The 123,593-nt window shown below is 48.1% G+C and overlaps 3 protein-coding genes across 3 annotated transcripts; 2 read left to right on the forward strand and 1 right to left on the reverse strand.

Annotated features, from left to right (window-relative positions):
- Window positions 1-20,893: 20,893 nt before the first annotated feature.
- On the forward strand, window positions 20,894-42,144 carry CD5 (CD5 molecule). The gene is made up of 11 exons (XM_043452500.1): window positions 20,894-21,039; window positions 32,283-32,321; window positions 33,783-34,094; window positions 34,533-34,595; window positions 34,848-35,180; window positions 37,437-37,730; window positions 38,399-38,524; window positions 39,226-39,279; window positions 40,350-40,469; window positions 41,003-41,094; window positions 41,966-42,144. Exons 1-10 carry the CDS (start codon window positions 20,988-20,990, stop codon window positions 41,089-41,091), a joined length of 1,482 nt encoding a protein of 493 aa, XP_043308435.1. The 5' UTR covers window positions 20,894-20,987; the 3' UTR covers window positions 41,092-41,094; window positions 41,966-42,144.
- Window positions 42,145-48,648: 6,504 nt separating this feature from the next.
- Window positions 48,649-78,707, reverse strand: VPS37C (VPS37C subunit of ESCRT-I). The gene is made up of 5 exons (XM_043452046.1): window positions 78,431-78,707; window positions 56,280-56,377; window positions 52,734-52,905; window positions 51,946-52,028; window positions 48,649-50,976 (listed from the first exon to the last, which is right to left on the reverse strand). The coding sequence occupies exons 2-5, from the start codon at window positions 56,370-56,372 to the stop codon at window positions 50,269-50,271; spliced, it is 1,056 nt and encodes a 351-aa protein (XP_043307981.1). The 5' UTR covers window positions 56,373-56,377; window positions 78,431-78,707; the 3' UTR covers window positions 48,649-50,268.
- Window positions 78,708-100,345: 21,638 nt separating this feature from the next.
- LOC122430976 (pregnancy-associated glycoprotein 2-like) lies at window positions 100,346-117,096 on the forward strand. The gene is made up of 9 exons (XM_043451976.1): window positions 100,346-100,434; window positions 109,604-109,754; window positions 110,616-110,733; window positions 110,831-110,949; window positions 112,546-112,745; window positions 113,525-113,641; window positions 115,175-115,319; window positions 115,407-115,505; window positions 116,944-117,096. The coding sequence occupies exons 1-9, from the start codon at window positions 100,382-100,384 to the stop codon at window positions 117,094-117,096; spliced, it is 1,155 nt and encodes a 384-aa protein (XP_043307911.1). The 5' UTR covers window positions 100,346-100,381.
- Window positions 117,097-123,593: the final 6,497 nt, after the last annotated feature.

A 123,593-nucleotide genomic window follows, 5' to 3' on the forward strand; every position in this document is an offset into this window, starting at 1 on the left:
ATTTCCTTCCCATTTAGGCCACCACAGAGCACTGAGTAGAGTTTCCTGTACTATCCAGTAGGTTCTCATTAGTTATCTATTAATATTTTATACATAGCATCAATAGTGTTGTTGTTTAGTTGCTAAGTTGTGTCAGACTCTCTGCGGCCCCATGGAATGGGGCACACCAGGCTCCTCTGTCCTTGGAATTCTCTAGGCAAGAATACTGGAGTGGGTAGCCATTCCGTTTTCCAGGAGATCTTCCTGACCTAGGGATCACACCTATCTCCTGATTGTAGGCAGATTCTTTACCGCGGAGCCATCAGTAAAAAACTGACATATGAGCCTGTTTATATGTCAATTCCAATCTCCCAATTCATCCCACGCACTTTACCCACTTGGTATCCTTACATTTGTTGTCTGCGTCTATGTCTCTATTTCTGCTTTGTAAATATCACCCTACCATTTTTTTTCAGATTCCACATGTATGCATTAATATATGATATTTTATTTTTCTCTTTCTGACTTACTTCACTCTGTATGACAGCCTCTGGGTCCATTCACATGGAAGTGAAAGTCTCTCAGTTGTGTCCGACTCTTTGTGATCCCATGGACTGCATAATCCATGGAATTCTCCAGGCCAGAATACTGGAGTGGGTAGCCTTTCCCTTCTCCAGGGCATCTTCCCAACCCAGGGATCAAACCCAGGTCTCCTGCATTGCAGGCGGATTCTTTACCAGCTGAGCCACAAGGAAAGCCCAAGAATACTGGAGTGGGTATGGAAGTTGCTTTTAAAGAGAGAGAAGGAAGCACCCAGACCTGGAGAGCAGGGGCCGACAGGTTACAGGAATGGGTGAGAGAACCCCACCCACCCGCCGGGCAGGGGGAGGGGGAGTCGGCTTCTGGGAAGACGTGGGGCCTCACCTGGGGCAGTCCCAGAGGAGGGAGGTGACAGTGATGGGGCCCGGCCTCAGTTTCCTGCCTGTAGAGGCTAAGGGTCAGGCCACACGGGTTCGGGATAATGAGGCCCAAGTCTCATTCTCTAAGGAGAATGCATGCATGGGGGGCTCCTGTGCCTAGACTAAGTGACCTGCCAGGGGTTGGGGGGGCGTTTCAAGCTGGAGCTTTTGCCTGGGGTGGAAGCAGGCATGGATTGATCATAGCTGGTTTCACCCAGCACTGGGAAATCAAAGAGGCAGATTCCAGGGTGTGGTGCTGGCCGGGAGACGGGTCACTCAGTGAATCTAAGTGGCTTTCCAGTGAGTGTGAGGCCGTTTCCAGCTTCCCCATCCTAATCTTTGGCCACTATACTGGGACCTGATGCGGTCACGGCCCACTGTTGCCCCCCAGCACACACACCCCAACTGTGGTCACACTCAGGTTGGCGGGATGAACACACAAAGCCGTGGATCCAAACTGTGCTGAGATGCTAAGAACACAGAGAAGCCAGCCCTGACGGCTCCAGTCCCATTGGGGGACTTAGAAACCATCTGCTTGGCTTACCGTTTCCGCAGGCCAAGAGGATGGAGGCCCAGCTCAAGTCAGGATCCAATCTGGGATCAGAAGCCAGGGCCTCAGACGCCCTGTGTACTGCACCATGGGGAATTTTCTAGATAAAATCAGGGCTTCCCAAGAGGCCTGAATCAGCAGGATGTGGTATCTGCTTGCCCCATAGGGGGCAATCCCCACTCCCCACTGCTCTATAGACCCTCTGACTACCCAGCCTGGAGTTGGGGTGAGCAGGGTCACAACTGCCCCCCAATGAAGAGTTTTCTCTCCAGAAACCCAAGGGAAATAGGATAAATCAAAAGGCACCGGCAGAGCCATCTGGAGTTCTCTTGGCTCCAATTTGCTGTGTGACTTTAGGCGAGTCTCTTTGCCTCTCTGGGACTCATTTTCCTGGTCTACATGAGAAAGAGTTTGATCTCTGAGGTTCCATCCGACCCTAAGAGGCTGTGAATGTCCAAGCCTGGACTTAATCTTACGGTGTCTGAGGGATTCAGCCCATCAAAATCTAGCTGGTTACTAAAAACAGAAAGTACTCCCCAAAAGGTGGCCTGTTGTCTAAGAATTTAGATCCAGGTACCAATGGTCATTTTTTTTTTTCACGTGAAATTTCATGAAATTTCACCTGAAATTTCATGAAATTTCACCTGAAATTTCATGTGCCACCCGCAAAGCATGCCCAAAGATGATGTTGACTGGTTGACAGCTGCAGCTGCCTCCATCTGTTTATTATTTTTTTTTCATTTAAAAAATTTTATTTGGGCTTCCCTGGTGACTCAGATGGTAAAGAATCCACCTGCCACGTGGGAGACCTGGGTTTGATCCCTGGGTTGAGAAGATCCCTGGAGGAGGGCATGGAAACCCACTCTAGTAATCTTGCTTGAAGAATTCCCTTGGACAGAGGAGCCTGGCAGGTTACAGTACATGGGATCACAAATTAATTAATTTTTAATTAATTTTTTTATTTAAAAATTTTTATTTATTTATCTTCGTAGAATCTCTATTACCCGACCAGAGATTAAACCCAGGCCAGGGCAGTGAAAACCTGGAATCCTAACCACTAGGCCACCAGGGAACTCCCTTTATTTTTTACTCTTTTTATTTATTTTTTTTACTCTTATCTATTTTTGCCAATGAATCTGGAACATTAGCTGGGCATTTTGGCCACAATGTCTTAAGCATGCTGAAACTCCCCTTAGATGAGAAGCTCCTGGCTGATGGGGACTTTTTTCTTCTATATTAGTTGTGGTATGTGGGATCTAGCTCCCTGACCAGGGATCAAACCTGGACCCCCTGTATTTGGAGTATGGAGTCTTAGCCACTGGACCACCAGGGAAGTTCCCGTAATTTTTAATCAGAGAACCTCATGGGAACTTCATATCGAATCCAACCTCCTCTCTTTACAACTGGGAACCTGAGGGGCAAAGCATAAAATTTTACTTAGTCCAGAACAAATTTGTAATCTTGTTCATTTTACTTCAAATCAATCCACATAAGTCACTGAAATTTAAATTGAATGGGATTTTTCAAGGTGGAAGATTTGACAAGATTACTTGAAAATGAGGGAGAATAACTAAGAAATGTTTGAGAAAGAAAAATAATGTCCTTCTACATATTGAGAACATAGTTAAGCCTACAGATTTATAGAAATTAAAACTGGTTATACCATTTTGGGACTAGACTAGCTAAGGGAAAAGAAGAGAAAATCCAGAGGAAGACCCAGATTTTTAACAAATTCAATAATGTCGTGTTTCTAATCAGTCAGGGGAATGAGGAGTTTTCAGATAGTGGTTTTGAAACAAGTTCTCTCCTTTTCGAGAAAAAAGTTAAAAAATAAAAACTTAAAAGACGATTTTAAATAACTGAAACAAGTCACATCTCACACCAGACTTGAATTAAAGATGTATGTTATAAAATAAAACAACAAAAATTCTAGAAGAAAATACAGGGCAAGATGTCTGTAACCTCAATGTGGAAAATTTCTAAGTATGACATAAAACCAGCATCCATAGGGACTTCTCTGATGGTCCAGTGGTTAAGACTTCACTTTTCAATGCGGAGGGCCTGGGTTTGATCCCTGGTTGGGGAGCGAAGATCTCACATGCCTAGAGGCCAAAAAATCAAAACATAAAACAGAAGCAGTACTGCAACAAATTTAATGAAGACTTTAAAAATGGTCCACATCAGAAAGATCTACCAAAAAAAAAAAAAAGCTAGCATTCATAAGGAGAAAGAAAAATAATGTTGACCACATAAAAATTTTAAACTTATGAATAGTGAATAATAAAAATAAAATGGCAAGTGGAGGCAAAAACATTTGCAACACATGTAACAAAGAATTAATATCCATGATATATAAAGAGTTTCTATAAGTCAACCAGGAAAGATAGACAACCCGAAAGAAAAACAGGCAAAAAAATACGAAGAGATAATTAACCAGTAAAGAAAGAGAAATATCCACCAAACATACGAAAAAAAAAAAAAAAAATGTCAGCTTCCCTGACATTAAAGAAATAAAAATTTAAAGCACAATGAGATATTTTACACCTATTATATTGGTAAAAGTTAAGACTGTCGGTAACATCCAGCTTTGGGGACGTGGGGGACATTCAAAGAGTTCCTACCACGATGCTAATCATGTCCACTGGTTCAAATTTCTTTAAAAAATTACTTCAGTATCAGCACTATCTTTCAAATTTTTAAATGTTCGTACACACAAAGCAACACCACCTGGGAAAGCCACCCTAAAAGACACTAAACATACATGCCTATGTTTGCTGTTTTCTCCTTGCAACAGGGGGAGCAGATTAAATGCTGATGAAGAAAACGATAAAATAAATCCTGGCACACTTATATTTTAGATGATTGGGCAGACATTAAAGAGAATGACATAATCCATGCATACCATCATAGAAAATCACTCACAATTTATTGGGAGGTGAAAAGGGGAAGAAATTATACAGTATAAATGTATATAAGTATAATATCGCATTTTGTAAGTAAGTAAATATAGATTCAGACCAGTTCTGGAGAGGGACATCCAATGGGTGACCCATCGTAAGTTCTGGGATGTCTTCTATTGGAGCAGTTCCAGAACGGCCCAGATTACAGGAGGTACTGGTCTCAACATCCAGGTATACATCCTGGCTCTGCAACCCAACAGCCATGAGACCGTAGTCAAGTCACTAACCTCTCTGTGTTTTGCACTTCCTGATCTGTAAAATGCAGGCACTCATAGTGCCTAAACTTCATATGACTGATACAAGCATTAGTAAATGAGTTAATGTCTATAAAGGTTTAAAATTGTACCAGGCACACCACAAGCACTCAATAAATGTCAGCTTCTCTTAAAAAAAAAAAACAGGTTTGAACCAAACTTTAAGTCATGGTAATATCTGTAGGGTAGGCTTAGTGAAGAATGGTGGAGATGAAGAAAGGTTCCTTTTTAAAATGTTTATGTTAGCATCTTTGAATATGTTTTTATGTTACATATAATATTACATATGTATACTGTGTTTGTCTGTGTAATTAACAGCAAAACAATATAACCACACAGGACCCCACACAAAGACATTATAATTTTTTATTTTAGAGATGAGGAAACCGCCCCAGTTTATATCACTTGAGACACTCAAATGCTGTGAGCTGAGACGGAAGTCTAGCCACAGCTTGCCTGAACTGAAAGCCAGGTGGGACCCTTCCTTACCATGGCCCACCAGCCCTCAACCCAGAGCTTGGCCATGTGAATTGCTGGCTTGGTTGATGATGGCTTGGGAAGTTAGAAGTATCAAGGGATCAGGCATTATTTCTTCAAGTGCTGTACTTAACGTTTCTGATCAACAAAGTATTCTAGGCAACGGGGGAAGTATAGATAGGTTAAGAAGCAGGAAAAAAAATGCCAACCACCCAGAGACAATTATTACTAATATTTTGACATACTTCTTCCAATATTTTCACTGCATTTTAAAAACATAGTTGGTATTATATTGTCCATATGATTTTCTATCTTGCCTTGAAAATAACATTGTATCAGAATCCTCTTCTTCCATTATTAAAATCTTAATAACTATCACAACTTAAAAACATATCATTGTTTTAAGTAGTGGTATTTTATCCTCTATTTCATTTCATCCTGCTTACCCACTCCTCCCCACCCACCCACCTAACCTGCAGGCACTAAAGTGTCTCATCTGAGATAAAATGTATTGAGTACACATTCTACGGCGGGCATAGAGATGACTAAGACATGCCGTACCTCATACCACACAGCAAAATTAATTCTGGGTGGATTAAAGAGCTAAAGAAAAAAAAATCACAGAAAGACTTGAATAAAGTTGATGAGCATATTTATCAAACCTTGGGGAGGGGGAGGACTTTCTAAGCCTAAAGCTATGGGAGAAACCACAAAAGAAAAGATCACGAGATCAGGCAACTGAATATCTTGATACCCTATAAACAGTGAGAACAAAAAAGTAAAGGTCAAATTGCAACCTGGGGAAAATATCTGCAACAAATATGACAAAAGATCAATAGCCATAATATATAAAGAGCTCATGTAAATCAATATAACACACCCAAAACATAATCAGGGAAAGACTTAGACCCGGGTTATCTAATATGGTAGTCATCAACTACATGTGGCTATTGAATTTTAGAATTGAATGAATTTAATGTAAATTAAAGACCCCGATGCTGGGAAAGATTGAGGGTGGGAGGAGAAGGGGACCACAGAGGATGAGTTGGCTGGATGGCATCACCGACTCAATGGACGAGAATTGGAGCAAACTCTGGGAGATAGTGAAGGACAGAAAAGCCTGGCATGAGGCAGTCCATGGGGTTGCAAAGAGCTGGACCTAACTTAGCAACTGAACAACAAACAATAACAATAAATTAAAGAGTTAAGTAAATTAATTCAATCTAAATTTAAGCCAAGCTAAAAATTGTTTCTCACTCAAACTAGTCACATTTCAAAGACTCAAGAGCCACATTTGGCTGGTTGGAAACCCCTTAAACAGTGTAGATACAGAGCATTTCGATCATCACAAAAATTCTGATTGGAAAGTGCTCATACTTTCTACAAAAGAAGACATACAAATGACTAACAAACACATTTTAAAAACTTCATTCTTTAAAAAAGAATGCAAATTAAACTAAGGTAGCATTTTATGCTCATCTAATTAGAAGTAAATCAGCTGCTGCTAATTGAAGAATGCAGAGTGACTGGCCATCTGTAAAATAATTTGGCAACAGGAATTTAGGGCTGTAAAAACTCTTGGCTCAGTAATTCAACTTCTGGGGACATATTCTAAAGAAATCATCATAAACACAGAAGCAAGGATTTCCCTGGCAGTCCAGTGGTTAGGACTCTGTGCTTCCACTGTAGGGGGCACGGGTCAGGGAACTAAGATACCACATGCATCAAGGTGCAGCCGAAAGAATTTTTAAATAAAAGAGAAAAAACAGAAATACAGAAACAGTTTTATGCAGAAGCTTACATATCCCTGAGTGATTTTACATTCAGAAAGAGAACCCAGTCTCCGGGAAGTGATTACATTCACTCTAACTCATAAATCATTAATAAAAATTATTTTTTTTACAAAAAGGTCTACTTGGGAACTACCTACGAGATAAGCTTAGGTTGTTTAAAAATTTTTTTTCAAAACTAACCTGTGAGGATGACATAACTATAAAAATAGAGGGCCTAAGACTTCCCAGGTGGCACAGTGAATAAGAATCTGCCTGCCAAAGCAGGGGACATGGGTTCTGTCCTTGGTCCGGGAAGATGCCAAGGAGCAACTAACCCTGTGTGCCACAACTGCTGAGCCCGCAGGCTGCAACTACCAAAGCCCATGTACCACAACGCAGAGTTGCCCCTGCTCGCCACAACTAGAGAAAACCCTAGTGCAGCAATGAAGGCCCAGTGCAATAAAAAATAAATAAGTTAATTAAAAAAACAGGACCTATATATGCATAAAATGCTGTCATATATTGGAAATAAATATCACAGGGTGATGGGATTCTTAATATTCTTTATGCTGTTCGGCAACTTCTGAAGCACTAACAATGGTCGTTTGTGGCTTTCACACAGAACTAGAAAAGTTATTGAAAAATTCAGAGGAAGAGACCTAACCCAGTGATTAAGAGCACGGACCTCAGAGTCAAAGCAGGGCTAGCTCTTCGACTTCAGACAAGGTCACCTCAGTGTCCTCACCTGTGAAACTAACACCAGCCCTGCCTCGTAAGGTGGTGAGAAAATTAAGCGAGATGTCGCCTTGCAAAGAGCTAGCCAAAGTCTGAGCACACGCAGACCATACACAGGAGCTACTGCTTTTATCAACACAGGCAATGTTTATTCACACTATTGCAGGTCAGACCAAGACCTAGAATCCTCTATCGAATATGCTCTCAACTGTGGAAAGATAGACTTTAAACATATGCTGTTTTCAAAACTCCAAAAAGACAAGAAGAAGTTATTCCAAACTAAACTTTGGGGAGATGCGATTATGTGTTTCCTTTCTCTGTTTAAAGAAGCATGAAAATACCCTTCTGTGCTTTCCAAAGTTTTTCAAGTGAGCATGCAATCTTTAGAATAATATATATGCTTTAAAAACAAAAAGCAAAGCTGAAATAAGCTTAACTGGCTGTGCTATAGAGATCAGGTTTAAGCCAGGTGGCCAGGGACATGTAAGTGAAGCATTTGCAGGATGGCCAGAGCCCGGGGGGACCATGAGGATCTCTGGGTGATGAGATTCTGGGGTGATTTACATTTTTTAAAAATATATTTTAGGTATCTTCTGATTTTCACACAAGGGGTTATGATCGAGTATTAATTATTCTTTTCTAATTCGATAAAGGGTAGTTCAGAAAAGAAAACTAAGCTCTCTGATCCTGGGTTGGGGAGGGAAAGTGGGTCAGACAGAGACAAGTACTAAGGGGTAGGGGCTGAGGGTTGTGGGGGGTGCAGTACAGAAACCACGGAGACCCTGAGAGGGGCTCACTTTGCTGGGCCTGCAATTGGGGGTTTGGAGGAAGCAGCCCTTACTGCCTCCTTTCCCCTCGCCCCACAGGACCGCTGCGAACGCTCTGGGGTAATGGTGGCAGGTTACCTGGGCTGGAAAGCCATCCCTTTTTGTTTTCTAAGCTTCCCATAAAACATAAGAGAAGTTTTTCACTATCAGAGGAGATAGGAGAGGAACTTGAGCTTCACCGTTCACATTGCTGACAACAAATCCATCTCATTTCTGTCACAAAGAGATTTATTTCCTCTGAGGACCAGGGAATGGCCATCCCCACCCCCAAAGCGGCACCTGATCATAGCAAGCCTTCCTAAAGCCCCAGGCCCCAGGCCACACCCCTGGGGAACAAAAGAGAAACTTTTAACTTCAAAAAGTTCAGGATGTAACAGGGAACAAACACCTTCTCCCAGCTGGGGCGGGGCCACTCCTCTCTCTGCTCTGTCTGATTCCCTCTTCTGATTTCCAAGCTGCTCCAACTCCCCAGGGCCTCAGACAAAGCCTGAGAAGTCTCTTTTTCAGTCAAAAGGAAGGGACCGCTGGGGCTCAGAGTCAGATCTGCTCGGCCCAGCACACTTCTGAGGCGCTGAATTTAGACTGTTGCTTGAAATGAGTGGGCTGTCGACTGGCGTGTGAGAAGCCACTGGTGATGCACAGAGAGGCGGAGAAAATGCAGGGGCTCCGGGGTCCGACCACAGGACCTGAGCCAGCTTATCCGTCCACAGGCAGCGGCCACGGGGGGCGGCGGTGGGCAAGATCCTCGGCTTGCTGTTTGTAGCAGCATGGAAGGACCTCAACATGATCATACCAGGTGAAGTAAGGTCAGACATATACAGACAGATATTACATGACATCACTTATATGTGGGATCTAAAATATGATATAAGTGAGCTTATCTACAAAACAGAAACAGACTCAGACATAGAAAACAAAGTTATGGTTAGCAGAGGAAAGTGAGGATCAGTGTAGGGCGTTTGGGATTAACAACAGATACATAGTACTGTATTTAAAATAAACAACAGGGACCTACTGTATAGCACAGAGAACTCTATTCAATATCTTTTAATAAACTATAATGGAAAAGAATATGAAAAATAATATATGTGTGTGTGTGTAACTGAATCACTTTGCAGTACAGCAGAAATTAACACAACATTGTAAATTAACTGTACTTCAATTAAAAAAAAAAGATGCTGGGCTTGTAGGGTTGCAGAGCAGTCAATGAAATGGCCGATGATGCAACGAAAGTGCTAGTAAATAGGAACTCCCACCAGCCTTTGTTCTGCTGTTGCCATGGCAACAGAGAAGGCCCAAGAGCTTGGAAAACAAGGGGATGAAAAGGCCTGGGACCCAGAGTGGAAGTCCCAGACGTCTTTCCGCACTGGCCTTGTGGTCTGTGCGGGTCACTTGACCTGGGGGCCTCAGTCTTCTTCTCTGTACAAAGGGGTTCACATCACTTCCAGCCCCAGCAGCCAGCACCAGGCCAGAGGCTCCTCATGGCAGGACTCGGGAGCCAAGGGAAGTGCAGGCGAGCTGTAGCCTCTGGCAGAACAGTTGATCACTTGCAGAGCCCAGACAAATAGCACAAAGCCCAGGTCCCCATCCAGCGGTTTCCTCCAAGGGGGAGAAGGTGCATTCTCTGCAGCAAGGCCCAGCAAACCACCCAAACAAGAGACCACACTTCCATGTTGCATGGCCTCGTCCAGTCTCTGAGGTTCTAGGGCCTTCTGAAGCGCCAGTGAGGCACGGAGACTCAGACTGAAGGTATATGCCTTCTCCCCAAACAAATGCACAAGTGAACACACATGACATCAGGTCGCTCATGGAACCCTGAAGCACAAACTGGACCCCGGAGTCAGGCCAGCTGGGGCTCAGAGTGAACCTAGACAGTGGCCCCCACCATGGGCAGCCACAGAGGAAGCAGAAACCCGGCTGGAGGCCTAGCAGCCTCGGTGAGTTACTAGGCAGGGCCTCCATCCTGACTGGTGTTGTTCTGGCTGCCTCTGAGGTGGCTCATCTCCTCTCCCAGGGCCCCCTTAACCATGGGCAGAACAAAGAAAGGTCCTCAGGCCCTAAAAGTGCCCCTTTTAGATTCACTCATGATCTGGGGTCAGTGGATAACAGGGTTCCCAAAAAGCAGCTCTTTGAGTGCTGGGGAGGGTCCTTGGGCTGAAAGATCCCACCTTCAGAGATGACAGTCCCATGTCCCTCAGCTCCCTGACACCCCGGCCCCAGCATCAGTCTCCAGCCCCAGCATGCAGCCGCGCTCTTGAGGGACCCAGGTACTGGAATGACACCGGTTGACCAGGGGAGCCCTCTTGAGAAATCCTCAAGCATGTTTTCAATCTCCTCTTCCTTCCACCAATCTACTAGCAGGACTTGACCTGGAACCTCACAGTTCAACCTGTGGCCACGGTGGCTCTACCTTTAGTAGAGCCTCAGGATTACTGAATTTTAGACTTTTAGCTTTTCTGCCCTAGCTCCTCATCAGAGAAGGGAAGTCGGAAGGGAGCTCAGAAGAGAGAAGAACATGGAGGGAGATGGGGCAGCCCATACCTCACTGCAGAGTGGAAACCAAGGAGGGCTTCCTGGGGGAGGAAGCCTTGGGCCAGGGCCTGGCTGAGGGTGAGAGCGGGGGCAGGACCAGCTCCAACTTCCTTCCGCCACCCCCCCAACTCCTTCCCACGCCCCGCCCAGCCCTCACCCTGGGTGCACGGGCCCAGCGTCATGCCAGCACCTTCTTCCCCACCCTGCCTGTCTTATCAAGGACCAGGGCCAGCCCTGCCCGCTGAGCAGACCAACCTCAGAGGGACACCAAGGCCCTGAGCTTGCCCCCCTCCCAGGCAGGTCCCCGCCTCCATAGACGAACAGCCCAGGCCAGCGGCTTCCCTGCACCCCGCTTCCCCTGAGCGAGTGCCAGTGGGTTATGGCTTACAGGCCGCGGGGACACGTTTCACTTTCCAGCTTCTAACAACCTAGCAGAGCAATCCTGGCACATAATCAAGGGAACATCACAGTTTGCATGCTGGTCCTGACAGGGGGATCCAGAGTCTCACAAACACCTTCCCTTCTGGAATATTGGGGAGGGGGAGTGTGTCGGTTCATCCATAAGCAGGCCTCCTCCAGTGGACAGGCCCAGTGTAGCAAGGGTAGGGGTATCCTGCTGGGCTGATAGTCAGGAACCCTGGATTCCTGTTGGTTCTTTAACCTGCCAAGCGACTAGGGGTGTGTCACTAAAAATGGGGCCAATGTTATCTGTGCTGCCTTCCTCCCCATGGTGGTTAGAGATCAGCTACAGCAATGAATGTGAAAGTTCAGCTCTGGGGGGATTAACAGTCAGAAGTTGTTATTGATCATGCATAGCCACCACAACCCTCCCCTGGATGCAGGGGGTGGGGTGGGGGGGTGGGGGGGGTGGGGGTGGGGGTGGAGTAGGAACCCTCCCCCTGTTTTGCAAATGAAAAAAATTGAGACTCAAAGGACAGCAGCTTTCACTCCAAAATGTCAGGAACTGGTTTTGGCTTGAACTCTTTCTCAGAAGGCAGCTGGAATCCCCAGGCTCTTGAGGGTCTCCATGGCCTGGCTAGGCCCCCTGGATTCACTAGGCAGCCAGAAGGAGGTACAAATAGCCAAGAGCTTAGTATCTGGAGATATGAGTTCAGATCCTGGTTGTTGCTTTTTCCCCCTGGGGTGTTGAAGTCACTTCCCTTAGCCTTGGTTTCCTGGTTTATAGCATGGGGGCAGCCCCTCCTACCCCCAACCTCCACATCTGAAGGGGCTGTGAGATGCTGCTGGGAAAAGTGCTTTATAAAGTGCCATGCCGCAAGAGAAGCACTACAGTTGTCCAAACCACTGACCACCCAGGCCACCTCAAGGCTGCTCTGCAATTAGGAAAGCACCTGCCTCTGTAATTGTGGGTTTGTGTGTTTCACACCCTGCCTTGGTCTCTAGCTCTTTAGAGAAAGTCCTGTCTACTCTTTCATGTGCAGGTATCTGTGGGTGGCAGCAGAGCTTCAAGAGTAAAAATAAAGTGGACTTTGTAGGATGACCCAAATGCCCATCACTGCAGAATGGATGAATAGACTGTGTTCCCATCACACAATGGAACCCTCCTCAAACAGCAACAAAGAACAAACTTCCGCCATAACATAGTAACACCGATGGATCTCCCAAGCATAATGACGAGTGAAAAAAGCCAGACACAAAAAAGTCCAGACTGTGTGATACCATTGAGATAAAGTCCAAGAACACACAAAACCAAACTATGATGATAGAAGTCAGGATGGTGGATACCTGGGTGGGGAGGGGTGGGTGACAATGAAGTATAAGAGGGGGGCCTCTGGGTACCGGTCAGGTTGTGTTTCTTGATCTGGGTGCTGGTGACATGGGCGTGTTCAGTTTGTGAAGCTGTGCGTGTGTATCTGCACTTTTCTGGGTGTGTCTTATATTTAAATAGAACAGTTTGTAAATTAAGCGTCTGAGTTCAAGTCTTAGCTCTGCCGTTAATGAAACTCTTGGCTTCCAATTTCTCCTCTCTCCTCTCTCCACTGAAAGATAGGAATAATAATGGTACCTGTCTCTAATGGTCCCAAATGTCAACTGTTTAAATTCCACCTTCCTGGGGCTTCCCTAGTGGTCCAGTGATTAAGAGGCTACACTTCCACCTCAGGGGACATGGTTTTGATCCCCGGTCAGGGAACTAAGATCCCACATGCTGTGCAATGCAGCTGGTAATAATAATAATAATGATAAGCACATTAAATTCCATCTTCCTGATATTTACTTAGTACAAGTGTCAAGTATTAATATTTTTCCTTTAAATCAACTCAACAGTTTAAAAAATTTAAAAAATAATATTTTATAAAATTCTCACAAATTATGAGTTTGGTGTGCTAATCATCTGTTTTCTAGAGTATTAAATTAATATAAATTAAAACAAACACATAGTTATTGAGATAAAGATGTTCATCTGTAAGTCACCTCAAATCATCTTCCATATCAGTGATAATGGCATACTCAAATTAAAAAAAAAAATGGTAATGAGTACTCAGAACACCTGGTGCTGTGCAGACCCTGGGTAAGTAGAAACCTTTAACACCATCACCATCGCTATCACCATCACCACCACATACAGGTCCAGTAACTACTTCCAGTTCATCTCAGAGGGTCAAACCAACATGCCCTGCTCTCAGCAGAGCTTAAAGAATTAAGGATGTGGAACCCATTCTGAAACTTGGGGATCTGCTAGAATGCACACCTAGGTGAGGGCTCCACACGGGTCTGGACTGGGTTGGGGGCGCCGGGTTACACCCACCCTCCACCCCAAGCCAGGGCTGATCCCTGCAAGTTGCCTCTGCTAACCTGCCTCTTCTGCCAGGCCAAGGCTAACCACTCCTGGGCCCATCCCCACATTTCACACAACTTCAGGTTCCTCATCGCTAAAACAGGGCCAGTGGCCGCGGCTCTTCAGAACCTCCCACCAACGGGTCTAGATCACTAGACAAACAAGTCATCCTAGGAGAGCTCTGGACACTCAATAAATCAAGAAAAGTGTGTTGCAGTGTTATCTCAAATTTGTCCTCTGAGATTGCCTGGGCCCCTCCCTCACTGGCCTGGAGTGTCCATTCCAGAATAAAAGAAAACCCTGATCCTGGGACTTTCCTGGTGGTCCAGTGGTTAAGACGCGGCACTCCCAGGGCAGTGGTACAGGTTTTTTCCCCCAGATCAGGGAACTAAGATCCTGCAGGCTGAACGGTGCGGTCAACAACAAAAAAAACTCTGAACCTGAAAGTGGTAATAAACCATTCGGGTGCCCTTTTTAAGTAAATTCAGCTAGTCAACAATCAGATTTATTGGAACTAGATTGGGGTAGGGGTTATTCCATTTTCTAAAAAGGCTTTTGGTATTTAGAATGGCCATAACTATTGATTCAAATAATTTTACTTAAAGGAAATAAAGGTATGAAAAAAAGTATTTCTGCAAAAATACTTATCACAGATTTATTTTTAATAACAAAAAAAATGAGAAAGTAAACAATACAAATGTCCAGTAATAGGAATTAAATAAACATCAGGACTTTTATATATTAGCTATTGCACAGCCATTCAAAAACCATGTTTTGAAATGTTTTTGAAACCGTAAGTCTATAACATGGTAGACACTCAAGATATATGTTAAGAGAAAAAGCAGCTTACAAATACGTGTATACATACATACATTTGTGTGTATGTATCTTTCTATATGTTATATAAATACATACACATGTCTTTTATATATATAAAATATATATCATACATGATACTGATACTGATTTATAATTTTTATGAATTATAAGTATTTTCTTTATAATTTCTTTATTTATAATTATAAATAAAAATATATTCCTTAATATGTTAACAGTGGTCATACTATATGATAAGATTGTGGGTGGCTTTATTTTTTTTATACTCTACTTGGTTGTTCTCAATAAACATGCATTATTTTTATTATTAAGGAAAATCATATAATAAAAAAGTTATATGTCATATATAATTATACAAACAAACACATGGAACTTTTAAAAAAGGTTTTCTGCAGATCCCTTTTATGTTATTATTAAATTTATCATAAAATCATAATACACATTCTTTGAAAAATAAAACTAAACAATACAGAGGTGTGTAATAAAAACAAAAACTCAACCCAACCTCACTTTTCCATTTCTACCAAGTCTTGTCCCCCATAATTCATCTCCATCATTATTATTTTGATGAATATTCAGCAAAACCTTTTTCTGTGAATGTAGAAACATATCTGGCTATTCAATTCACTCATATTTTTATGTTATGAAAATAAGATGGCAATACACAAATTGTTCTGAAATGTCACTAAGCAGAACGGCTGTCTCTCCAAGTTGGTACATTGTGATCTGTGTCCTCTCTCTTGACTGTATCATATTCCAGAATAGAGTTGGAGTGAAACCTATTTGCCTTTTGTCCTATTTTTCATTATCCCTCGGTGGCCTAACACCCTTGCATATATTGATTTGCACACTGGGGAACACATGAGAGCTCTCTAAAAATAACACTGTGTAGGAGCGTTTTTTTAAAAATGTGACTTTTGCCATTTTATCCTTCCAAAAAAGGCTATATTGATTTTTCAGGTTGTTTTCGACGGTATTCTTTAAATAAGATCCCAATCCAGATTGAGGAATCGAAGGGACCATCCTGGGGTAGGGGGAGACATCCCCAGACACAGAGCCTGTAAAAGGCTGAGTCAGGACTGACACCCAACTCCCCCAACTTCTAGACCCTTCTCACCTGTAGTACATGGTTATTGTGCTAAAAGGACCCGGAAGCCTTTGCCCTCAGCGTGGAAAACCAATCTCACCACCAAAGCAGCAAACTCCTGCTCATTCTTCAGGTGTCAGCTTGGATGTCACTCCCTCCAGGAAGCCTTCCTTGACTTTCCCAGAGATTAGGCTCACGCATAGTCCCAGCTGCCTGTTGGATGGTCTCCCCACTAGATTGGAAACTCAGTGCTTGGAGATAGGAAATGGTGTGCTGGTCAGTCTCTTTCCTGTGCCATGAGCAAAGCCTCCCTGTCATTCACTGTGTGCCAGTGCTGGGAGAGAAAGGATGGGTTGGAGAACAAAAGAAAGAAACAGAAATGCTTCCAACAAGTACCAGGACTTAAGAAATGCTGAATGTTGCCCTATCAAGCTGGACACCCTGGTGCCGTGAAGCCGACTGTGCTGACGACCCACTTTGCACCTTTCCCACAGGGCACTCAGCCAACCTCACAACATCCATCCAGAGAGGTTCTGCTCTGCCCATTTTCCAGATGGGATCTGAGGTTCCAAGAGAGCCAAGGACAGCCAAGGACACAGCCAAGGACACAGAGCAGGGTCTCTCCACCTCCTAGGTTCCCCGTCTATTATAACACAGCAAAAGTCCTCAAAGGGCAGAGGAAGCAGCTGCCTGAGAAAAGAGAGAGCGCTGTGCTGATGAGGAGACCTGGGGGCTCAGTCCAGATCTCACTGTTGGTTAGCTGTGTGCCTTGGGAAATTCACCTAACCGCTCTGATCCTCAGTTGCTTCAGCTGAAAAACGGGCTCAGTTAACACTTGTCCTGCTCTGTCTACTAGGTGGCCTTATTTTCTCAATCTAAACCTAGGCCTTCTAGTTGAACAAGTCTAATCTTACAGGAGCAACAAAAGAGAAACCGTGAATGCTGAGTCCTCCAGATGTGTGATTTGCACACGAGCCATGGGCTGTGGGACATTTCTTGCACACCCACCATGGGGAGGCCTGCAGCAAGTCTAGTGGGATGGGAGTAAAAAGGCAGGTCAGTTCATCCAAGGGCATCAGCTGAGCCTCCAGGCACATAACCCCCATGAGGAAACATGAATAGGTCCCAAGAGGCTGGGGTGGACCGGGCCTGAGCTGACCAGCCTCACACACACCTAGAGGAGCAAGTGTGCTAGGATTTATAAGCTCTTCAACTATTCTTGCCTGGAGAATCCCATGGACAGAAGAACCCGGTGAGCTACGGTCCATGGGGTCGCAAAGAGTCAGACATGAATGAAGCGACTTAGTATGTACGCACACACATGTCATTAAATGATGAAAACTTCCAGAAACCCTGTAATCATCTTAGACAAGATGATCAGTCTCAGAAAGGGGAAATGACTTGCCCAAGGTCACACATCAAATCAAAATGGAAAGTTGGCATCAGAGCCCCCTAAACCCTAGACTCTCCACCCAGAAATGACCATCATAACAACTCTGGTTTCTGGAACCCTTACCAGGAGCCAGGACTGTGCTATGCTCTTTATATACATTACACGCTTCATCTTCAAACAGTCCCATTTTACAGATGAAGAGTTTAGGCAACTGACTTGAGTCCTTGACTCAAGGTTTCACCACAGGGATGTGAGACCAGTGTCATCAGATGGCAAAACCCAGGTCCCAGATGCGGCTGGGAAAGGTGGGAGGGAGTGTGCCCTGACCTGTCCCTGCAGGTTGCATGGCCACCCAGGACTCCAGGAAAGTACACACACTGAGCCGCCTTATGGGGCCAGCACACCCCTGTCCATGGCAAACTTGGGTTCTCTGCACTCTGCTCCTCTTGTAAAGCCCCGGCACCTGACGACACCTTCCCACTAGAGAGAAAGAGTCAAACCGTCCAGGTCCCAGATCAGACAAATCCCCCACCTCCAGCTCCCTCAGCGGAGCAGCCACGGGGCAGGGGTCCTAGAACCGGAGGTTGGGGCCTCGGCATCATTCAAATCCCTGGTTTGCAGATAAGCCAACAGAGACGCTAAGTGACCCTGTGAAGCAGAGGTGGGACCCCCCCCCCACCCCCCGCCCTCCTCAGTTACCCACCCAGATTCAGAATCAGACCTTATGCCCCTCCTTCTTCCCCGCCTCCTCCCCTAATAAAGATCTGATTGAACTGGAACAAAGCTGCGGGGTGGGGTGGTGGGGGGAGGTGGTGCACATTCTGAGGTGGTGGGGAAGGAGAGCTGCTGTGAAGACTGTCTCCACTCCCACCCTCCCGCCTCCACTCCCGGGCCCCAACTCCCCTCCAGGCTGCCAATTACAGGTTTTCAAGGATTTAGGTCACTGAGTCATTCAACAAACAAATACGTGCGGGGGTTCTTCCCGCCCACCGCGCAGAGCAGAGGCGCCTCCTCTGGCCACCGGGCCATCCCCGGGTCCTTGGGTACCACCCCATAGATTCATACATTCATTCCACAAGCGCTGAAGTCCTACTATGCACCAGTCACATTTCAAGTATCCTTCGTCTCCTCCCGCTGCCCCTCCCCCTCCCAGCCCTCCGCTCCTCCCCCTTCTCCTCCAAGTCCCCTTGGCCCCTTTGCCCTGGCGAAGAGGGGCAAATCCTGGGGGGGCGCTGGGGAGCTCGGGAGCTCGGAGGGGCTTGAGGCGGCGCTGGGTGACTGAGGGGCAGACACCCGCAGCCCCAGAGGTTACCTGGTGTGGGCCCGGGCAGCGCAGGCAGGCGCTTCTCCCGCGGAGGCCGACGAGGTACTGACACGGCCCTGGGGTGGGGGTTGGGGGGTGATAACCCCCTCCTCACCCCCACCTTCGGCCTCCACCCAGGGCCGGGCGGCCTGGAAAACCCAGCCCCGGCTCAGCCGACTTCCTCTTGTGTCATGGAAAGTACGGGCGCTGGGGACAGGAAACTCCCGCCAGGGACCTGGGGTCTGAGCCGGGACAGCGGGTCTGGAGGCCTGGGAGGGGTGGAAGAGGGGCTGAGCGAGGGGGTGGGCGGCCGGAGGGAGGGGCTGGAGGAGACTGAGGGGGGCGTCTGTAGACGGGCGGCTGGGGAGGGGATGGACGCTTTAGGGGTGTGAGGATCGCTTCCACTGGGACAGGGTCAGGCAGCTACCCGAGGTACTGCGCTGCTTTCAATTTTCCAAAGACTAACAGAAAAGAGTAAAAACCACAACTTTGTCTGTAATGAAGACTCTGAGATCAAGTAAAAAGCCAAATTTTTTGTTTGCTTTCTTTGGGTATATGCGGGTGGAGGGTAGTGGCAAAGGTTGTGGAGTGAAATACACGAGGGTTCAAATCTTAGTTTTAACCTCCTGAGGCCACGTAGCTTACCTTCTGAGCCCCAGTTACCTCCTCTGTGAAATGGAAAGCTCCACCCACTCCCCATAGTGCTTGGGAAGATTAAAAGAGGTCACGCCCCCGACTTGGGGAGGTGCTCAAAAAAAAACCCTCTTTCTCCCTTTTGGGCTGCAGTTGTGTCAACTGAGTGTGGTAATAGGGACCATGAAGGGCCACTTAATGCACACCACTAGTGTGACCAATAAAAGCTTCTTAAACATGGAGTGATTTTGTATTTTTTTTAAGCCACAGTGGGAATCTTACTTCCCTCACCAGGGATCGAACTGGAGTCCTTGTAAGGGAGAGCGTGGAGTACTAACGGCTGGACTGCCAGGGAATTCCCAGCATCGTTTTTAAGATAAAAATTATCCAGAAGGTGGGTCCTTGGAATGTAAGCAGAGTGAGGTCTGTGTCTCTGGTGCTTCTCCAGGAAAGAATACTAAAGTGGGTAGCCATTCCCTTCTCCAGGGGGTCTTCCCAACCCAGGGATCAAACCCAGGTCTCCTGCATTGCGGGCAGATTCTTTACCATCTGAGCCACCGAGGAAGCCCTTCCAGTGCTTAGCCTGGGGAAATGATTTGTTGGATAAACAAACCCAACTGAAGGAAGGATGAAAAGTCTGGGATTTCCAGTTATAGGACAGGAAGGATGGATGGCAAGGCTGGGGAGGAGGGGGTGCAATAGGGAGGAAAGGGTTGCAGCGCCGGATAAGGGCTGGCTGATGCCTCCGTGTCACCTCTGGGGAGGTGTGGAGGCACCTCCAAATCCTACCTGAGGAGATGAGTGTGCCCCCCAATCTCACTTATAACAGGACTTGATCCCAGACCTCGATCCTTCCCTGTGGGGAATGGATTAAAGCTTCCCAACACCCTCCCGGTCCCATGTTAGCAGAGACGGCAAGAGTGTTGGATGCTGGAGCTGAGAAAACTTCAGAACCCAGGGAGGGAGAGGCCCTACCCTGCAGCCGGGTGCTGGGTGGGGGCCAGAGGGGGCGGATGCTGGGAGGCCAATCTCCAACTCTTACCCTCCAACTCTTCACACTCAGCTACTGTCACGTCCCCGAACCGCTTTGCCCCTGCCTGGCATGGCCCAGATTGTGAGAAGCCCCAAGGAGCCCAGGTCTGGGCTCCATCTACCCATTCTGGAGTGAGGGACCTGAGCCCAGGCCCTGGAGAGGCTGAGCCCTTCCCTGCATCTGTTTTGCAGAATGCCAGCCAGCCTGCCTTTTCCTCAACAGCCAGTGGGTTATTTTAACAACGCTGACACAGAGACTGAACCATCCACACGCAGCCTGATGCAAGTCTGGCGTCCATGGAGGACCCCTCTCCTGTGCTTTCTCATAAAATGCTACCTGTGGGGATTCACCTCCAATTCCCACCTCATCCCCACAACAGAGATGGAGGGTTGGCTGAGGTTTTTCATCACTGAGTCTGCTGCAAGGACTGGGGCAGTGTCCACCACCTTCCTTTCATCACTCCAGCACAGCTAAGAGCTCACTTGGTGAGCTGTGTCCCCTTTCCCCCTCAATCCCCCCAGGCCTCCCTCCCTTCAGCCTGGTGTAGGACCGCCCCATCCCCCCCACCCCATCCCCAGGCCATAGGCACTGCCCCAGGCCCAGGCATCCTGGGCAGGAAGCTGGCAGAGACCAGGACCGCTAATCGAACTGGGGCAGATGGTTTTTTACCGAGGAGGAAGTTGACAGTTTCAACTTCAAACAGGGGTGACGCAGGCCCCGCACTGCCTGCTCCCCTGTCCCACCCCTGCCTGAGCCCTGTCTGCCCCGCCCCCTCCTCCCAGAGACGGAGACACAGGGCCAGACAACCTCAACTTGGGCGCTGAGCTTGCGGAGGCTGAGGCGGGAGGAGGCCGCGCCCATGGGGTCTCAGCATCCGCCACTGGCCGCCCTGTACCTGCTGGAGTTGCTGGGTGAGTACCCCTTCTGGGGTGTCTGCCGGGGGTACCTGGGCTCGGGGTACAAGGGAGAAGATGTCAGCATCCGATCCCTCGGTCTGACTCAGGCCCGCATGTCACCTCTCTGGAGTATCACGGAGGGTTGGGGCCACAGGATCCCTGTCTTATCCCCCAGCCCCAGCTTGGTTCTGGGCCCTGCTTGTTCCACCACAAGGGCCCTACCTTTCCTTCTCTCTTGCGCTTTTGGAGGGTTGGGGACCTTACTGTCCCCTTCCAGGTGGAATCCATCCTCAGATCAGGCTCTGAGCCTAGAATTCAAGTTGTCCAGCTCTCATTCAATGCCGGCTTCCCTCTGCAGCTACCCACCCTCACCCCTGCCTTATGAGTGTCCAGCTTTACTTGGGGGCCTCCAGGGACGGGAAAACTCACCGTCTCCTGGGCAATTCTGGTGATGCTTTGGACAGGGCGGGCCGAGGCCGGGTGGGGACCGGATTGCAGTTGAGCAGATGTCAAAAACATAAGTCTTAGTTCCTAGTCGCTCTGTTTTCATCCTAGGGGCCTCAGCCAGGCCTCCCAGCCAGAGGTGAGCTCACACTGGGTCTGCTGTCACTCCAGACCTGGATGAGGGACTTCCTAACTCTTACCCAAGGGTGACTGTGGAAATGACCTGGGGCCTCTGGAGAAGCTGGCCGGGGATAAGATTTGGGGTGGGTGAGCCTGGGGCCTCCTGTCTGCCGGAGGGGAGATGGTGGAAGAGGCAGCCCTCCATCCCTGAGGTCTTGGGACACTAGCTCGGGACTGGAGGGCTGCTGCTGGGGCATCACCGACAATGGCCAATGGGGAGGATCCTGAGCAAGCGGGAGACGGGGGAGAGCAGTGTACTTTGTGGTCTGAACTCTGGGGTTTAAGTTTGGCCCTGTACGGCCCAAATAGGACTCGAGCCTCTCCAGGCTTCTACCTCCTTATTTATAAAATGCAGGGGGTGAACTGGGTGAGATCTGACCACTTCTCAAGGGTTTGGAAGGTGTGGCAGTTGAGAGAGGTGATTGACTCAGGACAGGAACAGGTGAGAACAGATGGCAGCTTGAAGCTTCCCAGTTTAGGAGGAAAGGACTCAGGGGACATAGCCTGCTTAGCGGGGCACCTCAGTCCCTTCTAGAAAAGGGTGTGTATGTGTGAATATGTGTGTGAGAAGTGTGTGAGTACATGTGTGTGTTTTCATAGCAAAACATGGCTTCTGCATGTAACTTGCCTTCCCCCCCGGGCATGTGGTGATGGCTCATGTGCACACATGTTCTCATGACTGTTCTTCCATGAATCTGCAGGAGATGCAAAATGCTTTCTGTCCCCAGGGTGGAGGCTGAGGGATGGGCCCTGGTTACTTTCCAGTACCCTCCTGAGCAGCTGCTGTGGCCTCCTTGGCCCTGGAGATTCAAAAAACCAGGGTCCTAAGCCTCCCCCTTCCCTGGTGGTTCAGGGAAGGGGGAGGTAAAGGCGGTAAAGAATCTGCCTGCAGTGCAGAAGACCTGGGTTCGATCCCTGAGTTGGGGAGATCCCCTGGAGGAGGGCATGGCAACCCACTCCAGTACTCTTGCCTGGAGAATCCCCAGGGGCAGAGGAGCCTGGCAGGCTACAGTCCATGGGGTGGCAAAGAGTCAGACACAACTGAGCGACTAAGTACACAATCCCCACCTCCTCCCCAACCTATTCCTTACCTGTGGCCTCTGACCCCACTGGGTCAAGGGTCTGGCCAAATTCCCAGCTGAAGGTGGGGGTGGGATCCTTCTCTGTAGGCCTCCCCCTGAATCCCATCAGGGGCAAGGCTCTTGGCAGGATCAGGCCCAGCGGAGCCCAGAGTCCAAAAGGCAGGGCCCTCACCAGAGTGTAAGAACCATCCGGAAGTCCAGGAGCACAGGGTTCCCAGTGTGTATGTGTGTGGGTATAACTGATGGATAATAAACATTTCCACTGTTCAGTGGGCCACAGCTTAAGAAATACTTTGAAAGCCATTTTCTTCTGAAAGCGTCACAACAGCCTAGTAAGCAGGTAGCCTAGTAAACGCCTAGTAAGCAGGGCCCATTGCCCCATTTTACAGTATGGAAAACTGAAGTCCAGGAGGAGCAGCTGGTGAGCTGCAGAGCCCCCCCAGCCCAGCGCTCCTGCTCCCCTGGAGCCCCTCCGTGGCCCCGGCCAAGAGCAAAGACACACCAAAGCCACTCCCACGACTAGGAAAATGGCCGCAGGACACGACCGCCTCCAGCAGACAGGCAGCCACCAAGGGCTGGGGACACCTAGGCCCGGGTTGGGCTGGACTGGAGGCAAGCAGCACAGGCACCCTTCAAGCTGTTCTAAGCAGAGATGACCCAACGCCAGAGCCCTGGGGATGCTTCGGCCTCCTGTCTGGCCACCAAAGTTGTGCCCGTGGCTTGGGGACCTTTGGTACATGGAGATACCATGGCCTGCTTTCCTCCACAGCTGCTCTTAGCTTCAACCTGCCGGGGGCTCACCTGCTGCAGGTGGGGCGTGGAGGCAGCTCTGATCACGACCCAGCCACTCAGGTCTAGCCACCAGGGTTCCAGAAACTGACACTAAGGCGCGGTAAACTCACGGACTCAGCAGTCTGAATTCTGGTCTCCTCCCTTGCCAGTTAGGTGACTATGGACTCGTTCTGTAAGCTTCAGTGTCCTCCTATGCAAAACTCGAATGATAATAGCACCTGTCTTATAGCGATTTGTAAGGATTAAATGAATCAATGAATGTAGATTTCAGTAGGAACATTAGCTTGTATAGTAAGTGCTCAGTAAGCATTAATAATAATAACTAATTAATTTATATAGTAACATAATTATATAACTTATGTATTATTTATACATAATAAATTCTCCAGGCAAGAATACTGAAGCGGGTTGCTATTTCCTTCTCCAGGGGATCTTCCCAGCCCAGGGATTGAACTCAGGTCTCCTGCATTGCAGGCAGATTCTTTACCATCTGAGCCACCAGGAAAGCCTATGTATACATAATACATAATAAATATATAAATTTATTATATAATTTATCATAAAGATTATTTATTGTTTATTATGTGAATTTATTATTATCATTATTATCAGAGTCAACAAGAAACCAGGTGAGGCAGGACCCAGTGGGGAAGACTTGAGCCTAGCGATCAGGCTTTCTGTCCTCCAATCCTCCTGTTCTGGCTGATGATTCGTTCATTTCTTCATCTCCATATATTTATTGAGCATCTACTATGTGTCCAGTTCTGTGTAAAACTCTGGGGATACAGCAGTGAACCGGACAAGAGCCCCCCTTATGGAGGGAGCACCCAAAATTTTACAAATTTCTGAATTTTGTCATTAGTGTGATGAAGGAAACAGTAACCGCTGAACCTCTGGGACCAGGTTCACATTTGACGGGGCCCCCAGTCTGAGGGGCTGCTCTCTGATGAGACGATGTCTCATCTGAGACCCGAATGATGGAAGCATCCAGTCAGGCAGGGAAAAGTGGGAGGAGTGATCCAGGCAGAGGGCACGTGGAGGGTGAAGGCAACAAGCAGGACAGGCCTAGAGGGGCTGGATGTCCACAGTGGAGGTGGGGAGAGGGGGTGCCCACTGAGAGCCAGCCACCTGGTCTGAAGTCTCAGGCTGCAGAGCTGAGGCCATTGTGCAAGGCCTCAAGAGGCTCTGAGTGCAAAGAATCAGGCCCCCAGAAGCCCCGAGCTCCCCACCTCCAGCGGGGAGCAGGGGACCTGGGAGCTCAGGGCCCCCACTGACCCCTCTGGTCACTCAGTCCTGTGCCAACAGCTCAGAGGGGTTTCCCTGCAGCAACCAGGGGACCACGGAGGGACTTCGCCATCCTACAAAAGGATTGAAAGCCTATTCTATGTGCATGCATGTGGGTACCTTGTGAGCTTGTGTGTGTGTGTGCGCACTATATGTGTACCTGTGTTGTGCGTGCACACGTTCTAAGGCCAGTGGGGCTTTGAAGCAATGCAGAACCGGGTTTGATGTCTTTGAGATCACTCACAAATGACAGGAGCATGCCTCTGAGACTCAGCCTTCTCACCTATAAAATGGGGATAACCACTGCGCCCATCTCAAAGGATAATTGTTATCCTTAAATCTGGTTCATTCATTCATTCAGACAGCAAGTATTTATCAAGCACCTGTTATTCTAAGTGCCAGGGATACAGCAGTGAACACTCAAAATTCCTGTCCAGCTGGAGCTGACATCGTAGTCGGAGGTGTGATGGGGAGATAGACAAGAGACAAGATAAGTCAAGGATTATATTGGTGTTAGGAGGTCAGGAGTGATTTGGGGTAGGGGGTTAGGGGCTCTGGGGGCTGTGCTGTACCCAGAGAGGGTGCAGAGGGTCTCATAAGAAGATCACATTTGAGAAAATACACATAGGAAGTGAATGATTCCACTGCACCATACAGGCCCAGGAAGGAAGGTGGCAGTCACATGTAGGCTGGTGGCAGGGCAGCCATGACGGCCTCCGTGAGGACGGGGCATTTTCTCCAACAAACTTGAGGCACCTGGGGCCAAGCCAAGGAAAGAGGGTGCTGAGCACCCTGGAGAGAAACGGGACCTCTCGAGGTCCACAAGCCGTTATCTTGAACCTCTGGCCGGATGCGTTTGGAAACTCAGAATTTTCCAGGCGGTGGAAGGTACTGTTGTGTATGTGCTGTGTGCTCACAACACACAAGGAGGTCTGGACGACACGCTGTAATCAAACACATTCCCATTTCTGCAGTGCAACTACGTTTGCGCACTAAAAGCATAAATACCTTCCCACCAAATGTGTCAGAAAAGACTTCGTTTTGGCTTTGAATTGCAGACAGAGTGGGGGCCGTGGCCCAGTGTTACTTCCTCTAACCACCGCTTTTACCACTCCTGCCCTGCCATTGCTGTGTACCCCTGGGGAGCTTGACCCTCACGTTCCCACAGGAACCCTGGTACTCCCTTCTCCCTGGGAGCACAACTGGGAGATGTGTGGTGGGAACAAAACGGGAAATCGGTGACGGTCGGCAAAGGCAACAGACACCCCTGTGGGGTGAAGCCCTCCTTCTCTCTGGCCTCAGTTTCCCCATCTGTACTTCGGGGCCAGCAGGCTCTGGGGTCTCCCAGTGGTAGAGCCCCATAGGGCTCTGTCAAATGATGGTGATGGGGGTTTCTGTCCTGACCCTACCACCTTGGGCTAGTCGCTCAGCCTCTCTGACCATCAGTTTCTTGATCTGAAAGTAGAGATGGGCTCCGTCCCTTCTTCACAGGGCTGTGGATGGAAAGGACGAGCCCTTGTGCAGGCTTTGGAGTAAGTGAGGCTCTGAAAAGAAAGGAGGGCTGGTCCGTGTGACAGTGGAACCACATACGGCAAGTGTGAAACTCATGCAAATTCAATCAGACACACAAGACCACCAGGGAGAACGTGGAATCGCAGTTCAGATACGAAGGCCGTTTCTGCCCAGGAGCTGCTCGCTGTCACTCGTTGGCGCAGGCTCTGGGTGGGTGAGATTAGAGACCCGAATCCGCTGCTCCTTCTGTGGGCTCCAGCCTCCAGGCTTCTCCTGGCATGAGCCCTGTGTGATTCTCTGAGCGTTTTGCACATAAAAAGTCCTCTAACCAAAAACCAACCCTTCATCTGGTGCTGCACCAGAGAAACAGAATTTTGGCCCTTTGTGATCTTTGTTTCCCTGAAGCCCTGATACAGATTCAGATTAACAGGGCTCCAGTGACAAGTGTCGTGTCAGAAAACCAGGATTCCTGGCCTCCTGACCCAGCCTCTCATCAGAGGCCGAGGGAAGGAAAATACAGAAAGCGCCCCAAAGGCAGTGGACATACTGTTTGCTGTAAATTGATGAGAATGTTAGGGACCATTAAAGGGAATCACTGTTAATGGAAAAAAGGGAACATCTGGTTTCCTAACCATACTAAATTGGTCTGTAAGTTTCCTTATCTGGAAAACAGAGTGAAGATAAGACCCCATGATTGAGGATGTAGGGAAGAAATGGGGTCTCCCGTGTAAAACCCTGGTCCGGGGGTCTACATGGGATAAGAGGTGGCTGTCCCTGTTTTTATCACCAGTGAAGTCCCAGCGCCTCCCTGGGATCCCCGTGCCCACTGGACCCTCGCAAGGCAGGGCTCCCCGAGGCGGGCCTCACTCTTGCCTCCATTTCTCAGTATATAGGGGCTGTGAGCAGAGATGCTCGCGGGTCTAGGAGGGCCCACGGGTGGGTCTGAGGCCGGCATCAAGGGTACAGTCTCTGAAGCCAGCAGCCTGAGCCAAGTTCAGGCTCTGCTGTAAAGTGGAACCAATAATACAGGCCCACCAGCTTGCATCTGCAATTCCAAAAAGTATTTGTAAATTTCCAGCAAATGCATACACTGCAAATCCTGACCTGAATGAATAGGAGACTATTTATAATCTTCACGCATCCCACTTGGTGTGAAAATTCATGTTTCGCTGCAGAAACCATCATATGTTTGCAGCTGAGGCTCTCCAGATGCAGGGGGACAGTAGGGTGCCCCAAGGACGCTAGCAAACCTGGATAGAACTGACTGCCCTTAGGCTCAAGGCAATGCAGCCCCGGATGACCAGAAACAGAGTTAAGTCAATTGGTCGTGTCTGACTCTGCTACCCCATGGACTATAGCCTGTCAGGCCCCTCTGTCCATAGAATTCTCTAGGCAAGAATACTGGAGTGGGTAGCTATTCCCTTCTACAGGGGATCTTCCTGATACAGGGACTGAACTCGGGTCTCCTGCATTACAGGCAGATTCTCTATCGCCTGAGCCACAGAAAACTTGTTTTTCAAAAATATCTCGATCTTGGGATTTATTATAAAAAAGAAAAGCAAGGGACTTTCCTGGTGGTCCAGTGGTTAAGACTGTGCTTCCACTGCAGGGGACACAAATTTGATTCCTGGTCAGGGAACTAAGATCTTGCATGCTATGTATGAGGCCGAAAAAAAAATAAGAAGAGGAAAAAGAAAACAAAAAGAAACCTTTAAAAATAACAGGCTCCCCTCCCCCATTTTTTTTAATACTTTGCTGAGAAAATAAAACTCGTCTGTGGTCTGATGCAGCTCAAAGTGTTGTAGTACAGGGAGCCAAGGAGAGAACCATCCAGAATGGGGGGCTGGGGGAGGGGACGGGTGCAAGAGGAGAAGCAAGGGAGGGGATGAGTGCATAAAAGCCTCAGAGTTGCTTTCAGAAATTCATTGACTCCCCACCCGAGACCTCCTTAGGGCAGCAGGGTCTAAACAGCTAAATCTCTGGAAAGGCAGAGATGAGGAGAGGAGCTCGGGGAGCATGAAAAAACCTTCCTACTGCCTCTCTGGCTTTTTCAGCCCCAAGCTTTCCCTGGCTCAGCCAATCTAAGCCTGAAATAGTGGGGGCCCCGAGGAGAGGCTGGCACGGGAAGGAAGGGGCCTGGCCCTGGCTGCTCGGATTGTGGTGGTAGATGATGGATTGGGGAATGGCGTGATGCTTCCATGACTAGTGTCCCTTATGGTCTGCAGGGTCCCCAGGCTTCTGCTGCTGCAGCAGCAAAGCCTTGGACCTCTGGTTGCAAGCAGGGGCCAGGCTAAGGTGTAGCCAGGGAGGGGGTCTGAGCACAGTCTGCAGGGTTCAGGGAAGGAGGATGCTGGTCCAGCCCCTGTGAGAAGCAGTTGAAAGAAAGAATGAAAATAAGTTGTGGACAAATCAAAAGCGGGCAGATCCCTGGACAGACAGGAAGAAGCAGCACCCAGGAAGCCTCCTAGTCAGTCGTGCATCTCACCTGCCCACGCCTGCCTGCCTGTGCCTGAGATACATCAGGAACCAGAGATTATAGATCCTGGAAGTTGGAACTGAAAGGAAGGTGAGGGAGGGTGGAATCTAAGGTCTTCGCTTTATAAACAAGGAAATCAAACCCAGGGAGGTTGAGTGATTTGCCAAGATCACACAGCAGGGAAAGTCTTCCCATAGGCTGTTTCGCTGACTGAAGGGGATTAAAAATTCACTCCTTTTCATCAGGTGTGCATGCCAGGAATACGCAGGAATCAGTGAGACACAGAGCAGGCCAGCACAGGCTTCCACTGAAGGGAAGGGAGGCAGCTCAGCCCAGCGTCAGAAGCACAGACACTGTGCCAGGTGGCCTGGCTTGGAGGCCTGGCCCCAGTGCTCACCAGTTGCTTAACAGGTTATTTAATCTCTCCGTGCCCTCATCTATCAAATGAGAAGGTCAAAATAACAGTGCCAGCTTCACAGAGCTGCGGTGAGGTTTGAGAGAGATCACGTATAAAAATGTCTGGGAGAAAGTACGAACTATAGAAGTGTTTACGGTGATGGTAGAGGTGGGGGTGATGGCAACAGTGGTGGTGATTATGTTGACGGTGATGGTGGCAGCAATGGTGATGGTGACTGTGTTGTGAGGGTGATAGTGGTGATGGCAATGGTGATGATGGTGACAGTGATGGTGACAAGCAATGCTGCTCCCCTGAGGCCAGTCAGGCTCACAGAAGGAAGGTGAAGCTCCGGATCACATAGATGCCTTGTCTCCACCGGGCGTTTTCTCTTTTAGATTTGTCCTTGGTTCTCAGGTTGTGCAGTCTTTCCTGAGGATGTTCTCTGGCTGTTCCACGTGAGATCGGCAAGGATGGTCAGGCCCAGTCCCTGCCCTCAGGGGCTTCTGGGTCTAGAGGCTCCAGCAGCAGAGTCAGGGTCTAAGTCATGTCCATTTCTGCTCGTTTGTCCGTTCTGAGGACTTGGCACTTTGGAGGCCCAGATCGGTGGCAGAAAGCAGAGAGGTGGGTTTGGAAGGCAGACTTGTGGTCCGAATCTAGGATCTAGTGGTGTCACCCTGAACAGACATCTATATCGAACACATATTCAGCTCACATTGTGGGGCCGTGTGAAAGATGAACAACCACATCTGTAAGGAACTACCCTCCCGAGGGCTGAGTATACAGTAGGTGTTCAGTAGTTGATAGCTGCTGTTAACAAAGGTTGGCTGTGGTGACTTTGGGAATACGAAGTTCCCAGGTGGGAAAGGGGGGCAGCGAGCCCTGTGATCCAGCTCTCCAAGCATCCAGACATGGACCCCTCCCCCTGGGAAAACCCCAGGCAGGCCTGCAGTCCACCCACCTGGGCCACAGGCCCAGCCAGCTCCACAGCCAGCAACACCAGATCTGAGCACGGAATGCCGGATGGAAAATGCTGGCCAGGAAGGCCCTGGGCCAAGGCTTCCACATAGATTGCTTCATCTCATCCTCATGACATTGCTATAAAGCTGGTCCCTTTCTTGCTCCCATGCCACAGACAAGGAAACTGAGGCTCAGAGGGGCCAAGGATGTGGCAGAGGTCTTACTCAGACCCCGCGAAGGGCCTCACTGCCTGAGAAACTTTCCTGCAGCATTGAGCACCAAAGGGTGGATCTTTAGGTCCCCTCTTCTCATGAATGCCACTTCAAGCTGCCTCAACTCTCAGGGTTTAGCCAAAGAAATGACTCCCTAAAAGTAGACAGCCCCATTCCCACTGGGAATTGGCACCAAGGGAGGTAAGAGGTCAGGGGTAAAAGGTGAGGGCAAAACAAAGGGCCTCCTGCCTCCTTGTCACCAAGTGAGCCAAGTGTCTTCACCATGTCCTCCTGAGGCCATCCTGCCCATTGCAGTGGATTGGATGATTGATAGCTGGTCAACCCTCTCCCAGCTGAGAGCAGAGCTCTGGGCCTGACACAGTCTCTGCATTAGAAATACCCTCCCTTTCCGAGGCCCAGGACTCTCAGGACAACTATGGTGGGCTCTTGCCGGGATGGATGAAACTTACCACAGGTTGCCAAGTCATTGCAAGGAATCTTGGTTGGAAGAGAGGGCGGGCTGGTGGGGCATGACTTCCTTTAAAATTCTACCATCAGGTTCAGAACACTCAGGCAAAACTAGGCTTTTTTACAGCCAGCAACAATCTCTCAAAAGCAACTTAAACACAGCCCTTTACTATATAAAGTACCCACCCTGGCCCAATAGTGTCCCCAGTTCCTAGTTGAGAAGCAAGCCCCTGGGGGCAGACAGAAACCAAACCACTTGTTCCACGACTGATGATGCCCAGCAGTAAATGTGGAGGGTGGGCTTGGAGGCTGCACAAGTGTGCCATCCCACTCGTACCCACCCATATCAAACCTTTCCCAGCTACCCTTGAGTCAGCCATGAACTGCTCTGCCAAGAGGCTGACGATTAGCTGCTTTGACCACTTGCTCCTTCCAGACGAGGCTGGGAGGAAGTGGGACTTCCTAGGGGCCCACATTCCTATTGAAGGAGCCCAGGCAGGAGCCTGGCCAAAGGGTAGACCAGTTCTCCCCAAACACATGTCCACTGGGCTCCTTCACCAACCGACTGCTTGATCTTGGGCAAGTCCCACTGCCTCTTTGAGCTCCGATTTCCTCCTCCTAAACTGGGAGCAGTTGAAGAGAAATTGCTTCGTTTCTATCCTGCCTTGGGAATTCTACAAAGTACCAAAATGTCCTAGGTTCCCATGCTGGCTCGTTTCTCAGCTCTCTAGAACTAAGATGTTCGATTTTTTTTTTTTTTTTGATTGAAAGTGACACTCAGGACATTTTTATATTGACACCCAGTGCACAAAAACTGAGCCTTATCTTCACAAAACATGATGCATTCTGACATTCTCTATTCTTGTCCATTTCATTTTTTAAAAAACTGAGGGTTGTAGGGACTTCTCTGGTGGGTCCAGTGGTTAAGACTCTGCCTTCCAATGCAGGAGGCATGGGTTCAATCCCTGGTTAGGGAACTAAGATGGGGTGCTGTCAAAAGTTTGAAAAATATTTTTTAAGCTGATGATTGCATTGCTAAACAATTTTTAAAAAGTCGATGGTTGCCATGCTGCATATTACTACAGAGGAATAGCAGGAGGAAATCTTTGAGGGGTGTGCAGAACTGTACACCTTGATGGTGACAGTGATCATGCAGATCTATGTGTATGTTTATAGTCCTAGAACTGTGCACTAAAAGAAAATCAATGTCACATGTTCATTGAAAAAGTCAAGTTTTAAAGCAAGAAAGAAAATTGATGCTTGCAATGCACAACATTGATTTCATGACCCACCTAAGGGTTACAACCTTCAATGTGAAAACCCCGGTCCCCAAACCCCATGACGGCGGCATGGGGCAGAATAGGCCGTTGATCAGGCTGCGGGTAGAGGTGAGGTGGGGAGACGGGAGCAGGGGAGAGACCTCACTTCCTGACCCTCCTCTCTCCTTTCCGCAGTCACTTCCTGCCTCGGAGGGCTCAAGGTGGAGGACCAAGGTAAGGAAGAGCCACGCGGAGAGGGGTCAGGGAGCAGGGCTGCAACTCCACCAGGCTGTAGGGGGACCTACCATCTTTTCATCAGAGTGAATCCCGTCTTACAGGGAGAGAGAAAGAGTACACCCCAAACACACGCATGCAGACGCGTGTGTGCACGCACACACACTCACGCACCCTAAAGAGGCCCATTTGCAGAGAGCTGCCCTAGACAGCCATAAAGTACCATGCAAATGCTAGTTCTCATGCTAACTATTATTACAGTCTACTCATCGGGTACAGAAAGTATACTGGCCCATAAATGCGTTTTGCAAAGTCCTATTTCCTACCCAGTCCTGCCAGATGCTCCCTGGCCGGAGACATTTGCAGCAGAGGCTGCAGAGAGGCTGCCTCAGATTGTGATGTGTGTTAAATGTCTTGGACTTTAATCCTAGAGGTGAGTGTTTCCCAAACAGGGTTCCATGGAACTCGTTGGACAAAGCATAGGCCACACTACATCCCACCTTAGAGCCTGACAGGGGACAATGGCCTGGTAAAGGCTCTGAGAAGTCCTGCAATGAGGAACTCTGTTAAGCATTTTCAAATCCAGCAGTCCCCAGGCTCCCTTCACCACAGACCTCTCTTTTTCACATGTCCTAAGATAATATCAGGCTGAATGTATTTAGAGATAAATGTAGCAATAGGGTCTCCTGAAGCTACCGGGTAGTCAGAAGGGGCTGTGGGGTCCTTGGCAGTCCCTGGACTGGGACCTGGAAGCCTGCGATGACATGCTAACTCCAAATGCTAGCCAGATGGGACCTGCCACATGATTCCACTTATATCACATTTGAGAGCAGGCAGAACTCATCTCTAGTGACAGAAAGCAGATCGCTGGCAGCCTGAGGCTGGATTCGGGGAAATCTATGAAGGGGCACAAGGGAACTTCTGGGTGATGGGAAAATTCTTTGACTGGAGCTCGGTGGGGCTGCAAGCGTGTATACATTTGTCAAATTTCATTGAACAGTGCCTTTAAAATGTGTGCCTGCCCCTGTAGATAGATCATGCCTCAATAAAACTAATTTTAAAAGTTGGATAGAGGGAAAAAAATCAGGTGCTGGGCCCTATCTGGGGTCTATCGAAAGAGAATTTCAAGGTGGGGGGCGGGGAGTGATTCTGCTGGGCAGTGGGTGCTGAAAACTCCTTGCTCACTGCTCCAAGTTCCCCTGGGGTCTTGAGCCCCATCCTCCTGGACCTGGTTTTTAAGGGACCACTTGGAACCAGAGCAGCACCAGCAAGAGTTTCTGGAAAGTCCCTGAAGGGACCCCAAGGACGAAACTCACGGGAGGAGCAAAGCTGGCAGGAGGATCCCGTGGGTAGAGGCAGCCTGGCTGACTTGGGGTCCCAGGTGGGGAGGGTACAGGGAGGGGCCCCTGTGGAGGACCCTGTCCAGCCTGACCTCCCACTTGCCATCTCTCTGACTCCTAGGGCTCCCTGTGAGACTAAGCAGCTCTGGCTCACGGTGTCAGGGCCGTCTGGAGGTCTACCAAGAGAGACAGTGGCGCGCGGTGCACAGCCAGAGCTGGGGCCAGCGTTCACCCCATCTGGTGAATCCCAAGGAGTTCTCGAAGCTGTGCCAGGAGCTGCAGTGCGGGGACCCTTTCATCCTCTCTCCCCTGCGTCACTTCACAGAGAAGCAATTACGGAACTTCGTGACCTGCCATGGACAGCTGGGGTCCTTCTCCAACTGCAGTCGCAGCAAGGAAGGCTGGGCGGACTCTCTGGCCCTGATCTGCTTAGGTGGGTGACTAGCCGGCCCAGTGGGTTCCCTAGGCCTGGGCAGCCTCCCTGCCCATGCCTGTGACCTGCAGCCTGAGCAAGCAGGTGGAAGGGGTCACCGATTTACAACCACCCCCTCAGAAACATGCACTTGTGGGGAACAGGAAGGGGAGAGCAGAGAGGGTGCTGGCCCCTGTCTGGGGATGGAAAGGGTAGAGGAACTGGTTCTGCCAATGGCTAACTTCATTGTCTACTCTTAACCTCTATTTTCCCAACTGTAAAATGGGCTGGCACTCGCAGGAGGCCAACGTATGGGTCAAGTGGGTTTAATGGCGCCTGTGGTACTTATATCACGACTTCCAGTCCTTTCTCAACACTGACAGTTGCCCCCAGCTCTCCCCACACCCTCTCTTCTTCCAGGGGCCCCGGCCTCTCCCTAACCAGAGCATCTTTTTGCAGAGCCACCGAGGACAACAGCTCCTCCCACGACCTCCCCACCCACAACCACTCCGGAGCCCACAGGTAAAAGGATTCTGAGGGCTCTGGGGGTAGGGTGCTGGATGTTAGCAAATAAAAACACAGGATGTTTATGCTTGAGTTTCAAGTAAGCATGAAAAATTGTAGCGTATGTTCCATGCAATATTTGGGACCTCACCACCTCCTACGGTCATCAGCCAGTCACTCGTTCCTCTGTGTGTTAGAACCACAGAGCAAGGAAGGTCTGGCTGCTGGTCATCAGCGCTCAGTCCCTGCCCCCTCCCTTCTCTCCCCTAGCACCTCCCAGGTTTCAGCTGGTGGCAGAGCCCGGGGGCCTGCGGTGTGCTGGCCTGGTGGAGTTCTACAGCGGTGGCCTGGGCGGCACCATTGGCATCGAGCCGCAGGATGAGATCAGGGACCTGGGGCAACTCATCTGTGCAGCCCTCCAGTGTGGCTCCTTCCTGAAGCCCCTGCCAGCGACCGAGGCAGCCTGGACACCAGAGCCAGGAGACCACAGGCCCTTGCCAATCCGCTGGGAGATCCAGAACCCGAGATGCGCCTCCCTGGAGCAGTGCTTCCGAAAAGTGCAGCCCCGGGAGGGTGGCCAAGCTCTTGGCCTCATCTGTTCTGGTGAGTGGGAGCCGACTGAGACCCACGGGCGTCCCCACGTGGTCACGTCACTTACCGCACGTCCCTGAAACCCCAGCATGCAGCGCAGGGCACTAGTGCCATGGAGAACCCAGGGAAATGGAGAGCTGATCGTTGGCCTCTGAGAGGCAGGGTGGTCGCGGGGTGGAGAGGTGGCACACCCGAGGCCCTGGGAATCTCCACAAAGTAAAGCAGAACAGGCCCGAATGTGCCGCCGCCTCAGCTGCCACTTGGGGAGGGGCAGGACTTTCAGGAGGAGGCAGGGTCTTTTGGTGGTTTTGATGGATCGTGGCTTGTGTCAAGGGCCCAAGAAGGATGGAGCACTTGGAGGAGACCAGCCTTGCAGGAGGGGAGTTTACGCGACTGCGACAGATGAGGTTGGAGCAATGGTAACTCATAGGAGGTAGAGAGAGGGCAGAGTGGAGCCCCCAGGGGCTTCCTGCAGAGGCTGCTGAGTCATACACTGCCACCCTGAAGAAACTAGCGATGCCGCTGTGGCTGAGGCAGGAGCCCAGAGGCCGGGCTGGGGGATTCCTAAACCAGGATCAGTAGAGAAACAGGATAAAGGACCAGAGGTCAAATTAAGGGTAAGCACAGCAGACCTCAGCAGGTAGTAGCTCCTATCACAAATGTTCTAGTAAAGTCCAGACTTTAAGAAGTCACACTTACTGAGCACTTATATCACACTGGGGACCATCCAGGGCATTCCATCCTTTTCACAACAGGCTTAGGAGGTGGATGCTATTGTTATCCCCACTTTACAGATAGGAAAGTTGAGGCTCTGAGAGATTAAATTTCTTATTCAGCATCACAGAACACTAGCTGGGGTTTCCATTCAAGTAGCATCACTCCAGAGTCTGTAGTATAAACCTCGGTTACTCCAAGTGTGGAGGGCTTCCCAGGTAGCTCAGTGGGAAAGAATCTGCCTGCCAATGCAGGAGATGTGAGTTCGATCCCTGGTTTGGAAAGATCCTCCAAAGGAGGAAATGGCAACCCACTCCGGTATTCTTGCCTGGGAAATCCCAAGGACAGAAGAGCCTGGCAGAATACTGTCTATAGGGTCTCAAAGAGTTGGATACAACTGAGTGACTGAGCACATATGTGTGCACCCAAGCATGCATACACTCCAAATGTGGTCCTGGACTAGCAGCTTCATCTGACTGGTTAGAAACGCAGACTCCCAGGCCCCACCTTCCATCTACTAATCAAGATTTGCATTTCAGCAAAGTCTCAGGGGTTCATGTGCACTAACCTGGGAAGCATTGCTCTGGAACACTGGGCCCATCCTGCAAGCAGGAATATCCCCAAAACACTGGATTCATGGTGTGAATTAGTGAAATGCTGCCCCCTCCAGGCAGAAGTAGTCCCCAAGGATCTCTCGGCCAGAAGAGGGGAAAAAACCTGGCTGGCTCACAGGCTCACCCACCACTCTGCTCTGAGCCCTCTTGCAGGCTACAACCTGCAAAGCCATACCCAGAGGGCTTGCCTTTGATTTTTTTTTTTTTTTTCTGAGTAGAAGATTTACTGGAGCTTTGAAGATAGATGTTGCTATAGCAACTGGCCACAGCTGGTAAGATCACAAAGTGCTCAGACCTGAGCACACATGGGCTTCCAGGCCAAACGGACAAGCAGACATCAATGATTTTCTGTTGCACCAGGCCCTTTTATGAAAGCCAGTCCCTCCAGGCTTGAGGCCTGGGCAGCAGGATTCCTGGGTATGGTTCCCAGCTCTGAATCTCCGGGACTCAAAGCAGATGGTATTTCTCATCCCCAGGCCTCAGTTTCCCCTCTCTGAAAAGCCCTCCCACCTCCCAGGGAGCAGCAAGAGAATGAGAGGATGTTTCAGAGAGGGAAGCAGACCCAGATGGAGCATATTTCTCACTTCTCACTTCTCTTACTGCCACCTGGGTGGGGGACGATGGCAGCTGGGGGGCACTGCCAACGGACACTGCCCCCCTGCTGGCCTTTTCACTGAAAGTGCCCAAGCTGTTGCAGCTGCCCAGAGGTGCCAGGGACCGAACTTGATGGAGAAAATGCCAAAGAGGATGCCAGAAGAAGGGAAAGGCAGAAAGGAAGGCAGTCCCACGTGGTACCCAAGCCCCCCCCGCCGAGATCTGGGCCCTGTTAGGGCCCACACTTGGCCAATGTCACGGGGTCCCAGTGGCCCGGTATGCAGGCTCGGGGCCCAGGGAGCTCCGGCCGAGCCCACCACCTCACCTCCCATTGCTTTCCCCCCAGATTTCCAGCCCAAGGTGCAGAGCCGCCTGGTGGGGGGCAGTGACACGTGCGAAGGCTCCGTGGAAGTGCGCCAGGGCCAGCAGTGGGGCACGCTCTGCGACAGTTCCTGGGCCAAGGGCACGGCACGGTGGGAGGAGGTGTGCCGGGAGCAGCAGTGCGGCAACGTCAGCTTCTACCAGGGGCTGGACCCCAGCGAGAAGACCTTGGGGGGCTTCTACTGTCCCCTGGGGATACTGTCCCAGTGCCACCAGCTTCTGGAGAAAAGGTCACACTGCAAGAGGGTGTTTGTCACATGTGAGTTGGCCATGGTCCGTGGTGGGTAGAGGGCGGTTCTGGATTTTTGTTTTAAGACTCAGTCAATGAGCATTATTTCTGGAGAACAGGTCCAGGGACTAAAGAGAGAGGGCCCTAGGACAGGATGGAGAGATGACAAGTTGGGGGAGAGGGGACAGCGTGCTCAGACGGCAATGAGCAGGAACCATCAGGAGGAGACTGGCTGTAATTGTCAGGAGGCTAGTGAATAATAGGGCTCTTATTCCGTCTTCTGCTCTTTCAGATGGATGTTAGGAAAGCAAAGGATGGGGTACACCTTTGCTATATACTAATGGTAATGGACTAATATACAAAAGAGAGAAATGGATGGGTGGATGGCTATTGGTAGATGAAGGCAAGGCGATCACTCATAAGTAACTGGAAAATGGTGGAAAGTTGATAGCATTAGTGGTAAATGAGAGCTGGATGATCAGTTGTGAGATAGTAAATGGTGGCTAAATGAACAGGGAGCAGAGGATTTCAGAGATGGATGGACAGCCAGCCAGAGAGAAAACCGCCTCCTGCACATGCTGGCCAATTCCTAGGGGACTCCAGTCAGCCAGCCAGGAGCTTCCCTCGAGTGGATAGCTTTGAGGTACCCCCCTCCGCCCGCCCCTGGGCCAGGACTGACCCCACTCTGCCCCCTGCAGGCCAGAACTCCAGCCGAGCGGGCCTGGGCGCCGGCACCGTGATGAGCATTATCCTGGCCCTCGTGCTTCTGGCGGTGCTTCTGGTCGTGTGTGGCCCCCTGGCCTACAAGAAGGTCGTGAAGAAATGTAGGTGACGGTGCCCTGAGCCGCTTCCCTCTGAAGCCCCTGCCGGGGAGGGCTGCACGTCAGCCCCGCAGGGGAGGGTCCCCGCCTCCGGAGAGCCGGCTGGGCGCCCCTCCTCTTCACGGCCCAGCCCCGCCCCTCCGTCTCCTGCCCACTGGCCCTTCTCTACTCCAAGCAACAAGCAGGAAAATCACTGATTCGCCCACACCTGGGGCCCAGAGAGGGACCCCACTCCAGGCCCAAGGGAGGGTGTGGGTATTCTTTAGACTGTGATGGGTACAGAGGGTCTGACCTCAGAAGACAGGTGTCCCAGGTCGGCTCCACCACTTTGCAGCTGATGGAGCCACTTCCTGTCTGAGCTCTGCATGTTTCCCCATCCAACGAATGGGCAAGGGCAGACCCGGGAAATGCAGTAGGCGTCATCTTGGCCTTGCAGAGCTCGGGAGACAATCGCTTGGAGACGAGGCTGTGAGATTAGAGAGGCGGGTGGGAGAAAGCCCAGAGGTGGGCAGTGTTGGCTGGGTCCCTGGCGGCCCTCCCAGGTCTGAATTCTAGTTCTACCCACCTTGCGCTGTTTCTCCTGGAAAATCAGCCGCTTAGCACGCACCTGCTGCCACCTCCCTCCTTCCCTGTCCCCCTCCCCTATGCCTCTCCTCAACTCCTCCACCCGCATACTGATGTGCCTTTTGCCATCTGTCACCCAGTCCGCCAGAAGAAGCAGCGCCAGTGGATTGGCCCGACGGGAATGAACCAGAACAGTAAGTATCCCCCGGAGGCAGGATCCTCCCCGGGCCGCGGCCAGCATCCTCGGGGCTCAGGAAGGAGGGGGTGGAGCAGGGCCATGGGTCACTGCTGACCACGGATGGAGCCAGAGGCTGCCTGTGGCCTCCGACTCCACTGTGTTCATCTAAGATGTGCCTGTGGCCGCGGGCTAGCAGGTGGTACTCAGAAAAGAGGAAGCCATGATCAAAGAGACTTGGGAATCAGTGAATTAAGCAAAGCTAGACATAGATCTTAACTTCAGAACTGTCAGAGAACCTTCACAGGCATTTTTGGATGGTTCATCTTTCCAAAACGGGCATATGTGAAGAAGGGTGGTCCAAGCTAGATTTTTCATGGAGTGTCTTTATCAAGGGCAGACTTTACAAGGCCAGTTTTAAGACATTAGGATGCAGCCAACCCAACCCCCACCTCTGGTCCCCATCGTCTTTCTTTCTGGCCACAGTCAGAGCACTTTTGTGGGTAGAACCACAGCCTTCCTCCTGTCTCCACCCCACATCCTCCCCTTTCACACGTCGAAGGCCAAATCCTTCAACTGTGTTGTCAAGTCTTTCTTAAAAGGTAAAAACGCTCAGCTCCAGGAGGGCAGGGACCGTATTTGCCCTATCACTCATGTCCCAAATCCCTGCTTGATCAATGATTGAGGACTGACCGACTGAAGGCCTGCCCACCAATCAGCTTGCTGGCCAACCCAAAGCTGCTCTGAAAGTCTGAGTGCTGGGACATCCCCGTTGGTCCAGCGGTTAAGACTCCGCCTTCCGACATGTGTTCCATCCCTGGTGGGGAACTAAGGGCCCACATGCCATGGGGTGTGGCCAAAAATTTCATAAAAAAATAATAGAAATGAAAGTTTGAGCCCTGCTAGAATGAGCATCCCCAGGAAGAAAGGAAAAAAAAGTATGTGCCGAAGGATTTCTGGGTGTCCTTTCCTCCTCTCCCCGTCCCCACGTTACACAATGGGAAGAGGAAACTGGAGTTCTAGGCCCCAGTCGGGGAGGAGGAGAACAGAACAACACATCTAACCACACCGTCTCCTGCACCTACTCAGTGTCTTTCCATCGCAACCACACGGTGACTGTCCGGTCCCAGGTTGAGAACGCCACGGCCTCCCACGTGGAGAACGAATACAGTCAGCCTCCCAGGAACTCCCAGATCTCAGCTTATCCAGGTAAGCACCGGCTGGCGCTCCTCGGAATGACGCCAGGGCCGAACAGAGGGCCACATGGTTGCCCAGAGGGAGAAGGGAGGCCGAGCGGGGCGGAGGATCAAACTGCCCCTTTGACGGCTGGTCACGGCAGGTAATGGAAGGCAAACAGCCTTAACGGGCCCCTCAGCTGGAGAGAAGAACGTGCCGGGATGTCATTAAAGCCCAGCTCCGCTGTGACCCAAAGGACCTGTTTCTCAATAAATGAGGCCCCTCGGATTCTTCGAGGCAGAACAGAGCCATCCACCAGCGGCCCGCAGAGCCCTGTATTGAATGCTTCCCGGCTGGCACTGACAATTAACCCGCAGGGAGCCTGGCGCTCGGCATCGTTAGGGGACACTAGCCGATTTGATCACAACACCTGCCGGACTGTTGAGCCACCAGCTCAGGAAGCCTCTGTGATCTTCCCAGCCCTGAAAGGCCCTCGGCTCTGAGGGGCTGTCTTTGTGTGTCCTGAAGGGATAAGCCTGCTCACGCGGGCTGCTTTCTTTCCGCAGCTCTGGAAGGGGCCCTGCACCGCATCTCCACCCAGCCTGATAACTCCTCCGACAGTGACTATGATCTACACGGGGCTCAGAGGCTGTAAGAGGTGAGCCTGGCCCCCGGCAGAGCCCTGGGCATAAGCGCAAGTCCCCCTGGGTCTGCTCACCCTGCCCATCCAGGAACGGGGTGGGGCGACAAACACTGAGCCCCAGGGCTATTGTAAAGGAAACGTAAGCATCAGCAATTCAGGTGGTGGGAGCCGATTTGACCCTCTGAGCCAGCGGGGTCATGAACCTTAAACTCTATCTGGGAAGACCACACGAAAGAGCCCCTGAGGGTAGAGGAATGTTAAGAGGCACAAGCTACTATGCATAAAAGAAATAAGCTACGAGGGTGTATTGTACAGCACAGCAAGAGAGCCAATATTTTATAATAATCATGTTGCTGTTCAGTCGCTAAGTTGTGTCCGACTCTTTGTGACCCCATGACTATAGCACGCCAGGCTTCCCTGTCCATCACCAACTCACGGAGCTTGCTCAAACTCATGTCCATCGAGCTGGTGATGCCATCCAACCATCTCATCCTCTGTTGTCCCCTTCTCCTCCTGCCCTCAATCTTTCCCAGCATGAGGGTCTTTTCCAATGAGTCGGCTTTTTGCATCAGGTGGCCAAAGTGTTGGAGCTTCAGCTTCAGCAGCCAGTTGTTCCAATGACTATTCAGGGTTGATTTCCTTAAAATCTATAAACTTTCTGAATCACGATGTTGTACACCTGAAGCAAATGTAATGTTGTAAATCAATATACCTGAGGTTTTAAAAAAGCACCTCTGAAAATGTCCTGCTTGACTCACCCCAGAAGGAGGGCAAAGCCACTGTCCCTGATGTTGGGTTGAGGGTTCTGGGCCTGTCCCCCAACTCCTTGAACCATCCCCAGAGCATGAGGTGCCCTCCACCAACACACTTCCTTCTCACCCCACAGATCTGGGACCCGGGAACAAATATTAAGGGCCAGACTTTTCATCCCGAGAATCCTCTGCAGTCACCACTTGGATGTCACGTCCCACTTCATGCCCGGCAGGACCACGGACGGGACTTCCCAACACATCCCACTGCCCTGCAGAGGCAGGTCCGCTCTGACATCTCCTCACATCTTCACCAGCCCCCGGGAAGACCCCAGCATGGCTCAGCTGGCCCTTCCACGGGTGGAAGCTGTGAAAGGGCAGAGTCTGGAAGCAAGCAGCCTTCCCAAGCAGAGACACACGGGGTCCAGACCTGGGCAGCCCCCTCCCTCGTCTGTGGACATCGGCTCTCTTCAGACTCTGACCCCATGAGGACCCACAGGAAGCCTGCACCTGGAGGGGGGTGGTGGGAGGGAGGGCTGATTTCTCTCATGTATTTTTAATATGTTTTTTGTAAATAATGCTTTTTTCTGCTTCCTGGAAAAGCCTGCCCAGCCTGCTCAATCTACCCCTGTGGATCCCTCTGGGGGTGCCAGTGGGAAGGGGCACCTACCGGGGGCAGGGGGCTCTGCAGCCTCGTGGTTGGAGGGCTTCATTCCTGAGACAGGACCACCTAGCAGGGCACAGCAGCTGCCGGCCAGCACGTGTGTTGGCGCCCTGGCTGCCTGTGGCCGCCTGACCCAGAGCCTGTCACCAGCCCTCCGTCTGGGCCCTCGCTTGACAGAGAGCAGGGACACTGGCTGTCAATCCTGAAGGGCACCAGGCCCACCTCAGGGCCCTGCACAGAGCGGGCACCTAGTAAATTCTAGCCAGTGTGGGGTTTGGGTTCACACAGTTATTAAAAGTGCAAAGTAGTTTCTGCCAATTAGGTAACCTTCTAACCTGAGAGTCAGAGACCAGGACTGAACATTTCCTTGGGCTAAATCATTCCCTTAGCTTAAATGGTCCCCTCTACCCTGCAGAGAGCCTTTGTTGTTCAGTTGCTCAGTTGTGTCCAACTCTTTGTGACCCCACAGACTGCAGCACACCAGGCTTCCCTGTCCTTCACTATCTCCCGGAGCTTGCTGAAACTCACGTCCATTGAGTCGATGATGCCTTCCAACCATCTCATCCCCTGCAGTCCGTTCTCCTCCTGCCTTCAATCTTTCCCAGCATCAGGGTCTCTTTTCCAATGAGTTGGCTGTTTGTGTCAGGTGGCCAAAGTACTGGAGCTTCAGCTTCAGCATCAGTCCTTCCAATGAATATTCAGGATTGATTTTCTTTAAGATTTGACTGGTTTGATCTTCTTGCTGTCCAAGGGACTCTCAGGAGTCTTCTCTAGCACCACAATTCGAAAGCATCAATTCTTCGGCACTCAGCCTTCTTTATGATCCAACTCTCACATCCATAAATGACTACTAGAAAAACCATAGCTTTGACTATATGGGCCCAAAGAGCCTAGACATACTTAACCCTGCAGTGCCCAGGTTTTCTTAATGACATGCCAGAGGAGAATATCTGACCTGGAACTTAAGGGTCTAGTGAAGGGAGAGGCTGGCTCAGGTTTCTTTGCCCCCCCTGGGAATCAGACAGTGACCTGAGAAGACATTTTGGGCCTGGGGCCTTTCTCCACATGATTTGGCCCCATGTCCACTGGGAGCAACAGATATCAATGGTCCAAGTCGCAAAAGCCAACTCTGGAAGAGCAAAAGGAAGTTTCTAGAAGGACATGGCGGGGGTGAGGGGTGTGCTCACAGAATGAGGGGCTCTGGCATGAGCTCTGGCATGAGCATGCCAGAGAGCCAGGCCAGCCCCCTGTCCCCACCGACACCCTCCGAGCAGACCTCCCGCCCACCCCCTACTGAGGACTCCATCATGGGAGAGCCCAGGGCATGGCTCTACCTCTGCCCATGCCAGGAATTCGGAAACAGGGACACCCAGTCACCTGGGGGCTACAAGTCACCTGCAGAGACTCCAGTCCTGTAGACCCTCCTCAGAAGGGAGGATCCTCCAAAGGGAACTGGGGTGCAAAGGGCCTGGGGCACCAAATGTCTCTTACCAGTCCCTTTCTGGGCAAAAGCTCTTGCATCTCTAGCTTGGCCCCCATTCACTGGCCTCATAGCTATCTCGGCCTACTTTAAAAACACACTTCCCCCCAAAAAACTGCCTTTGAGCAGAAAGGGGGTCGGGTGATACATCTCCAGAAGGAACATTTGGTTAAGCAACTGAGTGGGAGCTATCCGAGCCTTGGAGGTGCTTCTGTCCAGGTCCAGCTGTGGTGGGCAGACACAGCCCACAGGCTGCTGGTCAGTGCTGTTCCTGTGATGAGAAGCTCACGGGGTCTCCCTCAGACTTGGAGGATGCCCTGATGCGACCCGGGCCCAACCCTGGGTCCACACTGCAGCCCCCACCCCCATCCCTCACCATTCTACATCGGCCAGAGAGGGTGGCACCCACCTGTGTAACCCCCCGACCCCGGCCCACTCCCCTGAATCATATCATCCACCTGACTCTCATGGACAACCAGATTCTAGCACATTCTCCTCGTGCTACGTCCAGGACACTGGGGACCCTAAAAGACCAGCTCACTCCAACAAGCAAGAGCCAGGTCTAGGCCCAAACCGGTCATGCCTCTAGGGTCTGGGAGTGCTGGGTGGGACTACCCTAAAAGGACATTTCAGATGGCCTCGTGGCAGCTAACAGAGCTAAGCGTCCTTCTCACCAAGCGAGGAATCTCTGTGAAGCTCTGAACTTGACACTTGGGGTCTGGCCCCGTGCAGCCCACACACAGTGAGAGGCCCACTGCGGTCTGGCAGAGGACGCCCAGTGATTTCATGTGGTGGATGCAGGGCGGGGGTGGGGGCGGGGGGAGGGCCTGAGAGCCAGAGTGAAGAGCAGCAGGGGCAGCCCACCCCGAGTGACCAGCCTCACTCTCCATCAAGCCACTTAGAAAGTGGCGCTTCCTCTCTCCAGCCCCTGGGTGCCCCTGGCCACCACTTTGGGACCAACCCAAGGCCCTAACTTGATTGTGCCCCCACCCCACCCTGTGAGATTCTCAGCTTCTTCCTACACAGCCCAGGGGTCTCCTAGCTCTCCCTGGTGCTCTGACATCCCCAGGCCCCAACACACTTTCAAGGCAAGGTCAGAGTTCAGGAGGGGGCGAAGGGACAGTAACCCTCTGACCAGAGTGTAGGTGGGTTCGCAGCTTAGGCTCCCCAGGCTTTTCTCAGGACTGTGGTGTCTCGAGGAGGCCTGATGACTTCTGGAACCACAAAGGTATCTCAGCAGCCAGATCAGAGCTGGGTGCAAGTCTCATCCTGACGCCCCCAGGTCACTGAACCACCCACCCTGCAGTCTCCTCCCTTTGTTTAAACTTGGGGGGCCAAGGGGCTGCTGAGAGGAGCCCTTGAGATAACTGCACATCAAAGGTTAATACAAGGTGTGGCCCTGTTGAATATTCAAGACTGATGACTCTCAGCATCTCTGGGCATCATCCACAGGCAGCCTGTCCTGATGAGAACACTTTGCAGGGAAGGAAAAACAGAAGGGATGATTCAAGGGTCCATCAGAAGCCTGGTCTCCTGACTCCACCAAAGCTGCTCTTCTGGCTGAAAGGCAGAAATGCCTTCCCAGGGCTCACGATGACTGAGCTGAGCTCAGGGTCAGCTGGAGAGGGAGGCAGGCTAGGTGGTGGCAGAAGACAGCTTGGCTCCATAGCCAGTTTAGCAGCCTGCTGCCCCTCGATCCCCGTTTAGAAATGGGATGCGAAGACTCTCACCCCTGCTGGGGATCCTAGACAGGCGGACAGGCTGACAGTCCTGGTCAGCCCAGCAGGTGGCAGTAATGAGGCCCCTCCTGTGCGCCAATGAGGCTCTCGCGCCACCTAGTGGGCATCTGTGGCCTTGCACCGCCCAAGCTCTGCACCCAGGACACCGCAAGCGTGCAGGCTCCAGCGTGAAAATGCCTCGGATGGAAGGAAACAAAGCCAGAGTGCAAAAGCCGGAAAGGGAAACATTGGAAGAGCCAGCCCCCGCCTCCCCCCACTCCGGGAGTGAAGGAATAGAGGAGGGCAGCGGCTCAAGAGACGATATGCAGAAAGATGGGGCTCTGTGAATCAAACAGGCCTTTCAGCAGAGCATGACCCTGAAGGCTGTAGAAGAAATCGCAAAACAAAGAACACTGCCCAGTTCTACAAGGATTAAGTCATTAGCCAGTGCGCCCTGAAAGGCATTCAGGATGAAAAACAGGATAAGGTACTCCATACTTTGGAAAAACACGCTGAGGTTTTTTCTTTTCAAATCATAGCTTCGTTTGTCCATTCATTTTTGGCCGTACTGGGTCTTCATTGCGGCACACAGGCTCTTCATTGCTGGTGCAGGCTTTCTTTATTTTTGGCGAGTGGGGGCTCCTCTTTAGTTGCAGTATCCATGCTTCTCATTGCAGTGGCCTCTCTTGTGCAGCTTGGACTCTAGGGTGTGAGGGCTCGGTAGTTGTGGTAAGTGGGCTTAGTTGCCCTGAGGCATGTGGGATCTTAATTCCTGGACCTAGGATCTAACCTGTGTCCCCGGCATTGGCAGGCAGACTGTTAACCTCTGGACCACCACGAAGTCCCAGAAAAAAATTTTAATGAACCCAGATTCTTGCACCTTAGCTCAGTTGGTAAAGAATCTGCCTGCAATGCAGGAGACCCCAGTTCGATTCCTGGGTCAGGAAGATCTGCTGGAGAAGGGAAAGGCTACCCACTCCAGTATTCTTGGGCTTCCCTGGTGGCTCAGGCGGTAAAGAATCCCCCTGCAAGATGTCCGTCAGCAGACAAATGGATAAGAAAGCTGTGGTACATATACACAATGGACTATTACTCAGCCATTAAAAAGAATACATTTGAATCAGTTCTAATGAGGTGGATGAAACTGGAGCCTATTATAGAGTGAAGTAAGCCAGAAAGAAAAACACCAATACAGTATACTAATGCATATATATGGACTTTAGAAAGATGGTAACGATAACCCTATATGTGAGACAGCAAAAAAGACAGATGTAGAGAACAGTCTTTTGGACTCTGTGGGAGAAGCCGAGGGTGGGATGATTTGAGAGAATAGCATTGAAACATGTATATTATCATATGTGAAACAGATCGCCAGTCCAGGTTCGATGCATGAGACAGGGTGCTCAGGGCTGGTGCACTGGGATGACCCTGAGAAATGGGATGGGGAGGGAGGTGGGAGGGAGGTTCAGGATGGGGAACATGTACACCCATAGCTGATTCATGTCAATGAATGACAAAACCACTACAATATTGTAAAGTAATTAGCCTCCAATTAAAATAAATTAAAAAAAAAAAAGAATCCCCCTGCAATGCAGGAGACCTGGGTTTGATCCCTGGGTTGGCAAGATCCCCTGGAGAAGGGAAAGGCTACACTCACTCCAGTATTCTGGCCTGGAGAATTCCATGGACAGTACAGTCCATGAGGTTGCAAAGAGTCGGACACGACTGAGTGACTTTCACTTTCACTTTTTATGTATAGAAAAACACTAAAATCATTAACTGAGCTATCTGATCATCACAACTAACAGTCACATTTTTTTCTTTTTAACCAAGATATGTGCCCGACTGCATGCATTCCCAAGCCAAAACCATACTGGCTTCTCTGAGCCACTGAGAGGCTGTTTCCTGAGTAACAGTCCTATAGTAAGGTGCCTCAATAAAACAAACCCACAGCTCTTACACTGTGCATTTTTCTTTCAGTTGACAGTTTTGGTAACCACAAAGGGACCCACAGCAGACTTGTCTCCTTCACCTGATATTCTCCAAGGATCTGCAGCCCTGGTACCACCAAGGGCCCTTTGAGCCTGTCTGCCTCACTAGTCCAGAATACTGGGTGACTCTCTCCTGAGTCTCAGAGCTCTCATCTTGGCTGACAATCCTGTGTTCAATTTGGTAGCAGATAAAAAGTTACCTGATTTCTCAGTTGAAAGATACAAAGAAAGGGCTCAGCTGAAAACACTGAGAAAATTGTCCAGTTGAGAGACACTGAGGTTTGGATGGGGTGATTAGGCAGGCAGTTGGCCTGCCATCTTTCATCAAATTGGCAGCTTAATGGGGTTTGTCAGGACAAAAGTGAAGATACCATACAAGGGCTTTCAGCTCCAAAGATAAGGGACATAGCTCTCACCACCTAGTCATGACTTTCTCAGGCAACTGAGAAATGAACAGAACTGATGAAGGCGAATCCTCATAATATCCAGCAGTCCCATAGGGAAATCCACTTGTTCCTTTTAAAAACTAGCTAGTCCAGGGACCCTCACATGAAGACTGGCCATCCAGGGATCTGCATGCCCACAGTGGTTTTAGATTGCTAGAGGGAGAGACGGAGACACATAAAGGAACTAAAACGACCGTAGGGTGACACCTAGAGGTGCTTGCTAGCACCTATTCTCGAGTCAAAGTACATGTACTGGCTTCTGGCCTACCTCTTTGGGGCAGCTTTTCAGAGGTACTGAGGGTTTGTTCCTCAGGCTATAATCTGCCATAAGGTCTCCAAGTAAAACTGAAATCCATAAGTCTTACGCTGTGCGTTTTCCTTTCAGTTGACAAAATCGATGTCTCCCACAGGCAGCCACTTCTTAAATTCACTGCAGCTTCATGGACAGAAGAGCCTGGCGGGCTACAGTCCATGGGGTTGCAAAGAGCTGGACACGACTGAGCGACTGACACTAGCCGCACTACTTGTAACTCATCAAAGTTTATTATGGCAATTAATTGTACAAACATACCAGCGATCGCTCGTCCAGTACAGGAGTACTCGGACCAGTAGAGTCCATTAGTGATTTCTCTGTATAAATAACTTATGAGAAGCAAGCACAACCGGTCAGAGACCAATGGGGCTGACTGAGCATCTCATCGCACACACCCACTGATGGCACGCGGGCCAGGTGGGGCGGGGCAGGCACCAGAAGGTCGAGTTTCCTCTTTGGCCCCCAGCACCCCAGGCCCACCAGGTGCTGGGTACTCGGGTAATGGACAATTCAAGGCACATATGACTTCCTAACAGATAGCAGCTCCAGAGTCTGCCCTTGAGACCTGGTTCACATCTGATAACAACCAAGGTAATGCTCCATTCACCACAACCCCCTTTGGTCTATTGTCATTTTTATTACTGAACTGGGTGCTGAAAGCCCCCAGCGTGGTGGGGGCTGTGTGTGGCTCAGAGTCACAGTCTCTGCCCTTTACATTCTGAAGATAAGAGAGATGCAAAGAAATGACTCCGACATAGTGATGGTGTTTTACAAAGCACCACAGGGGAAGTAACTGTTAGGGCATATTTTGATGTCTCTTAGGAGGGTTTTAGGGGCTCGTGAAGAGTTACAGGAGGGAGTCAAAGGAAGGGAGGGGGCTGCCGTGGATGAGATTCAAGGCACTAAAGGAGTGGACAGGATGGGGGTGAGCCACAGAAGTCAACTAGAAGCAGGGAGACCCCAGACAAGAGAGGTGGCCGGGGAGGCAACCTGGTCTTCTGCTCCTAAATGAGCCCCTGATGTGACCACAGTCTTCTGGACCAGAACTGCCTCCTCTCCTCCAGCCAGAGGGTCCAAGGCAGCCCCTGGATTCTCCAACCAGAGCCAGCAAGGTCTGGGATTCGCCTCCACAATCCTCGGCCTGCTCCCTGCACGGGCACTGCTGCTGTTGTTCAAACGGCAGCACACAGGACAAGCTGACCTGACATCAGTCTGTCAGGGTCCTGTTATGGCTTTATGTGATGTAAAAATCACTCATTGTTTTGCCTAACTCTGTTCTCTTCCCCTGATCCAACTCTGCCATGGAGCGTGTGGTGGGCCATCCTTGAACGCACCAAGAGACACAGGGAGCTGCCTCTCTTGGCGTGGGCACCGTGGTTGCACTTGCTAAATCCCAGAGAAGAGGGAGGGGGTGAGCAGGGGCTGGCCAGCCCCTCGCTGAGATAACTCCTCACTGGGTTCGGGCGTCCGTGAGTCCGTGAGTGAGTGCAGTCACGAGGAGACGTCCACAGGCGCGGGCACCCACGGGGAGGACTGAACGCCCTGCTTGGCGCGCACCAGGAAAGCGACAGCCAGCCATGGGAGCCGGGCGCTTCTTCCCCTGGGAGGCCCGCGGGCCCTGGGACCGCCGGTGCAGCCGAGTCAGTCACACTGCCGGCCAGCCCTCCCAGGCCTGTGCGCTCCCAGCCGGGCCCCTCAGGCTCCCTGGCGCGACCCACGTCTGCAGGCAGCCAACTCCACTTCCCATTAGCCTCGAGTCTCAGCAAGGGGTGGGCTGAAGGTTGTGGTACAGGTGGGAGCAGGCAAGGGCCGAGGGCCGGGACTGTGCCTAATAGCCAGGCCAGGTGGGGCCCTGAGGCGGGGGGAACCCATAGGGAGGAGCGGGCCCGGGGGGGTAGGGGGGCTGGAGGGGGCCTGAGGGCTGGGGCTGTGTGGGGTACGGAGGTTTTCCTCCTGTTGAGAGGTAGGGGGGCTGCTGCGGATAACCAGGACTGGGGGCCCGGCCCCCCATCACAGGGTACCCAGGCCCAGAGGCACCAGTGGGGGCCACGGCATAGCCCGGCCGGGGCGGCATGCTCCTCTGTGGGGACCAGGAGTAGCCTGAAGGGGCCCTCGCTCCCGGCTGGGCTGTGGGGTAGGGGGGCCCCAAAGGCCCACTGTAGGAAAAGGAGGGCTGGGACACCACGGGGAAGGGGGCCGGCTGGAGCGCTCCTTGGGCGGGGGGGCCCACGGGCATGCCTGGAGAGGGGCTGTAGGGCAAAGGGTAGGGCGGGACCACTGGAGGCTGCGGCGGCGGCTGTGGCTGAGCGTCTTCGGCTGGCGGGGGCGTCGCCTGGGGGTCGGGGCGCAGTGGCGGGGGCAGGCGGGGAGGTGGGGCGTCCCCGGCCGGCTCCAGGGAGGCCCTGGGCTTTCTCATCACATCCTGGAGCTTCTCCACGCGAACCCGGCGCAGATGGGACAGTGTTCTCATGGAGGAGAAATTCTCTAGGAACGTGTCCAGGGGCACCTCGCCCTCCAGGAACTTCTCAGCCATGGCCTGGAAGACACAAGCTCCAGTGGCATTGGGTCTGCCGGGATGGAGGCCACCTGAATACCGCCGGGTCAGAGGTCAGCTGCAGCCCCCACTCCCACCCCAGCCAGGCTGCAGGAGCTGCCTTCTTCGTCCCCCGCTTTGGGAATTTCTCTCTACAGCTCTTCTTACTGGTGATATATTATTACACAAGCACGCGTTTAATTTATCCTGTCTCCCCCACCAGGATGTCAGCTTCCGGATGGTGGGGACCACCTGTCACGGCCACCACTGTTCCCCACCCCGGCATCAAGCCAGGCTCATGGCAGATGTTGAACTGGGTGTCGATTGACCAGATGAACACTGGCTCCCTGGTCACTAGCACAGCCCAGCCCAGGGGCTGAGGGGCCTGGCAGAGAGCAGTGAGATGTGGAGAGAGCCAGTCTGCCCACGGAGAATAAAGATGGGCCCAGAGGGAAGCAGGAGAGAGCTGCCAGGAGAGGGAGGGGTTGGCAGCCTGGCTTCAGCCCTCGAAGGTACCTGCTCACTGCCCTCCCCCAAGGCCTGCAGCTGCCCCACAGCTCTGCCATCCATTGTTCATTTCCGCTTCAACTAGTTAGACTGGGTTTCTGTTCCCTGCCTCCAAAAGGGCCTCCACGGGGACTACAGGTGGAGTGACCATTCACCTCTGCCATCTAACAGAGCCTGGGTCCTGCGCCCTGCAGACGCGGGTACTCAGGATAAGAGCTCCTGCTCCCGATGAGCCGGACCCCTGGCTTCTCCCCTCTCCTGGGGCTGCCTGGTCTCTTCTGCTGCCCTCTGGCCTCTTTTCACTCTCTGTGCGCAGACCGGCTCTGGGTGGAAGACGCTGCCAGGCCCCACAGCCCCTGGGCTGGGCCGTGCTAGTGACCGTGGAGCCAGTGGTCACCTGGTCAGTGTTCATCTGCTCCAGGGGCTGATTCTGCAAGGAAGACCAGGTGTCAACTGCTGTCTCACCTCGGACTCTTCTTCAATCTTCATGCTTTCAATCTGCAGAAGGTCCAACAAGGTCCCTAGCTGCAGTGCTGAGGAGAACTTCTCTGGAAGGGAGGGTAGAAAGGTTGACATTTCAAAAGTGCCTCTTGATGCTGTGGTAGAGGCTGAGGTTTCTGCAAGGGTCCTGAAGAGTCCTATGTGCCAGGGGCCCTGCAATTGCCCTGGGGTCTCAGCAGAACCCCCTTCGGTCAGTTCCCTCTGGTCAGCTTTCTGAGCTGACAGGAGCTCAGTGAACAGACCCTGGCTCCCTGGCTCCCCGGCTCCCCATGTTGGCTGGGAAAGCAGGAGGCCTTAGGCTCTGCCCACCCACCCTAATCTGGTTCTGCTGCCCATGGGGTTACTTCCTCTGTCTGAGTGTCAAGTTCTCCACCTTGAGGACCAGATGCCCCTCACCTCCTCAGACAGCAGGATGGGACACAGAAAGCCCAGACCAGGCTCTCCAGATGCAAATCCCAACTCTGCCTCTATGTAGCCAAGGAGCCCTGGCCAAGCTCCCCCGTCTCTCTGAGCCTCACTCCTCTCATCTACGACACAAGAACTATACTACAGGACCTACACTGAGATGGCTGCTAAAGCACTTAGCCAGGCTGGGGATGTGGTGACCTGCCGTAACTGCTGGCCCCTTCTTGTCCTGGGGAGGGAGAGGGACTCTGTTCTTCCAGGAGAGTCCAGCAGCTCCCCCAGTCCCATGGGGAACCCTGAGTGAAGAGAGGCACCCCCCGTGCACATTCCCGAGGCTGGCCGCCTACCCAGCTTCGCCTTCTGCTCCTGGCACCGCTCCACCAGCGTCCGGAGCTCCTGGTACTTGTCTGAGAGGTTTGAGCGGCTGATCTCCAGGGGACCCTGGAACTCCAGGTTCCGCTCGGCCAGGCTCCGGTTGGTGGCCAGTGCCATCTCCCGCTCCAGCTGCAGATCCTGGACCTACAGGGCAAGACACCTGACCATGAGACCCGCCACTCAGCTCCCGGTGGGCTGGGCCAGGGGCTCCTGGAACCTGTTGCTTACCGAGGGGAAGCCAGGCAACACTCAGCCCCCAATCAGAGTCAGATGGCGTGTTAAGTGCCTGCTAAGTTGCTTCAGTCATGTCCCACTCTGTGTGACACCATGGACTGTAGCTGGCCAGGCTCCTCTGTCCATGGGATTCTCAGGCCAGAATACTGAAGTGGGTTGCCATGCCCTTCTCCAGGGGATCTTCTCAACCCAGGGATTGAACCTGTGTCTCTTAAGTCTCCTGCATTGGCAGGCAGATTCTTTACCACTAACTAATGCCACCTGGAAAGCCCAGAGTCAGATGGACCCAGGTTCAAACTCTGAGCAAAGCACTCTGATCCAGATGCCTCACGAAACCTTAACACAAGAGCCTCTGTGGTGGAGGCAGGTGGGGAGCTGGCACTAAAGGGACATGTGACGAGCGGGAAGAGCCCACTGTGGATTGTGTGGAGCTCCGGGAGGGAGCGGGGAGAGTCAGAGGCTTCCTAGGAAGGCAGGGACCAAAAGAACCAACTGCTCATCCCCAGAATTCAGAGGCAAGAGACCTCCTCTAAGGTGCACTAATGTAAGGCCAGAACACAGGCTGGACACGCCAGGAGGCCCCCAAATAAAGTCAGCCTGAGGAGCGGGAAAGCCAGGGCCAGCCTGAGACACCGATTCCAGATGGACCTGCGCTGCCTCCTCCACGTGTGTGTCCTGCAGAGAAGCTACGCAGATGAGCTGACAGGGGGCCCCCTGGAGAGCTGGGGGGAGTCCTCAGGTGAGGCCCTGCACAAGCCTGGCTGAGACCATGTCCCCAGGCTGAGCGGTGCTCCTCCCCTCGGCGAGGTCCTTCGTGGTCACCAGCCCGTGAGGTGGCAGCCTCAGAAACCCTGCCCAGACCTGCTCTGACCTGAAGCCCCGTCCATTTATCAGGGAGAGGAGGGCAGAGAAACAGACCCACACCCCTGCGGGAGCGGGCACTACACGCCAGCATGTCACCAGGGCCACCAGCACCCCAAGCTGGGCTCAGGGTGCAGCTCCGCAAGACCGGCTTCCGCCAGGAACCACTGAGCAGCTTCTTCACCATGGTGAGCACATGGCGAGCCCCGCCTGACTGGCTCGACCCCGAGCAGACGCAGGAAGCCATGGGCGTCCTAGAGGAGGAGGTTTCGGAGGGCCTGGAGCCCTGTGCTGTGGGGTGGGCTGGGAGCCTGCCCTGCGGGCTCCAGACTGGAAAGAGGACTGCCATGGTTACCAGAAATTGTGGGGCCTCGCCACAACCTCCCGGGTCTGCCCCCATACCTGGCTGTCACAAACACCCTCTGGAGCCGCTCAGCAAGGGCTCTGACTCAGGGACGCCTGCACTGTGGGGTCCCAATCTCATTTTCATCGGCCGTGATAGCTTTCCTTCTCTTATGTGGCAGACCCAGAGGGGCGCCTGAAGTGCCCTACTCAGCTGCCCCTTAAAGGGCCCCAGATCCCCAGTGCACATGTCCTCTTTGTATCTCCACTGCCTTTTCCCTGGGTTTTAGCCAGTAAATCTATGCCAGACACCTTCCCCTAAACCTGGTCCTACCTGTTTCTGCCCCCTCTCCCCAGAGCCTCCCCCAAATCTTTCTCCATCAGGAATTCACAATGAAGCCCTTGACCCCCATTATAAGAGGTCAATAAGACAGTTCAAGCACTCCCCCCAGAAGACCCCAGAGCGCACACAGTTCCACAGGGAGAGTGGTCCCCTGCTCTTTTCTCTGAGCAACGTCCACACCCCAAACTCAGTGAGCCCCCATCCCTCCTCGAATCCCACAGCGATGATCATGTCTCCTAGCCCATGGGAGGAACCCTGTCCACAGGGTCTCATGAGTCTACAGAACTCATTCTTCACTTCCCCGCAATCCCGTGAGTGTTCTTCCCTTTCGAGAATTCAAATCAATTAGTCAGGCACAGCTGCATGTCACAAAACTCAACTTGCCTTTTGCCCACGAGGTTGTTTCTGCTGACATTTTCCATGATTCTGTGCTTCGCCACACCTCCCATGGGCCTGCCGAGCTTAGAGGTCAATGAATTCTAATTATGTCATTTGGCGTGTTTCTACAAAGTTCTGTGCCCTTGGGAACAGGCCTTGGTGTTCCCATCACACTGCTCGCGGCAGACTGGAGGAGCACTTGGTGTTTAACATGTGAAGGCGAGGGGATGAAGGCTGGCATCGAGTCAGCTTGGAGATGGGTCCTGGCTGAGCTCAGAGCCTCACTCACTCTAGGAGGCAGCCCTGGAGTTTAACCAAGACCAGCCTCATTCTCGGTGGCAGGACACACCACATCTAGGCCCCGAGCCTCCCATCACACCCTGCCCCGCACCCTGTGCCCTCCAGCCCTGGCGAAGGCTGCTCCTGCAGGGAGCGGGGTGGTGGGGGCAGCCGGAGCACCGGCAAGGAAGGAGCCAGGACCAGGTCCAGCTGCACAGCCCCTCACGGAGAGGAAAGAGGTCTGCAGAGGCAGAGGTAGAAGTTGGGGGGCTAGGCTTCCCTTTTCTGGGGTCAGACACTGTGAATATACAGAAGAGACAAACAGCACTCTTCATCAGCAAAGACAGACGCACATGCCAAAGGCGATCAGTGACCTCGCCATTATTTGTGTCTGTGTCTCCCGCCCATCAGGGGCAGGAGACGGCAGCGTGCAGAGCTGAGGACAGGCTGCAGCCACTCAAGGCATGGCCGGGGACATGGCCAGCTCCGCAGCCACAACTGGTCAACTGACCTCTTTGACCTTGCAGGGTAGTCACAGGGTCAAGGTGATGGGAAGGGCAGGGAGCACCCTTTATAAAATGCAAAGCTCTGTACTTTCAGAAGGTGGCTTATTCCCGTAAGGATGGTGACTAGGAGCTGTAGGTGATTAGGTGTCAGTTATAATTGAAAGGGATTAAACAGGAGATGAGCCTAATCCCAGTCCCAGAATCTCTCCTAGAGATTCAGGGCTGTTGGCGAAAGGCGGTTACACGATGGAACCAGTGCTTTTAGAAACGCCTCCAAACCCAGGCTGGAGCAACAGGGTAGGGGCTCCGGGGGCACGCAGGTCCCTGAAGACACCAGGAGCCAGAGTTGGCTGGGGGCCCTGGACTCCCTGGCCCTGTCCTTCCTCCCTCCCCAGAACTCCCAGAGGGTCCAGGAACTGGACTGAGACCCCAGGGGCTCCTCTGGCCGGGTCCAAACCAGGGTGCAGGCCACAGAAAAGGGAAAGAGACCTGGCCCAAACTCCCAACAAGCCAGCATCCCTGAGGAGGGCCCCAGTCCCATCCGCCATCTCTGGCCCCATGACAGCCTCCCCTACCTCCGGGGAGTCCTGGGCCAGTCGGTCGATGGCCTCCGGGTCGTTCTGCATCTCCTCCAGCTCCTCCAGGGTCTTGTCTTTTAGCGTTTCCATCTTTCCTGGGATCACAGAAGGACACTGAAGTGAGAGAGGGGCGGCTCAGGTGGAAGGGACCCCCGAGTCCATATTATTAATCTGTCAAAGACCAACTGGAGTTTCCCAGCAGTGCTGCCAGTCCACAGGGAGGCCCAGGGAGGGAACAGTCCGGCCACCCTGCCCATCCTGTTCCCAGGGAGACCAAGAAGCTGCTTCTTTACCCAAACCATGAGGCAGCCAGAGGCAAAACCACGATTCCTGGAGGTGTTAGATGAAGCTCCCCAAGAAGCAGACAGAAAAGGCAGGAGGAGGGAGGCGGACAGCCTGGGATGGAGACTAAACTTGGCCCAAGGCCGCCTGTGAGCCCTGATGCCAGCACACACCCTAGGAGGAGTCTATTTCTGTCTGAACCTGAAATACATCTACTCTTCACATGGGGCTTTGCCGGGTTCGGGTGCCTCCCTTCCTGTCATGTTTAGCACACCAACCACCTTGGGTTTGCCACAAGCATTCTCTGCAGTTCCACGTGCCACAAAACCCTCGTGTGCACAAAAACGAACTGTCACATGTGTGTCCTCGTCAGAAAAGAACCAGAAATCGCCACCAAACTGGCCCCTGCGGGTACCAGAAGGAAAGGAAATCAACCGACCTGAACAGGACGCCTGCTTCGACAGAAGAGCTGGTTTCGGCGGCCCTCTCCCCGTCACTCTGCCCAGGGGGACATGGATCGATGGCTGCATGACACGAGGCCACAGCCAGGCCCAGGAGGACGAAGCTCCAGGAAGAAGAGGAAGCACTAACAAGCTCAGGGCTCACTTCCCTCCTGCTGACGGCATCCTCCGTTCTCATCCATTCTCCCCATTTCCAGACACGGGTTTTACAGCCCGGATTTTTCACTACAAAGGCTCTGCGAGTTTTCCAAGGATCCTGATGCCCGGAGCCCCCCATTGCCCCTCTGTGCCACGGCTCGGCGGGAATGACGCCTGGGCTGAGGGGGCGCCACGTAGTCCAGGCCCAGGGTTACAGCTGTGTGGCCAGAGGTGACCTCCAGACTTGCTTCCTCATGTGGACCAGGAGGGGAAGGCATCTCCAGGGCAGCAGAAAGACGAAGGAGAAACCCATCAACGGAGGCCACATGATGCCTCTGCCAGGAAGTCCTGGGTTCAGCCTTCATGCTTCACTGTTTATTTAAGGTGCCCCCCTTTTCATGCTCCAAACTGTCCTGGTTGAGATAACCAATTCTATGGTCACCTGACTGATAGACCTCTACAGGGCCACCCCCACTTTCTGTTACCTACTGAGGGCTGAATGTCACCCCCAACCTCCACGACAAGGATGCCAAGCTTTGTTGAGTACCTGAAACCTGGGGGGATGCTTGCTGAGAAAGTGGGAGCCATAGCCGCACCCTCAGAGCCCTGCATCGTAGGCCAGGGTGGGGCCCAGACATCTCCCGGAGATGCGGACGCAGCTGGTCTGAGGCCGGATTCCGAGAAAGACAACAGCTCACTGCTGGTCGTGTGCAATGGAGACCACTAGGGACTGAGCACCGCGCTGTGTTTTACAACGCACTGCCTCTCCTACTCCTGCGAGGTGGGGGCAATTGTCCCACTGGTGGGTGGGGACCAGAAAGGTTACCAGGGGCAGAGTCAGAATTCTGCACTCTGTCTACACCTCACTCTGAGACTCCCGACAAGCTTGGTCTAAAGGTTGACGGTGAGGGTCTGGGGAAGGAGCAGAACTGGGGAGGCCCCCCGCCCTTGTTGTTGTTTAGTCACTAAGTCGTGTCCGATTTTTTCATGACCCCACGCACTGCAGTCTGCCAGGCTCTTCTGTCCATGGGATTTCCCAGGCACTCGCCATGAGCGAGACGAGCAAGGGGAACTGAGCAACATTCTGAAGACCTGGAATGTCAGGGGCCTGGGCTCCATCAGACTGATCATGTCTGAGTCCCAGGCCCTGCCACTTGTCACTGCTATAAGTGGCTCAGTGAACTCACCCTGAGCCTTGGGCTCTTCATCTGTAAAATGCGTCAGTGCAGTGGTCAACACAGGCAAAGTGCTGGCTCAGTGTGAGGCCTGGCCTAAGACAAATGCTGACAGAAGGCTCCAACGCTGCAGAAGTTACTTATTGGTTACTAAAACCTCCAACACCACACAGCCCAGACTTGCTGGGCCTCAGTGGCAGCTGGCCTGGCTCCACCCACCAGGGGAGGGACCTGCCACACGAGGGTGTCTGCTCCTTTTCAAAGTTAGGGCTGGGTACAGAGACACCCCTAGACTGAGGATGGACGCTCCAGTGTGGGCAGCTGGCTGGCTGCAGACAAAAGTGCAGTTTCCGCAGTGCCACCTAAGAGGGCCCCAGCAGGTCCAGACACGCTCACCACGCACCCACCCCGGGATGGGCCCCCACCCTCCCCCGACCACTTACCACGGGAGGCAGCCCCAACCACGCACAGTGAGACCACATTCAAGGCGCCACAGCCTCAAGAGCTGATGGCACACTTTTCGGTCTCAGGACACCTGTCACCCCTAACACTATGGAGACCTCAAAGAGTTCTCATTTACGTGGATCTTAGCTATTGATAAATACCAAAATTAAAAGTGAGGGATTCTTAAAACACAAGAACACGAAAGCGCACACACACTTGCCATCAGAAGGATGTTGTGTCGTGAACCCTCTGAAAACTTCCCTGTGTACTCATTTGAGAAAGAAAAGAAAAAGGAAAAAAATGCTAGGTTACCAAAATCACTCTGACCTCATGGACAGCCTGACAGGGTTCTCAGAGATCCCCTGAACACACTTTGAGAACCCCTGGCCTTAGATGTTAGGGGCATAGACTCAGGAGCCAGACTGCTTAGGTTTGAAGCTCATTTCTGCCACTTACTAGGTGTGGTATTTAATGTCGCTGTGCCTCAGTTTCTCTAGCTGTAAAACAGCAGTGCCTGGCATGCCATAAGCACTGCCTAAGTCTTTGTTGTCACCATGATGCCCATAACCTCATTACACAGTGAGTCTCACTATTATCCAACCTCAGAGACGAGGCTCAGAGGGGTGTCCAGGGTCACCAGGCCCGGAGGGGGCAGTGCCTGAACCAGTCCAGGACTCTTCTTACCATCTGCAGCAGCATCGCCAGGGGTCCCTGCTGAAAGCCAGAGTCCCAAGTTCCGCAGACCCAGAACTTCAGGATCTCCACTATTCATCCATTCTTTGTTTCTTTCTTCCTCCCTTCCTTCCTTTCTCTCTCTTCCTTCTTTCCCTTCTTTCCAGTTTTACTGAGATATAACTGACATATAGCACTGTGTAAGTTTAAGGTATAGAACATAATGATTTGACTCACATCATGAAATGATGACAATAATTTTAGGGAACATCCATCATTTCCTACAGGTAACAAAATTAAAGAAACAGGAAAAAACCTTTGTGTGTGTGATGAGAACTCTCAGGATTTTCCTTCTTAACGCCTTTCAAATATAACATGTGGTATTAATTACATTTACGTTGTCTCTATATATTGCATTTTTTAAGTAAAATTTATAAATAGTTATAAATTATGTTTATTATGGTATCTTTATCATCCCTATCGATTGGGTATTCCATTACCCTATAATGGAAGTTTGTACCTTTTGATGGTCCTCTTCAAACTCCCTTCCCTACCCCCCGTCTCTAGTAACCATGAACCTGATCTCTTTTACTATGAGTTTATTTGTATATTTGTTTGTTTGTTTTGAAGTGTGATTGACCTACAACCTTGTTAGTTCCTAGTATACAACACAGTGATTTGCTTCCATACATTTCAAAATGACCACCAGGATAAATCTGGTTACGCTCAGTCACCCTACAAAGATATTAGTTATTGACTGTATTCCCCGCACTGTACATCGGATACGCGTGACTCATTTATTTTGCAGCTGCAAGTTTGTACCTCTTGGTTTTCCCTCACCCCACTGCACCCCTGCCTCTGTCTGTTCTCTATATCTATGACTCTTTCTGTTATGCTATGCTTGTTCATTTATTTTTTAGATTCTACATAAAAGTGAAATCATAGAGCATTTGGTTTTCCAGTCTTGACTTCCTTCACTTAGCATAAACGACTAATTTAATTTTAATGACATTTTCAGGGGGCTCAATCTCCCTGTGATGTTTCTGCTGAGTGTCTATCAAGCTTCCACAAGCACTGCCCTCCAGGTGATGACGGCCTGGCTCATTCAGGCATGGCAGGGGGTCTGGCACACGAGAACAGGGGTCTTTCCCTCCGGGATTTAACTCTGGGGGTGCAGCCCCGTGACATCGAGCATCACTGAGTGAGGCCACTGCAGTGTCCAGACCAACCAGCAGAATGTTGGTGTACGGTCTGGAGAGGACAGCCCCAGTGCTATGGCCGCCGCAGGGAGATCCATACGACGGGCACACCTGCCATGCCGCCAGGCTTTGAGCAGGCCAGGAGTGTCGCCCTGCATGCAGGCAGGCTGTCAGGAAGGGGGTCCTGGGGGCTCATCACGAGCAAGAGGCGCTGACGCTGGACACCCCGCAGCCCCCCGAGAGGGCTGGCTTCCCTGATGGGCTGGCCTTCACCAGCCACTTTCCCTCCGCCACCTTCCTCCCCAAAAGGGAAATGTTTTGATTAGAAGAAAGTCACTAAAACAAAATCTTTCTAAAGCTTTCAAGTTATTTTACAACATTCTCATCTCTTTTTCTACTGGGGCTGCCCAAAGAGTAGTACGGACGCCTCTGTGCATCAGGTGTGCACGTCCATCCTTTGTGAATTTCAGTGTATGTGGGTGTTCGTGGGTGAGTCTGTGACAGCAAAGTGGCCAAGTCTTCCCCCTAGGCTTGAAAGTCCATGGTCACACAAAGGGGGCCTGATATTGCTAAAACCTGTATGAGGCTGCTGCTTCCACTAGGAAGAGGGACAGTGGCAAGGATGTAACTTGTCATCAAAGTTTGGTAATAAGTCACTGCAGATACTGAGCAAGAAAGGAGACTTTCCTGTGTTAAATAAAGAAAAAATAATCCTAGGAATAGAATTACCATGCTGTGCTGAGCTAAGTCACTTCAGTGATATTGGACTCTTTGTGACCCTGTGGACTGTAGTCCGCCAGGCTCCTCTGTCCATGGGATTCTCTAGGCAAGAATATTGCAGTGGGTTGCCATTTCCTCCTCCAGGGGAGCTTCCCAACCCAGGGGTGGTGGTTCTTTACAATCAGCGCCACCTGGAAGCCCATATGACCCAACAATTCCACTACTGGGCATATACCCTGAGAAAACCATAACTGAAAGAGACATATGTACCCCAGTGTTTGTTGCAGCACTATTTACAATAGCTAGGACATGCAAGCAACTTAGATATCCACTGACAGATGGATGGATAAAGAAATTATGGTACATATATATAATAGAATATTACTCAGTCATACAAAAGAACACATTTGAGTCAGTCCTAACGAGGTGGATGAACCTAAAGCATGTTACACAGAGTGAAGTAAGTCAGAAAAACCAGTATCATATATTAATGCATATATATGGAATCTAGAAAGATGGAACCTACTAGCAGGGTAGCAATGGAGATGCAGACATAGAGAACAGACTTGTGGATACAGTGGAGGGAAGGAGAGGGTGGGACGAACTCAGAGAGTAGCATGAAAATATACAAATTACCATATGTAAAATAGATAGCCAGTGGAAACTTGCTGTATGCTGCAGGGAGCTCAAATCAGGTGGTCTGTGACGACCTAGAGAGATGGGATGGGGTAAGGTGGGAAATGGGAGGGAGGTTCAAGAGGGAGGAGTTATTTGATGTATGAATATTGATGGCTGACTCATGTTATGTATGGAAGAAACCAATACAATATTGTAAAGCAATTATCCTCCAATTAAAAATTTTTTTTAAAAATAAAAGCATAAAAAAAAAGAAAAGAATGGTGGCTAATCTAGAAAAAAAACAACTGAGCACCCCAGGGGATTCCAGGGTGTATCCCTGGAATACAGGGTGTATCCCTTTGCCACTACACACAGCCTCCTCAGAGTCGCCTCCCCCTCCAACCGCCCTCCAAACGAGGACCTTCCTCTGCCGTCTGAAGTCCCACAACTGGCTCTGTTTGATGGCTTTAAACTCCTGTGGCAAAAACCCCTGACACATCTATCTACTTGGTGACCTGGACAATCACATGTCTTTTAGGCAGTGAGAACTCATCCCCAAAGTGGGCAAGGAATGAAACATACAGCTCTCCTAATTAAATCATCTCTCCCTGGATCAGGCCCCTGGGCTGGGGAAAAGGATTCCATTCTGCATGGGGAACATGCTGGTATGTGCTCAACCTGGCATTCATCCACCCTCCTGTGACGACTCTCTGCCATTCCCTGATTATGAAAGATTTGTCATTGTTGCTATTGTTCAGTAGCTAAGTCGTGTCCGACTCTTTTAGACCCCATGAGCTGCAGCATGCCAGGCTCCTGTCTTCCACTACCTCCCGGAGTTTGCTCAAATTCAAATCCACTGAGTCAGTGATGCTATCTAACCATCTCAGCATCTGCCATCCCCTTCTCCTTTTGCCTTCAATCCTTCCCAGCATATCAGGGTCTTTTCCAATGAATCAGTTCTTCACATCAGGTGGAGTTTCAGCAACAGTCCTTCCAAGGAATATTTAGGATAGGGAAAGATGGCTACTCTCAAAGACAGGAGAAAGACCATCTCAGTCCCATGGTCATACAAAGCCTCTCTTGTGTCAATTCCCTTTCATCGTAGACTTCAAAGCATGCATGTTTGAAATGCCTCAAGAACTTCAGGTCTATGAAACAGTTCCATTTCATGCAGGCCATGAGAATGAACCCTCGAGGTCAGCCTGCAATTCTGATGTGCTCAATACTACCAGAAGTAGATCTCTCTCATGTAGCAAGTTTTCAGGTAAAATGTACTTGGCCACACTGGGATGTGGGCTACAGTACTTTTCTTCTTAATCCACCTTCTCTGGTTTCTAACTCAACATCCCTCTCAATTCTATCATGCCCATTTCACAGGTGGTGAAACTGAGGCAGAATGGCATGTAACTTTGCGACCTGATGCACTGTAGCCCATCAGGCTCCTCTGTCCATGGAATTCTCCAGGCAAGAATACTGGAGTGGGTAGCCATTTTCTCCTCCAGAGGATATTCTTGATCCGGGGATCAAACCCAGGTCTCCTGTATTGCAGGTGGATTATTTACAGCCTGAGCCACCAGGGAAGCCCTTTGGAGACGAGAGAGAGGATGCCAGACCTAGAAGCCCTGACCTGGCTGGCTGCTCCTTGCACCAGGCTCTGCCCTCCCAGTCGCCTCTGCTCACTGCCCCACAAGGCACCGCTGGCCGGTGTAAGAGCCACATATCCCCATGTCCTCTGGAAGAGGTCTGCTCAGGATCCCACCACCAGATGTGTCCCACTCAATTTTCCTTCCTTGTCAAAGGGACCCTAATGGTTCCATGGCGCCCTTCTTCTGATATCAAAGCCCTTTGCAAACTGTCCCATTAATTTATATAAACTGTCTAGTAAGTAAAGTAAACTCAGGGCATAATTCCCCTATTTCAGAGATGAAAGCCAGAGACAAACAGGGTACTGCGCAAGGTCCCGTATTGCCCAAGTTCCTACAAAATGTTACCGCAGGCCACAGGCCCGTCCTATCCTGGTATTCTGACTTCACAAACGACACAGGGGAGAGATGAGGGTAGCACTTAGTTGTAACATTATCAGGCTGCAGAGATTACAAGCCCAGGCAAGCCGCTGATCACCTTGGCCCTCCCCGGTCCCTGCCTCCCTGGTAAAGGTGACTCACAAAGATGCCCACTGACCTGAGGAGTGGGCAAGTTCCATCTTACAAGATTTACTGAGGCATCGCCCACCCCTGCAAGTTAACTTCTGACGCCTTTGCTTCAGAAGTCCACAGACACTGCCTGATCCCAAGACACCACGGAGGCTGAGAGCAACAAGCATTTCTCATAATCTGTGGAAGGGGTTGGGGATGGGGGCGGAGAACAGACAGTATTCTGCCCAGGCCCACAAAGCAGGTACCCCCAAAGTCTGGGGGTACCCACCTGCTGCCATCAGTGTTCTGCCTCCGGATCATCAAAAGTGGAAGAGGAATCCAGACCAGTGCTTCTCAAAGTGGCCACAACCCCCAGTGAAACCATCAAGCAGAGGACGGGGTGGGGGAAAGGGTTACGGAGAAGCTCTTTGGGGATACACAGGCCATCTGCTTTTGCCTCTGGAGGCCTCACAACTCCAGTGACCTTACCACTTGGCACTGTGGCCCTGGACTGGACCCCCCCCCCCACTTACCACGGTGCCCAGAAGGAGGCTGGGCACTTCTCGGGCAGTGCCTGTGGACTGCCCAGGGGAGGGGCTGAGAGAGAAGAGGAGAGGTGAGGAGAGGCAAGCCCCCTGATGGCAAGGAGAGTTCTCGTCAGCCACTGTATCCCCGGGGCCCGGCAGAGGCTGACACACAGTGCAGGGAATGCTAAGAAAAACAGCCAGCGGCAGGGAGCTGGCTGGCGGGCAAGTCCCACGGGACACGGGGCTATGAGGATGGGGCTTCTTCTATTTTCAGCCTCATTCATTTATTCCTGCTTCACTGAATGAACATTTAAGGAACAGCTACTATGAGGCAAGGACAGAGCAGGGCTCCAGATGAAAGCAGGAAGGGTAAGTGGGAGCAGAGGGAGGGCAATAAATGTTTACTGACTTCTGATTACGTACCAGACACAGACTTAGGTTAAAACTGATGCTCTCTAGGAACTCGGTTCGGTTTTTTTTTTTTTTTTAATTTTTTTATTAGTTGGAGGCTAATTACTTCACAACATTTCAGTGGGTTTTGTCATACATTGATATGAATCAGCCATAGATTTACACTTATTCCCCATCCCGATCCCCCCTCCCACCTCCCTCTCCATCCGATTCCTCTGGGTCTTCCCAGTGCACCAGGCCGGAGCACTTGTCTCATGCATCCCACCTGGGCTGGTGATCTGTTTCACCATAGATAGTATACATGCTGTTCTTTTGAAATATCCCACCCTCACATTCTCCCACAGAGTTCAAAAGTCTGTTCTGTATTTCTGTGTCTCTTTTTCCGTTTTGCATATAGGGTTATCGTTACCATCTTTCTAAATTCCATATATATATGTTAGTATGCTGTAATGTTCTTTATCTTTCTGGCTTACTTCACTCTGTATAATGGGCTCCAGTTTCATCCATCTCATTAGGACTGGTTCGAATGAATTCTTTTGATGGCTGAGTAATATTCCATGGTGTATATGTACCACAGCTTCCTTATCCATTCATCTGCTGATGGGCATCTAGGTTGCTTCCATGTCCTGGCTATTATAAACAGTGCTGCGATGAACATTGGGGTGCACGTGTCTCTTTCAGATCTGGTTTCCTCAGTGTGTATGCCCAGAAGTGGGATTGCTGGGTCATATGGCAGTTCTATTTCCAGTTTTTTAAGGAATCTCCACACTGTTTTCCATAGTGGCTGTACTAGTTTGCATTCCCACCAACAGTGTAAGAGGGTTCCCTTTTCTCCACACCCTCTCCAGCATTTATTGCTTGTAGACTTTTGGATAGCAGCCATCCTGACTGGCGTGTAATGGTACCTCATTGTGGTTTTGATTTGCATTTCTCTGATAATGAGTGATGTTGAGCATCTTTTCATGTGTTTGTTAGCCATCTGTATGTCTTCTTTGGAGAAATGTCTGTTTAGTTCTCTGGCCCATTTTTTGTTTTTTAAAAAGAAACCCTTCACCGCGAAGCATAGTGAACACAGGTGAGAGTGGAGGGAGGAGCTGGTAGAGGGTCAGCTCTGAGGGGTGGGGGTGCTGGGAGCCCAGGGGGCCTCCCTGTAGGGGAGGCTGGTATTGGAGCAGGACTCAGAGGGTCGGGGGCAGGCAACAGCAAGGCTGCCATGGGAGCCGCTCACACAGCATCCACAGGTACCGAGACGACAGCGCTTTGGGGGGTGCCACCTCCCACCCTAAGGAGATCAGATTGGGACTGAGGCAGAGATCAGACTGGGACGGAGGCGGGAGAGGAACAGGTGCTGACCTGTGTTCCCTCCACGGGTAAGAGACAATGCATCACCGACTGCTCACTACCTGAGAAAGAAACTTTCCCTTTTCTTTTCCTTTCCTTCCTTCCTGTCTTTCTTTTTTCTCCTCTGAGCTTTCATCCCCACATAGCTCACAAACCCAGATACCTACACAAGCCAGGCAGGTGTGTCTGAGACCATCTCCCCTGAAAGCTCCATCCCAGCTCAGGCACCGCCTGAGGAGGGTGGGCCCAGCGTGAGCAGACCTGCCTGGTCTCCAAGGGAGGCTAGAAACCCACAACGCTGTGACATCTCCCTGTTTTTACATTTCAGTAACCAGTTCAGAGTTGAAACGACCACGGGGTGTGCTGTGGTTTGTCACCTGACATCAACACTGTACCCTCCAAGAGAGACACATGCAAGGAGGACAGAATCCACAGAAGAAGGAAGGCGCGTGTGAGACGGGTGGGGAGACAGACATTTCTCAGGCGTCCTGGAGCCCAGCTTCTGCCCTGGTGTAGGGGCTGACCGAGCCGGAGCAGCGCCAGCCAGAGACAAGGAGGCAGTTTCCAGGTGCGCCCCTGGGCCTTGCTAAACCTCACAGCGTGGGGAGGGGTCATGAACTCTCTGGCCACTGGTTCTGCTGCTTGCAGTCTTGCCCTCATCTTCTTTCCGCTACTCTCTATCTTCATGAAATCGAGCTCACGTACCTTGAACACGGGAAACATGATCGAGTGGGAGATAATGAGGCCCCAAAGAGACTACACAACTCCCGGTGGATGGAGGCCAGAGCGCTGCCCTTGGTCACTACTCCCCTAGACAGCGGCTGCAGAATGTCCTGGTGGGACGCCTGCCAGGCCTCAGCTCGGGGCAGCCCTCCAGATCTGACCTCAAGCGGGAAAACAGCAAGGTACTGATGGCTCCCGCTCAACGAGGACCTATCCTGGGACTGTTCAGTTCAACAACAAATACTTTCAACTGATATTAGATCCTGTGAAAGGATAAACTCGCCGGGCGGAGGGGAGGGCGGGGGACAGGAAGGAAAGACCGAAAGCAAAACTCAGCATTTTCTAAGCAGGAGGGTGTTCACATCAGAGTACGGTGTGCAGCCCGAGAGATGGCTGGCGGTGCCCCTCACCCCTTGTTTCTGCATAAGCTATTAGAGCTAGGTCTCTTCCTGCTGGGTGCAGAACAGAAACAGAATCTGGGGACGGAGGTCCTAGGTTTGCGCTTTGGCTCCTCAGCTGTGTGACCTCGAACACGTCCCTTAACCTCAGTTTCCTCATCTGTAAATGGGGAGCATGATGATAATCCCACCTTGGGGGCTGCATGTGTGCCTGGCATGAGCAAGCAGCCCTGAGAGCGCTTTGTCATCTCCTGAGTCCAGAATAAATATTAATTATTTTGCCTCCTGAGGCACAATCCGATGATTCGAGGTGACTCCTGACTCTCCAGGGCTCAATACTGAGTTAAGGAAATAACAGCTATTTCTGAACCATAACCCATAACTCTGACTGATCCAGGGCTTCTGTTTTCCTGGCTCCACCAGGAGCTAAAGCACTGGCTCTGACTACTCCCCTCCTCACCCTTACCAGTCAACCTTTCCTTGCCAACTACTTCAAGCCTGAAATCACACTGCAAGGAGACTTGTAAAAGCCTTGGCTTTTCTTGTCATTTTCTCACATCTCCCTAGGGCAGCATAAAAAGCTGTTACCAAGGCAACCTGCATAGTTCAATCTCCGCATGTTATCTGGAAATGGCCCCATTTCTCCCCTTGTGACAAAAACACCTGTGGCTGCCTTTCTAAGCCTGCTGCTTAATGAGGAAATATGTTCTGACCTGATTAAGTTTTCTTTTCCCAGGACAATTTCAACTGTTAAATCAAGTAAGCAGACATTCAGTCACCTAACTTCCCACAGGACTTGACAAAAGCAAACCACCCATCATGCACTTCTCACTTGCCCCAAACACCGTCGAACTGACCTGCCTTGACAATCTGAAAAGGTGGTATGTACCAGAAGTCTTCCAGAAGGGAGACTTCTTTTGTTTCCTTTCTTTCTAAGGAATTTCTGGAGTTGGGATTGGGGTCAGAGATCCCTCCATACTTCCCCGTGCTAAATAGTTAAAACAGTGTGAAAGGCAGTGGAAAGAGTTCAAGGCTTAAAAGTCCAATATTCTGGATTTAAATCCCAGGTTGACCTTTTACTGTGCTTTAGACAGTAAAGAATCTGCCTGCAATGCAGGAGACCCAGGTTTGATCCCTGGGTTGGGAAGATACCCTGGAGAAGACTGGAATGGCTCCCCACTCCAGTATTCTTGTCTGGAGAATTCCACGGACTGGCAGAGGAGCCTGGCAGGACATAGTGCATGGGGCTGCAGAGACTCAGACATGACTGAGCAACTAACACAACAACTTGACCTTTTACTAGTTATGGGACCTTGGGCAAATTATTCAGCCTGATTCTGTTTCTTACTGGTAACACAGGAGTAACTCTACCAACTTCATGAGGCGGTTATGAGTTTAGCAAGAAATAAACACGAAAACTTCTGGAGGTGCTAGGAAAACCATCAAGCCAGCGCCAGGTAGCATTAACTCACACACTCTCACACTTTTTCAAAACTTATTGCTGTAAAGTGCTCTCTGACAACCCTGCCAGGTTCCCAGCTGGGCCCATGTGGGAGAACTCTGAAAGAACAGGCTCCAGAAGGCAGCAAAGGATATGGCTTTCTGAAACAGACTCCAGACCAATCTGAACAAAGGTCCACAAACATAAGGGGGCCCATACATCTATGGGGGATGTATGGTCTCTCAGGACAAGGCTTTTGGAGGACATTATCACCAGTACATTAATATTTACATGGCCAGATGCTCCTCAGGTCCCTGAATAACTCCATCTGATGCCTCTTTCCCCAGAGACAGGTTCCAAGTGAGAAGACCCAGGGATGACGAGCCATTTATTGTGCCAAGAGCAGGAAGGCACCCTTATCACCTTTTTTCTCCCCAAACTAGATTCCCCTCCCGACCTCCACTTCCAGCAGCCTTCCATCTTCACTTCTCCCCTCCAGGCTAATTCCCTCATCTCTGAGGTCCACCACCAGGTTTGATCTAATCGTTGTTCAAATGTTTACGTGCATCCATTGCTACCCTTCCACAAACTCCAAAATGGGACTTCCTACATCCAAATTGCCAGGCACCTAAGGATTAATGTTTTTTAAACACTGCTTTTAACTCCATCCAACCTTCCTTGAAGCTCACCATCTATTTGGTTTCTCCTTCCCTCTTCTGTTTATCTCCCCAACACCTTGGCTGGGAAGTCTAAACACAGCCTGACATGCTGTCAGGAACTGCGCCTCCATCCTCTTTCCCCATGTGCCTCCTGAGCCCACGCCTGATGCTTTCCAAAACTTTATCAACCCCTCAGCACTCAGGACACATCACAGAGGCCACGCTCTGGGTGAAGGGGAAGGGGAAGAGCCCCACTCTCTCAGCTCGGTCTTTCCACTGACAGCATGGGGGTCCCCAACGCACCTTCCAGGAAGGCAGTTGGAAAAGCATACCCCTAACCCCTCACTCCTGTTGATCCCCACCATCCCCTCACCACCTGCCTTATCCTCCATCCTCCAGCTGGGATGCCTCACCTGCAGGGCACAGAGGGAGGGAGGGAGGGCTCTGCACAGTAAATGGTACATGGTTCTCACAGAGCACATGGGAAAGCTGGAGTGGTCTTTGGGGGAAGGAGTAAGGAGGGGCAGAGGAGGCTTACTTCATCCCCCTACACCTCGGTCTCATCTGTAACACAGGAGTTTTACAAGGACAAATGAGTTGGTCCCGGGGAAAACTAATGCCCTGTTCTGAGGCCAGGTTCAATAAAGGGTCATGATTCTTACCATGGCTGAGTTCCCACATTCAGTCCATTCTGATGTTTGCAACTCAAGCCCTTCTCACATGGACACTAAGGAAAGAAAACCTCAGATTCCTCCAGAGACCACATCAGTCAACAGAATGACAGAACCCAGATGGCTGGATGGAACTCAGATCAATAGTATTCAGCTTCAGTCAATATGATGGCCAAAAAAAAAAAAAAATAGGTCATCTAACAAGTAGTCCATTCTGGAAACTTCCCGACGGTAAAACACAGCCCAGCCACTTAAGAGAAGCCTCCTGCTTGTCTGCCCTGTGGCTCTGACGTGAAAATAAAAACATCCTAAGCTACTTCACACTGAACTTTCATTTCTTTTTATTCCATCCCAACTGCCGAGATGACTCAGAAAGGATCTCGCTCTGCGGCTGGCAGTCCTCCACCCCACCCCACACTTTCTCATCTGCAGACGAGGCTGAGCAAACAGGTTCAACCATCCTAAGGATCAAGATGAAGGTTAAGCCAAAGACACACTCAGGGCAAATAATAGGAATCTGTACAGGGTCATGCTAGGGTGTCTGTTTTACCTCCAAGATGAGGAGCCTCGCTCTCCTGGCTGACCTGGGGCCATCCTAGGCTGGTATAGAGTGAGGCCAGCTCCAGACCCTACCTCCGCCAGCCATGTCTGACCCTACAAATTTCTGGGTCCAGCAGAGGCAGGTAGGTGTGCTGGGGAGCAACAGTGTAGCCACGGAAAAAGAGAACCCAGGCCTGAGCCTCCTCAACTTTACTCAAGACTCAGGCAGCAATCTACAGAGGCCATCAGCACACAGGTGAGATGGGGCGGAGCTGTATCAGCACCACAGTGAGCTCGAGACTCCTCTCCTTCCTAGTGCAGAATGTCCACAGGAGCCAGGGTCTCCGGCAGCTTCCCGCCTGGTTTTAGCAGACTCAGCCTTCTCTAGCACTCTTCCACATCCCCCAGGAAAATCCAGAACACTGTCAATCAGGGCTGCTGAAAACCGGTTTTAAAACACCCAGTGTTTGGTATCATGCTCAAAATCTTGTGCTCGTCAGCTTGGCATTCAAGGCCCTGTACAGCAGAGCCTGAGCCTCCTCTTCTAGCTAGTTCTCCCTCCACCCCTCCACGGGCTGTGGATTCCACCTGACTCTTTGTTCTACCTATTCCCAGAACAAACTAAATATTTCCAATCTCCTGGCAAATATTCCGCATCTAAAAAGATCAATAGGATAGGGACCCAGTTCTCTGGGAACCCCTAGGTTTGCCGCTCTGTCTTTGCTCTTACTATTCTGTCCGTCTAGCCTGGAATTTCTTCCCTATACCTTCTCCAGCTTGAAAATGCCTGGTGATCCTTTATTGTCAGCTCTCTCGGAAGTATTCCTTGATCTTTTCCCAAAGACATCATCCTGCCCTCCCATGGTGCTCTTTATATGAAGTGAAGTGAAAGTATTAGTCACTCAGGTATCCAACTCTTTGCAACCCCATGGACTGTAGCCTTCCAGGCTCCTCTATCTATGGAATTCTCCAGGCAAGAATACTGGAGTTGGTAGCCATTTCCTTCGCCAGGGGATCTTCTTGACCCAGGGATTGAACCCAGGTCTCCCACACTGCAGGCAGATTTTTTACTGTCTGAGCTACCAGAAAAGACCAACACACCATGCAGCAATTACTATGTGGGACTCAGCACGATTCTCCAGCAAGACTGGGAGATTACCAAGGGCCCAGCATGTGTTTCATTCACGTCTGCCTGCCTGCACCGAGGTCAAGGCTTAGGCGCGCACTAGGTCTTCAGTGCGTGCTGACAGCAGGGGGACCTTCTGTTTTTGGCAGACTTAGAGGAGCAGGGACCAGACTTACTCTCCTGCCTCAAACAACTTCTCTAGGCAGCCAGAGTTCACAGGAGAGAGATACACACAGAGAGATCTCTGGAAATCTGCAGGACATCCCTCTCCAGGTTTCTGCTGAGTGCTGATAGTCCTGTTGAGGATTAGAGGGAACAATCCTTGAGCCTCACATTGAACCAAGACTAATTTGTGCCCCCACCCACCAGAGTGGAATTACGTCCTAACTCATAGAACATCAGCAGGGCACTGAACATGGTATTGCTTGGTAGTGTGAAAATTAGTGCTGGTATAAAGGCTGGTCTCAGCTATCACTGTTGAATAGTGAACTTTCAAAAGATCACACTATTTTCAAGTAAGTTAACAGTGTCCTCAAACAATTTCAAGACTATCTATAAAAATACAAAAATAAGCAGAACCCAACAGGGCAAAATTCCCAACATTCAACATCTAAACAAAAATTTCCAAACATACCAAGAAGAAAATATAATCCATAATGAGGGGGAAACCAATCAGTAGAAACAGATTAAAAAATATAGATAATATAACTAGTACACAAGGACATTAAAATGGTTCCTTATAACCATCTTCTATATACTCAAAAAGCAAAAGAAGATTAAGCATGTTAAGCAGTGACAAGAAAATATAAAAAAAAGACCCAAATCAAACTTCTAGAAATGGAAACTCCAAATGTCTGATATAAAAACCAAACCATATGGAAATAATAGCAGATTAGGCACTCCAGAAGAAAAGGTCAACGAACTTGAAGAAACAGAAACAGAAACTATGCAAAAACAACCACACACACACACACACGGGGGAAAAGTAAAGTGAGCATCAGACAGCTGTGGAACAACTTTAATACTAAAATACATGCGACTGCATTTTCCAAAATGGGGAGAGAGAAGAGAATAGAGAAAATCCCTAAAGAATGACTAGTTGAAAATTTTCCAAATTTGATCAAAGCTTTGAAATTACAGATACAAAAACTCAATTAACTCAAGCATAAGAAATATGAAAACTACCCCAAAAGTGAAAGTGAAAGTCGCTCAGTCGTGTCCGACTCTTTTGTGACCCCATGGACTATAGGACTCTACAGTCCATGGAATTCTCCAGGCCAGAATACTGGAGTGGGTAGCCTTTCCCTTCTCCAGGGGATCTTCCCAATCCAGGGATCAAACCCAGGTCTCCCACATTGCAGGTGGATTCTTTACCAGTTGAGCCACTAGGGAAGACCAAAACTACCCAAGGCATATAATAATTCAATCATTTAAAACTAGTCATAAAAGAAAAGTGGCCAGAAGGACAAAAAAAGAGATATGAACAGATGAACTTCATAAAATAAAAATGACAGCAGATTACTCACATGAAACAATGTAAGCAAAAAGACATCAAAACGACATCTTAAAATGCTGAGAAAAATATAATTGACTTAGTGACATGTATGACAACAAGAGTATAAAGGCCAGGAGGGAAGAAATGAGAATATACTATGATAAGGTTTTTATACTACACGTAAGATAATACAAGATCATTTGTTTATAGACTATGACAAGTTATGACGCGTATCATGAATCTTAAAGCAACCACTTAAAAAAAAAACTTAATAAACTGACAAAGGAAATAAAGTGGAATTAAAAAAAAAACAACAACTAATCAATCCCAAATAACTCAGGGAAAAAAAAGGGATGTAAGAAGAAAAAAACATAGGACAGATTGAAATCAAACAGCAAGATGATAAGAGTTAAACCCAACCAGAGTTAACCCATCAGAGGTAAGCCTGGCACAGAGCTGTCTGGGCCCCAGATGCCAGCAGATCCCCCATGCACAGCACTACCCAGTGAAGAAAGAACTCGCCAGGCCCCAGCACCCAGCACCCCATGTGCCTCACACTTAAGGCCTGTCCCTCAGGTGACTGCACCCCACTGAGGAGACTCTGACAGGATGTTCTCCAGATGGGTAGACTCACACTTCATCCTGGACTCAGAGCACACCTGTCAGAGGGAACTGTAATGAAAACATCCCAGGCGACATGCTCAGGTTAAATTAAAGTGCATGATCTGAAGCAAGATGGTGCAGTACAAAGACTTTGACAGTTAAACATAACTACACTAATAATCACTTTAAATGTAAATGGCCTAAATATCCCAATTAAAAGGCAGAAATGGTAAGGCTGAATTTACAAAATGCAAAACATATCTATAAGCTGCCCACAAGAAATTCACTTGAAACGTAAAGACACAAACAATGCAAAATCAAAAGGATGTAAAGAGATAACACCACACAAACACTAAATTTTAAAATACCTATCCATTTATTTGTGGTAAAATATACATAAAACTTGCCATTTAAAACATTTAAAGTGTACAGTTTTGTAATTATTAAATACATTCACACTGCTGTACAGGCATCACCACCATCTACCTCCAGGACTTTTTCATTATCTCAGACTGAAACGTGTACTTCTGAAACATTAACTCCTATTCCTCCCTTTCCTGTGCCCTTGCCAGCCATCATTCTTCTTTCTGATTCTATGAATTTACTACTCCTGGCACCTTATGTAAGAGGTTGTTGTTCAGTCACTAACTCATGACCACCTCTTTGCAACCCCATGGACTGCAGACCGCCAGGGTTCTCTATCTATGGGATCTCCCAGGCAAGAATACTGGAGTGGGTTGCCATTTCCTTTTCCAGGGGATCTTCCTGACCCAGGGTTGAACCGGAATCTTCTGCACTGTTAGGAGGATCATTTATCCTTTAGTGACTGACTTGTTTCACTTAGCATTATTGCTTCAACTTTCATCCATGTTGTCAAAACTTTCCTTCATTCATAAAGCTGAATGATGTTCTGTTGTGTGCAGGTATCACATTCAGTTTACGCATTCATCTGTCAGTGGACAGTTAGGTTGCTTCTACCTTTTGGTTATTGTGAATGATGCTGTCAGAAACACTGGTGTACAAATATCTGAGTCTGTCTACACTTCGTTAGGGTATATACTCAAAGAATTGAAATTGCTAGATCACATGGTAATTCTATCTTTAATTTTTTGAGGAATTGCCATACTGTTTTCCACAGCAGCTGTACACTTTACACATTTCCACCAGCAATACAAGAAAGGGATCCGTCTGAGCCACTGGGCTTCCCTGGTGGCTCAGATGGTAAAGAGTCTGCCTGCAATGCAGGAGGCCCAGGTTCAATCCCTGGGTCACGAAGATCCCCTGGAGAAGGAGATGGCAACCCATTCCAATATTCTTGCCTGGAAAATTCCATGGATGGAGGAGCCTAGCAGGCTACAGTCCATGGAGTCGCAAAGAGTTGGACACGACTGAGCCACTAACACTTGCCAAGCCTTCAGATGGTTTTCTTTTTTCTTTAACAATTTTTATTCTAATGAGTGAGAAGTGGTATCTCCTTGTCATTTGATTCACATTTCCCTAATGACTAGTGATACTGAGTATCTTCATGTGCTTATTGGCCATTGGTATATCATCCTTGGAGAAATGTCTATTCAAGACCTTTGTCAAATTTAACCTGGTTGTTTTTTCATTGTTGAGTGTAGAAGTTCTTCAAATATTCTGATAGCAATCCATTAGCACTAATTGTTTTTAAGTTGGATTGGCTATATTAATACAACACAAAGTAGATTTCAGGACAAAGAATATTACCAGGGATTAAAAGGGTCATTTCATGATAAAGGAGGTCAATTCATCAAAAGAACCTAACACTCTTAAATGTTTATATGGAACAGTGAATTATAAAAATTCTAATCATATAAAGTACATCCTCCGTTTACAACAAAATTAACTTAGAAATCAATGTTCACTGGACGGAAGAAGAATAAAGTAATAGTATCATGCTGACTTTCCTCTTTTACTACTTGTAATTCCGCCCAGGAAGGAGCAGATAAATTAGCAAGACTTACATGTCTTCAATGCTAGGCATACCTGACCTGGGTCATTCGTTTCATTTTCTTGGTTCAGTCTTCCCTCTTCTCCCCACCCTAAACTCCAAGGACTGCACTTGTAAGCCACAGCTAAATCACAAAAATCAAAGCTGTTTGGTGTTTGCTCAAATATTTCACATAAACCAGTGAAAAGGAAAAGAAATGCAGTGAAGCAAACACCTGGTAAATAAACCTCCTTTATAGTCCCCAAACCTCAAAGACACTGTTGCCTGTACAGAGATCTCTCTGTCTGGGGCAACTACGCAGAAATAAACTGGAGCCTTCGGAAAACTCCAAACTCTAAAGAGAAACTAAACAATTTCCGGACAAAGATCCAATCAGATTAAAACAAGGTCTTTGCTGATCTGATTAGGTCAGTCTGGAAAAACCCTACCAGGACTGGACAACAGTGTCCAAGAGATGATTCATACAGCTGGTTACTCTGATGCCCTTTTCACAGCAGATTACATACCAATAAGCAAAAAGACAATAAGAACCCTTAGAAAAAATTTCACTTCCAAGCTCAACAAATCTACAAACTCCTTTTTTGTAAGGCAGTGCTTCCAAACTTGCCTTACAGTAAGAATCACTGAGTTGAAGTGTTAAAAATACAAATTCCTATGTCCTTCTGGGCTTCCCTGGTGGCTAAGTCGGTAAACAATCTGCCTGCAATATGGGAGACCTGGGTTTGATCCCTGGGTTGGAAAGATCCCCTGGAGGAGGGCATGGCAATCCACTCCATTCTTCTTGCCTGGAGAATCCCCACAGAGGAGCCTGGCGGGCTACAGTCCATGGGATTGCAAAAAGCTGGACATGACTGAGCGACTAAGCACAGAACGGCACATGCCCTAGAGAACCTAAGCAAGAATATCTGGAGGTGGGGCTCTATATCTTTGACAAGCATTACAGATGCTTCTTGACGGCCAGCAAATACATTAGCTTGGAAGTAAGGCTCACGGGTTAAAAATCCCAATGTGGTCACTTAATGGCTGCAGCACTCTACCTAACATCTCTGGGTCTCTCTCACTTTATTGGCAAAATGGGCTCACCACCTACCCTGAACTGTTTCCAGAATCCTTATATGTTCACAAAGCCCCTAGAACACTGCCAAAAGCACATACATGGCAGCAAGGTAAGAAATCAGAGCTATTGCTACCTTGAAATAAAACAAAAAAGCCATAGAAGCTGTCCAAATGAAATCTACTAAGAAAATTTTCAATCTAATGGAAACTACAAAGGCATCAAGCCAGATTTCTGGCATGATCTAGAGGGAAAAGCTTTTCTAGGCACTATGACTGCCAAGAATGCTAACTTTCTCACTCCAGGGTTCAGAACTTCACTGCAAGTCCTCACTCCCATCCAGAACCAGAGTTCAGGCCTGTGCAGGGTCAGAGCTTTGGACAATAACCATAAAAAGTCTTTCCTTCCCAAGTCCCCTGTCACCACCACCTCCAGCTCTAGGACCAACAGTCACAGACCAGACAGTCAAGTGGAAGCATCCTAGGTGCACCAGTAGGAGATGGGACTCCTGGGTAAGAGGCAGGTAGCCAATGAAGAGTGTGGGAAAGGCCTCAGTCACCAACAAACAGTATTACTAGGACACTGCCAAAGTCTGTTAAGTCTGTGAAGTTTTCAGAGCTAAGGGTGGACATTCTCAGGGTGAGTGACCCAGATATTGGGCAGCTGAGAAAGCAATGACTTGCTGAAACCCTGAGGTGTAGAGTCAAACATACACAGACACACACACACTCACACACACACACTCTCTCTCTCTCACCCACCCTCTTGGAACCCAGGAGGAACCAGGCACATCTTGAAGATACACAAGCACCAATGACCTTTGTACCCAGCCGGCCCAGAGCTAGGGATTGGTCAGCGATGCAGGGACAAGAATAGGCTAAGAACAGATCCAAGCTGCAAAGGGCCATCCTCACTGCCCTGGAGAAAGGGCACAACCCGAAGGGTTACAGACCAGAGCGTCACTTGGACCCCACTCTGCAGCCAGACAGCCGCTGGCAAGTTAGACCGCACTCTTAAACCTCTCTCCCCACCTGGACGATGGGCAACCTGGTTCTAGTGTGACCGGCAAGACGCTCAAGTACGGGGTGGAGGGTGAAAAGGGGACAGTGACGGGTGAAGCGCGGCTGGACACCGGACCTGCGCGGGGAGCTCGGGCTCTGCCTCCCTCCCGCGGTCCCACGGCACCGGGCAGGAGCACCGGTCCCGGCGGGAGTCACGAGTCCCTCGCGCCCAATCACCAGCTTCTGTTAGGTGAGGCGGGCACGCCGGGGGACGCGCCGGGAGCGACGGCCAGCGCCGCCCCCATTCCCATCCTCGCCCCTCCCCAGGTCCGACTCACGTACCCCAAGCCGCCTCCGCAGCCGCCACAGCCGTCGGGGCGTTAAATCGCAGCCTAAACCCACATTTCCGGAATCGACGAGGCCCGCCCCCTCCCGCCGGAAGTGACCCCTTCAACGTCCGGGAGCTGGGAGCCGAGTCCACGTCACTCTTTCCGCAGCACGTTGGGCGCGCCGCAGGTCTCTGAGTCACCACGATAGCGTACCCCCCGGCCCCCAGCACCCCGGGGAACACTCGCCGCCACCCGGGGGACCACACCCACGGGAGGGCCCACGAGACCCCTCCCGTGAGATGGGAACTTGGCCCCGCCCCCACAGGCCATTGCCCCGCCCCAGAAGGGACACCGCCCATTGGGCGGAACCCAGGCGGCCCTGGACGAGTGCGCCTGCGCAGGCATCTGAAGCTTCTGTGACAGGAGAGAGATGGTCTCCTTTTGTTTTTTTTTTTTCAAACAGTGCCTGGCCTTGAGGGTGAGGCTCAAAGTGGCCCAAAGGAGACCCGAAAGGAAACGAATGGGATTCCAGCACCAAGGGGATTCCGTCGACGGTCTGAGCTCAGACTTGGGAACCCCCACGCCAGGACTGAAGTCATCAGTGTCCTAAATGTCCCCAAGCAAACAGCAGTGGCTGTCAAACTGGAACTGACTGGCGGGCCCCTAAAACAACTGAGTAGCTTCCTGAAAAGTAACCTGTTTCCCAAGGCCCTCATTCATTCAGTTCAGTCCTTCAGTCATGTCCGACTCTGCGACCGCTGTGGACTGCAGCACACCAGGCTTCCCTGTCCATTACCAAATCCCGGACCTTGCTCAAACTCAATCCATCGAGTTGGTGATGCCATCCAACCATCTCACCCTCTGTCTTACCCTTCTCCTCCTGCCTTCAATCTTTCCCAGCATCAGGGGCTTTTCCAATGAATGAGTTCTCATCAGGTGGCCAAAGTATTGGAACTTCAGCTTCAGCATCAGTCCTTCCAATGAACATTCAGAGTTGATTTCCTTTATGATTGACTGGTTTGATCTACTTGTTGTCCAGGGGACCCTCAAGAGTCTTCTCCAACACCACAGCCCCAAAGCATCAATTCTTCAGCACTCAGCTTTCTTTGTAGTCCAACTCTCACATCCATATATGACTACTGGAAAAACCATAGCTTTGACTAGAGGGACCTTTGTTGGTAAAGTAATGTCTCTGCTTTTTAATATGCTTTCTAGGTTGGTCGTAACTTTTCTTCCAAGGAACAAGCGTCTTTTAATTTCATGGCTGCAGTCACCATCTGCAGTGATTTTGGAGCCCCCCCAAAAATAAAGTCTGTCACTGTTTCCACTCTTTCCCCATTTATCTGCTATGAAGTGATGGGATCAGATGCCATGATCTTAGTTTTCTGAGTGTTGAGCTTTAATCCCAACTTTTTCACTCTCCTCTTTCACTTTCATCAAGAGGCTCTTTAGTTCTTCTTCGCTTTCTACCATAAGGGTGGCGTCATCTGCATATTTGAGGTTATTGATGTTTCTTCTGGCAGTCTTGATTCTAGCTTGTGCCTTACCCAGTCCAGCATTTTGCATGATGTGCTCTGCATATAAGTTGAATAAGCAGGGTAACAATATACAGCCTTGAAGTACTTCTTTCTCAATTTGGAAACTGTCCATTGTTCCTTGTCCGGTTCTAACTTGCTTCTTGACCTGCATACCTAGTTCTCAGGAGGCAGATCAGGTGGTCTGGTATTCCCTTCTCTTTAAGAATTATCCACAGTTTGTTGTGATCTACACTGTCAAAGGCTTTTGTGTAGTCAGTGAAGCAGAAGTAGTTGTTTTTCTGGAATTCTCTTGCTTTTTTGATGATCCAACAGATGTTGGCAATTTGATATCTGTTTCCTCTGCCAAGGTCCTAGGTTACATTTAGTCCATTCTGTGTGGGTAGTGCTTAAAAAATAACAGGCAACCTTAGACAATAAATCCTCACTTGCCCAGAATCTCTAGGCTGGTGCCCCATGAAGCAAGGCCCTGCTGCTAGCGCCACCTTATCTAGGCAGCTTGTACTCAATAAGCTGACCTGGAGGTGAAGCGGTTCCCTGTTTGCTTCTTAGCAGCCTCCAAAACTGCAGCTTTGTAAAAATGGGGCCCCAGGATGAGAGCTTCTTAGACCAAGGAAATCTTCCAACCAAATTGAAAATCTTATTCGATGTTGAATTAAGACCTGGCACTGTCACCAGCAATACTTTTGGCCTCATTCTCCTCATTTGACTCTTTTTTCATGTTACACCTTTCCTTTCAATGGATACTCTCAAATTTCTTTTTCAAATTCTTGAGAGAGTGGATCTGATTGGCTAAGATAATCACTGTTGGCTATTGAGCTGAGTTTACTCTTTCTATGATGAGTGCCTCATAGATTCTCTCATGGCTCAGATGGTAAAGAGCCTGCCCGCAATGCGGGAGGTGTGAGTTCCATCCCTGGGTCCAGAAGATCCCCTGGAGAAGGAAATGGCAACCCGCTCCAGTAGTCTTGCCTGGGAAATCCCATGGACAGAGGAGCCTGGCAGCTACATACAGTCGATAGGATCACAAAGAGTTGGACACAACTGAGTGACTACACTTTCACTTTCATGAAGAGTCCCTCATAGGCTGCCAGGGATGGGATCAGTGAGGAAGGCCATCTCAGCTACTGCCCCTTCTGGGACACAGGTAGCACTTTTGAGGGATGCTGTGATTGGTTTTGAAAACATTTCACTTTGAACATAATGTCAGCCTGGCTCCCATTGACAGCAGATGCCAGAAGGTTGGGTTGAAATTGTTTCTGGGGGCAGGGAGAGTCAAGACTGTGAATCTTAACCTTTTGTTATCAACATTTTTTTGCAGTATAATTTTTCATTTGGTATTTGTTTTAGAAAATCCTACTGATGGCTTGAGTTTATGTTCTGCAATCCTTTCACTTACTGGTACAATGGTAGGACATGAATATGGACACAGTAGCATGAGCTAGAGTAGTCATCTTGAACCATGAGGTAACTGTGAGACTAGAGGCCATGCCTGACCACACAACAAAAGAGGGAGCCTGAGCCCTGGCACCATGGAGCGCCTTGCCTCATGACACTGCTGGATGCCCACCTCTGGATTTTTATACGAAAGGAAGTAAACCACCTTTGTAAGCCACTGTTGTTTTAGGTTTTCCTATCACTGACGTTCTTTAGAATGTCATTCATATATTCCACTTTTGGAAAGCCCCTTTGGTACCCCCAAGACTGGGTAAGTGCCCCCTTGTATGTTCTTCAATTTCCTCACACTCCCCCCCCCCTTTTTTCTTTTTAGTATTTGCTGCATTTTTCTGTAATTGAACATTCACTCTCTGTAGATGGAAACTTCTCTGTGGTAGGAAGACACTATTCTATACATCTTTTCACACAGATCCGAGAACTCCTGAGACTGACAGCAATATCCTGTGAATGTGACAGACACAGTGATCCCACTGAGGGTGTTGAGAGGAAATGACAAGGGCTGCTCTCTGAATCAACTTGGTCACTGCCAAGTATCTTAGGGTGGGGTGGGGAGAGTAATGCTGGCCCTGCTGAATAAGTAAAGATAGAGAATTAGGGCAAAGGAGGGAGGGGACAAACTTGGCACAAAATTCAGGTCATCTGAGGCAGATGGCATTAGAAAAGCCTGCTCTTCCTAGCTTGTTTCTTCTTATTTTCCACTTCTGGCTCTTTTCAGCCTCCCCACTCTCTATGACCCAGGTCCCCTATCACTTGCACCCATGTTCCCATACACCAGTCCTCAAATATTTCTAATTTTCCTATTCAGACTGACCCTGACACAGGCAAAAAGTGAGAAAGAGAAAGTGAAGACAGCTCCTTACTATCTTCTCTTGTTCATTCACTCCACATACATACACTGAATACCTGTACTGTTAGACCTGTGGATGCAAAAGTGAACACACCGTCCCCAGGTTCAAGGAAGTCACCTTCTTGGTTGGGACTTTAGAGGAAACAAGATATCTCCCTATTCTAGCCATCTCAGTCCTTCAGATGACCTTGATCAGGAACAGAATACATATTAAAGTGGTCATTCTGTTTCTATCTGCTTCTCAATACTGAATCTCCTCAATACTGAATCTTGTTATGCTGGTGAACCCTGATACTGGGAAAGACTGAAGGCAAGAGGAGAAGGGGGTGATAGAGGACAAGACGGTTGAATGGCATCTCAATGGACATGAGTTTGAGCAAGCTCCGGGAGATGGTGAAGGACAGGGAAGCCTGGCGTGCTGCAGTCCATGGGATTGCAAAGAGTTGGGCATAACTGAGTGACTGAAAAACAACAAATGCTGGTGGACTGGATGAAGATATGATGTGAACAGAAGTAAGGAAGGTGAGACAGGCAGGTCAGAATGTGAGGTAACAAAGACAAGATACTTAAGAAGCTGAGATATTGAGAAAGACTTGCAACCTGAGTTGGAAAAGCAGTTTTCCAAAAGAAGTTTGACTGTGTGGTAGATTTAATCCCCAATTCAGTGCTCAGGAGATCTCCAGTGAAGACTTGGTCTTTTCTATTTGTCCCGTGAGATCTCAGGTCAGATCCACGTAGCTGTTTCTCATTTTGCTCCTCCCTAGTGACTCCCACACTGTGCCTTGCATTTTGGCCTGATCCATCTTTTTGGATGGATCTTTTGTGTCTCTTGAGGCAGGGGGTGTAGCTACTTATGAAATTGCCATTCTCAGGTTATTTTTAAAAACAGAATGCCTTCTGTTATATAGCCATGTGCCCAGTAGCTACAAGATTGCATTTCCCACCCTCCTTTGCTCTTAGTCATGACTGGTGACTTTGTGATATAAGCAGACCTGTAAGAAGGATTTCTTGGAAGACTGCCTTCAAAGAGCTGATTCAGTTGAGAGATGAGTCTCTTTCCTTCCCCACCTTCATCTTAACTGTTGTCTGGACTTCAGATATGATGGTTGGAACTCCTGCAGTTGTACTGGCCCATCATGTGACCTTGGAGATGGAAACTAGGCAAGCTCTGGATGGCCCACATCCAGACTTCTTTTTGTGGGAGAAAAAAAAATAAAATTTTATCTTCTTAAAGATACTGATGTTTTGGGTTTTTTGCAATGTGCATCCAAACTTAAACCTGACACTATATGTGCTTAATATTGTAAGGCTTTATTATTATTTATTAGTTGGATTTGATCAATAAGTTCAGTTCAGTTGCTCAGTCTTGTCCGACTCTTTGCAACCCCATGGACTGCAGCACACCAGGCTTCCCTGTCCATCACCAACTCCCAGAGCTTGCTCAAACTCATGTCCATCGAGTTGGTGATGCCATCCAACCATCTCATTCTCTGTCGTCCCGTTCTCCTCCTGCCTTCAGTCTTTCCCAGAATCAGGGGCTTTCCCAATGAATCAGTTCTTCTCATCATTTGGCCAAAGTATTGGAGCTTCAGGTTCAGCATCAGTCCTTCCAAAGAATATTCAGGACTGGTTTCCTTTAGGATTGACTAATTTGATCTCCTTGCAGTCCAAGGGACTCTCAAGAGTCTTCTCCAGCACCACAGTTCAAAAGCATCAATTCTTTGGCACTCAGCTTACTTTATAGTCCAACTCTCACATCCATTCACAACTACTAGAAAAACAATAGCTTTGTCTAGACCTTTGTTGGCAAAGTTATGTCTCTGCTTTTTAATATGCTGTGTAGGTTTGTCATAACTTTTCTTGTAAGGAGCAAGCATCTTTTAATTTCATGGCTGTAGTCACCATCTGTGGTTATTTTGGAGCCCAGAGAAATAAAGTTTCTCACTGTTTCCATTGTTTTCCCATTTTTGCCATGAAGTGATGGGACTGGATGCCATGATCTTGGTTTTTTGAATGTTGAGTTTTAAGCCAACTTTTTCATTTTATTCTTGCACTTTCATTAAGAGGCTCTTTAGTTCTTCTTCATTTTTTTTGCCATAAGGGTAGTGTCATCTGCATATATGAGGTTATTGATATTACTCCCAACAATCTTGATTCCAGCTTGTGCTTCATCCAGTCTGGCATTTCTCATGATGTACTCTGCATATAAGTTAAATAAGCAGGTTGACAATGTACAGCCTTGATGTATTCCTTTCCTAATTTGGTCAATAAATTTATATTTAAATTTCTTTCCTTTATGTTTTTTGTTACATTTATTTATAAACTGCATACATACCTAATCCTATATAAATGCAGAGTTGCAATTACAAGCATGTTTTCTAATAGATTTTGGACTTCTTTCTTTTTTTTGGCTTGGTTTCCCCACTTATTAAGAGCCTTGTATATGCCCTGCCATATAAATCCCTCTCATCTAAATCTGAATCTACAGGTCAAAACAGGCTGAGAGCAGGGTGGGGAGAACCAAAGACAGACAAAGCAAAGGGACATGAATGAAGGGTGGCGGCCCTTGTTGCTCGTTGTGAATGTTCTGCAGTAGGATCACATGCCCCTGCCCTTCTGTGTACCCACCATCCCCAGGTTTGCCACGACCATGGAAGTTACTTCAGCCAGTGGAGTTTGAGTAGAAGTGATATGTCACTTCCAAGTGGAACCCTTTAAGAAACAGAGCCCAATTTGCCACACACTCCCTTCCCCTATATCCAGAGGGAGCCTCCACCCGCTTTCCTCCCTGAGAGAGTGTGATGAGCAGGGCTCCCTGTCCACAAAGTCAGATGTGAGTGAGAAATAAACCTCAGTTATGTCAAGACTTTGAGGTTTGGGGGTTTTATGTCTTCATAGTGTAACTCAGTTTCTCTCCACTTAAACAGGAGGGTATAACAGGCACTCCTAATTGTCTCCTTCTTCATTTGGTAACTAAACCCCTAGACTAGGGCCGCCCAGCTAAAAAGTTCATTTCCTAGCCTCTATGACTTGATCGTGGCCAATGAAAAATGAGTGGAAGTGAGTTTATAACTTTTGGTTGTGGCCTTTAATGAAAGGGGCATATCTCCCTTCTGTCCTCCTAGCTGGAATGCAGATGTAATAACAGGAGCTGGAGCAGCCATGTTAGACCAGAGGTGAGTATCACATGTGGAAGATGGCAAAGCAGCAAGAAAAAACTGGGTCCCCATCACTGTGGAGTGACCTGGACTATTACTGCATGAAAGAGAAATGGAAGTGTATTCTATTGAAGGCAATGTTATTTAGGCTTTGATTACAACAGTTGAGCCTGTAACCTAACACTCATAATCTATTAACAAATCTCTGTGTTAACTTTGCTTTGACAATTAGAGTCTGATGGATACAGACAAGATCTCACATGGACTTACAAGTGAGTCAACTAAGATCCCTGCATTCTGGAACCTGTGGTCTAGCATGGACTTCAGAAACTCAAGCAAGGACAAAGCTACATAGCCGAGACAGCATTAAGATGCTGTAGGAAGACTTGGAAGGGGAACCTATATCACTTGGGGTTTCAGGGGGGTTGCCTAAAGAAGGGGGTCATCTTAGGTCATTTGCCCTAGAGTAGCCCATGATGCCAGGTTTCCTGTACAAGTGATTTATTTCAGAGATCTTCCCGAGAAACCAGTGAGGGCACAGGGAAAGCAGGACAGGAAAATGGATGAAACCGAGCCTTGTGTGATATCATGGAAGTCTTGGAGAGGGGAACTGTAGCCTGCTCCCACAGGCAGCTCTGGAACATAAGTTGTGCCTCAAACATGCCCTGATCCAATGCTCGGGAGCTGGGCTTTCACACTCCCACTGGCTCCTATCTCTCAGCCTTCAACTAATGACCATCCACTGTCTATGGGCTCTTGTATGAGATCCTCCAAAGTCAAAGGTGCCCACTAGAAGCCAAAGAACACCAAAGCCAGGGAAAAGGCAACTTCAGATAATGTTGAATTGCTCTGCATTTGCTCTGCCAGCTCCAGCATCACATCAGGAATCCCATGAGGAAAAAGAGCCCATTCTAATCTTTAGAAGAAACCTATCTTTTTAAAATTTAACTTTTATTTTATATTGGGGTATATATGAGTTACAATATTATGTTAGTTTCAGGTATACAGCAAAGCAATTTGGTTATTTTTATATATCCATTCTTTTTAAGATTCTTTTCCCATATAAGTTACTACAGAATATTGAGTAGACTAGACTTTCCTGTGCTATAGAATAGCTCTTTTTTGATTTCATACTTTACATATATTAGTGCTTTATATATATATATTACTTCATACATATGTATTATATATAATGCATATAATAATATATAAACATATTAAAATATATTATATAAATATATAAATATAATATATATTACTTTATATATATTAGCCCCAAACTCTCAATTTATCCCTCACCCCCTCCACCTTTCCTCTTTGGTTGCCATAAATTTGTTTTTGAAGGCTATTTCTGTTTTGAAGAAATCATTCCTGATGAACCAGGATGATATATCAGCTGGAGTGAGGGTGCACTTCACCCCAATGGAAAGCATTTCACCCTAGCATTTAAGTCCCCCATAAAGCTTGCATGCGCACACACACACACACACACTTAAACCTTTTTTAACAGCATGATGCATGAACTGGTGTAATTATTGATAAAATGCTCAGCCAAGACATTCGAGGCTCGGTATCTAGTTTGGGTACCCTTTGGTGTTACACTGCAGCCCTGCATATTTCCATCCCCATTGACCTTGGCATTGGCTGTGATAAGGCTCCAGAAGGACAAAGAAAACTCCCCAGCCACTCAGGCCAGATGGATGTAAGAAGGAAAAAACAGCTCTCTTCCAGGCAGCAGTCCCAAGGCAGCCCCGAGAGCAGCCGCAGGTCAGACAGCTTCTGCTCGCCTTGCTCAGGCCTGGAGGCCCACAGTGTAGCCCATTCATTCCACAGCTGGACAGCTCTCCACAGCACTCACACAGCTCTCCAGAGGCTGACTCATGGCTCCAACTGCCTGAGTTCCAGTCCTTAGTTTGTCACTAAACTCCCTTGGTCTACAGCAACTTTTCCTGATGGCTTGGTGCATAAAGAATCTGCCCGCAATGCAGGAGACACAGGAGATGTGCATTTGATCCCTGGGTGGGAAGATCCCCGGGAGGAGGAAATGTCAACCCACTTCTGTATTCTTGCCTGAAAAATCCCATGGACAGAGGAGCCTGGCAGGCTACAGAGTCAGACATACCTGAACGACTCAGTACGCATGCACACATTTTTGCTGAAGTATTTTGAGGAAGAGATTACCATTTCACAAAGTATCAGTCAGTTCAGTTCAGTCACTCAGTCGTGTCCGACTCTTTGCAACCCCATGAATCACAGCACGCCAGGCCTCCCTGTCCATCACCAACTCCTGGAGCTTACTCAAACTCATGTCCATCGAGTCGGTGATGCCATCCAGCCATCTCATCCTCTGTTGTCCCCTTCTCCTCCTGCCCCCAACCTCTCCCAGCATTGGGGTCTTTTCCAATGAGTCCACTCTTCGCATGAGGTGGCCAAAGTACTAGAGTTTCAGTTTCAGCATCAGTTTTTCCAGTGAACACCCAGGACTGATCTCCTTTAGGATGGACTGGTTGGATCTCCTTGCAGTCCAAGGGGACTCTCAAGAGTCTTCTCCAACACCACAGTTCAAAAGCATCAATTCTTCGGTGCTCAGCTTTCTTCAGAGTCCAACTCTCACATCCATACATGACTACTGGAAAAACCATAGCCTTGACTAGACAGATCTTTGTTTCACAAAGTATAAACAACCACAATGCTATTTTGTTCCAAACAAAAGTAACATCTAGTATCCTGTCCATGTCCAATCCTCTAAAAAAAAAAAAAAAAAAAGACTTTTCAGTTTGTTAATTCAAATCAGAATCTAGAGAATGGACACGTATTGCATTTGGTTGTTGTCTTTAAAGACTTTAAATAAGTAACAGTCTCCCCTCCTTTTATGTCATTTATTTGTTTAAAATATTTGAGGAGGTGAGGTTATTTGTCTTATAGAATGTCCCAAGTACTGGCTTTAGAGCAGGGGCCCACAACCCCCTGGCTGTAGACCAGTACTGGTCCTTCAGTCCTTGGTCTATTAGGAACCAGACCCACAGCAGGAGGTGAGCAGCAGGCCAGTGAATGAGGCTTCATCTGCATTTATAGCTGCTCCCCATCACTCTCTCATCACCCCCAGATGGAACAGTCTAGTTCCAGGAAAACAAGCTCAGGGCTCCCACTGATATTGCATTATGGTGAGTTGTATAATTATTTCATTATATATCACAATGTAATAATAATAGAAATAAAATGCACAATAAATGTAATGCCCTTGAATCATCCCCAAACCATCCCCACATCTCCTCCTCCTCCTGCTGCCACCCCATGCCCCCCTACCCCAGCCCCAACCAGTCCTTGGAAAAATTGTCTTCCAGGAAACCAGACCCTGTTGCCAAAAAGATTAGGGACTGCTGATTTAGAGGATTGCCACTCTGTTCCTCTATCTGTGTATTTCCCCGCAAACTGGTAGTTAGATCTAGTCATGAGTTGAAAATTTTTCATTGGAATATTTCATACAGAGCTCCATATATTTCTTGTGGCACCACTTCAAGAGGCTCATAACTTCTAGTTGATCCACTTTGATAGATGCTGAGATGCTGTGGGTCCTAATGTCAAACTCGTACACCCATTTATAAATTTCCCCTTTGAGTTTTCATTCTATGGTTTTAGTGTCCATTGATGACCTTTGCCTAGATCTACTGTTTCATGAGGATGTTGCAAAACAATGATTTGCTGTTTCTACCACTCCTTCTGAATTTAATTCCTAGAATTCTTCAATTAAAAAGAGTATTCCTTCAACTATGTGTAGTTACATGAAATATGCTTCACAGCAACAAAAATAGCATAAATATTGATGATTATTTCCCTTTCTCAATGGTCAAAATAATGAGTTGGTACCACTGTGATCTGTCACAGTGACAATTTAGATTGTTGTCTATTACCATTTGGAACTACTGGATTTTTATATATTTGCTGTGATGCTAAAATTGTCCCACCTTTGATCTTTTCATATGGATTCGTAAACTTTGTCTGACCTCTTATGGTCTTTGAAGGTCCTCAACTTTCTGGTCCTTCAAGATTCCCAGGCTTATCTTCTGCATTTCTTGGTCCAGCCCTGAAGTCAACCATTTCTTCAAAAATTTCTGCATGTTCTAGTGAGAAATGGTAATTAGAGGCCACAAGCTACGCCTCAGGATAGTCACAGTTAGCACATTGCCATTGCTTCGAGGCTTTTTAGTGGTCAGCCTGAAGAAGTGCAGATATTCTGTAAAGAAAAAAAAAAAAAAAAAGGAAAAGAACTAATGGGTACAAACTTATTTTTCCAAGTTTAAAGACTGTAGGCTTCCACTTACACCTTTTTGTTTTATACTTAAACATCTTTTCCCTATCCACTGAAAGTCTTGCTTCAGAACAACATTAACATTAATTACTTATTTGCTTTAACCTGTAACATAAAACATGATACTTTCAAAATAACAGTAGAACTATCACCAGCCATAAGGTATTGGATACAGCCTCACATTTCTTTGGATTTTTGAATTTGTTTTGGAGGGAGGGTGCTTTTCTTTGTTTCTCTTTGCCCTTAGAAGTACTCTACTCTGAACACAGAGTCAAAATCCTGCATTTAAAATCCTCTTAAATAATGTTTTGTTCTGTGCAACTGTGTCACCAGCTTGAAACAATTAGGTTCATTTGTCTTAGTTTGTTCTCAGTTTTGACAGATATACTTTTCTATTTTTGATACTATATGTTTGCAAAGTCAAACTATAAAACAAGAAAAAAAACTGACTTCTGTCTCTGCCCCTCCTCCATAAATTACGATTTTTATTGGTTTTGGTTTAGTTTTCCACTCTTTCTTATTGAATATAGACATGCATGTGTATGTAAAAGCAACAAACTATAGGTACTTTTCTGGTCCCTCTGTTTTAAAAACTAAACAGTGCACCCTGAAGATCTCACCCATTCCCCGCCTCCCTCCATCCACATCACACCCAGGTGTTGGGATGCCCTGTGCCTTAATCCACACTCCCGGGTGGATGGTGACTTCAGGTCTGTTTCTGATCTTCTGCTTTTACAAACAATGTTGCAGTGAGTAGCTTGTGCATCTGGATTTTTTGTATTCTTGCCAGTGAATCTTTGGGATAATTTCCTAGTAGCAGAATTGCTGAGGTAAATGGTATTTGTGTGTGTCATTTGCTAGGTGCTGTCAAATTCCTTCTGTAGCGATTGAGTCACAAAAACTGAAACTTAACAATTTGTAAAAACTGAGGGTTAAGACAAATCACCCCAACTATCACTGACCTGGTGACTAAAACCCTCCTGTTGTTTTATGAAAGGGACAGGCCTGGATAGATACCAGGCAGGAACACCCAGGACCAGGGAGTCCTGGAAGGAGCCATAAAAATCCAGGACTTTATTTTGGCTGGAATAACAGTTTAACAGGTAGCCCTGTTCATCTCAGGCTGAGCTGGAGTTCTGATTGGTCTTTTTTGTCTTCTTTGATAGATAAGAAGCTTCAAAATTAGTTCATTGTATATTTGGTTTGGCAGACAAAGTGTTTCAAGGCATGACCCCACTATTGGGGAATTACATCAGCTGCTGAGCAAATGGACATTAATAAACTTGTTGGTTTATATGACCCTTGTAAATTTTTTTTTTAACAAATGGAAGAAAAATTAACATGGTTAAAATGCATTGAGCCTCTTATTCAGTCTATTAACGTGAACTGAATCCTCTCTCTGTCTCGTCTCTACACCTACCTCTTTGTTGTTATTGTTGTTTAGTTCTAAGTCATGTCTAACTCTTTGAGACCCCATGGACTATAGCTGCCAGGCTCCTCTCTCCATGGGAATTCCCAGGCAAGATTACTGGAGTGGGTTGCTGTTTCTTCCTCCAGGGGATCTTTCTGACCCAGGGATTGAACCCATGTCTCCTGCATTGGCAGGTGGATGCTTCACCACTGAACCACCAGGGAAATGACTCCCACTCTAAGCTAGACATAAAAACCCACACAATTTGCAGGCTGAATCAAGCACACAGTTGTTGGAGGTTTAGATTTCACTATGTTTTTTGAAAAAAGAAAATTAGTTGCTAACATTTAAAATCAGACATTTTCTGTAAATATTGAGATTCTGATTTCTCCTGAAAACTGGGCCAATCAGCCCACTTTCCAGCATGGCAGCCTCTGCTTGGAGCTGAGAGGCTGCCCCCAGTAGTAGGGCATGTGCTGCCCAGTGTCCTGGATGTCTGCCCAGCCCTTCCATTCATTTCTCTTGCCTCCTGGGCCGGGAGTTTGTGAGAACTGCCCTCCACTGCTAACTCCCTGAAGATAAGGACCACCTGTATGTTACTTGACTTCAGGGGCGGCGGCCAAGAAGAGCTACCCCGCACTAAAGGTCAGGGGCGGTGGCCGAGAGAAGCTACCCCACATCCAAGGTAAGGAGCAGCGGCTGCACTTTGCTGGGGCAGTCGTGAAGAGAGTTCCCATGTCCAAGATAAGTGAAACCCAAGTAAGATGGTAGGCACTGAGAGAGGGGCTCAGAGGGCAGACAGACTGAAACTACAATCACAGACAACTAACCAGTCTGATCACATGGACCACAACCTTGTCTAACTCAGTGAAACTAAGCCATGCCATGTGGGGCCACCCAAGATGGACGGGTCATGGTGGAGAGGTCTGACAGAATGTGGCCCACTGGAGAAGGGAATGGCAAACCACTTCAGTATTCTTGGGAACCCCATGAACAGTACAAAAAGGCAAAAAGATAGGACACTGAGAGATGAACTCCCCACGTCGGTAGGTGCCCAATATGCTACTGGAGATGAGTGGAGAAATAACTCCAGAAAGAATGAAAGGATGGAGCCAAAGCAAAAACAACACCCAGTTGTGAATGGGACTGGTGATAGAAGCAAGGTTTGATGCTGTAAAAAGCAATATTGCATAGGAACCTGGAATGTTAGGTCCATCAATCAAGGCAAATTGGAAGTGGTCAAACAGGAGATGACAAGAGTGAACATTGATGTTGTAGGAGTCAGTGAACTAAGATGGACTAGAATGAGTGAATTTAACTCAGATGGCCATTATATCTACTACTGCGGGCAGGAATCCCTTAGAAGAAATGGAGTAGCCATCATAGTCAACAAAAGAGTCCAAAATGCAGTACTTGGATGCAATCTCAAAAATGACAGAATGATCCCTGTTCATTTCCAAGGCAAACCATTTAATATCACGGTAATCCAAGTCTACCCCCCAACCAGTAACGCTGAAGAAGCTGAAGTTGAACAGTTCTATGAAGACCTACAAGACCTTCTAGAACTAACACCCCAAAAAGATGTCCTTTGCATTATAGGGGACTGGAATGCAAAAGTAGGAAGTCAAGAAACACCTGGAGTAACAGGCAAATTTGGCCTTGGAGTACAGAATGAAGCAGGGCAAAGGCTAATGGAGTTTTGCCAAGAGAACGCACTGGTCATAGCAAACATTCTCTTCCAGCAACACAAGAGAAAACTCTACACATGGACATCACCAGATGGTCAACACTGAAATCAGATTGATTATATTCTTTGCAGCCAAAGATGGAGAAGCTCTATACCGTCAGCAAAAACAAGACCGGGAGCTGACTGTGGCTCGGATCATGAACTCCTTATGCAAAATTCAGACTTAAATTGAAGATAATAGGGAAAACCACTAGACCATTCAGGTATGACCTAAATCAAATCCCTTTTGACTATAAAGTGGAAGTGAGAAATAGATTTAAAGGACTAGGTCTGATAGAAACAGTGCCTGATGAACTATGGAGGGAGGTTTGTGACATTGTACAGGAGACAGGAATCAAGATCATCCCCAAGAAAAAGAAATGCAAAAAAGCAAAATGGCTGTCTGAGGAGGCCTTACAAATAGCTGTGAAAAGAAGGGAAGTGAAAAGCAAAGGAGAAAAGGAAAGATATTTCCATTTGAATGCAGAGTTCCAAAGAACAGCAAGGAGAGATAAGAGAGCCTTCCTCAGCGATCAATGCAAAGAAATAGAGAAAAACAATAGAATGGGAAAGACTAGAGATCTCTTCAAGAAAATTAGAGATACCAAGGGAACATTTCATGCAAAGATGGGCTCAATAAAGGACAGAAATGGTATGGACCTAACAGAAGCAGAGATATTAGGAAGAGGTGGCAAGAATACACAGAACTGTACAAAAAAGATCTTCATGACCCAGATAATCACGATGGTGTGATCATTCACCTAGAGCCAGACATCCTGGAATGTGAAGTCAAGTGGGCCTTAGGAAGCATCACTATGAACAAAGCTAGTGGATGTAATGGAATTCCAGTTGAGCTATTTCAAATCCTTAAAGACGATGCTGTAAAAGTGCTGCACTCAATACGGCAGCAAATTTGGAAAACTCAGCAGTGGCCACAGGGCTGGAAAAGGTCAGTTTTCATTCCAATCCCAAAGGTAATATCAAAGAATGCTTGAACTACTGCACAATTGCACTCGTCTCACATACTAGTAAAGTAATGCTCCAAATTCTCCAAGCCAGGCTTCAGCAATACTTGAACAGTGAACTTCCAGGTGTTCAAGCTGGTTTTAGAAAAGGCAGAGGATCCAGGGATCAAATTGCCAACATCTGCTGGATCATAAAAAAAGCAAGAGAGTTCCAGAAAAACATCTATTTCTGCTTTCTTGACCATGCCAAAGCCTTTGACTGTGTGGATCACAATAAACTGTGGGAAATTCTGATATAGATGGGCATACCAGACCACTTGACCTGCCTCTTGAGAAACATGTATGTAGGTCAGGAAGCAACAGTTAGAACTGGGCATGGAACAACAGACTGGTTCCAAACAGGAAAAGGAGTAAGTCAAGGCTGTATATTGTCACCCTGCTTATTTAACTTATATGCAGAGTACATCATGAGAAATGCTGGGCTGGATGAAGCACAAGCTGGAATCAAGATTGCCGGGAGAAATATCAATAACCTCAGATATGCAGATGACACCACCCTTATGGCAGGAAGTGAAGAAGAATTAAAGAGCCTCTTGATGAAAGTGAAAGAGGACGGTGAAAAAGTTGGGTTAAAGCTCAACATTCAGAAAACTAAGATCATGGCATCCAGTCCCATCACTTCATGGCAAATAGATGGGAAAACAGTGGAAACAGTGGCTGACTTTATTTTTCTGGGCTCTAAAATCATTGCTGATGGTGATTGCAGCAATGAAATTAAAAGACGCTTACTCCTTGGAAGGAAAGTTATGACCAACCTAGAGAGCATATTAAAAAGCAGAGACATTACTTTGCCAACAAAGGTCCGTCTAGTCAAAGCTATGGTTTTTTCAGTGGTCATGTATGGATGTGAGAGTTGGACTATAAAAAAAGCCGAGCGCTGAAGAATTGATGTTTTTGAACTGTGGTGTTGGAGAAGACTCTTGAGAGTCCCTTGGACAGCAAGGAAATCCGACCAGTCCATCCTGAAGGAGATCAATCCTAAGTGTTCATTGGAAGGACTGATGCTGAAGCTGAAACTCCAGGACTTTGGCCACCTGATGCAAAGAGCTAACTCATTTGAAAAGACCCTGATGCTGGGAAAGATTGAGGGCAGGAGGAGAAGGGGACGATGGAGGATGAGATGGTTGGATAGCATCATTGACTTGATGGACATGGGTTTGGGCGGACTCCGGGAGTTGGTGATGGACAGGGAGGCCTGGCATGCTGTGGTTCATGGGGTCGCAAAGAGTCGGACACAAATGAGCAACTGAACTGAACTGAAGTGAACCCATACTCCAGCACACAGGGTTCTCTTTTCACGTTTGTTGGCTGATATGAAGTATCTTGTGGATGCCTACATCACACTTCTTCCAATACTGAAACTGTAACTGTAATACTGCTCTAGTCTAGACCTTTGACACAGACTTGCATCAAAGGTGCCCCTGATCTATGCCATCTGTCCCAATACCTGAAGTCACTCATATGTCACTGGGCTGTCCCTAAATTCTTCACTTTGCCATTTGAGCTCTTTTTCTTCTAGCAACCTCCTCCCCAACTAGGAGCGCCATACACATCTCGTGAAGTTGCTTGGAAGGCCAGGCACATCTTGTGACCTCATGAGGTCATGAATGTCTAGCATGGCCCCCAGCATCTACTCTTATCATGTTAATAGCAGTGTTTTTTCTCCAAGTTGGAAAGAGTCTCCCCACCCTTAGATAGTCTGTGCTCTTCAGTTTGTTTTTTGGCCAAGCCCCTGGAAGAGATTGGAGAAGGCAATGGCAACCCACTCCAGTATTCTTGCCCGGAGAATCCCGTGGATGGAGGAGCCTGGTAGGCTGCAGTCCATGGGGTCACGAAGAGTCGGACACGACTGAGTGACTTCACTTTCACTTTCATGCATTGGAGAAGGAAATGGCAACCCATTCCAGTGTTCTTGCCTGGAGAATCCCAGGGATGGCAGAGCCTGGTGGGGTCACACAGAGTTGGACAGGACTGAAGCGACTTAGCAGCAGCAAGGAAAAGACTACAATCTCTGTAAAATTCTCTGTATTCTGAGAATTTTCTAAATCCACTCCCAAAAGACACTGATAGAGGTAAACATTTAATCAATAGGTATGCATTTCTTATCAGATCTTACCAGATCTTAACCAGATCAGTGACCTCAAGCGGATAAGATAAGAGCATATATAACTGGGAGCTCTTGTCACCAGGGCAAGCTCAGAACCCTCTGTTCTGTGAATACTTGCACCCAGGAAAAAAACATGAAGTGACTTGGGCTCCTCGGTCTGGTGGCCCTCTCAGAGTGCATAGTCATGTAAGTACAGGGGCTATAAGTGGCATCATCTGTCTTTCTGGGATTTTTCTTGTTGTCCTCTCTTCTACCATCTGTGAGGGTTGGAAGAGAAAGTAATCACTCCCTGGCAGCCTTACACTTCAACTTTCACTTATTGATAAGTACCTTGCCATGGCCACCTTGGGACCCAAAGTTTTGGAATAGGCTTGCAGGGTTGCACATCTCTAGGGGTGCCAATCACATCATGACTTAAGTGAAAATGACACTCCTTGGAATTGTTCAGTGCACAACTTGTGCAACTGTTGGTGTGGTCCTGTTGCATTTCTCCTGCGTTCTCTTCTAGATCTTCTCTTAGCTCTCTTTCCACTTCTGTGTGTATGGGTCTGTGTCTTCATCACTGTATCTCTCTCTTTTATCTCTCCATCTCTTTGGCTATCTCGGTGCATGCAAAATTCTCCCAGTTTTTTTTTTTTTTTTCAATTTGTGCTCTCTCTTGCTTCTCTAGCCTCTTAATTTCCCCAGTTTATTTCTTGTCTCCTGACATTCTCTCTCACCCTCTCTTCTGCTTGAGCCCAGAAGAAAGATCAGTAGTACTATTTCTCCGCTCTTTTAGCTCTAACAGTGTGACCACAGTCAAGTCTCCAACTCCCTGCATTTCAAATTCCTCCCCTGTTTAAAGAGGATGATAATCCCCTTCTACCTCCCTCCCAGAGCTTCATTGAGAAAGATACAGTGGGATGACCACAGCAATGGTAGTGGCTATCATTGCTGAGACTTCCTATGTATCAGGTGCACTATATCCATCATCTCCTCTAATACCCAAGACATTCTATATGAGGGATACTGATTATTACATTCCACCTTTTTATTGACAGGAAAATGGAGACTCCAAATGGTCCAATGGCTTATCCAAGATTACACAACAGAACCTGTAGTCAGACCTAGGTCTTTGCCATGGTCTTTGCACAGCGTTCTAATAATAAGATGACCCTCATTAAAATGCTTAAAAAAATACACAGTGCCATAACAATGCCAGCTATGGCAGTCCTACTATAACACATATGGCTGATTGCTGCCCTTTCATTGTTTCCTTTTCCCCATGCTTGCGGAAAGAATCCCTCTAATGAAGATGAAGACCATGCAAGAAACCCTCGAAAAAAAAAAAAAAACTTGGTGAAAAATTTCCCAGAGGAAGAAGCTTACAGCCTGTCCAAGAATTCTGCTCATGACTCAAGGGTGACTTTTCATCCCCTAAGAAACTACAAGGATGTGAGTGTGTTGGGAGGATTGTGCTCCACAGCGCCCCCTGGTGCTCTGGCCTAGCACTGGGGTTCATTTGGAGGTGCCAGGTGGGATGTTGCAGCTGCGGCTCCTGAAGGAGGTGGAAACACTGGGGAACAGGGACCCCATTCCCAGAGAAGAAGGCAGACTCATCCTCAGCTCTTGGTCTGTGGTGACTGGGCCAAGCAATGACCAGGGGGTAGATAAACATCCATTTCTCTGCCAAAGATGTCATTAATTTGAGAGAGATTGTTCTTTCTGAACTAAGTGAACCACTCAGTTACAGATGAAGGGTGAGCCATCTCTCATCAAAAGATAAAGACAGCTGCAAATCAAGTATGAATCCCCAGGCAGAGCAAGTTCAGTCTCAGCAGATCCAAGAGTGATACTGGTAAAAAGTTACTGAGTCTCTATGGCATGTGAGGCAAAAAAAAAAAAAAAAAAATCTAATAGTGTACTTATTGCTATATATATATATAGTTATATATATATATATAGTTATATATATGCTATATATATATTTAGTCTCTTCTTCAATAATGCACAGGGCATCCTGAGAGATGGGGAGAGGGTAAATACATGTCTAAATAAAGGGCCACCTGAGTGCTGTTGATCAGACATGGTCTGAGATTAGAGTCAGTGGCCTGGGGTGATCTAGGAGAAGGAGGGGCTCATGCTGGACATAAAAGGGAGACTGGAGAGCTTCTCAAATGAAGACACCAGTCCGAGTAGAGGCTGTGAGGTTGGGTGCTTGGAAAGTGATTTCAGGAGACCTGGGAAACCCAGAAGGAGGCAGTGCTCGAATTTGGGGTGGAAAGGGGGTGGATAGGCAGCCAGGTCTGCCCTAACCATCCCTTCCCGGCCCCTGTAGTTCGTCTATGTTGGCACCATCGCCATTGGAATGCCCCCTCAGGAGTTCACGGTTATGTTTGACACCGGTTCCTCTGACCTGTGGGTGCCCTCCACCCACTGCCACAGTCTGAGCTGCTGTGAGTACCCCCTCCCCACCCCCGCATCCTGTGCTTGCCCTCCCACCCTGCTCTCTGTCTTTGGCACCTGAAGGGCAATCATCTCTTGTGTCTGCAGTGACACACAATCTCTTCAACCCTCACAAGTCCACCACCTGCAAGCTCCCCAACAGCCCCGTTGACCTCATCTATGCCTCTGGGAGGATAAACGGAGTCCTTGGCCAAAACATCATTCAAGTAATGTGGAACCCAGCAGCTGCTGGCCCTGGGAGCAACTGCTGCTTACAAAACAGATGAAGATTTGTAGCTATTTTTAGCTACGAATTGGAAAGTGGAGACTTGGCCAGCTAAAATATAATTTTGACATTGTAACACAGACAATAGTTCTTGCAAATTGCTTAATTCTTTCTCCAATTTTGATTTCTCTTCAATGAATCTTAATTTGGCTTCATGAACCTTATGGGACTAGCACCACTTATTCTTGTCCTTTCTCAATTGAAATGACCTATAAAAGCTCAGTAACTTCTAAAGTTTTGACCAGCTTTAATTTAGAGTCCCAATTCTCACACAATCCAGTGGATATGCCCCATTCAGTAGCTAATAAGAAGTAAGGCAAATCTTCCCATCCAGAACTAAAAGCTTGATTAAAGAGTGGCATTTTTCATGAATGGGCTCATGGGGCAAATGATGTTTTGCTGAAAGTTTTGCTGAAAGTTCATTTTAGGTTCAAAGAATCTTATAACACAATAAACAACTCTTTACAAAAAATTTCAATTTCTAAAGATAATTATTTGACTTAATTTCAATATGCAGACCTTAAAGAAAAGAAATAGGAGCAACAGAGAGAAGTAACAGCTTGTACATCACCAACTTGGGCTGACAACCTGTCCAGAATGGAAGAGCCCTGGAAAGTTCCAGAAGAAGGCAATCTAGAGTCCCAACTGGGAAAGAGTCCTAGGTGGTCCTTGGACATCATGGGTGGGAGTACAGATTGCAGTTTTGGGGCCCTTTGCTTATAATCTCAGGCTGCAAACTGATATCATCACCAGTTTCCCTGTAAAAGTGCAGCTCTAGTTTGGCTTTCAGAGAAGGCAATGGCAACCCACTCCAGTACCCTTGCCTGGAGAATCCCATGGACGGAAGAGCTTGGTAGGCTACAGTCCATGGGGCTGCTAAGAGTTGAACATGACTAAGCGACGTCACTTTCACTTTTTTACTTTCATGCATTGGAGAAGGAAATGGCAACCCACTCCAGTATTCTTGCTTGGAGAATCCCATGGACCAAGGAGTCTGGCAGATTATGGTCCATGGGATCACAAAGAGTCAGACACACACACACACACACACAGAGTCAGACACAGAGCATTACATTTCTTCCAATATTGAAACTGCCTAGAACTTTGATACAGTTTGGTGTCAATGGTGTCTCTGATCTCTGCCATCTGTCCCACTACCTAAAGCCACTCATATGTCACTGCGCTGTGTTGTGTTGTGCAAGTTGTTTCAGTCACGTCTGACTCTGCCATTTGACCTCTTTTCCTCCTAGCAGTCTCCTCTCCAACTGAGGACAGCAATGCACATCTCATGAACTGGCTAGGAAGGCCACACGAGATCACAAATGTCTAACACGGCCCTTAACATTTACTTTTATCACTTTATTAGCAATGTTTTGTCTACAGGTTGGAAAGAGTCTCCCCACTCTTAGATTGTGCGGTTCAGTTTGGTTTTTCACCCAAGAACGAAGGAAGAGATTACAGTGGAATTTTCTGTATTATGAGAGTTTTCCAATTCCACTCCTCACAGATACCAATGGAGGCAAAGATTTTATCTAAAGGTTCATATTTCTCATCAGACTCATGGTGGCTTAAAGGAGAACGTTAGAGCAGGTTAGAGCATATACAGCTAGGTAATCTTCACCTCCAGTGCATGCTCAAAAGTCAGTCTGTCCTGAGTACTTCAATCGAGGACGGAAGCATGAAGTGGCTTGGACTCCTTGGTCTGGTAGCTCTCTCAGAGTGCATGGTCATGTAAGTGCAGGGACTATCAGTGATATCGTCCCTTTTTTTGTTTGTTTTTTATTCTCATCCTCTTATTCTTCCACCTGTCAGGGTTAGAAGGGAATGTAATCACTCCCTGACAGTCTAAAGTCAACTCTCACTTGTTGATACGTACCTTGCCACAGACTCTGTGAGGCCTTAGGCTCTCCAGGCAAACCTGTAGGATCGCACAACTCTTGGGGTCCAGCCACATCATGTCCTATGTAAAATTGCATTCCTTGAAATTGTTCAGTGCACAACCTGTGCAACTGTAGGTGTGGTCTGAAGAAACAACATTTCTCTAGTGGTTCTAGGTCTCCTCTCTGGTCTCTCTTCATTTCTGTGTGAATGTGTCTCTAGTGGTTCTAGGTCTCCTCTCTGGTCTCTCTTCATTTCTGTGTGAATGTGTCTGTGTCTTCAACTCTGTATCTCTCTATTTTATCTATCTCTTTGGATGTCTCTGTGCATGCAGAACTCTCTTAGATTTTTTTCCTTTTTAAAAACATTTTTCTTGGCTTCTCTTAGCCTCCTTAATTTATTCCCTATCTCCGGGCTTCCTCTCTCCTGCTTGAGCCCAGAAGAAAGATCAGTAGTACTATTTCTCTGCTCTTTTAGCTCTAACAAGCAGTGTGGCCACAGTCAAGTCTCCAACCCCCTGCATTTCAAATTCCTCCCCTGTTTAAAAAGGATGATGAATCCCTTCTACCTCCCACCCTAAGCTTCCTTGAGAAGGATACAGTGGGATGACCACAGCGAATATAATGGCTGCCATTGCTGAGACTGCCTATATATTAGGTGCGTTATATCCATCATCTCACTTAATATCCAAGCCATTCTACGTGGGGGCGCGGGTTGGTGGGGATTGTTTTATTCCACCTGTTTATCGACTGGGAAATTGAGACTTCAGCGGTTCTATGCCTTACTCAAGATTATGCAACAGAACCTGTGTTCAGACCTAGGTCTTTTTATTTATTTATTTATTTTACTTTACAATATTGTATTGGTTTTGCCATACATTGACTTGAAGTCGCCATGGGTGTACATGTGTTCCCCATCCTGAACCCCCCTCCCACCTCCCTCCCCATCCCATCCCTCTGGGTCATCCCAGTACACCAGACCCGAGCACACTGTATCATGCATCCAACCTGGACTGGTGATTTGTTTCACATATGATAATTTACATGTTTCAATGCCATTCTCCCATATCATCCTGCCCTCGCCCTCTCCCAGAGTCCAAAAGACTGTTCAATACATCAGTGTCTCTTTTGCTGTCTCGCATACAGGGTTATCATTACCATGTTTCTAAATTCCATATGTATGCATTAGTATACTGTATTGGTATTTTTCTTTCTGGCTTACTTCACTCTGTATAATAGGCTCATTATTCCTCATCCACCTCATTAGAACTGATTCAAATATATTCTTTTTAATGGCCGAATAATATTCCATTGTGTATATGTACAACATTTTTCTTATCCATTCATATGCTGATAGACATCTAGGTTGATTCCATGTCCTGGCTATTATAAACAGTGCTACGATGAACATTGGGGTACACGTGTCTCTTTCAGTTCTGGTTTCCTCATTGTATATGCCCAGCAGCAAGATTGCTGGGTCATATGGCAGTTCTAGTTCCAGTTTGTTCAGGAATCTCCCGCTGTTCTCCATAGTGGCTGTACTAGTTTGCATTCCCACCAACAGTGTAAGAGGGTTCCCTTTTCTCCACACCCTCTCCAGCATTTACTGCTTGTAGACTTTTGGATAGCAGCCATTCTGACCAGCGTGAAATGGTACCTCATTGTGGTTTTGATTTGCATTTTCTGATAATGAGTGATGTTGAGCATCTTTTCATGTATGTCTTTTTTGGAGAAATGTCTGTTTAGTTCTTTGGCCCACTTTTTGATAGGGTCTTTTATTTTTCTGGAATTGAGCTGAAGGAGTTGCTTGTATATTTTTGAGGTTAATTCTTTGTCCATTGCTTTATTTGCTATTGTTTTCTCCCATTCTGAAGGCTGTCTTTTCACCTTGCTTATAGTTTCCTTTGTTGTGCAGAAACTTTTAATTTTAATTAGGTCCCATTTGTTTATTTTTGCTTTTATTTCCAATATTCTGGGAGGTGGGTCATAGAGGATCCTGCTGTGGTTTATGTCAGAGAGTGTTTTGCCTACGTTTTCCTCTAGGAGTTTAATAGTTTCTGGTCTTATGTTTAGATCTTTAATCCATTTTGAGTTTATTTTTGTGTATGGTATTAGAAAGTGTTCTAGTTTCGTTCTTTTACAAGTGGTTGACCAGTTTTCCCTGCATCACTTGTTAAAGAGATTGTCTTTTCTCCATTGTATATTCTTGCCTCCTTTGTCAAAGATAAGGTGTCCATAGGTGCATGGATTTATCTGTGGGCTTTCTATTTTGTTCCATTGATCTATATTTCTGTCTTTGTGCCAGTACCATACTGTTTTGATGACTGTGGCTTTGTAGTAGAGACTGAAGTCAGGCAGGTTGATTCCTCCAGTTCCATTCTTCTTTCTCAAGATGGCTTTGGGTCTTCGAGGTTTTTTGTATTTCCATACAAATTATGAAATTATTTGTTCTAGTTCTCTGAAAAAAACGTTGGTAGCTTGATAGGGCAGAGAAGGCAATGGCAACCCACTCCAGTACTCTTGCCTCGAGAATCCCATGGACCGGGGAGCCTGGTGGGCTGCCGTCTGTGGGGTCGCACAGAGTCGGAGATGACTGAAGCGATTTAGCAGCAGCAGAAGCAGCAGCTTGATAGGGATTGCATTGAATCTATAGATTGCTTTGGGGTAGTATACTCATTTTCACTGTATTGATTCTTCTGATCCATGAACACGGTATATTTCTTCATCTATTTGTGTTCTCTTTGATTTCTTTCACCAGTGTTTTATAGTTTTCTATATATAGGTCTTTTGTTTCTTTAGGTAGATACATTCCTAAGTATTTTATTCTTTTCTTTGCAATGATGAATGGAATTGTTTCCTTAATTTCTTTCTGTTTTCTCATTGTTAGTGTATAAGAATGCAAGGGATTTCTGTGTGTTAATTTTATATCCTGCAACTTTACTACATTCATTGATTAGCTCTAATAATTTTCTGGTGGAGTCTTAGGGGTTTTCTACGTAGAGGATCATGTCATCTGCAAGCAGTGAGAGATTTACTTCTTCTTTTCCAATCTAGATTCCTTTTATTTCTTTTTCTGCTCTGATTGCTGTGGCCAAAACTTCCAAAACTATGTTGAATAGTAGTGGTGAGAGTGGGCACCCTTGTCTTGTTCCTGACTTTAGGGGAAATGCTTTCAATTTTTCACCATTGAGGATAATGTTTGCTGAGGGTTTGTCATATATAGCTTTTATTATGTTGAGGTATGTTTCCTCTATTCCTGCTTTCCGGAGGTTTTTTTTTTTTTTTTTTATCATAAATGGATGTGGAATTTTGTCAAAGGCTTTCTCTGCATCTATTGAGATAATCATATGGTTTTCATTTTTCAATTTGTTAATGTGGTGTGTTACATTGATTGATTTGCAGATATTGAAGAATCCTCGCATCCCTGGGATAAAGCCCACTTGGTCATGATGTATGATCTTTTTAATATGTTGTTGGATTTTGTTTGCCAGAATTTTGTTAAGGATTTTTGTATCTATGTTCATCAGTGATACTGGCCTGTAGTTTTCTTTATTTGTGGCATCTTTGTCAGGTTTTGGTATTAGGGTGCTGGTGGCCTCATAGAATGGGTTTGGAAGTTTACCTTCTTCTGCAATTTTCTGGAAGAGTTTGAGTAGGATAAGTGTTAGTTCTTCTCTAAATTTTCATTAGAATTCAGCTGTGAAGCCGTCTGGTCCTGAGCTTTTGTTGGAAGATTTCTGATTGCAGTTTCAATTTCCATGCTTGTGATGGTTCTGTTAAGACTTTCTATTTCTTCCTGGTCCAATTTTGGAAAGTTGTACTTTTCTAAGAATTTGTCCATTTCTTCCAAGTTGTCCATTTTATTTGCATATAGTTGCTAATAATAGTTTCTTATGATCCTTTGTATTTCTGTGTTGTCTGTTGTGATCTCTCCATTTTCACTTCTAATTTTGTTGATTTGATTTTTCTCCCTTTATTTCTTGATGAGTCTGGATAATGGTTTGTCAATTTTACTTATCTTCTCAAAGAACCAGCTTTTGGCTTTGTTGATTATTGATGTGGTCTCTTTTGCTTCTTTTGCATTTACTTCTGCCCTAATTTTTAAGATTTACTTCCTTCTACTAACCCTGGGGTTCTTCATTTCTTCCTTTTCTAGTTGCTTTAGGTGTAGACTGAGGTTATTTGTTTGACTTTTTTCTTGTTTTTTGAGGTAAGCCTGTATTGCTATGAACCTTCCCCTTAGCACTGCTTTTACAGTGTCCCATAGGTTTTGGGTTGTTGTGTTTTCATTTTCATTCGTTTCTATGAATATTTTGATTTCTTTTTTGATTTCTTCTGTGATTTGTTGATTATTCAGCAGCATGTTGTTCAGCCTCCATGTGTTGGAATTTTTAATAGTTTTTCTCCTGTAATTGACATCTAGTCTTATTGTATTGTGGTCAGAAAAGATGCTTGGAATGATTTCAATTTTTTTGAATTTACCAAGGCTGGATTTATGGCTCAGGATATGATCTATCCTGAAGAAGGTTGCGTGTGTGCTTGAGAAAAAGGTGAAATTCATTGTTTTGTAGTGAAATGTCCTATAGGTATCAATTAGGTCTAACTGGTCTATTGTATCATTTAAAGTTTGTGTTTCCTTGTCAATTTTCCATTTAGTTGATCTATCCATAGGTGTGAGTGGGGTATTGAAGTCTCCCACTATTATTGTGCTATTGTTAATTTCCCCTTTCATACTTGTTAGCATTTGTCTTACTTGTTGCAGTGCTCCTATGTTGGGTGCATATATATTTATAATTGTTATATCTTCTTCTTGGATTGATCCTTTGATTATTATGTAGTGTCCATCTTTGTCTCTTTTCACAGCCTGTATTTTAGTCTATTTTATCTGATATGAGTATTGCTACTCCTGCTTTCCTTTGGTCTCTATTTGCATGGAATATCTTTTTCCAGCCCTTCACTTTCAGTCTGTATGTGTCCCTTGCTTCGAGGTGGGTCTCTTGTAGACAACATATATAGGGGTCTTGTTTTTGTATCTATTCAGTCAGTCTTTGTCTTTTGGTTGGGACATTCAACCCATTTACATTTAAGGTAATTATTGATAGGTATGATCCCATTGCCATTTACTTTATTATTTTGGGTTCGAGTTTATACACCCTTTCTGTGTTTCTTCTCTAAAGAGAAGATCCTTTAGCATTTGTTGGAGAGCTGGTTTGGTGGTGCTGAATTCTCTCAGCTTTTGCTTGTCTGTAAAGCTTTTGATTTCTCCTTCATATTTGAATGAGATCCTTGGTGGGTACAGTAATCTGGCTGCAGGTCATTTTCTTTCATCACTTTAAGTATGTCCTGCCATTCCCTTCTGGCCTGAAGAGTTTCTATTGAAAGATCAGCTGTTATTCTTATGGGAGTTCCCTTGTGTGTTATTTGTTGTTTTTCCCTTGCTGCTTTTAATATTTGTCCTTTGTTTTGATCTTTGTTAATTTGATTAATATGTGTCTTGGGGTGTTTCGCCTTGGGGTTTTCCTGTTTGGGACTCTCTGGGTTTCTTGGACTTGGGTGATTATTTCCTTCCCCATTTTAGGGAAATTATCAACTATTACCTCCTCAAGTATTTTCTCATGGTCTTTCTTTTTGGCTTCTTCTTCTGGGACTCCTATGGTTTGAACGTTGGGGCATTTAACATTGTCCCAGAGATCTCTGAGGTTGTCCTCATTTCTTTTAATTCTTTTTTCTTTTTTCCTCACTGTTTCATTTATTTATACCATTCTATCTTCTACCTCACTTATCATATCTTCTGCCTCCATTATTCTACTGTTGTTTCCCTCCAGAGTGTTTTTGATCTCATTTATTGCATTATTCATTATATATTCACTCTTTTTTATATCTTCTAGGTCCTTGTTAATCCTTTCTTGCATCTTCTCGATCCTTGTCTCCAGGCTTTTTATCTGTAACTCCAATTTGTTTTCAAGATTTTGGATCATTTTCACTGTCATTATTGGGAATTTTTTTATCAGGTAGATTCCCTGTCCCTTCCTCTTTTGTTTGGTTTGGTGGGCATTTATCCTGTTCCTCTGCCTGCTGGGTATTTATCCGCCTTTTCATCTTGTTTATATTGCTGTGTTTGGGGTGGCCTTTCCGTATTCTGGCAGTTGGTGGTTCCTCTTTATTGTGGAGGTTCCTCACTGTGGGTGGGGTTGGACGGGTGGCTTGTCAAGGTTTTCTGGTTAGGGAAGCTTGTGTTGGTGTTCTGGTGGGTGGAGCTGGATTTCTTCTCTCTGGAGTGCAATGAAGTGTCCAGTAATGAGTTTTGAGATGTCAGTGGGTTTGGTGTGACTTTGGGCAGCCTGTATATTGAAGCTCAGGGCTATTTTCCTGTGTTGCTAGAGAGTTTGCATGGTATGTCTTGCTCTGGAGCTTGTTGGCCCTTGGGTGGTGCTTGGTCTCAGTGTAGGTATGGAGGTGTTTGGTGAGCTCCTATCGATTAATGTTCCCTGGAGTCAGGAGTTCTCTGGTGTTCTCAGGATTTGGACTTAAGCCTCCTGCCTCTGGTTTTCAGTCTTATTCTTACAGTTGCCTCAAGACTTCTCCATCTATACAGCACCAATGATAAAACATCTAGGTTAATGATGAAAAGTTTCTCCACAGTGAGGGACACCCAGAGAGGTACACAGAGTTACATGGAGAAGAGAAGAGAAAGGAGGGAGATAGAGGTGACCAGGAGGAGAAGAGGGGGAATCAAAAGGGGAGAGAGCAGGCTAGCCAGTAATCACTTCCTTATGTCCCCTCCACAGTCTGGATCCCTCAGAGATGTTCACGGAGTTACACAAAGAAGAGAAGAGGGAGGAAGGAGACAGAGGTGGCTAGGAGGATAAAAGGGGGACTCAAAAGGGGAGAGACAGATCCAGCCAGTAATCATCTCCCTAAGTGTTCTCCACAGTCTGGAACACAGAAAGAGATTCACAGAGTTGGGTAGAGAAGAAACAGGGGAAGGAGGAGATAGAGGCGACCTGGTGGAGAAAAAGGAGAGTCAAAAGGGGGAGAGAGCAGTCAGGCCAGTGATCTCACTCCCAAGTAAAAATGGGTACTGAAGATTGGGTTCTTAAAAGTATAAAGTTGATAACAAATACCAAAAAGCAAAGATTAAAAGTCTTGAGTAGAGTTTACATTCTCAAAAATACAATATTAAAAAAAAGTCACAAAAATTATAATATATATATTTATACATATGAAGCTTGCTTTAAAAATAGCTTCTTGATTTTTTTTTTTGCAAGGTAATTGTAGGTTATAAAAATGAAAATTAAAGGAGTAATGGGGACTTAAAAATAAAAAAAATTTTTTTCTCTAAATTTAAAAAATGATAATAGTAAAAATATATCTAAGACTTCTTCTGGAGCTGTTGTGTACAGTGTGGGGACAGTTCATTTTCAGATAGTTTCTTGGTCTGGCTTGTACGTCTCAAGGTCTATAGGCCCCTTCTAATGTAGTCAGTGTTAACTACAGAGTTTTAATCTATTGCACCTGTCACTTCCAAAGCGGTTTCCTCTGTTTATTTTAGCTTCTTCTGTTTTCTGGTCTCTTCAGTGTCTAATTTCCACCTTGACACAAGGGGCGCGGTGGTGGTGACTTTTTTTTTAGGCTCGCTGTCCAGTTGGGCTTTGGGGAGGGAGGAACACTGCGAACAAATATCACTGGTGTGTGCTCACAGTGATTCAGTCACACTGGGTTTGCCCCCGCTCACGGCGTGTGTGCTTTCCCAGTCTACACTGCTCAGACTCTAGGTTGCTCTGCCGGGAACTGTCTGATGTGGGCCCTGGTTTACATGCACTTCCCAGGTCTAAGCCGCTCAGGTTCAGGTTCTTGGTTACTTCACAAAGGCGCAGACTTTGTTGGGCCTGCGTTTTGCGCCTGTTCCAGGTCCCAGCAGCTCAGGTGATCAGGTGCTTGGCGCATGAAGTTGCCCCCAGGTGAAGGCTGCGATTTATCCCTTCCCCCTTCCCAGCCACTCAGTTTTCTGGGTATACAATGGGTGCGCCTTCTCAGGTGTGCCGTATGTCTCTTCTGGGGAGCTGATCTCTGGCTGTGACCCTCCCGGCAGATGTTCAGAATCCTAAGAAATCTTGGTTAGCAAAGAAGTCTGCTTGCAGTTTGGTATAGGATGCTTCTCTGCAGCCGCAATTGCCCCCTTCTGGCTCTGGCTGCCCTCGCCTGCCTGTCTCCAGCGGGGGATGAGCTGGTCCAAAGCCGGCTAGCTCTGCTCAGTCCTTTGTTTTGTGAGCGTGCCTGGCGGTGTCTTAGGTTAGGGTTTTTCACAGGATCGCTGGATAGCTATCCCACAGTCTGGGTTGCTTTCTCAAGCTAACTCCCTCAGATTCAGGCCTGGACCTTACCCTAAGCATTGCAGCCCACTCCTCCCTGTCCCGCCCCGCTTGCTAGTGGGGGATGCGAGCATCTGGGCTGCTGCTCCACTGGGAGTTGCTGTTAAGCACATAATCTGTGGGGTTTAATTATTTATTTATTTTTCTTCCCGGTTATTTTGCCCTCTGAGATTCCAAGGCTCACCCAGACCCACTGGAGAGAGTGTTTCCTGGTGTTTGGAAACTTCTCTCTTTTTAAAGACTCCCTTCCTGGGACTGATCTCCATCCCTACCTCTTTTGTCTCTCTTTTTATCTTTTATATTTTGTCCTACCTCCTTTTGAAGTGAATGGGCTGCCTTTCTGGATGCCTGGTGTCCTCTACCAGCATTCAGAAGTTGTTCTGTGGTATTTGCTCAGCGTTCAAATGTTCTTTTGATGAATTTGTTGGGGAGAAATTGGTCTCCCCGTCCTATTCCTCTGCCATCTTAGGACCGCCCCCAGACCTAGGTCTTTGCCATGGTCATTGCATGGAATCCTGATAATAAGGTGACACTCATAAAAATGCTTGGAAAATACACAGTGCCATTACAACGTCAGGTATGACAGTCTTTATAACACAGACAGCTGATTGCTGCCCCTTCTTTGTTTTCTTTTTTCATGGCCGGTGAAAGAATTCCTGTTACGCAAATGAAGACCATGAGAGAAACCCTAAGGGAAAGAAATTTGCTGACAGATTTCTCTGAGGAACACCCTTACAGCCTGTCCCAGAATGCCACTAATGACCAAAACATAATTTATCATCCCCTGAGGAACTACAAGGATGTGAGTGTGTTAGGAGGATGGTGCTCCACAGCGCCCCCTGGTGCTCTGGCTTTGCACTGGGCTCAAGTGGAGATGCCAGTGGGATTGTTGGGGCTGGGGCTCCTGCAGGAGTCAGAAACACGGGGGAACAGGGACCCATTCCCAGAGGAGAAGGCACTCATCCTCAGCTCCTGGTCTGTGGTGACTGGACCAAGCAATGACCAGGGGGCAGATAAACATCCATTTCTGTGCCAAAGGTGTATCATTAGTTTAAGGAAGATTGTTCTTTCTGAACTAAGTGAACCACTCAGTTACAGATGAAGGGTGAGCCATCTCTCATCAAAAGATAAAGACAGCTGCAAATCACGTATGAATCCCCAGGCAGAGCAAGTTCAGTCTCAGCAGATCCAAGAGTGATACTGGTAAAAAGTTACTGAGTCTCTATGGCATGTGAGGAAAAAAAAAAAAAAAAAATCTAATAGTGTACTTATTGCTATATATATATATAGTTATATATATGCTATATATATATTTAGTCTCTTCTTCAATAATGCACAGGCCATCCTGAGAGATGGGGAGAGGCTAAATACAGGTCTAAATAAAGGGCCACCTGAGTGCTGTTGATCAGACATGGTCTGAGATTAGAGTCAGTGGCCTGGGGTGATCTAGGAGAAGGAAGGGCTCATGTTGGACATAAAAGGGAGACTGGAGAGCTTCTCAAATGAAGACACCAGTCCAAGTAGAGGGTGTGAGGTTGGGTGCTTGGAAAGTGATTTCAGGAGACTGGGAAACCCAGCAGGAGGCAGTACTCGAATTGGGAGTGGAAAAGGGGGGGAACAGGCAGCCAGGTCTGCCCTAACCATCCCTTCCTGGCCCCTGTAGTTCGCCTATGTTGGCACCATCGCCATTGGAATGCCCCCTCAGGAGTTCACGGTTATGTTTGACACCGGCTCCTCTGACCTGTGGGTGCCCTCCACCCACTGCCACAGTCTGAGCTGCTGTGAGTACCCCCGCCCCACCCCCACATCCTGTGCTTGCCCTCCCACCCTGCTCTCTGTCTTTGGCACCTGAAGGACAATCATCTCTTGTGTCTGCAGTGACGCACAATCTCTTCAACCCTCATAAGTCTACCACCTTCAAGCTCCTGGACAATCCCGTCGACCTCATCTATGCCTCTGGGAGGATAAACGGAGTCCTTGGCCAAGACATCATTCAAGTAATGTGGAAACCAGCAGCTGCTGGCCCTGGGAGCAACTCCTGCTTACAAAACAGATGCAGGACCAGCTGGGAGGGTCTATCCTTCTGAAAGTCCCCTAATGGCTGTAAGGACTTTGTTCTTGGGGCGACAACGCCCCTGCTGACACGCAAACTCCCCTTGGCTAACCCAGAGAGTGGCTTGGCATGTGGATTTGCAGCTTCTTTGCCTGTGAGGAGTCCAAGGTTCCTTTTGGTATGAGCTGAGAGAGATGGGGGAAAAAACACCTACTTTTATATCCTCAGACTGTGCTAGGCATTTTCATGGTAATAACTTGTTTAAAGTGAAAGTGTTAATGAAGGTCCCATACTCTGGTCACCTGCTGTAATGAGCCACTTATTGGAAAAGACCCTGATGCTGGGAAAGATTGAGGGCAAGAGGAGAAGGGTGTGATAGAGGATGAGAGGTTGGACAGCATCTCTGACTCAATGGACATGAGTTTGAGCAAACTCTGGGCAATAGTGAAAGACATGGAAGCTTTGTGTGCTGCAGTTCCTGGGGTCACAAAGAGTCAGATATGACTTAGCCACTGAATGATAAGAAACTTGTTTAATCCTGCAATAACCCTACACAGCAGGTACTATGATTAACTCATGAAATAGATGAGGGAACTGAGATGCAAAGAACAAAGGCCTTGCCAAGGTCACACACGTGCTAAGCAGGTGAGCTGGGCTGGCTAGTCAGGACTTAGGCAGGTGTGGGGTATTTGGGGAGAGGATAAAACTGCTTGGGACCCTGGGGGCAGCCCAGGGCTTGAGGTATCCAGACAGGGAAAGCAGGAGGCCACAGATGTGGGAGGGGCCTGATAAATGGGTTCTCACAGTCGAGGGTCTTTGAGAGTCTAATAAAAACTATGGCGTGCCTTCCCCAAAATGTCTGAGTATTCCACACTCCCCAACCTCCCCCCCCCAACACACATGTATGCACGTATATCCCAAAAAGTTAGTTTCCCAGCAGAATTTTCATAAGAACCCTGCCAGTGACATTGTATAATGGGCTTCTGTCTTCGGGGCAGATGCAGAATCACAGTACACTGCAATGAATTCAGTCTGTTTCTATCCTCAGATCATAGTAATATTGAAGAGAAGACTACCCTGCTTTCTACTCATTTTGTCCACAAGGGGGAACCATTCTGTCCTGTCCTGAGTCTTGGTTGCCCCACCTGTACAGAAGGCATGAGGCCAACCTGATCCACTGAGATGGTGTTTGTGGGGAAGCAGGTGTTGTTAAAAGCCACAGCCCCACACAGATGGAACCTGAATTCCTCTCCCAGCTTGATCTAACTGTTTGAGGCCAATGCAGGGCACAGCCAGGCCTCAGGTCCTTTATGTGGGAACACTCTCTTCTCCCAGGCTTCCCTTGTGACTCAGCTGGTAAAGAATCCGCCTGCAATGTGGGAGACCTGGGTTCAATCCCTGGGTTGGGAAGATCCCCTAGAGAAGGGAAAGCCTACCCACTCCAGGATTCTGGCCTGGAGAATTCCATGGACCATATAGTCCATGGGGTCACAAAGAGTCAGACACGACTGAGCATCAAAGTTACTCTCTGCTCTCACAGATTGGGAACCTTCTCCACTTCAACCAGACCTTTGCCCTGAGCCAGAAGCAATCCAAACATTTTTTTCAAAATGCACCTTTTGATGGCATCTTGGGCCTGGGCTTCCCCAGCCTTGCCATCCAAGGAACCACCCCACTCTTTGACAACCTGAAGAACCTTGGACTTATTCCTTACCCTCTCTTTGCCTTCTACTTGAGCTGGTAAGTCTGAGATGGCAAACACCCTCTTCAAATCAGCTGAAACATGCTTTAACTTGCATGAAAAATTATAGACCTCTTGAGGGCAGTGGCTTGGTTCAGGGGGTAGGGGAAAGGGGGAGAGCAATGGAAGGTGTCAGGGTATGGGTTGGAGGAAGGGCATCCGGATTTGCTGTGGATTTGATATGGAAAGAAGGAGAGGAATGGTGGGAATATTTCCTTTCTCACTGACATTGCACCAGGAGCCCAGGACCAGCTACACAGTTTTCTGGAGCCAGTTGAAAATGCAAATGCATGACCCCTTGTTCAACAAGTGTTAGGAATTTCAAGAGAAGGTAACAGAGCTTGGGGCCTGCGGAGTGTGGGGCCTCGTGGTTGGCACAGGTCATAGGCCAGTGACGCCAACCCTGGGTGACCCTGGATCCACACCCTTAGTGCCCTTGGGCCTGGAAGTTTTGAAAAATGAAAGGCTAGGCAAGGCGGATGCCAGACTCCTCTAGCACGGAGTCCTCTGAGGGGATCTCTGAGCTCTCAGGTTGTGGGAGGGGACCAGGCCCTCTTCAGAAGGTTGGGTGGTCAGAGCCAGGCCAGGCTTCACACTTCCGTGGCACTGATTAGACGGTGACAGACCTGGGTCAGGTACTCAACCCCTCAGTTCCTCAATCTCCACATCTGTAAAATGGGGACGGTTGTGGTGCCTCTGATGGGTGGAGGAGCACAGCCCGCAGACCGTGCTGGCGTTACTCTCCTCCAACGAGCCCCTCTCTCACTTCTCTCAACAGCCGGAGGGAGAATGGCAGTGTGGTGATGTTTGGTGGGGTGGACCACTCTTACCACACGGGAAAGCTCAACTGGGTACCAGTGTCCCGAACCCACTACTGGCAGATAACCATGGGCCGGTAAGCCTCACCCTCCGAGGGCCACTCTAGCAGTGCTCCCACACGTGTGCACTGACACATGTAGACACACACAGATTTAACACATACACACAGTCTCACACACAGACATGTCCACCCACAAAGACACACATATAAACACACACAAGACACATAGAAACACCCTCACAGACTCACATATAAACATGCACAGGCACACAGATATACACACACGTGGCCAGACACAAGCACAGAGACACACAGGCACACACACAGGAAGACATACACACACCACCCAAGGGACCATAATCACCCTAGGCCTCCTGACCGGCCCTGTGGCCAGGGTCTTGAAAGGGTCCAGAGAGGCCTGTGCAGTTTGGGAAAGGCTGTACCCACCTCACTGTGAGGTGGGCAGCATGGTTAGAGGACCTGACTGTGTGTTGAAAAATCAGGGAGAATTTCACCAGCCTGAACAGGATTATGTTCAGATGACCAACTGTCCGGGGCTGCCCAGGATCGAGAAGGTTCTTAATACACAGAACTGCAAGTTTAAAAATAGGGAAAGTCCTGGACAAACAAGAAAAACTCGTCTCCATAGAGAGAAGCTACCTAGCAGTGGAGAGAGGTTGGCTGCAGTCTTGAGACCTGAGAGCATCTCTTACAGAGACACTCCCTCTATCCATAGGTACCTACGTACTTTCTAGGACACACAGTGGGGCAGGGGTTGTTTCAGAGAGAATCAGGGAGCTGGGATCCGGGAGTGGCCTGAGAACAAGGGGCAGTAATTGATGGCATTCTGTGTGATTCCCCCAGACAAAAGCTTTCCTGTCCTTTGGAGCCCTCTGGGTTAGCTTGAGCATCCCCTGGCTGGGGCCTTAATGTCTGAGCCGGATGAGGGGCTGGTGCTGGGAGACAACCTCTCCCAGGGCAGCTTGTGTCTCCCCCACCACTCCAAGAATCTGGGGCCCCAGGGAACCTCCATCTTCACCGTGTGGGTTGACCCATCGTTGATTGATCAGACACCAGATATAGGTCTCTGGGTGTTCTTCATTCATTCATTCAACAAACACACACTTGCATCCCTTGTGTGCTGGGCACTTGGGGGAGGCACTGAGGATACAACTTGCCCTTACATCTAGTGAGGCAGATGCACATGAAACGAGTCACACACATAGTGAATTACCGCTTTGGTACATGCTAGACAGGAGGAAGTGTCTACAGAGACTGAGCAGGACAGGGGCCTGATCTAGTCTAGGGTGAAGACTTTCCTGACATAGTGACAATTAAGCAGGAACCTGGAAGATGTGGAGAAATTAGCTAGACAAAGGGGTTGGGGGTCTTCTAGGAAGGGCAACCAACAGGTGCCAAAGCCCTGAGACCTGAAAGAGACTGGTGCATTCAAGAACTGAAAGGAAGTCAAAGTAGGGGACATGAAAACAAAGGAAAACAGCGAAGGGCAAGAGCTGAAGGGCTGTTCAGGAGACGGTCAGGGAGGGGGCAGTCATGGGGGAGACTTCAGAGTGACCGTGGTGTCCGCTTTGTCCCACTTTCTCTCAGCATCTCCATGAACGGGAAGGTAATTGCTTGTAAACGTGGCTGCCAGGCTATTTTGGATACTGGGACTACATTCCTGCTCGGCCCAAGTAGACGCATCGCCAAAATCCACAGGCTTATCCGCGTCAGGCCCTTTGAAAGTCTGCAGGTGAAGGGTCATACCACAGGGTTGCCCCCGGGCTCCCCAAACAACAAGGATCAGCTGAGCTGACCTCTCTCCCTCTTTCTCTAACAGTACACGGTTCCATGTAACACCACCAGCACCCTGCCTCCTCTCATCTTCACCATCAAGGGCATCGACTACCCAGTGCCCGCTCAAGCCTACATTCACAAGGTGAGGGGTCAATCCTGAGGGCTGGCTCTCAAACTGGGACTTGCAGGAACCCTTGGGCTGTGGCTGAGAAGAGGGCGCCCTCTGCAGGCCAAGTCAAACCATTGCAGATGCTGCTGAGCCCCGGCTGCTAGGCCAGTGCCTCCCACAGAACCAACCACTTGAGAGTGAAGGGCAGTCTGGGACATCCATCCTCCTGAAATAAATGTGGAGACACCACTCCGTGCTGTCCTGGTGGGAGTCACAAGGAGAGGGGAACACTAAGGGCCTCAGTTTCAGTTCAACCAGAGACCTCAGGTGCATGAACACAGAAAGTCAGCTCTAGCAATCCCTGAAATATACCAAGTGACAAGATTGGCTGGGGACAGTCCCAGCGTGCTGTGCCACCATAGGGGTTAACAGTTTCCCTTCCCATCTTGAAAGTGTCCAGGTTGGGATGATATGTTACATGGTAACCCTAGTCCTCAGGAGCAACTTCCCCTTGCTAAGCCTCAGCGCCCCCTTGGTGAGTTGGGGTACCAGCCCCTCTGTGGGGAGGTGGGTTGTTAAGGTGAATAAAGGCTACACAGTGACTACTTAGCTCCGGCACAGGGTGGAGGCTTCATGTCATCTCCCTGTGGGAGTTCAGAGCAGGCTGATGGGCTCAAAGATGGCTTTGAGGAAGAAAGCAAGCTCCAGTAATTCTAAACCCTCAGCTTCATGGAGGAATGAGGAAGCCTGCTTGGGTTGAGGCAAATCTATACCGGATTCCATGCAAATGGCACCCCTGGGGTCTGTGCAAAGGGGCACCGGGTGCAGATTAGGGGTGATGCACCCAAGCCAGCCTGGAGTGGCCAGGGAGGGTGAGGGTGTGTCCAAGAAGACTTCCTAGAGGGCCTGAGTGAAGTCTTAAAGACAAGGGTTGTGGGGAACAGGGAGAAGAAAAGGCATTCTCTGCAGAGAAAAGAGTGAGCAGAGGTCAGAAGGAAAGGAACAGCAGAGTGTGAGGGAACTTTGGGCCATTCTTCTTCTTTTTTTTTAATTCACTGAAGTATTGTTCATTTACAATGTGTTAAATTCTGCTGTACAGCAAAGACGTGGTTACACATATACATTTATGTATTTTTTATATTTTTCCATTATAGTTTCTCATGGGATATTGAATATAGTTCCCTGCGCTATACAGCAGGACCCGGTTGTTTATCCATCCTCCCTATATCAGTTTGCATTTGATAATCTCAAATGCCCAATTCTCCCCTCCCTCACCCCCAGGCTTCATAGAAACCATAGGTCTTGGCCTTTCTTGTTCTTGGGTGAACCCCAACTCGTGCAGTGGCTAAGAGACCCACTTGATTCTTATCAATGGAGGGATATGAATCCAAGAAGCTTCCAGCTCTGGATCTTGATTGGGGGAGGCAGGTAGGGGCTCAGACTGACTGGTGTGCATTTCCCTCTCCCCCAGAATTCTGAGGGCCTCTGCTACAGCACCTTTCGGAATGGCAAACAGCATGAGAACGAGGCAGAGACCTGGGTCCTGGGTAACACCTTCCTGAGGCTGTACTTCTCAGTTTATGATCGGGAAAAGTACAGGATTGGCCTGGCTCCTGCAGTGTAAATCCAGGCTCCTACAGGAATCAATCAGGCTCACACCACACGCACACTCACTCACACGTAGGGCACTCTGGCCCGGGGATGCTGGTGAGCTGTGCTTGGTGCTCTGCAAAGCCCTAATCTCAGGAAAGAATAAAGGATCTCGGGATTTCCTTGATGGCTCAGTGGTAGGGAATCCGCTTGCCAGTGTGGAAGACAGGGGTTCAATCCCTGATGTGAGAATTTCCCACGTGCTGTGGGGCAACCACGCCCCTGTGCCACAACCACTGAGTCTGTTCTGGGAGCCTGAGTCTGGGAGCCACAATCACTGTGCCCACATACCACAGCCACTGAGGCCCGAAGGTGCTCTAGCGCCTGCCCTGCAACAAGAGAAGCCACCACAGTGAGAAGTCCACACACCGCAACTAGAGAGTAGCTCCTACTAGCCACAGTTAGAGAAAACAGAAGCCTGAACAGCAGAGAATACCCAGCACAGTCAAAAATAAACTAAGTAAATAAATAAAATTATTTAAAAAAAAGAATAAAGATTTCATCTCAGTGGTGCTGGTATGAATGGGGGGCCTCTCTTTGGGTCGGGGGTGGCAGTGCACCATAGCCAGACAGGGCCTAAGATCAAGTCTGAACCACAAGTGAGAGGAGCCCGACTCATATATCTCCTATGTTGAAGGCAGACTTTTTCACTGCTTGTTGTAGTTCAGTCACTCAGTCATGTCCAACTCTTTGTGACCCTATGGACTGCAGCACGCCAGGCTTCCCTGTCCTTCACCATCTCCTGGAGTTTGTTTAAACTCATGTCTATTGAGTGGGTGATGCCACCCAACCATCTTATCCTCTGTCATCCCCTTCTCCTCCTGCCTTCAACCTTTCCCAGCATCAGGGTCTTTCCAGTGAGTCAGCTGTTTGCATCAGGGGGCCGTTGTATTGGAGCTTTAGCCTCAGCATCAGTCCTTTCGATGAATATTCAGGGTTGATTTCCTTTAGGATTGACTGGTTTGATCTCCTTGCTGTCTAGGGACTCTCAAGAGCCTTCTCCAACACCACAGTTTGAAAGCATCAATTGTTCAGTGCTCAGCCTTCTTTATGGTTCAATTCTCAAACCCATACATGACTCCTGGAAAAACGGTAGGTTTGACTATATGGACCTTTATCAGTTAAGTGATGTCTCTGATTTTTAATATGCTGTCTAGTTCCGTCATGGCTTTTCTTCCAAGGAGCAAACGTCTTTTAATTCCATGGCTACAGTCACTATCTGCAGCGATTTTGGAGCCCAAGAAAATAAAGTCTTTCACTGCTTCCATTTTTTCCGCCATCTATTTGTCATGAAATGATGGGACTGGAGGAGAAGGCAATGGCAACCCACTTCAGTACTCTTGCCTGGAAAATCCCATGGACAGAGGAGCCTGGTAAGCTGCAGTCTATGGTGTCGCCAAGAGCCGGACACGACTGCGTGACTTCACTTTCGCTTTTCACTTTCATGCATTGGAGAAGGAAATGGCAACCCACTCCAGTGTTCTTGCCTGGAGAATCCCAGGGACGGGGGAGCCTGGTGGGCTGCCATCTATGGGGTCTCACAGAGTTGGACACGACTGAAGTGACTTAGCAGTAGCAGCATCAGATGGGACTGGATGCTATCATTTTAGCTTTTTTGAATGTTGAGTTTAAGCCAGCTTTTTCATTCTCCTCTTTCACCCTCATCAAGAGGCTTTTTAGTTCCTCTTCACTTTCTGCCATAAGGATGTCATCTGCATATCTGAGGTTACTGATATTTCTCCTGGCAATCTTGATTCCAGCTTGAAATTCATCCAGCCCAACATTTCACCTGATGTATTCTGAATATAAGTTAAATAAGCAGGGTGACAATATATAGTCTTAACATACTCCTTTCTCAATTTGGAACCAGTCTGTTTTCCCATGTCCAGTTCTAACTGTTGCTTCTTGACCTGCATACAGATTTCTTAGGAGGCAGGTAAGGTGGTCTGATATTCCCATCACTTTAAGAATTTTCCACAGTTGTGATCCACACAGGCAAAGGCTTTAGCATAGTCAATGAAGCAGAAGTAGATGTTTTTCTGGAATTCCCTTGCTTTTTCAATGATTTAGCGAATGTTGGCAATGTGATCTCTGGTTCCTTTGTCTTTTCTAAATCCAGCTTGTACATCTGGAAGTTCTCGGTTCACATACTGTTGAAGCCTAGTTTGAAGGATTTTGAGCATTACCTTGCTAGCCCGTGAAGAGTACAATTGTGTGGTTGACTGAACATTCTTTGGCATTGCCCTTCTTTGAGGTTGGAATGAAAACTGACCTTTCCTGCTCCTGTGGCCACTGCTGAGTTTTCCAAAGTTGCTGGCATATTGAGCGCAGCACTTTAACAGCATCATCTTTTAGGGTGTTTGCCACTGGACCATAATAATAAATTTTCCTGTCCTCTGGAAATTTTCTACTTCAGAAGCCCAAAGACACTCTTTCCCTTGCAGTTATTGTCATCAGCTCCAATTAACATACAATTCACTTGTAGACAAATGTAATTCAGTGTCACCAGGTGGTACTGGCCATAAATCTAAAGCAGGCTGTATTGCACTATTAGCAACATTGAAAGCCTATTCTTGATTGTCAGCCCAATGAAATTCATACCTTTTTTTCCCTAATTACTTTGTGCAGTGAACTCAATATTTGACTCAAGTGTATAATATGCTCTTGCCAGAAACCAAATAGCCCTAAAAATATTTAAGCCTCCCTTTTCTTCCTGGGATTTTGAAATTCCATTATCTTTTGTTTAACCTTAGGTAGAATCTCTCTATGTCCTTTAGCCCATCGTATTCCCAAATACTTTACAGTTTGGACAGGTCCCTGATTTTTGGATGGATTAATCTCCCATCACAATCTTCCCGGTATCTCCCCTCAACTTCCACTTTGGCTATTGACAGATGAACTTTCTTTTTGTTTACCTTACTGAGGCACTTTTGATATTTAGTTTGTGCAAACTTTGCAGTGTCTACTTCAGTTATCATCTGGAAAGTGGAGACTTGGCTGGCTAAAATATAATTTCACTTTTGTAACATGAAAAATCGTCTTTGCAACTTGTTTAATTCTTTTTCTAATTTTGTCTTCTCTTCAACCAATTTTAATTTGGATTCATGCACCTTATGGGAGGCAGAGTGGAGAATCCAGCCTCTGCAAACCAATAAGGTACACTCTTTTTCTTTCTCATTTGGCAGGATCTAACTTTGTTAGACATTCAATAACTTCTAAAGGTTCAGTCTGCATTAATTTGGGGTCCCAATTCTCAGGCAATTCAGTGGATCTACACCATTCAGTAGCTAACAAGCATTAAAGCAAGACTTCCTCTCTGGGAATAACAACTTGATTAGTCTTATCCTCTTTCTGTTTAAAGAGTGGCATTTGGTTTCATGAATCCTGATCACAGCATCAATTGCTATTTTCCCAAAAGTTTTCTTCCATTTTAGGTTGATAGAATCTAGCAACAAAAGAAATCAGTTGTTACACACAAATAAACAGTTTTAACTTGTTATAGAAAATTATTTGACTTGTTTTGATATACAGTCTTCAAAAGAAAAGAAATAGAAACAATAGAGAGAAGTAATAATATGCACATCACTGAACTGGGCCAAAGACCTGATCCAGACCTGAATAGCACTTGGAAGACCCAAAGGACAGCAATCTGGGGTCCCAATTGGTAAAGGGTCCACCCCATGAGTGAGACTTCAAACTGCAGTTTTTTGGGTCCAGCTTATAATTTCAACCTGCAAACTGATATTATCATCAGGTGGTATGGAATAATGCAACCCTGGTTTTCCTTCAACTTTTACAACACTGTTTCACCTTGTGAGTTCAGGCTTTCCAGACCCTGGGAGGCTGGCCGGGCCTCCAGGGGCTCAGGTGCTACTTGACATACTGGTAGCAATTTGTGTACCTGCAAGTAGGCATGCATGTAATCCAGGCCCGATTCAGGCAAAGTTAGGTCTGTCAGAGGCAGCTCCACTTCTTCTGAAACCTAGACAAGACTACCTCCCCAATTTAACTTCCCTAACAGCGTCACATTTCTTCCAGTATTGAAAGTGTGCAATTATAATACTGCTCTAGCCTAGATCTTTGATGCAGGTTGACATCATAGAGGCCTCTGATCTGTACCATCTGTTCCACTACCTAAAGCCACTCAAATGTCAGTAGATTGCTCTTGAAGTCTTCACTTTATTTTTGCTGTCTTTTCCTCCTAGTCATCTCCTCTCCAATGGAGGACAGCAATGCACATCTTGTGACGTGTCTAGGAAGACCACATGAGATTAGGAATGTCTAGCATGGCCCCCACCGTCTACTTTTATCATATTATTAGCTGTTTTTTCTCTCCAAGTTGGAAAGAGTCTCCCTATGCTTAGGTAGGCTGTACAGTTCAGTTTGGCTTTCAGCCAAGCTCCAAAGAAATGATTACAGTAAAATTCTCTGTATTATGAGAATTTTCCAAGTCTACTCCCCACAGATACTGATGGAGGCAAAGATTTTATCAAGAGGACGTATTTCTCATCAGACCATAGTGGCTTAAAGCAGAGTATTAGAGCAGATTAGAGAACATATAACTAGGTAATCTTCAGCACCACTGCAAGCTCAAAACTTGATCTTTCCTGAGTGCTTGGACCCAGGAAAGAACCATGAAGTGGCTTGTGCTCCTCGGGCTGATGGCCCTCTCAGAGTGCATAGTCATGTAAGTAAGGGACTGTTGGCATCATCTCTCCTTCCGGAACTTTTCTTGTCGTCCTTTTACTCTTTCACCCAGCAGGGTTAGAAGACAATGTAATCATTTCCTGACAGTCTTAAAGTTCAACTCTCCCTTATTGATAAGCTCTTTCCCATGGGCACTGTGGGGCCCAAGGGTCTTGGGGTAGGCCTGCAGGTTTGCATATCCCTTGGGGTTTCAGTTACATCATGACTTCTGTGAAAATGGAATTTCTTGGAATTGTTCAGTGCACAACGTGTGCAACTTTATGTTGTGTCCAATGAAATAGCATTTCTTTTGTTTTTGGTTCTAGGTCTTCTCTGTGCTCTCTCTTCCCAGCTGTGTGTATGTATCAGTGTCTTCACTTCTGCATCTCTCTCTTTCCCCCTCCACATTTTGGATGTCTCTGTGCATGCAGAATGCTCAGAGGTTTTTTCCTTTTTAAAAAGTTCTTCCTTGCTTCTCTAGTGTCTCAACTTCCTTAATTCATTCCACATCTCCTGGCTTCCTCTCTCACCACTGTCTTTGGCTTGATCCTGGGAGAAAGATCAGGAGTATTACTTCTGGGCTGTTTTACATCTAACAAGCGTCGCGACCACAGCCAAGTCACAAACTCCCTGCATTTGAAATTCCTCCCTCATAAAAAGAGGATAATGGTCCTACTTCTACCGCCCTGCCTGAGTTTCTTTGAGAAAGATATGGTGGGATGCCCACAGCCATGGTAATGGCTGTGATATTTGAGACTTCTTTTATATCAAGTACGTTGTATTCATCACTTCACTTAATATCCAAAACATTCTATATGGGGGGGTGGGAGTTATTACATTCTATCTTTTTTTCCATGGGAGAAACTGAGATTCCAAATGGCTTAACCAAGATTACCTAACAGAACCTAAATTTAAACCTAGGTCTTTGCCATGGTCTTTATATGGCATCATGATAAAATGACACTTACAAAAATGCTTTAAAAAATACAATGCCATTCCAAAGCCAGGTATTATAGTCATACCATAACATAAACAGTTGATTGTTGCCCCTTCCTTGTTTCCTTTTCCCAATGCTTGGTGAGAGAATCCCTTTAACAAAGATGAAGACCATGTGAGAAACCCTCAGGGAAAAGTTGCTGAAAAATTTCTCTGAGGAACAAACACACAGCCTGTCCCAGAATACTGCTGATGACCAGAAATCCTCTTCTCAGCCCTTTCGAACTACATGGATGTGAGAGTGTTGGGAGGATGGTGTTCTTCCCTAGCACCGTGATTCTTCTGGACTTTTAGGGTGGGTTGTTGGGGCTGGGGCTCCTGCAGTAGGCAGAAACACTGGGGAACAAGGACTCCATTCCCAGAGGAGAAGACACTCTCATCCTCAACTCTTGGTCTATGGTGACTGGGCCCAGCAATGACCAGGTGGCAGGTAAACATCCATTTCTGTGCCAAAGATGTATCACTAGTTTGAGAGAGACTGTAATTTCTGAACTAAGTGAACCCCTCAGTTACAGATGAAGGGTGAGTGATGCCTGATTAAAAAATAAAGCCAACTACAAATGAGTTTGAAAACCAGGCAGATGAAGTTCAGACTCTGCAGATCCAAGAATGATACCAGTAAAAAGTTACCAAGCCCCTATTGCATGTGATGTCATAAAAATCTAACACTATAGTTATTGTTTATTGATTTGAAAGATCTTGACTCTTCTTAAAAAATGCACAGGTCAGCCAGAGAAATAGTCAAAGAGTAAATACTTGTCAGATGAAAGGGCCACCTGTGTGGTTTTG

The sequence above is a fragment of the Cervus canadensis genome, chromosome 29 (assembly GCF_019320065.1).
Source record: "Cervus canadensis isolate Bull #8, Minnesota chromosome 29, ASM1932006v1, whole genome shotgun sequence".
Classification (NCBI taxonomy): Eukaryota; Metazoa; Chordata; class Mammalia; order Artiodactyla; family Cervidae; genus Cervus; species Cervus canadensis.

Excerpts from the sequence above, each read along its gene's own strand:
- CD5 (XM_043452500.1), top strand. The coding sequence starts at position 20,988 with ATGGGGTCTCAGCATCCGCCACTGGCCGCCCTGTACCTGCTGGAGTTG. Across the intron at positions 34,095-34,532 it reads TCTGGCCCTGATCTGCTTAG|AGCCACCGAGGACAACAGCT; the intron begins GTGGGTGACTAG and ends ATCTTTTTGCAG. Across the intron at positions 35,181-37,436 it reads TCTTGGCCTCATCTGTTCTG|ATTTCCAGCCCAAGGTGCAG; the intron begins GTGAGTGGGAGC and ends CTTTCCCCCCAG.
- LOC122430976 (XM_043451976.1), top strand. The coding sequence starts at position 100,382 with ATGAAGTGGCTTGGACTCCTTGGTCTGGTAGCTCTCTCAGAGTGCATG. Across the intron at positions 113,642-115,174 it reads TGGCAGATAACCATGGGCCG|CATCTCCATGAACGGGAAGG; the intron begins GTAAGCCTCACC and ends ACTTTCTCTCAG. Across the intron at positions 115,320-115,406 it reads GGCCCTTTGAAAGTCTGCAG|TACACGGTTCCATGTAACAC; the intron begins GTGAAGGGTCAT and ends TTTCTCTAACAG.
- VPS37C (XM_043452046.1), bottom strand. The coding sequence starts at position 56,372 with ATGGAAACGCTAAAAGACAAGACCCTGGAGGAGCTGGAGGAGATGCAG. Across the intron at positions 52,906-56,279 it reads TGGCCCAGGACTCCCCGGAG|GTCCAGGATCTGCAGCTGGA; the intron begins GTAGGGGAGGCT and ends CTTGCCCTGTAG. Across the intron at positions 52,029-52,733 it reads GGAGCAGAAGGCGAAGCTGG|AGAAGTTCTCCTCAGCACTG; the intron begins GTAGGCGGCCAG and ends CCTCCCTTCCAG.